Source organism: Talpa europaea (assembly GCF_964194135.1).
Source record: "Talpa europaea genome assembly, chromosome: 2".
In the NCBI taxonomy this organism is placed as follows: Eukaryota; Metazoa; Chordata; class Mammalia; order Eulipotyphla; family Talpidae; genus Talpa; species Talpa europaea.
In genome coordinates, this window is record NC_140068.1 from 156,879,206 (window position 1) to 156,994,294 (window position 115,089).

Consider the following 115,089-nt stretch of genomic DNA (forward strand, 5'->3'; position numbering starts at 1 on the left):
CAATTTAGTCGCCAAGTTCATCTTTCTTGTGCCTTCACTTCCCTTAAAGCTTCATCTATTTTATTAAGAAATTTTTATCCTTGGAAAAATAGTTTTTGGTAGAATTGACCTTCCCTGTGATTTATGTTCTTCCTTTAATTTCGCCCTTTTCTCTATTTCATTCTTTGCATTTATTCTGCTTTTATTTTCTGAATTCCTTGAATTACATATTTCCCTGGTGACTTTTTCTCTTAAGTTATATCTATGGAAGGATAGGATACTTTTCCCTAACTACCACTTTATCTGTCGCCTCGAAGTTTTGATAGAGATTATCTTGTTATTCATTTCTAAAAATGTTTGATTTCCATTGTGACTTCTATTTGACCAAAGACTTGTGAAGTCTGGTTTTTACTTCCTACATGACTAGGATTAGCGTCTTTTTTCCCCCACCAATTTCTAATTTATTGCATTGAAATGACAGAATATTGTTACCAAAAGATGTCTGAGCTGGGAGCTACGCTTCCCATTTTTAAGACTCATGTTAGAACTTATTAAACACTCGGTTTTATTGTAAATGTTTCAAACAAATGGGAATGTTCAGCGCTGCACGGTTCGCTAAGAGCAACTAAAGTCTTTTAGAGTCATTTAACACTTGTGTACTTGACCTGCCGGTTCCCAAAAGAAGACACTAGAATCTTCCAGAAATTAGTGGATTGTTTCTCTCCCACAGTTATATTCACAAGGTCAGGATGATTCTACTTTCTGGCGAAGGAATCTTTTGTCTTTGAATATTGACTATCTCGGAACTGAGACTTCATTCTGCCTGACAGTATTTTCCTGGGATACCTTCCATCCCTCCACATTTCTGCCGTTAAACTTTATGCCTGAGTCATCTTGTAACCGGCACAGAACTGGACTTGGTGGGGTTTTTTCAACCTAAGTTGAGACTACCTGGCTTTAACAAGTAGGTTTTCCATTCTGGTTCCCACACGCTTAGTTTTGACTTACTTGTACTAACTTCTGTTGTGCTTTCCACGTAACCAGCCTTTCAAAAACTGTATTTCTCGTCCCTTCTTCTTTTTCATTATTCATTATATTTTAAATTCCACAATTTCCTCCCTCTACCGGGTGAGAAGTCACACAGCTTTATTATCCTGGTGCGGCTTGAGTTTGCTTTTATTGCAAGAGCAGTGAGACTGGAATCCCAAACGTGCGTGGCGTTGCCGCTTGATTTAATCTTAAATGTGCGATTGTTCCAGAAAGAGAGAGACTGGAACTGTTATTTCTGCTTCTCTCTCAGCCAGTCCAAGGGCTTTAGACGCGGAGCTCTCTCCGCAGCCCCTTGCCACCGTCCCTGTTATTGCTGTTTACACGTTTAGTTTCGCCTTATTTTTATTCCCCGGACAGTCATGCTGTTGGTTATTTCTCTTATTGTTCTTGTGCTCAAACAGTTTACATTTAACCCCTGCTTTCCGATTCCTTCCTCATCACTGTCTCCGTGAACCTCGGCCTGCAATTTCCTCTCACTGAATGAGTTCATTCTGCCAAGGTCCACGGGTCATAAATCTCTCGCTTTCAGTCTGAAAATGTTTTACTCGTGCGCACACACGCTCACACTCACACCCTCTGTGTGTCGCCCCCTCACGGGGGACCTGGGTCCTCGTCGCTTCTGTCATTTCCGTGTGGACCCCCTTTCTGTGGAGCAGCTGGGGGCCTGGGGTCCCTGCACCCGGGGGGTGTCACCCCCATCCTTCCTGGTGTGGCCTCAGCTTCGTGCTGTTGCGCAGCCATGAGACTGAAGGCCCAGCCTGTGATGCTCGGGCCTGGGCTTCAGGAACCCCAAAACCCAGAGGGGCCCTCGCCTATTTCCCATCCTGAGCCACCCTCGGCGCACACAGGCCCGCAGCAGAGTTCCAGCAGAGGCCGGGGTTCCAGCCCGAATGCCCCCCACGCTGACCCCAGGCTTCCTCTCCTGCCCGTGGCGATTCCACCCCCACTCCAGCCTGGGATAGCGGGGCGTCTGCCCACACCCACATCCTCAAGTTTTCAGATGCCCCCTTTCTGCCACTGGAACGTTCTTCTTCCTTTTTGAGATAGTCCGTGTGTATTTAAATGACCACTTGATTCTCTGTGGTTTTTTCCCCAAGGATCTTGGGCCACTTTATTAAGAAACAACAACAAAAAAAAAATCATAAAACTGGTGATGGTCAGCCAGGGACAGATGGTCAATGAGAGCGTTTCACATACACGAGTATTTTTTACAATATTATGATTCTCTGTTTTCAGGCACTTCCCGGAGCTGTCCACTCACAGCAGACGGCTCTGCTTGCCTGAGTCCATGATGTTGGCAGAGAGAGAAGCCTCTGCCTGTGCCCACTTCGCTTCTGCCATCTTCAATCCACATCACGGCAAAGCTGAGACGAATCCAGAGGAGACGGTGCACGGGCCCAGCCCCCAGGCTGAGCGCTGACAGACTCCCAGACTTCGGTTCAAAGCGACAGGTGCGTTCCACCCGATGCCACCTTGGCCAAGAGCACCAAGTTCCCTGTCGTCGAGACAAACCACCAGGCGACGTTCCCGAGGACGAAGCCGAGTGCGTAAAAACACGGACACATCTTCCTGGACATACTTTATGTACAAGCGCTTTGTTGTCTCTTAGAATAAATTTCCAAAGGAAAGTTTCTGGACAAGGAGGATACAGAAAGCTACATTGTAAGTCATTGCCAAATTGGGCTTCAGAAATGCCTTCATTCTCACTTCCAGAGCCTCCAGGAACTTCTCCTGACCGGCCCTTGTCCTTGAACTGGAAACAGGACGGTAGGCGGCTGGCGCGGCAGGAAGCAATGCTGGGAGGCCAAGGGAGTACTGGCATTTAAAGTTTGTATTTACCCTAAAGAACGCCGAAAGAAAAGAATGCATTCACATGACATTGGAAATCTTTTTTTTTTTTTTAAGATTTTTATTTATTTATTTATTAAGATGTATTTATTTATGCATACAAGAGCTGGGGTACAGGCCAGAGGGGTGGGGGGGTGAGAGGATTCACCAGAGACAGAGTGGAGAGCAGACCAGGCCGAATGACGAAGTACACTGCTGAGGGGAGCAGCGGGGGGACAGGAGAGGTCTGCTGCTCCCCGTGGGTCAGCCCCTGGCCGGGGATCCAGCTCACGCTGCAGAGGCTGGCGATAGCTTGATAGAGCTGAGACTTTAACCCCTGGGCCACCAGGGAGGCCCCTACATTAAGAAGCTTGATAGAGAAGAAACGACTCGAAGTCTCATAGCCCATGTGACCTGCCATCAAAATGTGGGTTTCTGTCTTTCCAGAGTTGTGTCGCCCCCTTACTAGTATTTCAATAAAAATGTGGTCAGGTGTTAAAAAGCAGAAATATGCAAAATTATGCACAAGTAAACAGAAAACACAGATACGGAAGAGGCGTGTTAAGTAGAACAGCACGCCGAGCGCGGCTCTAAGCAGTCACAATCACAAGACGGGCGCTTCCCGGGAACACGAAAACCGGCGGGATGGCTGCTGACGGCTGAGCTGACGAAGATGGATGACTCTGGAAGTGCCGGGGAAGAAGTGTCTCCCCCAAACCTCGGTGTAGGGTGTTTACAAGCTTTTCCTGCAACTTGTAAGAAATGTAATTTCCAGCTGCGTACGTAGCTTCCGAGCCGATGAAAGGAGAAGGGGAGAATCAGGTGGTCTCAGAAGGCGAGGCTGGGGGCGCCGTGAGGGTGGCTTCTGAGTGCGGCCTGCGCGGACACGCCTAGCGCTGTGACTCCACACGCGCCGCTCACCGAACATGTCGCTGCTCGTCTGCGGTCCTGTTTTCTCTGTTCGTTGGGGAGCTTCTTTTTTTAAATATAATTTGTTGATTTATATACATATTACACGATTGTTCTTTTTTTTAAGATTTATTTATTGATGCACACAAGAGCTGGGGAACAGGCCAGAGGTGTGGGGGTGAGAGGAGTCACCAGAGACAGAGTGGGGAGCAGAACAGGCGGATCCACTGAGATCCACTGCTGGGGGGAGCAGCAGGCGAGGCAGGAGAGGTCTGCCGCGCCCAGTGGGCAGCTCCCCGGCCAGCTGGGGATTGAACTCGTGCTGCAGAGGCTGCGATTGCTTCATAGTGTGGTGCCCAGCCCCTTGGCCCACCAGGGAGGCCCTACATCATTGTTCTTCTTTGTCCAATGTGTGCTTTCTCCCCTCAGCTGTCGTCTGGGTAAAATCCCCACCACCGACTCCCCCGCGGCCATCCCCACAGGCCCTGGTGCTGGTCCCGCCCTGTTCTGGCCCCTGCCTCCCCTTCCCGCAGAGTGTCTCTGATTTAGGTTGCCTGTTAATTCTGTTTGGTTTCTTTTATTGGGGGGCGTTTACTGTTATTATTTTTGCCTCTATCCCTTATTGGTTCCCCTATATTCTGCCTCTAAACGAAACCATGCGATATTTTTCTTTTTCCTTCTGGCTTATTTCACTGAGCGTGATCCCTTCCAGCTCCTTAAGTCTGGCTGAAAGCCTGATTCTCTCTCTCTCTCTCTCTCTCTCTCTCTCTCTATCTCTCTTTCGGCCTGAGTGCGGGTCTGCTCTTTGCAGGCTTCCCGCTATCCCAAGGGGGCCCCTTCGGCCTTCCCGGAAGAGCTGGTCCCCAGTGACTCCTCTCGGATCACAGGAACCCCGGAGCTGCTTCTTTCTTCTTTCTCATTTTTAAACTGTCTGGGTATCTCGTTAAAATATTCAGTTTCAGTTATTCAAGAATAATGAACCAAAAAGACTCAAAATGACTGGGTCCTGTTCCACCCCGTTCCCTTGTTGGAAGCGAACGGCTGCATGAGATCTCCCCGCACAGCAGCGACACCCCCTCCACCGCGCCAGGCCCCAGAGCAGGCTGCTCCCGGCCTCCAGGCGGCTCATCGGCCGCCCATGCTGCTTTCAGCTCGGAGATAGACCACCGAGTCAGAAACAGTAAACAAAAGAAAATTTGGAATCAGAACTTCACTACAGAACAATCTTTAGGCGTCTGGCGCAAGAAATAATCCCACCTGGCTGACTGGAAGGTACTGACGACACTGACGAAACGAAAGTCCTTTGTAACAGGCTCTGCATCGTCTTTTGCACCGTCTCTGGGCAGATAAGGACAGCAGTAGAGTGCTCGAGATGATCCCACCCTCAAGAAATCCTCAGAGATGAGCTTGCTTTCACTTCGAAAAACCCTTTTATCAAGTTAATATTCTGTTTTGAAACTTTTAAACGATACTATCTTCCATACTTACGAAACATGGTTCATCTATTAATGCCTGCGTGTGATGGTAATTTATGCTCTTTGAAATCCAGCATGAAAGGCGCACCACGCAGCAAGTTAATATTTTTTATTATTTTTTGGCCTCTAAGGCTCTTACCGTTTCTGCTAAGGAGGTGTGGAGAAGCACGGCCTGGGATGCAGACTGGCCCAGAAGCTCCCCTCCTTCCGCCCTCTCCACCCAGGAGAGCCCTCGGGGTGGTTCTTGGATGGCGCGGACGCGGACGCCGTTTCTTGGAAGGAAAGACGGACTCTTCCAACAGCCTGTGGGTGAGACTGACTCCAATGTGACTTCCTTCATCCTTCTAGTTTTTCAGCTTCTTCGATACATAAATAATAACGAAGGACCGAGTGCCCGTATGATCTAACAGATGCAAGGTGTGTGATTTCTTCAGTGCAAGGAATTCCCGGTGTGTTTTTGACATGGTTCTGCATTTCCTAGCCACGCAAAGATCCCACAGTAGATGATCTCGGGGGGCCGTGGCGTCTCCACCCACTATTACCAGCTTCTTCACGACAGCGAGGAGACACAAGCCAATTTCTAGATCTTCCCGCAGCTGGCCCGGGGGCAGAGCTGTGAGTCATTCTTGTACGGGAAGGTTCACAGAAGCTTCCAGTTGCCACATGGCCCAGTCATTTTTCTGCTCATGAACAAAAAATAAATCACAAACTAAACAAGTATTTGGCATTGCTCTGGGAGTTAGAATGAAATATCTTTATCCGAGGACTAAAGAGTCTCAGTAGCAGACATATTGAGACGCTGTTTCCCTGTTGAAGCTCTTAATCCTTTCTGCCAGGGAGGCCAGATGTACACTAAATGAACCACATTAGCAGGATCCCGGCCGGGGCCGGGCGAGACAGGGCTCGGCCCTGCAGAGACAGCCGCTCCTCTGGCCGCTCCCCCGCGGGGGGCTCCGTCCTCTCTGCCGGCCATTGCAGAGCGGCCCAGGCTGGGGGCTCCACGGACCCATTCCGGAGCACCTGAGGCCGTCCCTCTTCCTAGGCCAAGGTCCTGAGGCCCCACGTGGCCCTCATCATCACGGTCCTTTACACAGCTGTCCAGGCCACTGTCCCGGGCTCCACGGACACCCCTCAGCAAACTGATAACAAAGGGGGCTCTTCCTTCATTCTGGACTTGCTCCTGTTCTGCTTTCCCATCTCATGGTGTCCACTCTCCTGCTCGGCCCAGCTCCCACCTTCCTCGGAATCAAACACTTCTCCATCCCGAGCCCCCACCCCTTGCCATTCAAACCCGTCTTTCAGGAGGGAAGTCTGACCGATTCATCCCCATGGAAATAAGGGCGGACTACGGGGCTGTTTGTCTCAGCCAAACCAGCGACCATCTAATGGTAGAATTCCAAGCACCACCCCGAGGTGAGTAAACAGCGTTTGGGAACATTGAGGCCTTTCTAGCAACGGTCTGGGGCTCACTGAGCCTGCGTCTACGTCTAGATGCTTCTGTGGCCAAAGCCCCCCAACTCTACCCCAGATGCAACCCCACCCCCAGAGTGATCCTCGAACGTGCCGCTGCCCCAGCCCAAGGAACCCCCATCGGATCTCGGGGTGCAGCTTCTGCAGCCGGTGGCACATTACACACCTCATCTTTAACACAGATGTCCCCGATAGGTGTCATTCACCTCTGATTTCCTGACGCCAGAGTGAGACACCCCCACGTGAATGCTCTCAGTGCTCCCTGAGTCCAGAGCACTATGCCCAGAAGCGGGGAGTCCTCTGGGCACCTTTTGTCAAATGCCGGAAGCTGGAGGAGGCGGGCGAGCGCAGAGCTCGGCGTCCATGTCCTGAGGAGCCAGTGGAAAAGTACCGCCCAGCGTCCAGTGGGCTGGGAGGACGGGGCTGAGTCACAGGGGCCAAACTCAGAGGGGAGCTGCCTGGGTTGCAGGCTGCCTGCCGTGCCATGTGCGAGGAGAGAACACACTGGGTCAGGGGCAGAGGACGCCGGGTCCAGCTGTCCCGCCGGCACGGAGCGCAGAGATGAGAGAGCAGAGCTGACCTCTGCCAGCGGGGCTGGGAGTGGTGGAGCCGGGAGCAGCTGCAGGCTCTGGCAGGGAGCAGCCTCTGAGGCTCAGGGCAGGGCGGATGGAGCAGTGCTTGGCACGCAGCCTGCTCGACAGGCAATAAAAGGTCCTCTCTGCAGCAGCCTTGCCGGAGAGGGAGAGCCTGCAAGTGCAGAGAAGGGAAATGCACCCTGAGCCCCAGGATGCACCCCCCCCCCCGGGCAGGCTGCACCCTCCATCCATCCCACTGTGCGAAAGGTACTCGAGTAACACGCCACGGAACCGTCCCCGGGTCCTATAAGAACATGCGTCCCTACATGGGGGCGAAATGCACTCGTGTGCCATGCCACGGCACGGGGCCCAGGTCCTTCTAGGACGTGCATGCATCCCTCACAGGCACGGCGAGTGCTCGAGTACCGGGCCATGGAGCCACGCCATGGCCTCAAAGGCAAGCACACGGCCAGTACAGGCCAGGGTCCAAAAGGCGTGGACGCGCGTGTGTGTGTGGATGGGTGTGTACGTGTGTGCTTACGTGTGAGTGGGTGTGTCTGCTAGACCAGAGTCCAGGTCATCCCTCAGCCGCCAGCTCTCCAGTCACTCTTCTGCGTTGCTCGAGAAAGAGAGAAAGAAAAGGTCAGCCCCAACACGGGCCAGGTCACTGCCCTTTTGAGTGGCTCCTCCGGCCACCCCTTCATCCGCGGGGTCTCCCCGCTTGGTCCTGGCCGGCGACCCCATGGAAAGCCGAACCCAGGCCCCTAGAGCAGCCGGGGGCCGGGGGGAGCTGCGGACCTGGCGGCGAGGGCGGGAGGACGTCCGTGTCTTCCGAGGCTGCCACGCGGGGTGGGCTTGAAAATGCAAACATCAAACAGCTGAGTCATTGAGGCATTTGGCGCCTACCAGACGTGAATTAAAGTAGAAAAGGACAGAACTGCTCAGAGATTCCAGATTGAGCCTCAGTGCGATCTGAGAAGTGGGGGGACGGCTGGGCAGCCTGCACCACCACGAGAACGAGGAGGAGCTCCTGGGAATGCAAAATGAACGCAGATGGTCTGGTTTTTCCACCTAGAAAAATCCAGGAGGGCTTAGCCGGAAAACGTTCTCAAGCCACTCATTGGGGGAAGTGGTTGAGCTGGGAGGTGACTGTCGTTGTCTCATTTCCCCGAACCGCCCCAGCTCTAGACATGGGGTCGGAACAGAACCTGACGAGCAACCCCGGGGCTCATGCAGCAGGTGACACGAGTCCCCGCGGTGTCCGCCGCCCCACAGGAGGGACGGGGGGGGGGGTGTCTGTCAGCCTGGGAGGGAAGGCTCCCCAGTCTTGCTTGTTCATTCAGAAATATGTTGGGGCGCCCAGGGTGTGCTCAACCAGACCCTGGAGCCACACAGCTGAGCCGCTCGGCCCTGCCCTTCGGCGCTCACGTCACACGTCAGCGCCGGGAACGGGCTCGGAGCAGATGGCGGCGCGCGACCTGGGCGCTGCGATGGTGGGGATCTGGAAGCATCTGCAAAGGAGCCAACGCCGCACCTTGGTGACACTCTGCTCCAGGTTAGACGTGTGCACCGCGAGCTCCTTGCCGGCCCGGAGATGACGGGACACAGAGGGGGGCCGTCGTGCCACGGGGCAGCCCGAGTCTGCCGCTGGACCCCGCGCCCGCCGCTCCCTGCACGGGGCAAGAGGGAGGCAGACAAGGAGCCGGAGACACGTCCCTAATTCTTTCACCTACAAAACCCCCACTCGGGGGTGAACAGAAACTGGGGTGGTTGTGGACACGGAGCCCAGCGAGCCTCATGGGCTCGCATTCCACGCCGCCGGCCTGCTTTAGGGGTCCTTTCCTGCATTGCTGCTCTGGTTTCGAAGAAGAAGAAAGACAAGGCCGCGTGCCAACCCCATGTCTTACCTGCCGAAGCAGGTAAAACTCTTACGGACATTTTTCTCTAGAACAGGGAGACATATTACCGCTGTGGCCTCTCCAAGTGTCCCCGGAGGCAGAAACGTCCATTATCTGTATCACAACATAAATCTCAGGGCGATCCCCCCACACGGCGCCGCTGGACGCCCCCATGGCTGCTTTGGACAAGATCATCCGGTGAGCTGACGTGGATGGGGCGATGGCGCTCGTGGGGGCTCCTTGTTAGCTGCTCGCATCAAAGGTGAGGTCTGGACCTGAAGGCCAGGCCAGGCCTGCAGATAGGACGGCCGAGGGGTCCCGTTATGGGGAGGGGCTTGAGGCTCCAGCACTCGCAAGGACTGTTCTTGTCTCGTGCGCTTTCTGACCAGCTGAGCTCATGAGCAGGCTGGTTAAGTGAAGGAGCAAAGTGGGGGTGACTGGGGACGAGGGTTGTCTACGGTGGGGATTCCTGGGGCACGGGGTGGGGATGACCTGCTTTGAAAGAGCAGCAAACCTGGGCCCCTAGATACAGGCTTATGCAGCATGTAAACCCACATTGCTGCAATGAAATAAGTAATTAAAGAAAAGAAAAAAAAACAGAAGTGGTGGTTAAATATCAGTGATTTAAAAATACCTGAATAGCAGGGGATGGCGGCTGCACGGCCTCGTCGGCAAAAGCTGCAGAGAAAACTGGGAGAATAGGAAGGAACCGTAACTCTGTTGTTGGTGTCAGGAGACACAAGATAGTTCCTGCTACTGAAGTGTGTGATTTACAACAACTCAAAATAAACATTCTGACTCTAGCCAGGAGAAGAAAAAGGAAAGGTGTGGCTGTGTCATCAGGATGCCCCCACCCAGCAGGCGGCAGGTGGCCACAGCTCCGGTCATCTGAGCCAGGTGTCCTGAAGGCAGGGGGAGCACCAGAAGGGAGCACTCCTGCAGAGCACACGGACACACCAGGCCTGATTCGGTGGTGCTCACTATACGGCCACCTAAGGACACAGGCCGCACAGGGTGAGGAAGGGGCTGGAGGCCTGGGAAGGCCGTGAAGTCACCACTTACTCACCCCCACCTCAAGGCAGTCAGTCCCAGGGGAGCACTTCATATAGACACGAGAGGCACCCCCGTGCCTCTGGGCCGCAGCCAGAACTAGGTCTCAGACCCATTCCGAGAGCGGGCCTGTCCTCATCGCCAGCACTTCTTAACCAGCTTCACTGACTTCAAAGGCGCTTTGAAGAAAAGAGAGGAATCTTTAAGAGGCATGCGGAGCCGAGAGCGGGAGGGGCGCGTTGGCGGGATTCCTGGCTCCTTGCTGGGGAAACCCCACTGTAGGGGTGAGTCCCCTGGCCTGGGAATCCCCACTGCAGGGGTGATTCCCAGGCCTCCGGGCTGTCCACACTCCCTGCCAGAAGCGCCAAGGCCGGGCCAACACCAGCCCAATGCCGGCTGAAGCCCCTCCCACCCCCACCACCAGGGGTGGCACCTGCCTGGAGAGGAGGACCCAGGGGAGGGGACAAGGGAGGGGCCCATGCCCCATCTGCAGGGCCCTCAGTCTTGCTAAGACTGTCCACAGTGCCTTCCCGTGGGGGTGTACACGACAGGGACATGTGGGCTCAAGGTCCTGGAGGCTGGATGCTCAGGGTCAAGGCTCTGCCCAGCCACTCCCCGGGGACTCTGCTCAGCGGTGCCCAGCAGTTTGCTGGAAACTTTGGTGTTCTTGGGATTTCTCCTTCAAACCTCATTCCAAATGCCTTTTCCTCAAAGCATATTCCAAGTACATTAAACTAGGCTGTTTTCATTCCATGAATATTCACCAGCATAATGCTTTGTTTATTTATTTTTTTAATTCCTAGCTAAAACATCGAACCGTTCCACTCCGCTTGACTGGAGAACTTGATTGCTCAACCCACGGGCAGATCCACCACCCACTGGAGCCAGCGTGGCCGCCCCGGGGTGCCTGAGCCCCTGCCGTGTCAGCAGCGCACACGTCAATCTCCTGTGGATCCCTGAAATCCACGGATGATCACTGGCTTGCAGTGCACACGTTTGCCACTCTCTCCAACTCAAAGAAGGCTGAACAGAGAGAAAACAGCATCCCAGAGATGCTGCCGAGCACATCGCCAGACATCTCTGCCCGGTGAGGCCCAGAGAAGCTCGAGCACACAACATACTTACAAGTGGCCCCCGTTGGCTGTGCCCAGCTGACTGGAAGAGACACCATTGCCAGCGCCTTCCTCCCGGCCCCAGGGTCGGAGCACAAGGAAAGCTAAGTGCTGGTGGGCCACCCTGGTGGCGCAAGGGGTTCAGACACAACCTATGAAGCTGTCCGCAGCCTCTGCAGCATGAGTTCGATCCCCGGCCAGGGAGCTACCCACAGGACGCAGCAGACTTCTCCTGACTCCCCGCTGCTCCCCTCAGCAGTGGGTTTCAGTGGGTCCACCTGTTCTGTTCCCCGCTCTGTCTCTGGTGAACCCTCTCACCCCCCACACCTCTGGCCTGTACCCCAGCTCTTGTATGCATACAAAAACAAATAAATTTAAAAAAAAAAAAAAGAAAGGAAACCAAAATGACAATTCTTCACTTTTGAGTGGCTGGATGGCGGCATCGAAAGCTGCAGAGTAAGCAAAATGGCTCTTAATCGTCATGTCAGATACAAATCCATTTCCGAAACAAAAAATTAATAGTTTTATAAGCTTTGGGTGGAGAGGTTATTTAAAAGCAATATAAAATCCAGAAGCCCAATATGAAGAGATGAACAAATCGGAGTTACTTAAAATCTAACCTTTTTCGAGCAGGAGACAAAGTTAAAAAGAAAATCCTCAGCACAGGGGACTGTGGTGATGGTGCATGGGTGCCTTGGGGAAGGAAATTCTAGGGGGACTCAATCTGAGGGGGTGGGGGGAAGCAAACATTGTCTAAAAAAAAGGTAAAAAAAATGATAAATGTTAAAATAAAAAAAATTAAAAAGAAGAAAGAAAGAAAATCTTTCTTGTAGGGATGTGGGGAAATCCCGGGAACTCACACTTTATGCACACGCGTGGCCTTAGTTAAAAGCAGGCCTCCAGGCTCTTCTTAGAAAGCTGTTTGGATAATAAATCCTTCCACCGGGCACGCCCCTCGAGTCCTCTGGCTCCCCCGGCATTCCCCACTCCATCCGAAAGGCCGAGGTCATGTGCAAGCTTCACAGAAACACCCCAGGCGTGCCCTGGCTCCGGGATTCCCTGCTAGGGAAATCCCCAGCTAATGGAGCTCCCTGGCGATGCACTCACCCCACCAGCCGTGCCCAGTGTAACCCCCAAATTCACTGCCAGCTGGGCATTGCCAGTTCACACTGTCACGTAGTCAGTGGGTCTTGCAATTCCTTGTCCTGAAGTGGAAGCCACATGCCCGCTGAGGCTGCATGCCCCTGATCTGAGGGCTCTGTTCTGCAGCAGTGAGGCGAGGCGGGTCTTGGGGACAGGGAGGAGGTTTTCGCAGAGTCTCTAAGGTGAGGGACTGTTCTCTTCCCACGGCGGCTGCGGGGTGGTGGGGGGGTGCCTCTGCTGGCTCGAGGCGGCAGTGCCATTTCAGGTTAAATATTATAGGGTCCTTCACCCAGGTCTCTCTCTCCCCATCTAGGTCCTGACCTTCGCAGAGACGGCAGGAGGCTGGTGCAGCTGTGCACACTGCCTGCTCCCAACCCTTAGTGTTGAATCCCGGGGATCATTTCGCAGCAAGCCTGCAAAGGCCCCAGGCAGAAGGGTCTCTAAATTGTCAACTACCCAACACGGGAGCCACAAGCCACACATACCGAATGAGGACGTGACGTGAGGATGTTCCGAGCCGAGCGCTATGAGAAGTATAAAATAGAACAGAGCACCAAAACCCGTGAGCTTGTTTATTAGGACGTTGCTGTCTTTGTTACGTGATGAAGCGTTAATGTTTGGGATACGGTGCGTTAAATAAATTTTTGAAGTGTAGCTCCTCTGTCTCATTTTGGTGTTTGCTGTGTGACTATGAGAGATGTAAAATTGCACCTGCAGTTCACAGTCCACTTGCACAGGCCTCGCGGGTGTCCACCCGGCCTTTCCCGCGTGCACATGGCCCCGAAGGAGAGCTGGGGAGGCAGCCTTCCCCGAGGGTGGGAGCTGCACAGGAGTGAATCAATTTCCATTTGCATTTGTCAAAACACATGCCCTCTGCAGCACACAGGGGGAGCCTGAAGGTTAACGTGTTTTTAAAGTCATTAGGAGGTTGAGGGATCCAGGAGGGCGCGCAGGACGTGACGGGGGAGTTAGGCTGAATCACCAAGCCGAGAAACCACCTCCCCCGAGGATTCGAGAGGCCGATGCTGACAGAGGGACTTTGAATGGAGGGCGTCTGCAGGACGCAAAGTGTGTTTCCCTGAGGGTCGGCCAAGGGGCCGAAACCATGGGCCCGGACACCAGAACTGGGTCATCCAGGAGCGGAGAGGAAAGCTGGCAGAAGCAGGGGCGGGCACCACAAGGACGCGCACGGGAACAGCTGAGGACTGGAGCCTCGGCATTAACTCCGGTTGAACAGCGTAGACAAAGACCGTGACGCCGAAAGCCTGTTCTAGACTTGTGCACACTCACCCTTCTGTCTCATATCTACCGCCCTCCACGTGGGCGGCAATCCCTGGGAGCCACAGCTCCTCATTAGCGACCCACACACCCCGGGCCCAGATCGTAATTTCTAACACCTTCTCCAGCAAAGGGAACCAGCGGTCCTTGGAGAAATAGCGGGTCCTGGGGCTGGGGTGGAAAACGTCCGAGACAAGCCTGGAGCACTGGCAGCTCCAGAAAACAAAGCCGCGCTCCGGTAAGAGGAAAGGGGCTAGAGATGGAATCTCAGAGAATCCCGGACCCAGCACAAAACTCCCTGAGGCGAGGGGGCCATTGTGGGCAGCAGAATAAACAAAGTAGCACTTCACACCAGGGAATCATGACACACACTTTTTTTTTTTTTTAAAGATTTATTTATTTATACAAGCACTGGGTACCGTCAGAAGCGCGGGAGGGTGAGAGAATTCACCAGAGCCAGAGCGGGGAGCAGAGCAGGCAGAAGGACCGAAGTCCACTGCTGAGGGGAGCAGCGGGCGGCAGGAGAGGTCTGCGCGCCATGTGGGACCCTCCTCCGGTGGCCGGGGAGCAGCCGGGGATCGAACCGGCGCTGCAGAGGCTGCGGGCAGCTTCGCAACCCAGCGCTCAACCGCTGCGCCACCGGGGAGGCCCACACACTTTTTTTTTTAATTATATAAATTTTATTCATGACACACACTTTTAAAAATTGGCCCTGAGGCCTTCCTGAGCTCTTGATACCAACATTTTGTGACTTTATCATTTACACTTTCATTTTCTTGGAGGTGTTGCTTTATGAACAAAAGGTTGTCACTTTTTTTTAAGATTTATTTACGCATATTAGAACTGGGGTGCGGTGCAGGCCAGAGGTGTAGGGGTGAGAGGATTCACCAGAGCCAGAGCGGGGAGCAGAACAGGCAGATCCACTAAAGTACACTGCTGAGGGGAGCCGCGGGGAGACAGGAGGGGTCTGCTGTGCCTTGTGGGTCAGCTCCCTGGCCGGGGATGGAACTCGTGCTGCAGAGGCTGTGGACAGCTTCACGGTGCTGTGCTCAACCCCTGAGCTACTAGGGAGGCCCTAAAATTTGTCACTTATGATGGCAAATTACCAGTCTCTTCCAGCCTCTGCCTCTTATGCTTATTTAACCTGGAAGAATTATCCATCCATAAATTTCACTTCGTATTTTAAAGCTGGGTTTTGAACATTTCAGTCCCTATGCCACCTGGAGTAGATTTTTTTTTTATTTCTTTTGAAATAACTTCAAACTTAAAGAAAAAAGAACAGAACCACACAAAGCCGCACCCCTTCATCCAGACACTTCCCAGCCACATTCACTGCAGCTGGCCCGTCGTCCCCATTCATGGTCACGTTCCTTCCCCAAGACTTTTGAGACAAGTTGCGGACATGACCTCTCTCCCTCCCATCACTCCAATAAGGCTCTCTCCACCCCACCCCCCAAAAAAAGCAGGGACAACCTCCTCTGGGAGATGACAACCTCCATTCAAGGTGTCACCATTCAGAAAACAAACGTCCGAGTCTCAGCTCCCATTCAAAAACAATTTTAGGGGGCCTCCCTGGTGGCACAGCGGTTGAGCGCTGGGTTGCGAAGCTGCCCGCAGCCTCTAAGGCGCCGGCTCGATCCCCGGCTGCTCCCCGGCCACCGGAGGAGGGTCCCACATGGCGCGCAGACCTCTCCTGCCGCCCGCTGCTCCCCTCAGCAGTGTCCTTCGGTCCTTCTGCCTGCTCTGCTCCCCGCTCTGGCTCTGGTGAATTCTCTCACCCTCCCGCGCTTCTGACTGTGCCCAGTGCTTGTATAAATAAATCTTTTAAAAAAAGAAAAAAATTTTTGAAGATTTATTTATTTATGCATACAAGAACTGGGGTACTGGCCAGAACTGCAGAGGGTGAGAGGACTCACCAGAGACAGAGTGGAGAACAGAGCAGGTGCATCCACTGAAATCCACTGCTGAGGGGAGCAGCGGGGAGACAGGAGGGGTCTGCTGCGCCCTGTGGGTAGCTCCCCCACCGGGGATGGAGCTTGGGCTGCAGAGGCTGCTGACCAATTCATTGGTTGTGTCATAACCCCTTGCGCCACCAGGGAGGCTTTCTCTGCTGTATGTCTGTCCAGACACAGGCGCAGAGGTCACTTCCCGACAGACCATTCACTGTGCACCTGTGTCCAGAGCTCGGTTCTCTGCATATTTCATAATAAAAGCACAAACTTTAAAAATAAATCTTTATTTGTACGAAGACAGTTAATCCTACACAGACATTTCAAATGTGACGTCTGCGCCAGATTCAAATTTCTGCAACAACATCCAGTTCCTCCCCAGCCATGGTGCAAGGCCTGGGGACGCCCAGCCTCTCTGAAGCAGTCAGTGTTCAGAGTGAAAAATCCCCTCACCAGGCAGCAGGAGTAGAGAACCCCGGCTTCCTAAGGGGACTTGGGGGCACCCCAGCCAACAAACTTCCCCCAAATTCTCCCGTTCTCCTACTTTGTGGACAATTTCAACACGGCGTCCTTGTCCTTTTCAATAAGATCTACCTTCACGGCCTGTGGTGACCAAAGGTCCTCCAAGGCAGAAGACGGTTCCCGGCGCCGCCCGGCCGCTTTCCTGCGCCGTGTGGATTTCTCTGACCAGAGCAGAGGTGGGCGGCGGTGGGTGCGCCTGGCCATGGCTCTTGGGGACACTTTGGGGGGGTCGGCTTTGAGGAGGCGGCTCGGCGGAGCCTCTCAGGATGGGCTGCTGGGCAGGGTGGGCAGCGCCTGCTGCAGACTCTGCCCTGCCAACAGCGGGAACACAGAGAGGGCGGCCAGGGGCGCCACTGCCGCGGAGGCCCCCACAGGCCAGTTTCGGGGAGACCCGGAGGCGGCCGCAGGAGCTGAGGAAGGAAGCTGGTGCCCACCAGGCTCACAGTGAGCCACGGTCCCCTCCGGGCATCTTGGGGATAAGAAAATTCGCACAGTCAGGCCCCGCCATGCTGACCTACTTCCCGGGGTACCCGGGGCCGAACCCCCCGCAGACGCCGGAGCTGGGGGCCTTTATTCCCGCCCAGCGCGGGCGCAGCGCTGGTCCCGGGAAAGAGGCGCCTGGAAGAAGCGGGGTCTCCCCCTGCTCCCCGCCGGCACCCGCTCTCAGGCCCGCCAGGGGCTCTGCAAATCCGGGGCTCGCGCGCAGCAGCCGGGGCTCCCCCGGGTCATCCCGCCGGCGCTCAGGGCCTGGCCGGCCCCGCGGCCGCTGACCTGGGGGGGGGGGGGCGGCTGGACGTGCGGAACCCCGAGCGCGGGAGGGCGCCCCGGGAGAGCAGGGGCGCCCCGGAGGAGCCCGCGCGGCCGCCGGGCGGGGCAGCGGGGACGAGTCTTTCGACGACGCGCCTCTCGCTCCTGACGCGCCCGGCCCGGGGCGTGCGGGGGGGGGGGGGGGGGCCGGGGCCGGCCTGGGGGGCGCTGCGGGCAGCGCGCGGCGGCGCAACCGGGGAGGCCGCGCCCGGGAGGCCGCGCGCACGCGCGGGGTCCTTCACCCCACTTGGCTCTGCCTCCCGCACCCCAAGTTCGGGACGACAGGGACGGGGCGGGGCGGGGGCACCCGGGCGCCCTCGGGACGCGTCTGGGGAGCCCGGACGGCGAGCGGGGAAGGCGGGACGCCGAGGGGGGACACCCTCCCGCGCCGCGCGGGCTCCCCGGCTTAGGGGGACGGGGCGCAGCCCCGCGGGCGGCGAGGCCGGGGCGGCGAGGCGGGGGGCGGCCGGCTGGCTCGCGAGGCGCCGCCCCCCGACAACCTCCCGCCCCGCCATTGGACGGACGCCCCCCTCGCGCCACCGGCCCGCCCCGCCCCCGCCGCCCCGTCCTCGGCTCCCCCGCGCCTCGGGCGGGGAGGGGACCCCGGGCGGGCCCCGAGCCCCCGCGCCCGCCGCGGCCGGTGACGTCACCAGGCGGGGTGCGCGGCCCCGCCCCGGGCCCCCCGCTGGGTCCGCAGCCCCCGGCGGGACCGCGGGTCGGGGGTGCAGCCGCCCCCCCCCCAGCTCCCCGCGGCCCCGACTCGGCCCCTCGCCGCCCCTCGGCGAATTCGGGGCCCGGCGGCCCCAGCCCGCGCGCACCCCCACCGCCCCCCGCGCCGCGGGCTTCTCGCGGGCGGTTTGGGAACCGGGGGGCCCCACGTCTCTGCCCCCCGCCCCGAAGCCGGGCGCTGCCCTCCTCGGCTGTGACCGAAAGACGCGGCGCTGTGGGCTCGCGGGGCGGAGGGAAGCGCCGGCGCCGGGGCGCGGGGGGGGGGGGGGGCGGGCGCGGGAGGAGGGGGCGCGGGAGGAGGGTGCGGGGAAAAGGGGGCGCGGGAGGAGGGGGCGCGGGAGGAGGGGGCGCGGGAGGAGGGGTGCGGGGAAAGGGGGCGCGGGAGGAGGGGCGCGGGGAGGGGGGCGCCGTCGAGCCCCGCGAGCCCCCGCAGGTGCGCGCGGGCTGCAGAGGCGCGGCCGGCCGGCTGCAGGCGGTGCGGGTGCGGGGCCGCGCGTGCGCGTGTGTGCGCGTGTGTGCACGTGCGTGTGCGCGCGTGTGCTGCCCGCGAACGGCCCCAGGGGCCTCCGGGCGGGGAAGACCCGCCCGCGGGCGAGCGCCCGGGAGATTTCCTGGGGCTCCGGGAGCCCGTCCGGGCCTCGTCCCCGAGCCGCGCGCCGCCGCGCTGCCCGCACCGCCCCCTCGGGCCTGCGCGTCGCGGGGCGGCCTCGGGCGCGCGGGCCTGGGGCGAGGCCGGCCCCGGGGCGCGCGGGGTCTTTCGGGGCCCCTCGTGCGGCCCGCGGCTGGGACCCCGGCTGGTGCGCGCGGGGGCGCTCGGCGGGGCGCGCGGGCGTGCGCGCGGGGGCGCGCGTGTGCGTGAGTGTGCGCGTGAGTGTGCGCGTGTGTGCTCACGCGCCCAGGCTGCGCCCGGGGCCCGGCCGGCCCGAGGGGGAGGGGCAGCGCGGGGCCGGCGCGAGGGGCCCGGGGACCCCGCGGCCCGGCTGCTGGGCGCCCGGCTCTGGCGCAGGGAGCCCCACCGCGCGCGGGGGGCTGGGCGCCCTCGGAACGGGCGAGGAGGGGGAGCAGCTGGAGACGACCGAGTGGGCGCGCCAGGACTCCCCGGCCGGGCGGGAGGGGAGCCCCGGGTCTGCGCAGCGGGCGGGCGGGCGGGGCGGGCGGGGCGCGGGGTGGCCGCGGGGACCGGCCGGGTCGCCCCCGGGGGCAGGTTCCGCCCGGACCCCGCAGGAGCTGGAAGCGCCGATTAGTCCCGGCCCTGATGACTATAAATGGCGCTTCTCTGCGAAGGTGTCTTTATTATTTTTTTAATCACTCCGTGTCATCCCCCACGTCAGGCCCGCCGTGGGCGTGGGGCCGCGCCGCGCCGCCCCTTCTAATGGAGCGAACCATTCGCAGCTCCCGCCCCCCGCCCCCTCCCTCCCTCCCTCCCGCTCCCTCTCTCGCTCGTCTCTCCTCCCTCTGCCTGCCCCTGGCATAAAGTCCCCGGCGCGCCTGGAACTTGTTGGCAATGCCTGTTTTCCAGCGTTCCCCGCGTTCTCCAAACTAACTATTTAAAGGTCTGGGCCGCAAATGGTTTGAGCACTCGTAGGATGGGACTTCAGCTGAGCGGCAGATACGTCTCTCTGATCCTCGCGGTGCAAATAGGTAGGTGGCCTCGGGCCGGGTTGGCTGCAGGCGCGGGCGGGCGGGAGGCGCCCGGGGCCGAGGGGTCCTGGGGGCCCGCCCGCCGCGACCTGCCCCAGGTGTGGGGCGCCGGCCAGTCCCCCAGGTTGGGGGCAGAGGGTGCTGGGGGCGTCGTGCGTCCCGGGCTGGCTTTTCTCTTAAAAAATAAGAAAAGAACGGCAGAAAGACAGAGACTCCAAACGTCCTCCAGGAAATGTGTGAGGGCGGCCGCTGGGGAGGGGGGTCCCCCCTTTTCGCAAAGCCACGTCAAAAATCTCTGCCGGCCCCTGTCGGCGGAGCCGCTTTGGCAGCCCCGGGCATTGCACCGGTCCTTGCGACACCGCCAGGCACGATTTCGCAGGGTCCAAAGGTGACTGCAAGAACAAGATGGCTCTGCCGCGAGAAGTGCAAAGTTTATGTGCAGAAAACAGATGCCGCTCGGGCTGCTCCATTTAGAACTTTGTGGTCCTCCCGCCCCCAGCGCCCCTCACGCCCCAGCTGCCGCCTTCCCGCGGCCTCCGAGGACCCGCCGGGGTGCACCCCGAGAACGACAGGAGCCCCGGGGTGCACGGTTTAGTGCTTGTCGTTGAGAGGGACAGATTTGAGCAGACGTCCATGGATCGAATTTCCACACACATTTGTGTCTCTTTGGCGAGTTTCGTGTCCAGGAAAGGGTTAAGAGTGTTTGCAACAGTCACGTCCTGTGTTTGTCATTTTTTGGCGTTCTGGGCTTGACCGAGGATGGATTTACTTCGTCCCCGTTTTATGCTCAGGAATGCTGAGTCGTGGTCACATCGTGTGCGGCTTTTTGAAAGTTTACATTTTTCCATCCGATCGCAGACGTGATGGAAGGCGGCAGCCCGAGCGTGCCGCCTCCTCTGATGCGGGCACGGCAGTCATTAACCTGGCCTAGAAGCACAGGGAAGCAGATTATTAATAGAATGGACAAGGGAAAAAATAGAAAACTCCTCAAACGGGTTTTCCAGAGAGAAAATCGTTGCCTCCTGCCATTCTGACTGCAGCTTTCTCTGCAGACAAATCTTTGCAATTGGGGGAGGGGTTCTTTAGGGAATTGGTTTGGGGCAAGAGAGGCAATGGATAACACATGTGACGGAATCGGGGTTTGGAGTTGGGGAGACATTAAAATGGATCCTTTGCAGTGCGGCTTTTTATGCATTTGACCTGGTTTTAAACATCTGGGTTTTTCTGCATGAGCATCACAGAGATGCTACAGCGGGCAGCTGCAGGATGCTGCTGTTTTCTTTGCATCTTAAGAAATGAGTCGATGTGGTTAATCTGGTCGTTTGGGATCTTTGACACTCGTGCAGGAGCTGCAATACAGAAAGAACATTTCCAATTCTCCTGCATCTTAGAGATGCTGGGACCGAGAGGATGTGGCATTTTGCAATTAGCCTGCAAATCTTCAGAGGGCGAGAGAGTGGTTATTTTTCATACAAGGGCTCAGTGCGGGGAGGTCTGGGAGCTCTGCTTCCCGCAGGGAAAAGCCTTACTTTGGAGCGGTTTAAAAAAAAAAAACACCAACCAGCAACTCGGAGTCCCTGATACCCCCAGAGCACATTAGCCCGGGCCGAAAATGCCCCTGGGCTGCCGTGGCTGGACATGGAGCGTGTTTGTTCCCGGACGCCTGCCCTTCCCGCACCAGAGCTTGGGTCTTTATTAATTCATGGCTGGAGCTGCCCCAAATCATTGACATTTGGCAAGAAGAGGGGGCGGGGAGGGCCTGGGAGGCGCAGAAGGTGGCGGAGGCAAATAAAGACCGGGCGGAGGAAGCTGGGAGTGAATGGGCGGCCGGCGCAGTGAATGGGCGCCGGGGAAGGCCGAGCCCCGCGCCGCAGAGGACAGGGCGGCCGGCGCGGGCGCGGGGTGCAGGGCCGGGGTGCCAGGGCTGCGCCCGGGCCTCAGCCTGCAGCGCCCAGCCCCAGCCTCCCGAGCCAGCGCAGCCCGGCTCTGGCTGCAGAGCCCAGAAACCCTCACGACTTCTGGTTTTACACACGCGCACTCACGCATGGGGGGGGGGTCCCCTCCAGCAGCTCCCGGAGGAAGAACGTGACCGAGGCGCTTCCCGCCCCACCCCCGCGGGCCCCCACCCCGTTGAAAAACTGCGCCTGCAGCCCAGGGGCTGCTGCTCCCCGGGCGCGCTCTGGGCGCGAGGGCGCGGGCCGTGGAGACGCGGGGGGCTTTGATTTCGTTTCTCACTGCGGAGCCGCCTGCGGGCGCCGCGGGCAGAGGACGCGCCGGCGGCCACTGCGGCCGCGGAGCCGCGGGTCCCGAGCCCCTCCCTCCCCTGTCCGCGAGGGGCTGCGGGCGCCGGGGCCTTCACTAGCCCGGGGGGCGGGGGGGCGGGTGTCGGGGGCGTCCGCGGCCTCCCCGACCGCCCCGGCCCGGCCGCGCCTCCCGACCCGGGTTTTTCCAGCCCGGCCGCCTCGCTCGTCTGCGGGACCCGCCGCGGCGCGGGCCGCTGGCCAGGGCGGTCACCTTCCCGGCCGGCCGGGGCGGCGCGCCGGGGGCAGGCGGGGCGGCGCGGGGCGGGAGCCGCCCGGGGGCCGGGGCTGGGGCCTGCGCGCGGGTCCACCCGGGAACCCGCCTCCTGCTCGCCCCCTCGCTCGGGGCGCGCCCTCCCGCGCCCGGGGGTCCTGGCCGCCCGCCAGCGACCCGAGCCGGCTCCGCGGCCTCCGGTGCGGAGAAATGGCGGCCGCGCCGCCCGCCCGAGCCCCGCGCTCCGCCGCGCCGCGGGGTGGGGCGCCCTGGATGCGGGCGCGGGGGCCGCGGCCCGGACGGGGTTTCCCCCTCCCCGCGTGCTTCCTCCAGCGCCGCTGCCCCCGGGGGCGGGGGGCCAGCGGGTGCCCAACCCCGCGCGCAGGGCGGGCGCGGGCGGGTCCCCACGGCCTGGGGAGCCGAGCCGCGGCCGGGGCGCGGGGCGCACCCACGCGGGCGGATTCGGGCCCCGCGAGGGGACCCGAGGTCACGCGCCCCCCGGGGAGCTCGCCATCCCAGCGGGCGGCCTGCGCGGCGAGGCGCCCCCAGAACGGGAGCCCCACGAAGGCGGGCGGCTTCATGACGAAACCACCCGCTTCGGAGGCCCGGGCCGCGGGCCCAGCGCAGGAGGAGGCCCGGCGCCCGCCTCGCCGAGGGCGGCTGCTTCGCACCAAGTGGGGCTGCGCTCTGGGGCGCGGGGCGCCTCCCCACCCTCCCCGCGCCCCCCCTCCGCTGGCCGGACCCCTCCGCCTGCACCGGGAGCGCGGCTGGCTGGGGACGCGCTGGGACGAAGGGGGAGTGAGGAGAAGGAAATTAAACGCCGAGGGAGGTGAGAAGAGGGGGCGCAGGGACAGAAAAAGATGCTGAGTGAGGCGCGGGCGGGAGCTGCTGCAGGAGCGGCTCACCTGCCCCCCCAAACACACACACGGCCCAGGGGGGGGGCTCAGAGGGGCCAGAGGACCCTCGGGGGCGCAGCCAGCCTCGCCCCTCTTCCTTCCCCTTTCCAGGGGCCCCGCTGGGCACCTCAGCCCCCCCGGGGGGCTGGGCGGGTCCGCTGACCGCTGCCTCCTCCCGCAGCGTACCTGGTGCAGGCCGTGAGAGCCGCGGGCAAGTGCGATGCCGTCTTCAAGGGCTTCTCCGACTGTTTGCTCAAGCTGGGCGACAGCGTGGCCAGCTACCCGCAAGGCCTGGACGACAAGACCAACATCAACACCGTGTGCACGTGAGTCCCGCTCCGGCCTGCTCTGGGGGGCTGCCGAGGTCGCAGGGCCTTGCCCCCCACTCCGCACCACCCATGGCCAAGGCCTCCACCCTGGGGTGGACAGACGAGGATGCCCCGCAGAGGCGGGGGCAGGCCAGGCCTGGGGCCTGGGAGGCGGGAGAGCTGCCCCAGCTCCTGGTGCAGCAGAGCGCCCCCCTGGAGGCCCACCCCCTCCTCGAGGCCCACCCCCTCCTCCAGGCCGACCCCCTCCTCCAGGCCCACCTCCTCTCCCTTCCCGCTGGCATTGGGGGGGGGGGCTGCCAGCCCTCTGGGAGGAACAGCTGGTCCCGTTTTAGGTAAGATCTGGTGCTTGGCCTGCAAGGATGTCCTTGGGTCCCTCCCCAGGATAAAACTCGCCCCCGCGCAGGCCAAGGGAATGCGGGTGCAGGCAAGAGCGTGGGCCCCTCCTCTTTGAGGACGGGGCTGGAAGCATCTTTGTTGGGCGCCATGACTTCGCCAGAAGCGGAGTGAGTCCTGGCGCGTGGCTGCTTCCCCTGCAGGCTCAGCCACCCTGCGTCCCGCCCCTGCCCCTGGCATCTCCAGAGGCCCCGGGCAGGCGGGGACAGCTGAGGCCCAGGAGGGCCGGGGAGCTCATGCCAGGCCCGCTGTCCCCAGGGCTTGGCTGCCAAGCTCTGCTCCCGCCCTCAGGGGGGACCCCAGAAATGCCCCAGCCCCTCAACACACAAACACCGTTAGTTTCTTTTACTTCATTTTATTTCTCAAAAGCACCGTGGTAGCCCCTCCCCTCCCTCCCGGGCAGCCGAGGCCAGGGGTGTCCCTTGCTCCTCGGAGGCTGGAGTCCCTGTTTTTTGCACCACCCTTTCCATGGTGGGAGGCCCTGCTCCTCCCTCATTCCCGGGGGCCAGGGGGGCTCCCTGGCGGCTCAAATCACAAGTATCTCAAAAGGGGCCCCCTTTGCTACAATTTTTCCTAAACGCCCCCGGGCCCAGGGACCGGCGAGTGGCCGCCGTGGCGGGAGGGGCGCAGGGCTGGGGAGGCAGACCCGCCGCCCGCAGGGGCGCCAGCTGTCGCGCCGCGGGTGGAGCCTGAGCCGCAGCCCTGAAGATTAAACACAGACCAGCCCGTCCTCCGGCTGGAAGCGGGTTATCCCGGCTCTTTAATAATTGAGCAGGCTCGGCCCTGGAAACCAGAGCGAGGAGCCCCCGCGCTGGCTGCCGGCGGGGTGGCGCGGGCGAGGGCACCCTGCACGCCGCCTCTCCACGCGCGCCGCCTTCCCCCGCAGCAGGGGCCGCGGCCTTGGGTGGGCACCGGGGCCGCGGGGCTCGCAGCCCGGGGGAGGCGGCTCTGCCGGCAGCGCACGCTCCCCGCGCCTCTTCCTCCCCCGACTCTGGCTCTGCGCTCACCGCAGCCGAGGAGCCGGGCGCCGGCCCCGCGCAGCCCAGGCCTCTCCAAGCCGGGGCGCAGCCCAGGCCTCTCCAAGCCGGGGCGCAGCCCAGGCCTCTCCAAGCCGGGGCGCAGGAGCACGCCCGGCGCCGAGGGGACTGCGCGGCCGGCCAGCGGGGAGGGGCGGGAGCCTGGGCGCGGCCCGCAGGCGCCTCCAGGCGGGCCGGGGCGGGGGGCGGGGGGCGCCGCCCGCGAGACCCGGGCCGAGGACGACGCCGGCCGGGGCGCGGGCCCGCGAGGTGGGAGCGGCGGCCGCCGAGACGCGCGCATCGACCGAGCTCCGGGAGGAGACAGCGCCCGGGATCGATCACGAGCCGGAATTATATTTAGTCTCGGGATCTATTCTGGGTTTTCTGAAGAAAGGGGGACAATAAGAAGGACAGGGTGCACGGAGGTGGGGGGCGGGGCGGGAGCCCGGGGAGCCCGGGGAGCCACGTCCCCGGAGGCCGAGGCGGCCGCCCGGGTCAGCCGGGAGCCGCCCAGGGCAGGGCCGGGGGCTGGGCCCGCGCGCGACGGCCGCGGGGCCGGGGAGGCCTCCTGGGGCGCGGGCCCGGCGCGGGGCCAGGGGAGGCCTTGGGGCGCGGGGCCGGGGGAGGCCTTGGGGCGCGGGGCCGGGGGGCCTCCTGGGGCGCGGGCCCGGCGCGGGGCTGGGGGGCACCGGGCAGGGCCGCCCGGGAGCCGGGCGCGGGCACTCACCGGCCGGCGGGAGGCAGGCGGGGCGGCCGCGTCGGGAGAGGCAGCCGGGCGCGCGGAGACGCGGAGGGAGGGGGGCGGCGGGGAACTTGGGGGGCCGGGAAGAGGACAAAGGAAGCGGAAGGAACCGGCCGGTCTGGAGTGGCGGAAACAAAAGGAGGGGCGGGAAGGGGCGCGGGCGAGCCCCGCGCGGGGAGGGGGGGCGCGGGCCGGGCGCGGGGAGGAGCCGGAGGGAGGGAGGGAGGGAGGGAGGGCCGGGGCCGCAGCCGCCTCGCCGCCCGGCGCTTCCAGGGGCGGCGGCTCCGGGGCCCGCGCCCCCTCCCCGCGGAGCCAGGCGCCCCGGGCCCGGGAGGGGACCCCGCCGCGGGCCGCCCCGCCGCGCCCCCAGGAGGCCGCGCCCGCGCGCGAGGGTCCCCGGGGCCGCCGAGCGCAACGCGACCCGCCGCCCTGTCCCCCCGCAGGTACTGGGAGGATTTCCACAGCTGCACCGTCACGGCGCTCACGGACTGCCAGGACGGCGCGAAGGACCTGTGGGACAAGCTGAGACGCGAATCCAAAGACCTCAACATCCCGGGCAGCCTGTTCCAGCTCTGCGGCGGCGGCAGCGCGGCGGCCGGGGCGCTGCTCCCCGCGCTCCCCCTGGTCCTCGCGGCGCTCGCGGCGGCGCTGGCCACCTGGCTCTCCTTCTGAGCGCCCGCGCGCCCCCCGCGCCCCCCGCGCCCCGCGCGCCCCCCGCGCCCCGCGCGCCCCCCGCGCCCCGCGCCCCCGCCGGCGCGGGGAGACCGTGAGCGCCGCGGGGACGCCGGGCTCCCCGCGACGCTGGAAGCGCGCCCCACAGAGCAGCGGGGGTTCCGTCCTCTCCTCGTCCCCCTCGACCCCTGTGTTTTCTGGGCCAGACGTCATCCCCCGCCACGGAACGCGCCAGCGCGGCCGACACCGAACCTCAGCTTTAGCCGCCCCCACGCCCAGCGCGGAGCGCACGCCCATCCCCATTTTCTAGTTTTCATTTTGTGATTTCCTTTACTTTGATTTTTTTTTTTTTTTTGGCAAAAGAATCTCAGGAACGGCCCTGGGCCACCTCCTCTCACCATGTCAGCGCTCGGCGCGCGGGCTCCCGGGGCTCCCCGCCGGGGTGGAGGCGGCCGCGGGCCCGACTCACCTCAGCCCCTCCCCACGGCCCTCGTTTCACATCCCACCGCACATTTCTCCTCCAGAAAACCCAAAGGACAGGCCGCTGGCCGGGGCCGGCAGAGAGGGGCCGGGAGGGAACGCGCGGGAATCCGGGGTCCCCCGCGCGGCCGGCGCACCCCGGGAAGAGCGAGCTCCCCGCGGCTCCCGCCTCCCCCGCGGCCCTCCCGCCCCCCTTGTGTTAGCTGATCGCGCGCGTAGGACCTGGAGACCCACAGTAGCGACCCGGGGGGAGGGATGTTAAGTGTTACCCTAAAATATAGCTTACAGAAGATTTTGACATAAAAGAGCCTTGATTTTAAAAAAAAGAGAGAGAGATGTAATTTAAAAAGTTTATTATAAATTAAATTCAGCAAAAAAGATTTGCTACAAAGTATAGAGAAGTATAAAATAAAAGTTATTGTTTGAAACGGGGTGTCGCCTGCTTCCTGCCCAGCTCGCCGGGACCTGAGGGGCGCGCGCCACGCCTCGCCACGCCCCTGCCCCGCCGGGGTCCCCGAGTCTGTGCCCGCGGCAGAGGCGAGGAACTTGCTTGCGAGGCTTCGCAGTCGGGGAAAGGCGGGTCTGCCTGGGGCCCCGAGGGCCCCTCCCGGCGGGCGAGACGCTGCCCGGGCCCCGCAGCCCGCGCGGAGCAGCCGCCTCTCCCCGCGCGCCCGAGGCCGCGGGCGCAGGAGCCGCCATTAAGGGGGCGGGGCGGGGGGCCGCGGCGGGGGCGTCGGGCGAACCCCTTCACGCCGCTCAGCGCGGCCGGAGCAGGCGGCGCAGCCCCCCCGCCCCCCGCGGGCCGCCCCCCGAGCGCTCGGCGGCGCCCCCGCCCCGCAGAGGTGAGCCTTGGAGGGGGCGCGGGCCGGGCCGGGCGGGGCCGGGCGGGGCGGGCGGGGGCCCGAGTCCCGGTATGGGGGCTCCGTCAAGAGGACGCGGGGTGTCCCGCAGAAGCAGGGGGAGGAAGGGGCGGGGTGCGCGCGGGGGCGCGGGGTGCGCGCGGGGGCGCGGGGGGCGCGGGGGGCCGCGGGGGGCTGCCTCGCCCGGGGCTTTGCGGGGCCGCTAATGCGATGCGTAAACCAGCGCGGCGCGGCGCCCCGTAAATCCAGCCGGTGGGTCCCGCGGCCCCGCGGCCCCGCGCTCTGAGGCTCCAGCAGCGCCCGCGCCCCGCGCGCCCTCCCGGCGGGTCCGCCCGCCGCCCCCGAGCTCGGCCCGGACTCCGCGCGGCTCCGACGGAACCCGCTGCCCGCGGGCGCGCCCCTCGGGCCGGTGGGGGTCGCGAGGCGCCTGGGGGGGCGGGGGGGGCTCCTTTGGCGTCGGCCCGGGCGCGGCGCGTCCAAAATGTCGGAGCCGATTTTGAACCCCAGGCTGGGCGCGAGAGGCGCGTCTCCGCCTTCCCTCGGGCCTGCGGACCCGCCACCCCCACCCGGCTCACCGCGGGCGCCGGGGCGCGGGGGGGCGCGGGGGGCGCGGGGGGCGGGGGGCGGGGGGCGCGGGGGACGCGAGCGGCGCGGGGGGCGCACACCGGCGCGTGCAAAGAGAAGGCGCGCGTGGTGCCCCCCCACCCCGGCCGCGAGGACGCCCCTGCGGGCAGCCGGCCAGGGCTCCCCACCCAGGAACCGAGCCGTTGGGGGGGGACGGGGGGGAGCTGGGGTGCTGGGGTCCGGGGACTGGACGGGAACAAAGGTCGCGGGTTCGCCCAACGGGCTTTCCCTTTCCGCCCCCGGCGGCTCTCCCGGAAAGGACCGCCTGACCAGGCCTCGAGGCCGCGGGTTGGGGCGCCCGGCCCCCCCAGGCGGCAGCCAGCGGGCGGCGGGAGCGCGAGCCAGGGCCGGGGCTGGGGGAGGCCAGTCTCTGCCCCAGGTGGTGTCCGCTGCCCAGGCCGGGTTCTGTCACGTCACTGCCACTTGCTGCCGGGGGTGGCACCGCCTGTGTGAGGTGACAGGGTGACGGGGTGTCTCGGGCAGCAGCTCCTGAGCCCGTCCCTGCGGGGAGCTGATTAGCCAGGACCCGCGGTCATGGGGGAGAGGACGCCAGAGGGGTCAGGCACCAGGGGAGCCCCATGTCCACGAGCAGCGGCCTCAGGCCTGGGCTCCTCTGGCTGCGCCCAGACCTTAAGGCCTCTTGGGGGCCCCTCCTGCACCCCTCGCCCAGGGAATCAAGATGCAGCTGGCTGGGGTGCGCTGGACATCGTGGAGAGGCCCTCTTGCTGCAGGGGGACCAGCTGGGAGCTGGAGGGGGGGCAATCTCAGAGGGCTGAGGGGGAAACTCGGGGCTCCACCGCCTTCCAGACAGGCCAGCCGCGGGGCTGCACTCACTCGGGGCTCTGCGAGGAACCCCTGGGCCACCCCAGATTTTTTCTTTCTTTCTTTTTGAAGTATTAGCTGCGTTTAATCTTGGGGGGGGGGTTATATGTATATTTTACATCATTGTTCATTTTTAAACAATGTTTGCTTTTTTACTCCCCCTGGGGTGTAGTCCCCATAGAACTCCCTCCCCCGGCTCCCCCAGCACCATCACACAGTCCCACAGTCCCCCTCCCCCCCAGTCCTTCTGCTCCTCGGGCCCCAGGAGCCCCCAGCTGGAGGGACCCTCCAGGAAGTGGGCTGGAGGCTGCGGTGGTGGTTTGTCCAGAAAGGCCCTCAAGCCCCTGGTCTTGGGCCATTCTCCATCCCCCCATCCCCCACAGATGGGGCACCAGAGGGGCCCCCCAGGGTCCTCTGGCAGAGGCTCCACCCCCTGGCCCCGGGGTCCCCACAAGCACCTCCCAGCAGTCATCAAAGCCTCTGTCTTCCCTCACCCTCACAAGTGGACTGGGGGCTGGGGAGCCTCGGGGGCCCACTGTGCTGCTTTGTCCTTTGGGGTCTGCTCCCCTCCATGGAGAAGAGCAGCATCTCCCAGGGGCCACCCTTGGGGCTGGGACCAGGACCCCCCCCAAACCCTCGTAGCCCCTCCCGCCCCTGGGCACTCCCCCGCCAGCCCACAGCTGGGGGCAGAGGAGGAGCTGACACCCCCTCCCGGCCTGGAAGGACTTGCTGTGAGCCAGGCTGTGGGGACAGGGACTCTGTCGCCAGCTGGAGGGGTCACCCCCGCTACCAGTGTCCTCTGCGGTCACACCCTGGCAATGGCCCCTACCTCCTGGCTGGGCGTCTGAGCCCCGCGGCCTCGCCCGCTGCTCTGTGTCAAGTCAGCGCCCGCGCGCTCGGCGAGAGTCCAGCGGCCCCGGAGGCCTCGTTCTGACCATTCACGCGCTGGGTCTGCACGTCCCGCCGGAACCCCGGCCTCCTGCACCCCCTGCTCCCCCAGCGGATGCTGCGCAGCACCCCTGACTCCATCAGCCCTGGACCTGCCCCCCCCCCACTCCCCAGCCACAGACACGCCCCCCAGCACCTGGGAGCCCCCAACTAGCCAGCTCTCCCTGGCAGCCTCTCCCCCCACCCCGCCCCACCAGGGCCTCTCCTTTCTCTCCTGGCTGAGGGGAGGTCATGGCTCGGCAGTCCCTCCCGTCAGCTGGGCTCTGCCGCCTCCCGCCCTGGGGCTTCCTCTGCACCAAATCGACATAAATGTCCTTCCACCAAATCCTTCCAGATCAAAAGCTTAACAATAACTCCTCCGGAAAGTCGCGCACTACGTCTTCGCGGGCGCGGACAACGGATTTGCTTTCCACCCACGGCGGACATCGAGGCTTCCCCGGGTCTGCCTTTCCATAAAGTTTTTTAATTTTATTTTTTTTTAAGATTTATTTACTTATGCATGCAAGAGCTGGGGTGCGGCCAGAGGTGGGGGGATGAGAGGACTCACCGGAGACAGAGCGGGGAGCAGAACAGGCAGACTGACTGAAACCCACTGCTGAGGGGAGCAGCGGGGAGACAGGAGGGGTCTGCCGCGCCCTGTGGGTAGCTCCCTGGCCGGGGATGGAACCCGTGCTGCAGTGGCTGCCGATAGCTTCATAGGCTGCGTCTTAACCCCTTGCGCCACCAGGGAAGCCCGGTTCTTCCTTTTTTAATGTTCCTTAAACATGATTTTCGAAGTAGTTCTGGCCAGTGTTACGTGCTGCTCCTTTCACTTTTCCAGTGGAATGCCTTCCCGCAGAGCCAGGTTGCTGGACAGGAGGATGAGTCCTTTTTAATGTAGGTGCTCCTACCTGGGAAGAGCCATTTCTTCTCCAGACTGGAGCTCATGTCCCTCAGCCGCACGCTCCGGTGCCAGCCAGGTAACCGGCTACGTCCTGGAGGGTCAGGCCCGGGGGCCACAGCAGGGGTCCCTGACCTTGCTGCCCCCAGAACTTGCCCGGAAGGGCAGGCAGGACCCCCCAAGCCCCACAAACAGCGGCTTTTATGCCTCCAAGTGAGATTAGCCCTGTGCACAGGCCCAGGAGGCTGGGGTGCACACGGCACCCATGGGTGGGGACGGGGCTGGGACTGGGGCACCCACAATTCCAGCCACTTGCAGGAGGCGCTCTCCGCCCCCACCTCAAGGCCTCCGGCGCTCAGCAGGCTGGTGTCAAGACCGCCAAGCCTGTCAGCAGGAGGAAGAGGGACAGAGGCACCAAAGGGGAAGGGCAGCCAGCGTGTTTCCCCCCTGCCAGCAAGTCCGGGGCTCCTCCAGGTGGGGCCGGCTCAGAGTGACACCAGGGGACTGAGCCACCCTTGGGGGCTCCTGTGCAGGATGCAGCCACCCTCCCCCACACCCACCTCTCCCACTTCTGGAGCACCTGCCGCATGCATGTAATTACCATCCCGGGAAGTCAGGCCGCCCCACTTTACAGGTGAGAACGAGGAGCCGAGGAGCTGCAGCTTGCTCCAAACCAGCAGGCAGGGAGAGGGGGCGATAGCTGGAGCCCTGATCGGTGGCACAAACCTGCTTCAAGGCTTCTAGGACTGTTCTGAGCCAAAAGAGAGGGTTCCCCAGTTAGAAAACAGGGAGACCTGAGTCCTGGGCCCCCAGAATCACAACCTGGCAGGAATGCCGCGTCCTGATCCTGGAACCTGCACGATCGCCCCCGGCAAAGGGGTGAGGGCAGGGGCAGATGGCCCCTGGGGTCCGAGTGACCACAGGGTCCTCAGCGCGGAGGAGGGCAGGGCAGAATAGGGGGGATTAGGGACGACCCCTCCCACGCTGCAGGTCCATGGCTGGAGGGAGCCAGAGCCAGGGGTCTGGCGACCTCTAGACCCTGGACGAGGCAGGAGACGGATCCTTGTGTCCTGGGTTCAGAGGGAGCAGAGCCGGGCGCTGTAGACCCACCGGGCTGGGTGGGAACCGAGGAACCGGCTGTAACATAAGATGTTTGTGGTTGTTTTTTTTTTTTCAAGATTTGTTTATTTATGCACACAAGAACTGGGGTACAGGCCAGAGTTCTGGGGGGTGAGAGGACTCCCCAGAGACAGAGCGGGGAGCAGAACAGGCAGACTGACTGAAATCCACTGCTGAGGGGAGCAGCGGGGAGACGAGAGGTCTGCTGCGCCCTGGGGGTATCTCCCTGGCCAGGGATCGAACTCGTGCTGCAGAGGCTGCGGACAGCTTCATAGGCTGCGTCTTAACAACCCCTTGCGCCCCCAGGGAGGCCCAAGTCCTTTGTGTTTTTAAGCCAGCAGATGTGTGGCACGTTGGCAAGAGAGGAAGAGAACACAAATCTTAACTTGTGTCGTGTGCATTCTGGAGGGAAAAACGGGTAGCAAGGGCTCTGGGGGCTTCGGCCGTGTGCTGGGGGCTGCCTGCTCGGGGCCCTTGTTTGAGTGTTTTTTGGGGGGCAGGTTGAGGGCTGGCAGCTTCATTTCCACCTGGGGCAGTGGTGAGAGAGGGAATATTGAATCCAGTCCAAGAAACAAACCCAAAAAATGTGGTGCTGTTTTTCCGCTTGGCGACGGTCCTGGCCACTCTTTCCTCTCCTTTGGGGGCCTCTGAGCCGGCAGAGCTCTCCCTGAGCCCCTTATCCACCTGCAGCCCCGGGGCAGCCACGCTCCAGCTGGGCATGGTCGTGGGGGCGCGTGAGGTCACCCCAGTAGTTCCCCCGCTCAGTCCGGCAGCTGACGTGCCCCGCGTTGCCCCGTGGACCTGGCCCATGGGGTTATCTTTAGGGGCGACGGCATTCGCGCCGCAGTGCACCCCTGGCCAGCGGCTTGTCCACCGGAGCAAATGACTTCAAATGGCCCGGCCTCCTGAAGGCGCAGGGAGGGCCCTGCTGTCCGCCGCTCCCCGTGCAGGCCGCTCTGCTGGCGGGAAGACGCCAGCGGTGCCTTCGGCGCCGAGGGAGCTCTGCCTCCCGGTGATGGGTGTGTCCTCCTGGCCTGCCGAGCCTGACCAGCGTCCTCTCCCGGACTCGTCGGCGGGCCGGAGGCCGAGACAGGGGCCATGATGAATGGCTCCAGGACCCGGGGGGCCCCGGGAGCCTCCTCGGGCTCCGCCTGAAACACACTGAGCTGCCCCTGGGCCGGGAGCGGGATCTGCCGCAAAGCGGCTCTCTGAGCTCCGGCCAAACACACATGCCTCACCCGGGCAGCTCGGGGCGGCGGGAGGTGGGCAGGCGGGAGGGGGCCCGGCACTGCGAGCCTCCTGGGCGCTTGTGTCTGCTCGGTGAGGGGCGGGCACGGCGGTCACCTGTGTGTCAGCCCACCCGCCGCCTTTGCACACCGGCCTTGTGACCGAGCCCTTTCAACAACTGAAAAAATTACCTGTGAGAGGGCAGACCGAGGGGTGCCCTGGGGCCCCAAACTCCCACGCCCTAAAGGGGCCTGCCACCCACAGGCACAGACAAAGCACCTCTCGCTGTGAAGGAGCATCAGTCGAGTTTCGTGCAAAGGAAGGGAAGAGAGGGGAGCACCCAGTGACCCCAGGCCCTTGTGGGTTAAGGGCCAGCGAAACAGGGTGGCCCAAAGCAGGCCCCCGAGGCCCGAGAGCTGCCCCAGTCTAAGGCTCCTCCTGGGGTCCCACAGAAGAGGGGCAGAGGGACCAGGCAGGGCTAGAAGGAAAAAAGCAAAATCAAGGTAAAGGCCGCCACGGTCCCCCCCACGGTCTCACCCACGTCCCATCCAGTGTCTGTCCCCGTCCCCCGCGTCTCCCCCAAGCCCCCATGTGCCCATGTACTCAGCCGGGTCCTGCCGGCCAGGAGCTAGCGGGGGCAGGAGGCCGGTGGGCTGTGTGGAAACTCAGATCGTGTTAGCTGTGGCCGCAGCGCCCTGACTGCTCGTGTGAGGCCAGGCGTGTCCACGCTTCTGGGGGCCACTTGCCTCCGTGGGCTCTCTGGAGCATCCCCGTGGGGGGGCCATGTCCAGGTTTGGCCAAACGGGGCCAATCCGCAGCCCCGGGAGGGTCCAGCTGGAGCAGCATCCGGGGTGACGCGGGGAGGCTCTGCGCAGGCTGGGAGGAGGCTCCATGGGGCCACAGGACACGCCCGTCTTAGTCACCCACGCACGACCCGCAGGATCCGCCAGTCAAGGTCCCCTGTGCCTCGCTCCTCGCCAGAGGAGACACTGAGGTCCCCCGAGGAAAAAGAAAGGGACCCCATGTACGATGCCCCCCGCCGCGGTGAGGGAGGCACGAGCCCGGGGTCCTGGCACAGCCTTCCTGGCGGCCGCAGCCCTGCAGGGCTGAGGGTGCCCGACGTGGGTCTTCTCTGCCGACGGTCGAGCGGCGCTGCCAAGGCCAAAGCTCCTCTTACGAGGCCCCGAGGAGTCCTGCCCCTCTCCCTCAGGATCTGCTTTTATAATATAGTTGTCAAGAGGAGAAGAGAGGGCTTGGCTCGGGGCCAGCAAGCACCAGGCGCTCAGTAGCGCAGACCACGGCGTCTGAGCAGATGGACGGTAGGAGAGGGGCGGAAAGGCCCAGCCCCCTGAGCCTGCTGCCCAGAGGGAGTGCAGCCAGGGGCTCCGGGGTGGGGGCTGCAGCCCCTCCACCTCATCTCCGGCCTCTCCTCTCTCTGCTCGGATCCCCCAGGCTGGTCAGCCTAATGCTTTGTACTCCAGATTTCCTCTGCTCACCCCAAACCTTGGCACGGATTCCATCTCAACCTCAGCATCACATCCTTAGAGACACTTTCTCTGACCTTCCCTTGCAACGTCACGGCCGCCTCCCTTGGCCCGTCCCCAGCACACAGGCAGCTCTTAATACTTGCGCAGGTTGGTGATGACTCCCACTGACACTGTCGCACCTCTCAGCGCGGCTGCCCAGCTTGGAGCAGGCAGATGCTGCACCACACTCTCTGTCCATCCTGGACTCACCTCTGAGCTCCCCTCCGCACCCTGTCCTGCCTTCACGCCTGTGCGGTGCAGCGCCCACACGCCCGCTCCACCACCCGCTCGTGCTTTGGTCTCAGCTTCAACGGTCAGCAGGGCTCGCAGAACCAGGCGCGGGAGGGCCAACTCCCTTGGAGACACGGGCGTGGCCCCTGCGCCTGCTCAGTAGCAGTGGACTCGTTCCAACTGCTCAGCTAGGTGAGCTCGGCGCTAGGGGTCAGAGGTCGGCCAGCTGCACCCCCGCCACAGTCAACACCCCCAGAAATTGATGTCTGGTTACAACAGAGTGTTCCAGACTGTGTCCAACCCAAACCCACACTGGCCCCAGGTGCTCTTCGCGGAAGACACGGTTGTATCGCAGAGCGACATGCACTTGCAGGGAACCAGGCTTAAAAATGGCCCGTGACTACCTTTTACCAAAAATCTTTCCGACGAGGGATCCCCTTTTCCTTTGTAGCAAACAGCCGCTTGCCCACGTGAGGTCAGACCCTGGTCCTTCACAGCCGCCAGTGTTGTGAGGCCATGGTTGGCCTTGGGGGGCAGGTGCCTCCCCGGGCACCCCTGGGAAGGAGGGTATTTCAAGCTTGATTGCAATCTCCTGGCAATCGTTTTGTCTGATTTTTCAAAATCTAGGTTGGCCTGGCCTGGGTCTTCAGTCCCACAGGACCAAGGCCAAGGGGGGCCAGTGGTGGCCTTCACGGGCAACTGAGTCCAGGCTCCAGCCCGGCCGTGCTCCCTAAGATGTGAGTGCATGGCCCTTTGACTCGCCCCTGGTTTCCCAGGCACTGCCAGACAAAGCCAGAACATTGTGACAAGATGTCTTGAAAGTCCTGGGGGAAGGAAAATGAACACACAGTCACATCCAAATAGGCAGCAGGATGGCAGCCTTCTGCTCCGGACCCCGCAGGGCCAGATGGAAAGGCCCGGCGTCCAGCACGGGCTCCGCTGAAATGCACACACAGCAGACGTTTGCAGAGTCAGTGCGTGCGGGGCTCGCTGCTTATCCGCAGCACGAACCCCACTGGGCTTGCCCGGCTGTGGTTTCCTAGGCATATGTCCCAGCGGAAACCCGCCATGCAAGACGCAGGGCGGCTCCTCTAGAGTCCTTCGAAGTCCACAGCCCAGGCTCCCCGGGACGGCGCCCGCTTCCCCACGCAGCCTCCTCGCTGGGGCTGATCATTCCCTCTTGAGCACCCACACCCTGCCGCGGGCCACCCCACCGGCCACCCCATCAGGCTTCAATGCAGCCAAACTGCTCCCGCGGGAGATAATCTGTGAGGCACTAAAGGGGGCTTATTTCCCGCCGCAGGCCTACAGGTCTGTGGGCTCTGAATTTTTTTTTTTTTCATTTTAAAGTTCTGAGACTCTAAGGTGATCAATAAAAACCCTTAAGCACATTATAAGGATCAAATTCCGTAAAAAAAAAAAAAAGAAAGTAAATTAAAAAAGGATTAAAAAGAGAAAAAGGAATAGTGTAAGTTTTTCAAACAATAAAGAGCTTGTTTTCACATTTTCAAATATACAATGATGAGAACGAAATAACTATCATTTAAGATTCTAAAGGGACATTCTTTTAAAAGTGATTTAATCATTTAACTTGAAAATGTCAGTTTTTATTATACACCAGAATGATGATCTTTCATTTCCTTAGACTTAGAAAAATTTGAAGCCTATAGTTTCTTCAAAAGTCTTTCAAGAGACCTTCCTTTTCGTTTTCCTGCCAATTCATTATTGAAAACCATCTTTGAAAATTGGTCAGTGACGTCGCTCTCCTGTCTGGGGAACGTGGGAGGAGTCACCACTTGCTCTAGCCCTGTTTGTCCATCTCGAATCTTCTATTTAGCATAGAGTTGTTTTTCCTCCCGCGGGGGACTCCACATGACCTTGAGGCCTCTACTGGCCCCCTCCTTCTGCTGATCCCACGGATTTCTGCTGCACTGGCTGCTCCATGCTCTGAAAACATCTTTGTCTTAAAATCTGAAATCCACACAGCTGATTGTCCATCTGGAGAGGCAGCTGATGTCAAGTGCCCTCCTCCTGGCCCCAGCCCAGTCACACAGGGGGTGCCAACCCTGACTGGGGGGGCCCCTGGAGCGTGGCCAGGAGCTCAGATCCTTGGAAAATGGAGGAGGCGAAGTTGTGGCTAAATCAACACCTCCTGCCCTCTCCCCAAGGGAGCCAGGAGGAATGTGAGGCCCGGGGTGGGCAGAGAGTAGAAAACAGGAGGACAGAGGCCCCCCAGTCAGTGAGTGAGGGCATGGGAGGGAGGGGACTTGCACAGCTCGGGGGGGCCCGCAGGTGCCTCTGAACTTGGGGTCCGTTGACTGTGTCTGTGTCTTCCTTGGCTGTCGGCAGAATTCTGTTCTCGGTGGCGAAACCAGAGCTCCTGTTTCTTTGCTGGCCTCGAGGTGGGGAATTGGGGAAATATTGGGCTTTTAAAACTGACTTTATTTGAACAGATTTAGAATTGGAGGGAAAGTGAAGGATTGTGCTCAGTTTGTCCTCTGCGTCGACTATTGTGCATATGTGGTTGCCGGGCGAGACCTAGAGTTAAGTCTAGATATGTCTGCAGACGCACACCTGCTTTATTTTCCTTTTCAGTTTTTTTAATAGAGTTCACAAAGTTTTATTGCTTTATGACATTTGGGGGAGCACAGCTTCATACCTCCATGCATGCAGGGATCACACCTCACCCCCCGCCAAGCCCTGGTGCCAGTCACACGATCAGGGCGGCCGCCTCTGTCCTCCCTCTCCCTTCCCCTTCTGGTGACTCCCGCATTTTCAGAGTCTAAGAGTTATTTTTGTGGTGTTTTACCAGTTTGTCTTCTGTGGTTATTTATAGTCCACACGTGAATGAAGCCATCTGGTGTTTGTCTTTCTCCTTCTGACTGATTCCATCAGCTTCCTCCCTCCAGGTCCCTCCATGTTGTTGCAAAAGGCAGGACGATCTTTTTCATGGCTGAGTAGTATTCCTTGGAGAACAGACACCACGCACTCTTACCCACTCATCCATCCTGGGCATTTATTTTGTGCCTTTACGTTGCTGCCTACTATAGAGTAATGTGTTGTGAATTACATATCGAGCCACGTCTGTGTGCTAATTTGTGGCTGCTTTTCCAGTTGACTTTATGCTTTAGACACTTCCCTACAGAAAAACTCCAGGGAATTTTTCTCAAATCTAAAAGAAGCCACCACAGGTAAATCTAGCTCACAACCAGAGCTGTGGAGCCGCCTGGCCGGTGCCAAGTCCCTGGAGCAGCCTGACCAGTCCAGAGGGCAGAAGGTCAGCTTCAGCCCACCGGGAAGTGTGCGTGGGCAGCCGGAGGCAGCTCTGGGGGGCCCTGGATAGGAGCAGCAGAAGCTGAGCAAGTCCCAGTGCGCAGGGTGCAAGGGTAGGGGCTGTGTGGAGGCCCAAGTCCTCCACGGGCCAGGCCAAGGAGTGTCCTCTTCTGCCCATCAGCTGCTCCCCTGGGCTCCCCATCACACAGGACAGCGGGTCAGCCCCGCGGGGGCCTTTCCCAGTGGTCAGCAGTCACCACCGCCCACAGCCCTGACCTCGTTACATACCCAGGCGTGCGAGCTGCCAGTGCCGGCTCCTCTTGAAGCATGAGGCTATTTTCACCTGTCCCTCTGCAGAGGCCACGGCTGCCCACGAGGGGGGTGGACAGGCCCCCCTGACCCACTGCCTCCCCGGCGCTGGCCCCTCCCGCCGGCAGCACAGGGCCAGACTGTTCCCCAAGAGCTGCCGGGCCCACGGACATGTGAGGGGAACCGGTGCCTGGTAGGGGACGGTCCGGCCTCCCCCGCGCACCTGTTCTTTCCCCAGCGGCCGGGCCCTCCCGGCGACAGCAATCAGCAGACGGGGCGGGAGGGGGTCAGAACGGGAGCATCATGGACTTCACGCCAGGACACGCCCTTATCATTTCTTTTTTATTAAGATTTATTTATTTATGCATATAAGAGCTGGGGTACAGGCCGGAGGTTTGGGGGGTGAGAGGATTCACCAGAGACAGAGCAGGCAACAGAACAGGCAGACTGACTGAAATCCACTGCTGAGGGGAGCAGCGGGGAGACAGGAGGGGTCTGCTGCGCCACATGGGTAGCTCCCTGGCCGGGGATCGAACTCGTGCTGCAGAGGCTGTGGACAGCTTCATAGTGCTGTGCTCAACCCCTGCGCCACCAGGGAGGGCCCCCCCTTATTATTTCTTTATGACTGAGAGAGAACCGTGCACCAGCGGCCACAGGCGAGTCATCCTCTGTCTACCCCTGACTTTCAATGGTTTAATTAAACATTTTGGGGATTATTTTATTTATGACAAGCTTATTTTAAGCAGCGTCGCATTATAACCTCATAGGTTTCAGGTGCTGCTCCCTAGAGTCAGCATGTGTGGGGCCCCGGAGAGCCCAGCCCCAGCCCCAGCCCCACGCGCCCGCCCCCCCAACCCCTGAGCCCCAGTTCCCCCCACCCCCCACACACACCGCCCGCTCTTATCGTCTAGGAATTTGTTCTTGTTTTAGTTCGTTCGCTTGTTTGTTTTGTTTCTTCGCACGTCGGGCAGGAGTGAGATGGTACCTGGTTTGTCTTTCTCCGACTGCTTGTTTCTCTAAGCGTGAGACCTTCAGAGGGGGTGAGCGGAGCTGCGGCCCACGCCCCACCCGGGGTCTGTCGCTGGTCTGGGGGGCTGGGCTGCAGCTCACAACCCCCCCATACTGCCATGTGGGGACGAGGGAAACGCAGGCTCCGCCCACCCCAGCAATGGAGGGTGTCGGGGCTGCAGAGACCCGCCTGTGTCACAGAGACTCTGTGTCCTTTGCCTTTTTTTCAGTTTTTAAAGAATTTTTCAGAGGCAAAACACTTTGTCAAAATAATTGTGAATGGGAAATCAATACGAAAACCCAACACCAACAGAACACCTGCGTGATTAATCGCTCAAAATGAAAAATCGGACCCCGGGAGCCGACGCCGCGTGCGTGACCCGAGGAAGCAGGTCTGCTCCACAGACCATCTGACATTGGGGGACAGAGGCAGCCGCTCTCTCCCCAGTCTGTTCTCTGTCCCTGCCGCACCCCGGGCCCCCCGCCTGCACCCCAGGCCCTCTGGGGAAGCGTCACCTGCTGCCCCGTCTCCGCCCCGCTGGTCCCTTCTGAGGTCACGCCGTAGTCCTCTTCCTCGGAGCCCGGGAATGTCCCTCCCGCGCCCAGACTTTGAGTTTGTGGGGGTGAAAGCGCTGCCATCGGAATTAACAAAGGCGCAGGAAGAGATGGCCGGGGCCTCTGTGCATGGACTTCAGAGCCGGCGGCCCTGCCCGGCCTCCCACCAGCTCCTGACGCCTCCCCATTGGCCCACCCCTTCGCCCCCCAAGATGTGCCAAGGTCTGGTTCTCAATGAGATGGAAGGTCACAGCCCAGGGCCCCACGCCAGGAGCGCCTGCCACGGGGTGCCTTAGGAGGCCCCTGGCTCGGTGGCCAGCAAGCCCAGGGCAGCAGTGAGAAGCGAGGTGTCCGGGGGAGCGGCCGTCCCCGGGGAAGGAAGCTGGCGTGGGGAGGCCGGGAACGTCGAGCCCATGGGGCCCAGGGCCTTCCCTGGGGTGGACGGTGAGGAGTCTGACCCGCAGGACGGCACACGGTGCCCGGAGCGCACGAGTGGCCACAGCAGGACAGCTGCTGGGCCACGGCCACGGCCACCAAGTTCTTTGTTAAGAGGCAGATAAAGCCACTGGGGTTCCCACACGGTCTGAGAAAAGGAAACCGCCCCGAGGCTCTTTGTTCTGCCCCCTGTGGCCAAGGGAACCCAGACTGTGGAGTTCCCCCACCACCACCCCCCCCCCCCCCGCACCTTTGTCTGCCAGGTCCTGACCCCCCACACACACCCGACCCCAGGGTCTCTGAGGGCTTCCTGGCTGCTGAGGGCCGTGTGGGATGCAGTTGTTCTGGATGGAAATGGAGCCACAGAAGGTTCGAGACTGCCGGCTCCTCACCGCCCCAGGGCGCGGGGAGCCTTGCGGGTCTGGTTGGGGTGTAAACCTCCATAAACCCGCAAAGTTCCTTTCCATTCATTGCGGGAGTCTTTGCTCTGTTTTCCCTCCTGAATGCATCCTCTGTCCCCCCGCCCCAGGGGAGGCCCCTCTGCTGCCCGGGCTGCCTCGGTGGGGAATGAAAGTGTATTTTTTTGCCAATCCCTTGTATCAACTTTATCACCTCCGGCCAGAGGACCTACGAGGCTGGAGGAGACTGAGCCTCCGGGCAACACACCGCCCCATCCGAAGCCCAGGACTCTCCCACACCGTGAAGAGGAGTAACGCCGACACTCTGAGTTCCAAGAGTTTGTGCAGAAGCCTCACCGCGAGGCGGCCCCCGGTCGGGGGAGGTGGTGGGTCGCGCCGGACGTGGTCATTCCAGCCTTTCTCTGGAATTGCGCCTGGGTTCTTAATGGAAAGGAGAATGGAGGAGCTGAGATCACGGCCCAAGGAAACCCCTGTGCAAGTATCTGTGTCAGGGCAGGAGGCCGGGGAGGTCCTTGTGCCCTGAGCTGCTGCCCGCTCTGTCCGAGCTCGTCTGCTCGGAGAACGGGCCTCACAGCGCCACGCGTGACAGCGCCGACCCCAGGCCCAGTAAACACAGCGGGTTTCGCTTCTGATATTATTTCGTTTTCTTCCGATTCTCCAGACAAATACCAGGCTCCGGCACAGGATACAAGGAGGAAATGTGCGTTTTAAAGAGACAGTTGAGCGGGTCGGCGATAACCTGACTTCTGACGCGGAGGCGGGAGCCACAGAAGCCACATCACACCTCGATGAGTCGTGACAACTATTACGCTCGTGTGCTTTATTAATAAAAGCAAAAGAAAGGAAAAACTGAAAACCAGCCTGACTGAAGAATCTTTGGGTGCCAATTTGTTGGGTTTTTTTTTTAATTTTTGAAGATTTACTTATGCGTACAAGAACTGGGGTGCAGGCCAGAGGTGTGGGGGTGAGAGGACTCCCCAGAGACAGAGTGGGGAGCAGAGCAGGCGGATCCACTGAGATCCACTGCCGAGGGGAGCAGCGGGGAGACAGGAGAGGTCTGCTGCGCCCTGTGGGCAGCTCCCTGGCTGGGGACGGAACTCGTGCCGCAGCGGCTGCCGACAGCTTCATAGTGTTGAGCCTTAACCCCTGCGCCACCAACGAGGCCCTTTGTGGTGCCCATTTAAACAGCCACAGGGGTGGAGAGGAAAGCGAAGACTTGGAAAGTGTTTGGTTCCTGGTGCCACCCAGAGGACGGGCCCCGAGGACACGTCTGGGAAGGTCTGAGCTGCGGCTGGAGTTGGCGGCTCGCAGTGAATCGTTTGCCCCAAATAAAGCGCCAGGGTGGGAACCGGAATGGCTGGGGCTCCACTCCCCGCGACCCGTCTCTTGCCTTGTCCCCAGAGGGGACGCACGCGTGTGGCAGGGGGACAGCCACCGCCGGCTCAGGGACCCACATACCCGGCGGGGACGCGTGACAAGCCTGGAACACGGCGTCTCCCAGGCTTCCTTCCCATGAAATTTCTCCTGTGTCCCTAGGATGAAAGTCCCAGGGTTATTTAACTGATCTGCTCTTCCTTTAAGCGAACATGAAAACGGAAACCTTTACATTATAAGCTTGATGATATTTATTTGTTGAGGCCGTCAATTTCTGGAACACAGCAATTTTCCCGTTGCCAGTCTCCCAGCTAACGGCTGCGGGAGTGACTCCCGCCTTGGGTTTGGGTAAATATTTCTCTCTCCCCTCCCATCTGTCCTCTTGCGGGAGCCATAGACGATATCATAAGCTCAGCATGGAGAATGGTTCCATTTTATGCAATATTTAGTAGGAACTTCCTCTGACATCCATTAGGGGAGATAATGGATCTCTTTCCTTTTCTAGAAAGCCTGTGCTGCCGTGACAGGCTTCGAATGAGCACTGACACCCTCCGGGCCTGGGGCTACCCGCGTCCTCAAATTGTACACATTTGGAACCAGTCATGAGCACGATTCCCTGTAAACACGCAGCCGCTGCCGCTGCCACACCGTGCAGAAGCGGTGTCGGCCGGAGCGAGACCAGAGCAGTCAGTGTCCAGGGGGCCCGGGGGGCTGAGTCGGCCACCACGGGGGCTGCGTGACGCCAGCTCGGGGCACCCCGCTTGGGGTCGCTCTCGACCCCCACAGCATGGTCCTCAGCGAGGCAGCCACATCCGCGTGCCGGGCTATGCCCACTGTGGGCTGGGGAAGCTCACTCGTCGCTGCCCCAAGAGTCGGGTAGTGGAAGCCCTCGTGGGAAGGGGTGTCTGCCCCCCATGTTCCCTGCAGCACCACTCACGGCAGCCCAGCTGGGGACACAGACTACGTGCCCGAGGACAGCGATGTGGCCTCTGCACGCTGGAATACTACTCAGCTATGAAGAAGATGGATTTCTTTTTGCAACGACAAGGATGGGACTAGGAAGTAAATCAGCAGGACAAAGACAAATACCGGATGGGTTCAATGCAGGTAGAAATTAGAGAAACAAAGCAAAGGGACAGATCAAACCAAACCAAACCCTGGAGATCTGACTGCAGAGGGAGCCTGCCAGAGTGGGAGGGAGGGGGTGGGGAGCTCGAGGGGGAGGGGGCCCAGTGGGCCAGGGTGGGGGTTTACAGAGCTCTGGGGTGAGACACACATCTGAAGGGGTGTGAACCTGGACCCCTAAATCATACGCAGTGTTGTCAGCCAACATCACCTCAATAAAGTGAGTTAATTCACAAAAGATGGGGATGGTGGAAAGGTCATAGCATCTCCTTCCTCTGCACCCCAGCCCCCCAATTCACACAGGAGCAGCCCCCCACGCCCACCTGGACTTTTCCCCAAGCAGCTGTTGCCACCAACAGCTTATTTGTTTGTCCACAGTGCAGCCTCCAAGGCTGCTTCATAAGAGCAGGGTCCCCCCACACCCCGCATTCTAGGACGAGGACGGATCCCGGGAAATCAGTGAATATTCAGGGTACACGACTCGCCTGCTGCCTGGAGGGTGCCTCGGTCAGAGCAGCCCAGGGAGTGACTCCCAAGTGCAAGGGCTCGTGGGTGACCTGCCACGTCATTAACTCTGCACTGGGGGCCACGCTGCCCCCCACAGCCAAACAAGGGGATGGAGGCACGAGGGGCTACCCAGGTCACGCTGGTTGCCAATGTGGGGGTGTGAGGTGCTTCCTCCTGGTGCCAAGGCTGTGCCGGCCGAGCAGGACTCCCGACAGACCCCGGGGGGCGCGAGGAGTGACCGGCGGGCCTCTGGCCACAGCCTGCACACGCCGTGGCTCAGAGTCTGGCGCCTCCGGTGCCCCTCCCGGCCTCGCCATTCTGCCCCCCCCCGACAGACCAGAGTCTTGACGGAGCATCCACACACGCAAGTCTCCGCCCGCGCCGGGGCCGTCGGAGGACAGCGTCCTGCAGAGGAGAGAACAAGGGGTGTGGAGGTGTGCGCCTCGCAGGGCGAGCAGTGGCCGGCAGGGCGCAGAGGAGGAGACGCCCCAGCTGGAGGGGCAGGCGGGCGAGGCCCAGGAGGCTGGTGTGGCCGCGGGTGGGGCAGTGAGTGCGGTCGGGCGGGTGACACTGTCCTGTTGTCCTTCACCTGCCTCCAGGGGTCAGCACAGCGGAGCCTGATGAGGGAGGCTGAGGACAAGACCCTGCGAGCGCCACCCCCACGGCTCCTCACGCTGCGGCTGACCCGCCCCTCCCAGAGTCCGTTCGAGTTCGGCTCCCGGGGCCCAAGGCTGTGGGCGGACTCGGCAACAGCCACCGCAGATGGACCGGCCACGGCGGAGGAGGTCACGCTGGCAGCCCCTGCCCTCACGGCGGGTCCTTCCAGGACACACACTGGGCGGGCGTCCGGTGGGCAGGGAAGCCGGGACGGTCCCGCCGGAACCCCAGGAGAAGGTCCAGTGACGGGGCCTCCCGGTTCCCAGACCGGAGACACCAGGGTCCCGACGTCCCAGGCCAGCAGCTCGGGCCGCTCTGCTGCGGCGGCCGGGGAGACACGGGGACGCCCTGCAGCCTCCTCCCTGGCCCAGCCCCGCCACGTGCCGACCGCGACAACGGGGTGCGGGCCACCCGCCTCCTCCCGCGGCCGCTTTGCCAGCTTCTGAAGCGAGAGCTGTCTGGGGGAGCCGCGGGCAGGTCCCCGCGCTGGCCGCACTCAGTTGACTCCAGCCGAGCAGCACTGCCCAGTTGCGCCCACCCCGAGTCCGCCCAGCCCAAGGCCCCCTCCGCGCCCTTGTCTCGCCCTTTCCAGGAGCAGCGGGCGGAGGCGCAGACATCACCAGGCCGGGGGCGGGGGCAGGACGCGCTCTGGGCCCCCAGCCCAGCTCCGCAGACTTAATTAAGGTGTTTTGTTTGCATCGATAAATTATCATCCAAGCTAAAATAAAAGTTATTCAATTTGCTCACACTCAATTTCATTTAGGAGCACAATCAGCGATTCAATCTATCGCGAAGCCGTTCGGCCGAGAAATCGATGGTGGCGCCCACGAGGGTCCCGCGGGCTCTGGCGGCAGCTCCCCGAGGGCCCACGGCGCAGGTCGGGGCAGGAAAGGTGCGCAGCGAGCACCCACACTCACAGCCACCCCGGGGGCCCCTGGGAGACCGTGACCCCCAGCCTGGCGGCTGCTCTCCAGGCCTTTCTAGAAGCGTCCACGCTGGCTGGTCACTGTCCCCCTCGGCCTTAGAGCCCCTTCTGTTTCCCCAGCAGCCGGGGTTGAAACGGGCCGCAGCAGGGTCGGGTGGAAGGAGCAGCCGGCCAGGAGGGGCGGCCCGGGAGCGGCCTGGGCTCGGGGCCTCCTGGGGTTCAGCTCTAGGAGCCGGGCCGAGCGAGGCGGAGGGACCGGGGCGCGCACTGCCGGGTCAGGGTGGATCCGTGTCCTCTGGGCCGGAAGGAAGACGAGGTCGTTGCGAGGGTGACGGCTCCAGAACATTCCGTGTCTGGGCTGTGGCTGCGGCAGCCGGGCTCGGGCGAGCCGGCATGTGCCCTCGGGGCGGCATCGGGGCTTGAGCTGAGGCCCGTGGGGGGCCCCTTCCCTGTCCGTCCACCCGATTCCACCAGAGCCAGGGCCGGCAGCTCACCTGCTGGTCGGGGGGGCCAGAGGGAACCCCAGAAGCACCGACGGGCGTCTCCCCCCTCATCCTGCTCAGCTCCCGCGACTCAGGCGTCCCTGTGCCTCCTGCGGGCGCCGCCGCCGGGACTCTGTGGTTCTTGTCTCTTAAATAAGGTGACGCCGTGTAGGATTTGGGGGTGCAGGGAACCACCCCAGGGGCATGTCCCCAACCCCACCCACCACCACACCCAGCCCCCGCCCTCCCATCTCGCACCCACCCCCTCCTCTCCGGGGGCCTCCGTTTCGCAGGTTTCTGGGATTTGGCTTCTATTTGCTCTGTCAGACCCTTTGTTCTGCTTCTCTGTGTCCACAGGTGAGCGGCACCGACAGGGGAACCCCAACACCCGCCAGGTCCCCTGGCCCGGAAACCCCCGGCGACCGTCCCCACATCCTCCTCCTTTCCTGTCCTGGGGGGCCCAGGCCTGGGGAGCCCCGTCCACCATGGGCTGCCCCAGCCCCTTCCTGGCTGCTCCCGGGGTCGCCCCCCCCCTCTGGCCCCAGCGGCAGCACCACACCCTCCGCCCCAGCCCCTGCTGAGGCTCCCCCGAATCCGGCGGGGCAGGCGGGGAGCAGCGAGGCAGGCGGGGGACGGCCTCAGCCTCTGATCGCTGCCTCCTCCGGCTCGGGAGACGCGGGCCCCGGGGAAATCTGTGCGCGGGCCGGGCCGCCCTTCCATGGCGCTGACGGCCGCGGGGTGTGTGTCAACAAATCCAGTCTCCGGCGCTGGGCAGACGCCCGCCTCCTGGCTCCCCCGCAGAGCTGAGGCTGCGCCCCTGCGCCAGCCCACCCCGGGAGCAGCGCACGAGGGCAGCGCCCCGCCGGGGCCCCTGGACGACTCTGGGGGCTGGAGCCGGCCCAGCCCCAGCAGACTCAGCTCCGGGCCTTTGCCTCCTGCAGCCGCAGGCGACACCCACAGGGACCAGGGGACGGGCAGGGCTGGCGCGTCCCGGGACGGAGGCCCTTGGGGCCCTGACGGACGCTGGTCATCGGCCAGGCTCAGAGCCAAGCGGGGCGACGCCGGGGGCTGCTGCAGGCACCACAGGGGGCCAGGGGCCTGGGTGCGGACGCGGGACGCCCGCTGGCTGCAGCTCCGAGGCCGTGTGCCGGCCCCTCCCTCTCGCCCAGCGCCCAGGACTAGCCCGCAGCTGCCCCTGCCCCTCTGGTCAGGCAGCCGCTCGCCCGCCCAGCCAGCTCCGGGCCCGCACGGCAGGGGCCACGAGGGCCAGCGGGGCTGAGTCCAGGAGGGGCCCAGGGCAGTTCCAGAGGCCGCGGGGCCGGCTCCACGCTGCAGGGGACCGGCCCTCCGGGCGGCTTCTGGGGAAGAGGCCCCGAGGGGAGCTCCGGGTGGGGACCACACAGCCCCGGACAGCCCAGGCCGCCGTCCACGGTGCTGGGCAGGAGCGCAGCCGGCAGGGGTGGGTGTCAGCCGGGCCGCTCCCTCTGGAGCCGCAGAGGCGAGGGCCGGGAGGAAAACCACGGACCCACAGGTGGGACGTGGGGGCGGCAGGCGGGCTGCTCGCAGCTCCAGGACGCCACCGCCAGACAGAGCCGCTTCCCCGCAGACTTCCTGGGGCGCCCGGATGAGCAGATGGATCTGCCTCCCGCATTCCTGGGGCGATGCCTCGGAGGACCCCGCCCCCCTGCAGGCGCAGAACAGGGGCTGCAGCCCCCGCCCCATCACCGCCCTGGCCCCGCGGCTCCCCAGACCCCACCCTCACCACTGACCCCGCCCCACCCAACACCCCGGCCGCCCCCCAGCTCCCCACCCAATCACCCCCATCCCCAATCGGCCACCCCCTCACCTCCACCCCAGCCCCGCAGCCCCCCGTCACCCCCACCACTCCCACCCCACCCCACCGCCACCCCTGCCCCCGGCCGCCCCCAGCCCCATCACCTCCCTCTACCTCCACCCCGGCCCCTCACCCTGCCACCGCCACCCCTGGCAAGCAGACCAGCCCCGGGTGCTCCGCCCTGCCTGGGCCCTCGAGGCCGGCCAGACCCGAAATCTAGCCCCTGGCCCCCCCCCCCCCCCCGTGGGTGGGCCTGGACACACAGGCGGCCCCAGGGGGAGGGGTCTGTGCCGGGGGAGGGGGCTTGGGGCTGGGCTGCCACAGCTCCTCCCGGAAGTAAAGAACCCTCTGCCGGGCGTGTTTTCCTGGCGCACCTTGACTGGCGCCCTCGGGCCCGGGGAGGACGCTGACACCACAGGCGTCATGTCCAGAGGCGGCCGGGCCGGCGCCTGCCGTGTCTGCGAGGTCAGGGGCCCCGGCCGCGTCCCTGTCGCTGCGGCTCCGCCCCGGGGCTGCCTCGCGTCCAGGCTGGCTCCGGACGCGGCCTCCGCACCCCACAGCGGGCGAGTGGGCGCGAAAGGCCACGGCGCCTCCTTCAGGGACATTTTCTGGAAGCCGAGCGGGAGCCGTTGGCCAGAACCGCCTCGCATCTGCCAGGGAAGCGGGAACGTGCCTCCGGCAGAGCTCAGCGCCCAAGTCAGGCCTGGGGGGGCGGTGGAAGAGGGGGTGCAGGTGGCACCGCACCCCGTACAGCGTTTTCTGCGAGTGCCGAGGGCCGGTGTCAACAGGGTGAGCTCTTAGAAAGAGAGGCGCTTCCCGAGGGGGTGCGGGGGGGTCCCCGTGGGACGGGGCTGGGCTGGCTAACTCGGAGGCGGGAGGCGGTCCGTGAGCTCAGGCAGGGGGTCCTCGCACCCTGGTCCCCTGTGAGCCTGACGTAAGGGCAGCGTGGCCGGTGTTGGGGGTGGCCGGCAGCGGGTGCTGGGCCTGGGCTGGGGCTGCGGCCCTGCCACAGGCTCCGGCAGCAGCTGCGCAGCGGGTGGATGGCCGAGGGCTGTGGGGCTAGGCCAAGGGCGTCTCGGCCACTCCGCACCCCGTCCTGGCTGAGCCGGGGAGCTGGGGGGCGGGGGCGGGAGGGAGCTGCATCTGTCTCCTCAGCACCCCCAGCCAATGAGCAGCCGGGCTGATGCTGTAATGCTCGGCTCAGGGCCTCATTGGTCTGGGAGCTCCCCCTGCACCCTCCCTGCTTCTCCCCCCCCCCCTCGGTCTCTCTCTCCCTCCCTCCCTTCCTCCCTCAATCTCTCTCCCCCCTCAACTATTTGTCCATTTTTTTTTTGAAACCGCAAACAGGCTTAACAGGCAGGGACAGCTGAGCCCAGATGGAGGACGAGCCCGTCTGCCAGGGCAGGCTGCACCCCGGGGGGGGGGGGCACCTGCACCCCCGGGGGGCCGGCTGCACCCTCCACCCTCTCCCTTGAGCTCCAGTAACTTGCTTTGCTCCTGCAGCTCTGCAGTCCCCGGGGCCGCTGGGGTCTACGCACCAGGGAGCACAGAGGCCCGGCAGGGAAGCGTCTCCCAAGCCCGGAGCATCCAGGACGTGGACGCCGGTGCCTGTCATGGCCCAGCAGCCCACAGAAGTTTCTAGAAATCTCCTGCGAGCACCGGCCCTTCCGCAGCCCCAGCTGTGGCCACCCTCAGGGCTCTTGCTTGGGGTGTTCTCTGGCCAAGTGGGTTCTGCGGGCCCAGCGAGCTGGGGGGCCATGGTGGGGCGGAACAGGAGGATGACCGGGGGGCTCGCTCTCCTGCCAGGAGCCCCTCTGTACTGGCTTGAGTCCGGGACCAGCAGCTTGGCGTGGGGGCTCTGCCCGCCGCTGGGGTGGAGCGGGGGAGCGGGGGAGGCTCCCACGGTTTCCAGGTCAGCACCCACGTGCCTGAGAGCCGCTGGGTGCAGCAGGGTAGACAGAAGTGACCAGAGCTCCTCGCGGTCACCAGTGCTGGACATCTGTCTCCTCAACGCCCTCGGAGGATCAGTCTCCCAGAAATGCCTTCCTGGGGCGGCTGCAGAGACCCACACGAGCTGTGGGGACCGTGGGCACCTCTGTTCCAAGGCCGCCTCCCACACCCTATTCACAGTGGCCACAGCATAATGACTCTATTCATAGTGGGGGGAGCCCTGGATCCAGGGAACGTCGGGTGGGGGACGCAGACAGGGTCAGGCCTGACACCGGCTTGCCTGCAGCTCATGCCCCGCTGCAGTAAAGCCGTCTCCCCCGTTACGCTCCTTGTCTGGGGTGATCCTGGCAACCGGCCATCGAGGAGGGGGCGGGAGATCCAGGGGCGGGCCCTGCACCCCCAGGCTGTGCCGGCCAGCACAGGCAGCGAGCCGCCTCTTGTGAGCATGGACACTGCAGTCACCGCTGGTGGCCCTGTCCCTGGTTCCAAGAGTCTGCTCTTGTTCATCCCCACTCAGATCACAGCCCCCTCGGGGGAGTCCAGGCTCCTCCCCGACCTCCCAAGACTGACTCGGCCCAGGGCTCGGGATGCGCCTGTGGACAGTGGCCTAAGCAGGAAATCCGCATGTGGAGAGTCTGGTAAGGTCCTCCGTGCCTGCAGGGAGGGAGGGAGGGAGGGATGATGGGTGGATGGATGGATGGAGGCTGGGTGGAGGCTGGGTGGGAGGCTGGGTGGGAGGATGAAATAATTTAAAAAGTAGCAAGTAGTAGGGCCTCCCCGGTGGCGCAGCGGTTGAGCGCTGGGTTGCGAAGCTGCCCGCAGCCTCTGCAGCGCCGGTTCGATCCCCGGCTGCTCCCCGGCCACCGGAGGAGGGTCCCGCATGGCGCGCAGACCTCTCCTGCCGCCCGCTGCTCCCCTCAGCTGTGTACCTCGGTCCTTCTGCCTGCTCTGCTCCCCGCTCTGGCTCTGGTGAATTCTCTCACCCTCCCGCGCTTCTGACTGTACCCGGTGCTTGTATAAATAAATAAAAATAAAATAAAATAAATCTTTAAAAAAAAAAAAGCAGCAAGTAGCTAGTGAGTAAACGAACAAGAATGTCTGCTGGGCAGAACCTTTAGCCTTGGGCTCTGCGTCTTATTCCTGAAACCAAACTCGTCCTCTCGTGTCCCTTAGGGGAGCCGCGCGCAGACACTTAGGACGCAAAGCAGGAGAGGGGGACGTGGAGTCTTCGAGACGCGTGGAGAGCGCGTGAGTGACCCCGCCCGGCACCGCCATCCCTCCCGACTCCTTAGCGTGTGAGGTAATGAGCCACTTACTCGCTGGAGTCCCGAGGAGTTGGGGTTTCTCTTACTCGCACCAAAGGTGTCCCCACCGATGTAACCGCTGTTCCGTTGCGTGTTCCAGCCTGAAGGGTGCGGCGCGCGCTCGCTCCCAGCCCCCGCCCAGGGTTCAGCTCACTCTGCACGAGACTCAGCGCACACCCCACTCTCACGGCACCAGCTCGTCCCCACTCCCCTGACTCGTGACTGCACTTACCCGCGCTCCCCGCTGCTCCAGGGAGTCTGCAAAACCCGAACACCACAAATCTGAGGGTCCCCCTGCTGGCCAGCTCCCCTTCTGGCTGCCAGTGGGAGGCCCTGGACACCCCGGGTGCTGGCCAGGAGCTGTGAGGGACGGCCGGCGTAGCTTGGGCCTCCGCGGTGAGCGGCTGAAGGCCACCAAGTCCCTTCCTGCTGATATGAAGGAAGTCATAGTCCGTCCCGTTTTGCATCACTTTTATGACCTTCCACTGAGCTTGTGCCTGAACAGGGCACGATGCCTCCTTGCTAAGCGGAGGCCCCGGCGAGGCCCGGCTGGCGCTGCACAGACTCGCCCCGCGGCTGCCGCGTCCTTGGGGCTCTGCCCTCTGCCTTCACTCCCACAGCGGCGTGAGTTTCTCGAGGCCAAGCCTTGTGTTATTTATTTTCTCATCTCGAGCAGGCGGCCCGGCGGCCGGCACGCGTTCCGGTGAGTTTATTGAATGAGTGAAAGCCAAGAGAAACTGCCCAGGGTTCAATTGAATGGAACAAATCTGCTGATCTTGCTGGACTTCACCGTGGAGACTGAGCACCACGGGGACCTTCTCTGACCATCGGGCCAAAGGCTGCAGGTGGCGGCGGGTGGAGGCTCCTTCTCTGAACGGGCTCAGGCGGCTGCAGCTGCCAGGCCTCACTCGTCAGGACAGGGCACGGCCTCGGGCCTCCAGGCAGGGTCTGGCGGCTGCCAAGGGATTTTCATCCCAAGGCTTGACGTTCCAGGGAGTCCCTGATGCAGCAAAGCTGCCTTATTTTCCTCAGGAGAGCTGAGGGGTTCTCCGGTTCCCGCCCTGCACTCACTTTCATTTCTTAACAAGCCCTGGTCATGAGCCTCACCCCAAGCGTGGCCATGCTGAGGAGGAGGAATCTTGAGGCCTCAGAAGTGACTGCTCAGAAGTGACCCCCAAGAAGGTTGGTGAGGCCGGGGCCACAAGGGTACAGCAGGTGTGAGGCACTCGGGGGTGTCCCCATCTGCACTGGGTGCCACAGGCTGGCCTGGGAAGCTCAAGGTCAATCTAAGACAAAGTCTCAGTGAGGAGGACCGATGGTGCAGGAGAAAAGCCCCCACAGGAGCCCCGGCCCTCAAGCACCCTCATAAGTTAGGGCACACTGGCGCAGGGTGCTGCTGCCGAACCCCAGGTAGGATCCCGCAGCAGGGACACACGGACATGGTTCTGGCCCAGTCCTCCTGGCACCTGCCCAGATCTACCCACAAAGGCCGTGAGTCCCTTTGGCAACTCAGAAAGCAGAATGGAGCCAGAAAAATAATCCTGGAGCCACAGAAATGTATTTCTGGCCTTAGTAGCGTGAATACAAGGCTTGTCCTCTCCCCCTGGCAAGGGAGGACACTCCCTCCTGGGCCACTCCACACAACACCCCTCCTGTGAGGCCACAGAGAGATTCGGCCACATCCTGAGCCACCGCCGCAGCCTGGAGAGGGCCCCCAGGGGCTCCCTCCCCCTGCACCTGCCTGGCCACTGAGACCTCAGAGCTGCTCGTCGGCCATGCAGGATGCACTAAGCCGCAGTGGCCATTCCATCGGGCTCCGGGGGCTCTGACGCACTCCTGTGGTCCGGGACAGAGGCTTCCCAAGAGCGTCCTGGGCCGCCCCGTCACGGGCTGTCTTCTAGGAAGCGCCTCCTGGGAGCTGCACAAGGTTGAAGCTGCATGTGAGCCTGCGAGGGGAGTTGGTGTCTGGTGGAGAGTGGACAGGGCTGCACCGCAAGTAAGAGGGGCTGCTGGCTGCCCTAGGAACCCAGCCCCGCCGGGAGCCCCAGTGGAGACCCCGTGCAAACGTGAGACTCCAAGGGGGCTGTGGCCCACCCGCTGGGAAGGGCTCTCCCTCGCGCAACCTGGACTGCAAACCACAGAGTGGGGGCTGGGACAGATCCCCGCCTGCCCCGCTGCCCTCCCTGCCCGCCTTGCCAGAGTGGAAGCGCTCCAGCCCCTCCACGCTCCTGATGGAACATTTAGCCCAAAGTTGCATAATCCTGAACTTTCCCCGGGCCCTGCCCGTCGGCCCCCACTCCCGCCACTGCGAGGACAAGACGAATCCATTTGCAAAGGACAAGCACAAACCTCTGGTGGAAAACAAATGCAATGTACCAGGGTAAATGGGAGCAGCTGGGAAAAAAAAAAGCACAAAATCCATTGGGGACCCCGTTGCCATAGGAACTGGCGTTCCGGCTTGCTTCCGATAATTAATGGAGGGTTTTGCTATTACAGTAGTCTCGAAAGTTGGCCCTCCCCCGTGCTGCACTGCAGAATGCGCATCCTCTCCCCATTCATAAATATTTCATGACCACCGGCTGCTGCGCTTCAGCACCGCGGAGAGCGCCGGGGTCTCAGCACCGCGGACAGCGCCGGGGTCTCAGCACCGCGGACAGCGCCGGGTTCAGCACCGCGGACAGCGCCCGGCCGGACCCGCCAGCGCGCGACCCCCGGGCTCCGCCCTCCGCAGCCTCCACATCCCGGTCCCGGGTTCCCCGCATTCACGGCCCCCGCGGGAGGGCGCTCAAGGGGCGCCCGCCTCCCGTGCCTGGCCGCCTTCCTGAGCTGTCCTCCCCGGAGGGCTGGTGGCCACATCTTCTCGTGGAGTTCCGGGAGGACCCTGGGCTTCCCCACCCTGGCCTCCCTTGTGCTGGCCGAGCTCCAGGCCCCTCTTAAATACAGGTGCTGCCCACCCACGGGACCGCAGGGGCGAGGCAGACACCGCACAGCCACGCGCCCCGCCGTGCGGGCCCCGGGTGCCCTCGTGCTGCTGGGTCTCAGATTTCCTGTCTTATCTCGATGGAAGAGCAGCCATATTTTAAAAAGTCGCTTTGGAGGAATAGCTTGTTCCTCCCGACTCCGTGGCTAAGGGGTGTGTCTGAATCTGTGCCAGGGATGACTGCAGCAGGGCCCTTCCCAGGACTGCAGCAGAGAGGCCGCCCCCCTCCTCTGGACGCAGGGCCGCGGGAGGAGACTGGACTGGAAGGGAAGGCGGCGTCCCTCCTGGAGAGCCTCCCCCGGCCCCACCGGTACTGGCCCCTGCGCTGCCCCCCACTGCATTTCCTGAGTTTTGAGTTGGCCCCTCAGTGGTGCCCGAGAGCAAGCCCCTGCAGTGGGCTGGGAGGGCCTCCTGCTCCTGCTCGGGTAGCAGGTGGCAGAACCCTCGCCCCGGGACAGCCAGCCAGGTGCGAGGTGGCTGCCGGGACCCCGCACCAACCTGGGGTGGGGCCACACCTGGACAGAGCAAGTCCTGCTCTTCGCTCTGCGGCTCTACTCCTGGGAGAGGCTGCAAGGGGCCCGGCCGGGTCTGCCACGCTCTGTCCTGCCTCTCCCGGAGCAGGGTCTGGAGGCAGAAAGGGGAGCACAGGGAAGGTCTCCACCCCACTCCGGGGCACACGCCCGGGGACCCGCTTGGGGGCTGCAGGGGTGGGAACCCTCGGCTTGCAGGGACCCTTGGGTGCAGGGACAGTGTAGCCCGAGCCCCATGGCCCTTGCGCATCTGTGTTAAGCCTCCGCAGCTGGGACGGGCCGGGCAGAGCCCGCTCGCCCCTGGGGCACAGACACGTTGTCCTGAGCTCCGAGGTCTGAGTGTTTCCAGAACAAGCCCTGCTGGGTGCCAAGTGCCATCTGCATCTGCACGGGCACGTTGAAGCTTCTCATCAGTCTCGTGGCAACAACGACGATGTCCTCCTGCCCCCGTCCTGCAGTGCCCGCTGTGCTGGGACCCCGCAGCCGACCCCAGGAGCTGTGGACCCGCAGCCGTGCCAGGGAGGGCAGGAGGGGCGCCCCGGCTCCCCTCCCCCATGCAGGGCAACAGCGCCCCATAAGCAGGCTCCTCCAGCTCGGAGTCGGCAGTTTCCAGAACCTGCCAGAAGAAACAGCCAGTGGCGCCATCCTGGCAGCGTTCGAGGGCACCGTCCCCCCCGTCCCCCTTTAGCTGTTAAACCCCTCCTGGCTTTGCACACAGCGTGACGCCAACAGTCTCTTCTCAGGTCCCAGATCTGCCAGCCGACGTCTACCAGCCGTGGGAGCCAAGAGCCTCCCTGCACGCGTGTGCTACGCGGGGCTGGGGCGCCTGGCAGGCTTGCTCCGGCACCTCGCTGCAAACACTTGCTCTTTTCACGCGCGGGCACGGCTCTGCCTCCAGGCCCGCGCCTCGGCCCCGGACGCCTGCGCAGCCCAGCCGGGCTCTGCATGCGCAGCGCCTCCTCCCAGCCGGGCCCGGCCTCCACGGGGTGGGCAGAGTGGGGGTGCAGGAGGCTGGGGGCTGGGCGGGGTGGGGCGGGGCGAGGGGGCATCCGGCCGTCCCGGGGCAGGGCTCACCCCGCCCCGGCCCCGCTGGCTTCGGGCACCTCCGGCTGGCCCAGCTCCTGCCGCCCGGGACAGACCCCGCAAGACGCGTCCGTCCCCACAGCAGCCACCAGGCCCCGGCCACGCCCGGGCGGGCGACTCCGTCTGGCTTGAGACCAGGACCCGTGTGCTCCCGAGGGGCCCAGGGAGGCTGCCCGCCGTCACCCCCGTCACTGGTCAGCACCGGGGGACGCGCCACAGTGGACCGCGGGGAGCCGGTGCCGGCCCCACCCCGCACAGCTCTGGGCCCCGCCCTCCGCCCCCCTCAGGCCTCCAGCTCCGCAGCGTGTGTCGGCCAGCAAGGGCCACGGGCACTCCCTCCCGGAACCCCGTCAGGAGGCCGCGCCCGGGGTGAAGAAGGGAGCAGCCGGAGGCGACTCGGCCCCGGGGGAAGGGCTACACCTCCCGCTGCGGCTCTGGGGAGACCCCTGGGAGCCCCCGGGACCACAGCCTGGCCCGAGCCGCTGCCAGGGCCGCACCACGTCAGCCACGAGGCGGAGACAGCCCGGCTGTGCCCAGGGGCGTCCGGCCGAGCAGCACTGGGCCCCACGGCCGTGATGGGGCCCGGGACAGGCGGTGGCCAGGGCCAGCAGCCAGGGGGAGGATGGACAGTCGGCCCGTGTCCAGCTGGCTCCTGGCCAGGTGCTCTGGACACTGCCCGCGCTATGGGCCCCCCAAAACTGAGCCCAGCCCGCTGGCTCTGAGCACACAAGCGTTTGCTCGAGGAAGAACTTTCTTTACAAGGACCAGCCCTTGCTGAGGGTCCACCTCGCCTGGAGCCCAGGGGAGGAACTGGCCGCGGGGAGACCGGCGCCTGCGGAGGGAGGGCAGAGCCCGTGCGAGTGGGTCCCGGCGGCCGCTGCTCCCGGCAGCCCCGGGCCTCCTGAGTCCAGGCTGCTCCTGGAGCCGCACGGGTCGCCTCCCAGACGAGGGCCTGGCGCCACGGCCCTGCTCTGCCCGACAGCTCCCGCGGGCTTCGCCCTGGCGCCGGCTCCGGTCTCCCGGGCCTCGGGCGCCACCTCCCGAGGCGGCTGCTTCTGCTCCCCGTGGCAGCGTCTGCTTCTGCCGCCTGCGACCAGGAGCCGCCTGGCCTTGGCCTCCCCGGCCGGGGGGCTCAGGGACCACGGTGGCTGGGGCGGCGGTTCCGAGACGCCAGGCCGCAGGGCACGGTCTGGGCGGCAAAGCCCTCGGCCTTCGGGGGCCAGACGCTGGGCAGGGACGCCGCGTGCCCCGTCCCTGCGAGGGGCTGCAGGCCCCGGTGAGGCCGGAGATCTGGGCGCTGTTTGGAAGATTCCATCAAGCGAGGCGTGGAGCCTCCACCGCCCCCCGAGGCTGCTGAGACGATCTGAAATGTCAAGTTTCTTTGCTTTCGGCAGGAATTAAATCCACCCAGGGTGGTAATACGGGTTGTCTCCTGCTGATCTGGGACTCCGGCTGGCAGTTATATATATATCTTTGATTAATTTAAAAAACGGGGAGATGAATAAATTATTACTCGATAAATGCAGTTGTTTGGCGAGATGAAAACCTTTTCGAACGGGGGGTCCTCGGGGAGGAGAGTCACAAACGAGTTTCTCGGTGGTGAAAACATGTCCTGAAAGCTGGGGGGGCCTCGCTGGGACCCGGCGGGGGCGGCTCTGGCCTGACGGCTGGGCCCGTGCGGTGACCGGCTGAGGCGCGTCCCGTCCACCACGGCGGCCGCCAGGTGGGCGCCCTCGAGTCTGACCGTGGGCAGGGAACACGGCGCAGGCAGCGGCCGAGACGCGGCTCTGCACGGGCCAGGCTGCCCTCCGGGCCAGCAGGCGCATGGCCAGGGCTGGACAGTCCTGGCTCCTGGAGCCGCAGGGAGGGCCCGGAGAAGTCGGGAGCTGAGAGACGCCCACCTCTCCCCGAGAGAGCAGCCCCCGCCGACGCGGCCCCTCATCAAATATTCACCGGCGCTTGCAAGGCCCCTGGCCAGCGGGCATCTGCTGATAGCTGGGTGGGGGCAGCGGCCTCCATGCGGTCACCTCTGGGCCGGGCCCAGTCTGAGGGCCGGGCCGCGTGGGGAGCGGATGGCACCTCCTCTGGGGGTAGCCCTGGCTCGGGGCCACGTGCCCCAGACACCCTCGGAGCCCGCCCTTGCAGCGAGGAGAGGGAGGCGGCCGCAGCGGGCGAGACCGGCCACGGGCAGCGCCACGGGGAGGCCGCTGGAGGGGACGCATCCCACAGCCTGTCCCCCACGCCCCCACCCGCCCCAACAGAAGACACAGACACGCTCCTGCCGGCGCCTTTATTTGCTGGAGTCCTGGGCAGAGCCACTCACCACGGCACAGACGCCCCAGTTCCTCGGGGCTCGGCGGGTGTCAGAAGCGGCCCTCCACGCCCAGCTGCTGGACGGCCGCAGCCTGCACTGCCCGGTGCACGCGCCCCACCTCCTGCTGCGAGAGCGTCCGCTCCGGGTGCCGGTAGGTGACGCGGTAGCAGTGGCTGGTCCTGCCGGTCCTGGAAGAGCGGAGAGGGGGTGAGTGACCCGTCCGCCCAGCGCACGCCAGGGGGTGCCTGTGGGGTCTGCTTCCGTGCCGGGGCCAGGGGCTGCTCCCCTGGGCTGCCCGCAGGAGGGAGGGGTCCTGGCCAGGGGTTCGGCAAGTGGGGGGCTGGCCCCCTCCCAGCACAGGAAGCAGAGGCGGAGCGGGCCTCACCTCAGTGGGGTGGCTTTGGGGAGCAGGAAGCCCCAAAACGTACTTTCAAGAGAAAAGCAGCTGTGCCCGGGGTTGGGGAGGCAGTGGTCAGCGCCAGTGGGGCCGGCCAGCTGCCCCCATTTGGGATAAATCTGTTGACCTCCCTGGTCCCAGTAAAACAGAAGTGGGGGGCCTCCCCCGGTGGCACGGCAGTTGAGCACTGGGCTGCGAAGCTGCCCGCAGCCTCTGCAGCACCAGTTCAATCCCAGCCGCTGGCGAGGGTCCCACATGGCGCGACAGACCTCTCCCGCCGCCCGCTGCTCCCCTCAGCAGTGTGCTTCGGTCCTTCTGCCTGCTCTGCTCCCCGCTCTGGCTCTGGGGGATCCTCTCACCCTCCCGCGCTTCTGACTGTCCCCAGTGCTTGTGTGAATAAATAAATACATAAATAAATAAATAAATAAAGCAGAAGGGGCACAGCAGGTCCTAACGAGGCCCCTCAGGGAGAATCGCTGTCATGAGCAAAGCCTGTGGGGACCGGGAGGGGCGGGGCTCACGAGGCAGGAGACAGGCCACGGGGCGGGGCGGCCTCGGCACCTGCCATCTTCTCGCGATGCTGGGGAGGACAGAGCCGTCACCACCAGTCCCCACAGCTACCTCTGTCCCGGGGACTCACTCGTGGGCCAGCTTCAGGGGCTGCCCAGGGGCTGCCACGAAAGGCGGGGTGTCGGGACCCCCACGGTCCCAGGGTCCGTCATCTCCTGTCCTCAGCACTGCGGGCAGAGGCCGGGGCGCAGGGCATGGGTCCGGGGCTCCGGCAGGCACCCGCCCCACCGAGCCAGAGGCGGAGGCTCGGCCCCAGGCGAGCGCAGTGGGAGGGCCGGAATTGGGGTGGGGGGGGGTCTCTCCAGGACGAGGCTGGAGGCAGGATCTAGGGTCACCTTGACCTTGCTTCTGTCGCCCACCAGGAACCCCTGAGTTTCCACTGTTCCCTGAGCTGGACAGCGGGCCCCGTCCTGGGATGGAGGGGCCTGGAGCCCGCGCTCCCCCAGACCCTTCTCCAGAGCCCCCGGCTCCCCCATGTGCACCCCAAGGAGGCCAACTTCTTGGGTCTGCTACGCACCTGCCAAGGCTTCAGTTAACCCCACCCCCACCCCGTGGGGAGAGGGACCCTGTCCCGGGGCCTTCCTGCAATGGGGCTGAGCACAGGCCAGACCCCCCAGACTCAGCCTCGGGGCACACGGAGCAGCAGGGGCCGGAGGCCCAAGTGCCAGTGTTTTCAGCCTTTGTTTCCAGACCAGGTTCAGCTCTGGGCTTGTTTTGTGTTTTGATATAATCCACAGCGCAGTCGGCTGCGTGTCTGGGAATAATCAGGGACTCAGCTTTCTCCTTGAAGCTGCCACCCGTGTGCAGGCCTTGGGGGGCCCTGGCTCGTTCTGGGGGGAGGCGCCGCCGTGCAGGTGGCCCCGAGGGCCTCGCTGGGCCCCACGCTGACCCGGCCGCACCAGCAGGTCTGAGGCTCTGAGCCTCCCTCCAGCCTCACGCTCACGGAGCCAGTGTGGGGTGAGGAGGGGCCTCCCGTTGGGGGACCGGGTCTCGCTGGCCCCGAGGCCGCTGTGTGAGCTGCCCCGGCTCACGCGCCGCTCCCGGCAGTGTGGACACGGCTCCGCAGGGCGCAGGGCGGGCAGTGACCTCCGCGCCAGGAAGCGCCCGTGGCGTCCAGTCCCCGGCTGCGTGGGGCGGGAAGCTTCCCCTGAGCAAGCCCTCCGGGGCCTCCTGGGGCCGGCTGAGCGGGAGGCCCGTGTCCCCGGGCGCCGCCTCTGGAGCCGAGACCGACACAGCTTCAATTTCCGCCGCTGAAAACCAAATCCCATTCTCACTGGTGGGCATTTCATTCATCTTTGCCGTCCCGGTTCCTTAATTACAGAGCAGAGAGCCGCGCGCTTCCTCCCCGCCCCCAGCGCGGCCCCGCGAGGCCCGGGATTGCTTCTCCCGAGAACCTGACTCCAATCTCCGCGGCGGCGGCGCAAGGGGTGATTTCCTGACCCCGAGGTTAATTATCTGCAAATAAGTTGAAACCGCACAAAGCCTCATCCTGGAGAGGGAGTCCAGACGTGACCCCGGCTCCCGACTCCCGCGCGGGGCGCACGCCCAGGTGGGCTGGCCGAGCACCCCCCACAGCTGCGCCGCCTCGCGGGAGCCTCTCCCCGGAGGCCGCCTGCAGGAGCCTCTCTCCGGACGGCCGGGGCTCGGGGAGGCAGACGGGCCTCCCCGCGGCCGTGAGCCCCCCAGCCCCTCGGCTGTTACACGCCCTGACCCGGTGCTGGGGGCCGCGGGGCTGAGCAGAAGCTGCGACGTGTCAGCGGGTGCCCCGTCACTCCGGCCCCCCGCGGCTGAGCGTCTCCGGCCAGGCTGCCCGTTCCCGGCAAGCAGCGCCAGGAGCGCTTCTGACTCCACAGACAGCCGAGGCGTCGGAGGCCGACCGCGGCGCGCGAGGCCTTCCAGGAGTTACTCATCCCGGACGTCCACCTCCTCCTCCGCAGCGCTGGGAGGACGGCGCCCCCTCCAGGGACGGCTGTGGGGGCCGAGGCACGCGCGGCAGCCATGGCTTGGGCACCGCGGGCAGGATGTCCAGCTCGCGGCATCTGCCCCAGCAGCAGCGGCGAGTCGCGGACGCCCCGGCCCGGCCCGCCAAGTCTGGCTTCGGGGAGAGGAAGAGCGGGGTGCGGCCGCGCTGCCGGGTGACTCCCACACATCAGGAGCGCGTCTCGGCAGCTTTTAGAGCACGCTGGGATCTCAGAGACCTTCCGATGGTTTTGCAGCCGTGACTCCATTCAGAAGCCCGGGCCCGGCCGGGCCGGCTCCGGCCACGCGGGGTCTTTGCCTGAACGCCCGCGAGGCGTGTCTGACGCACGGGGTCCCCCCGTCAGCGGGGCCTGCCCGCCCGCCTGGCCACCCTGGCCCGGCCTTCCCGCGTGGCCACTCCCGGAGGGCGCAAGCTCGGGGCTGGGTGCTTTGCCCGTGCGGCCGCCGCATCCCGCATGCACACGGCTCCTCTCCGCGACCGCTCTCGGCTCGGCTGCACCCTGAGCGCCACGAGGCTGGTGGGAACCGCACGTCCATCATGCAGCAGGGACCCTGCTACGGACGGGACCGGACGCGCCCCCACGTGGGGAGACTGAGGATGGACGCCCCCGACGCCAGGTCAGGCCAGTCCTCAGCCGCTCTTTGGGCGGGAAGGCCGGGCGGAGCTGGGGGGACGGGGTGGGGAGGAGCCGTGTGTTGGGGGGAGGGGGGTGAAGGGGGCAGAGCGCTGCTGCTTCCTCCCTCGGGCGTCCGGCCAGCACGTGGGCTCTCCCTGCTGCGTCCAGCCAGGCCGGCGCATGGCTGGAGAAAGGCTGTCTCAGCTCACGGCCTCACGGCAGCCGGGCCGGAGAGCACGGGCCGCGCCAGCGTGCAGGAGAGGAGCTGGAACACGCGAGAACAGCTGCCGTGGGGAGTCTGGGGGGGGCGGAGCACGGGTCAGGGCAGGGCGGGGCTCCCCACTCTCGCAGGGGCTTCGGTGCTGCCCTCTCAGGGTCGCTCTCAGAAGCGGGGCGCACACCCCTCCCAAAGGTCAGAACCGTCCCCGGCTTGCTCCAGGGGCAACTGTGCTCCGGGCTCTGTCCAGCGGGCTCCCCTGTACCGCGCCTGCAGTGAGACGCCGTGCCGGTCGGCCCAGTCTGTCCACACTGACCTCCAGGAGCACACACCGGGAGGCAGCGGGCTCTGAGGGCCCCTACGGGCTGCACGGAGAGCACAGGCTCCGCCTCCGGGCCGGAGCCGCCGGCAGATAATCACGGCGGCTCTGCTCCTCCCGAGGGCCACGCGAGGCTGTGACTGAGAGTTTAAGCAGGCCCCGGACTAGAGCACCAGAGGCCAGGGGGCTGACACACGCGGTCAGTCTCAAGAGTGTCCACGGAAGGCGGCACAGATGCCTGTTTCCGAGGACAGCGGAACGGGTCTGCATTTAACGAGATCTCGCATTTCGCAAAGTCCGACTGCAGGCGGAGGAGCCGCTAGTTCGCGCTGAAAGAGTAACTCGGAAACCACTTGCGGGCGAGCTCGCCCCGCGCCCGGAGTGCAGGGCCCGCCCGCTACCCTGCACGGGCCGGTCCCCCGGAGCAGCCCCGCCGGCGGCGTCTGGTCTGGCTGGCCGGGCTCACCGCCAGGCACCGCAGCCCACCCCGCTCCGCCATCACCGCGCGGGCACAGGCGGGCACCACCTTCCCGCCGCAGCCACCCCGCCCGGCTTTCCTCAAAGGAGGGCATTTTCTCCCGAAACTCCACTCCTCCGCAGAGCCCTTCCTCGGAGACGGCGGGGGCACCGTGGACACGCGTTACGTGGGTCTCTGTGCCGCGGCCCGGGGCCGTCATCCACCTGCACACCCGCCCGCCCGCCGCCCGCCTAACCCACCCACTGTGTGTATGCACGCGTGCTCTTTATTTCATTGACTTATCAGGTCAACACAAGCAAGCTTATCAAACACCTTGTTCGCTAAATACTGATTATCGATCACCTGTACGGTGTCAGACTCCGGGTTTTTAACTTCTTTCCCCCTAAAAAGACACAGATCAGGAAACACGATTTTAATTCCCATAAATGCAGATGAAAAGCACTGATTCTCTGCACGAGCAGGGAGACCCCAGCCTCGGGCGGATCCCCAGGGACCCCCGGCTCTGCTGAGCTTCACAGAGCTTTCTGGAAGGCCACCAGGCGTGCGCTGGAACATCATCACACTCGCCGCCGCTGCCCAGCAGCCCCCGAGTGAAAATAAATTAAACATTTGCTTATGTGGCCGCATATAGAATACTCAGAAAACAGAAAACACAGCTCCCATTTATCTACAAGTTGTCACCATTTGTAAGTCAAATTCAATATAACGGAAGCTGCTAAACCTGCGTCCTCCCTGGGGGAGCAGCAGGCCACAGACTCTCGACTGCGTAGGCGGGCGGAGGGCGGAGGGAGCTCCTGACAGGGATGCAGGAGGGGCCGGCGGGGCACGGGGTGGGGACGGAGGCCCAGCGACTGCCACGCCCCGGGTGGGCCCCGCTAGGCCTGGCTCCCGAGGGCCAGCAGCCGCTGGGCCCCTTCTCGGCCCCTCTAGCTCGAGGCCCAGACTGGCTGCACCCGCTGGCTCGCTCCGGGGCTGGGTGGGCGTCCCCTCCCGGGGGCTAGGGGCAGTGCCAGCGGCACCTCTCCTGCTGCTGAGATGCTGCTTTGTGGCCTGCCATGGGGGTTACGATGGTGCACCCACAGCACCTCAACCCGCCCCGCCCCTCGCCGGGGCCACACCTCTCCCCTCGGGGCTCCCGGTGTCCCCACGGCCCCAGGGGTCTCAGCCACCCTGGCTGTCAGGCTGGCCTCCCGCTGTGCACTCAGTCCCGGGACTCAGGGCCCCCCCGGCCCCCAGGGCCGGTGGCCACAAGTGCTCACCCTGCGAGCGTCCCGGGGGCCCCGCACACGGCTGCGGGGCTCACTGAGCTCGGCGGGCAGCGAAGACCTCCCCACCGCACCCCCGCGCTCCGAGCCCGCCTGTCCTCCTGGGGGATCCTGCCACGGTGGGGCGAGGCCTGCGGGTCAGGGCCACGGCCAGGGAATCCCCACCAAAGGCGCCCGCCCACAGCCCCGGCCTCCCACGGCCGCGTCCACCGACTCCTGGATGAGCGTTGGTGAGAGCTCAGCCGCCAGCCCACCGTGGAAGGGACTCAAGAGCCGACAGGAAACGCTCGACGCTGCGCCGAGCCGCCTGAGGACGCTGTGCTGCGGGCCCGGCCCGCCTGGCCCCGCGCCGGGACAGCCCCGCTGTGCACACGGACAGGCCACCCCTCGGCCCAGGCCCCGCCCCCCGCCCAGTCGGGGCCCCGGCTTCTCTGCGGGTCTGGCCTGGACATGGAGTTTCTTCCTTGCTGGATACCAGAACGAGGAAGAGCCCACCGGGGGTCCTCGGACTCCGGGCCTGCGCTCCCAAACCCCACTTCAATAACCTCACACCCAGTGCCGTGGCACGTTCTGGAAATTCTGGTTTTATTAATCTCGGGATCTGTCTGTCGCCTCCACGCAGCAACACTGATTTATGAGAAACGTACACGTCAGCCGGACCCGGATAACTTCCCACAGAGACGGCCCCGTCACTGCTCCTGGCTCAGAGCCCCGAACCCCGGCATCTCCTGCGCAGCAGGCAGCTGCTGGGAGCTCCCTGGCGTGACTCTGGCCTCCTGCTCTCAGTTTCTGGAAATGCTTCCGAGCCACGAAGGTGAAACGGGCAGCCTGTTACTTGCAGCCCCTCTCCGGATGAGGGGGCACCGGCAGCCCTGCGCACGGGCTGGGGATCGGCTGCGGGCCCTGCTCTCCGGGGAGACCGAGCCCGTCACTGTGATTTCATCCATCAGGGCCACCTAACGGGGCCTCCCCAAGAGGAGGGGGCTCAGGGAGCTCTCGGGCAGGTGACGGTGTGGGGCCCCGGGGGCCTGGGGAAGGCACAGAAGCCCCGACCTCAGACCCTGCAAGGTTGCCTGACGATGGCCACACGAGTCAGTGTCCACGACCCCTGCGTCTGCCCTCGGACGGTCACGCCCAGCCAGCACCGACCTGGCCTCACCCGTGGACGGACGCCCGGGAGAGCGAGGGCGGCTTGGACACGCCCGCTCCAGGCCCCACGGGCCACGGCTGGGGTGGGCTCTGATGGACACTCCCGAGACCCAGGCCTCATCCTCCACAGCCACATGCCAGCTCCAGGCCCCCGGACCCGGCCCCCACGCAGGCCTGCGCACGGCCCCATGGGGCCTCCAGGCCACAGATGCCCCTGCCTCGCTCTTGCTGCAGGAGGGGCACTGGGAGGCACTGGGGCGATTCCCAGCAAGCGCCCCCGGGAAGGCCTCCCGCACGCCCCGCGCCCCGGCTTACTTCGGGTGCTCGAACACGTCGATGAGGTCCACGCTCTCCACCAGGTCGCCGCCCACGCTCCGGACCAGGTCATAGAAGTCGTTCTCCGTGTAGCCCTCGGGGGACAGCCAGAAGGAGATGTCGTTGGTCAGGGCGGGGTACTTGCTGAGAGGCTGGCAAACAAGGGGGAAACGCCGGCAAGACATCACCCCAGCAACTTGGCTTGCCGGCACAAAGGGAGCCCAGCGGTGGGGCGCTGCTCAAGGTGGCGAACCCCAGTGTGGGGTCAGAGCCCTGGCCTCGCCCGCTGGTGCCACAGCCAGGCCCCCCGCGCCCCGCCCGCCAGGGAGCAACCAACACCACATTTCAGCCCGTCCACCTGGGTGCTAGTGGAGAGAAGTTCACATTTAATTAACGAGCAATTCATTAACTTCCTGTGATACTTTCAGGAAGACGTTTTAATAGAGAAATAAGCAAGGGCTTGTCAAAATTGATATTCCAATTAGCAATGTCATTATTTGTGAGTATTTCTAATTACTGAAATAAAGAACGGGGCCCATAAATAGTCATTCGGGGAGTTAGTTTTGAAATTAGGCCCCGAAGGGTGTGACAGACACAAACGCAATCGCTTCGCCTCTCCCTGCTGTCCCGCCGGTTCCCTCTGTCCGTCTCTCTCTCCCGCCCCGTCTCCACCCCCCCCCCCACACACACACACGTTTCTCTTCCCACACGCGCGCTCTGGCCTCGGTCCCAGCACCGTCACGGACGCCTCGCGTCTGCCGGGGAGCCGAAGGAAAGACCTGCTGAAGCCCCGGAGCGGGTCGAGGACGGCCCCGCACGAGGCTGGCCCGCTGCAGCCGCCCTTCCGCCGGTGGGGGGTCTGCGCGGAGCTATGCCCTCACCCTCGTGCCCCCCCTTCCTCCCGGGGACGCGCCCAGGCCCCGCGGGCGGCCCACCTGGAAGGTCACTGCCTGGCGGATGTCGGCCACGCGGAACTGCCGCAGGAAGCGCTCGTCCTCACTCCAGAAGAGGCGGATGTCGGGGATGTCGTAGAGGACCATGGCCAGCCTCTCCAGGCCCAGCCCGAAGGCCCAGCCCACGCGGTCGCCGGCGCCAGCTGTGTGGGGACAGCACCGTGAGCTGCAGGGGCGCCTGCTGTCACCCATGTTTGTCCTGCTCTGCCCCCGGCCCTGCCGGGCACGCTGGGCCTGCTGTCCGCAGCCTCTGCCACTCCAGGTGCGTCCTCGGCTCCTCTCAGCCCTGACACTCCAGACGGCCACGGCCAGGCCTGGGGGGCCTCAAGGCCCGGCCCCAGCAGACCGGGTCCTCCGTCCTGCGGCGCGGGGGGGGCTTGAGGAGCTGGAGACAGACCCCATGGGGGCGGGGGCAGGCCGGTGGGGGGCCGTGGGGGCCTGGAGGGCGGGTGAGGGCGACCCCACCCCCAAGTCACGTGCCGTGTGGCCACCAGGCCACCTCAGTAAAGGGGACAACGATAAAAATTCGTTTACGAAGAAGAGGACCTGTGCTCCCACACCCGCTGACTCCTGGACCTCGGGGGAGCCCCACCCGTCCGGCCACCCCGGCGCAATGCCAGGACGCACCTTGGGCCCTGCAGAGCCTCTCCCGCGCCTCCCACCTGTGGCGGCCCCGCCCGTGTGCGCCTCACACAGACCACAGCGGGGGCCCTGACAGGTTCTCGTCACGGAGCCCGCCCGGCCTGGGTCCAGGTCCCGTCTGCGCTGAATGTCCTCTAAGGCAGGCGGGGCGGGCGGGTGGACGCTGGCCTCCGGCGAGGGTGACAGCACCCGGCGGAGACCTGAGGCCGGGCAGCTCTGTCCTTAGTGAAGGACTTTCAGAAAACCCCGGGCGCCCAGATGCCCCAGGCTGAGGATGCGCGTGGGGGACTCCGCCCCGCCGCCTGGGAGGACGCGGCTCCCTTCCCTGGCCACTCGAGAAACCTGCAGGGGCTGGGCAGGACGGGCCCCGGGCAGGGACACCCCAGGCCAAAGTGAGGTGGTCAGAAACCAGGAGCGTGAAACATCTGGGAACCCCCCCAAGTGCCGGGAAACAAGTGACTCGCTCTAAGGAACCGTGAGTCAAAGAAGGGGGGCTGAGCACGTGGACGGGCCGGGGAGAGCGAGAGCGGAGCAGCACGGCGGGTGCGGGCCCGACGGACAGGGATGGGCAGACGGGCAGTCGACACCCACGGGCCACGACGCCTCTGGAGTTAGAGAAAGGAAGGAAGTTGGGGACAGACTGAGGGGACAGAGGAAAACTAACGAGAACAGCATACAGGGTAAAGTAAAAACCAGAAAAACAATAGAGAAAATCGATGGCGCTAAAAGCTGGCTTTTGAAAAGATCAATAAAATTGATAACCTGCTAGCCAGACTAACAAGGAAAAACACGGAGAACCGAAGGGCCAAATCACGGATGTCAGGGGCGACACTCGCAGGAGCTGCCGGAAAATGAAGAACAATCTTGGGCCAGTGAATCCAGCAACGGTTCAAAAACTTACACGAAGTGGACAAACTCCTCACAAGCACCAACTACCAAAGCTTCTGAAGAAGAAACAGATCACCCGGATCACAGCCAGGAAACAGCAGGTGAAAGCCCCCCGCGAGGGGCGCTGCCGGCCGGCGGCTCCACCGCGAGCTCCCGGTTGAGGGCAGAGAACGCTGGTGCTGGAGGACTCGCCCCGGGGGTGGAGAACAACACCTTCCGCGAGCTCGGCTGCCTCGTACCAAACCAGACAAAGACGTTATGGGGGAAAAACGTGGTTCCGACCTGCGTCGTGAACACAGAAGCCACCAGACCAAATAAAGCGAGTCCTTTAACAAAATAACGGGATCTCCGGTTCCCGAGCACAAAGCCAGCTCGGCGCCCGAGACCAGCGCTGGAGGCATCACAGAGGCGGATCAGAGAGAAAAGCGCGTGATCCCCCGGACGGATGCAGAGAGCGCCCCGCGGCGCCCGAGGCCACCGCTGTCCACCCCGGAGCAGCAGGCGAACCCGGCAGCCGGGGCGGGGGCGGGCGGCGCACCCCCCTGTTCCTGTGCGGTTCACCCGCGTGCGCGGTTCACCCGCGTGCCCAGACGAGGGCAGCGCAGCAGAGGACGGAAGCAGGTGACAGACTGGGAGGAAAACGCAGGCCTGAGTCACATGGAGCGGATGCGCCTGGCCCCGCGGCCGCCCGTGACCGAAAGACAGACGCGCGCGCAGCTGCAGACCTACACACGTGCAGAGACCCAGAAGGAGCTGGAAACAGAGACTCAGGGTCGTGTCTGCCAGTGTAGACTCGGGATCGTGCCTGCCAGTGTCCACGGCAGCTACTCACCAAGGTCTCCCGCCTCCCGCAGCAGCCTCCCGCGCGAAGGGCAGGCGGACGGGGCAGGAGGGACGGAGAGCGCGTGGCCGCTTTTGCACAGAGCTGGGCGCCGGGGCCTCGTCGAGACGACACAGCGAGGACTGACCGACGCGGCCGGTGCGGCCCGGGAAAGCGCATTCGGCCCGTCAGGAAAACTGTTTCCCGAAATTAAACACGCGCTATTTCTTGCCGCGCTGTTACAAATGTGTTTAAACCACGAGAGGCCCTTCACTCGGAGCAGGCGGGGCCCCTGCCACTTGAATGCAGGATGATGAAGAAACGTCCGCGGCTAATTCCACGGTCCCCGCGTAACGACAATTGATGAAACGTTCCCGCCAGCGGGAGCTGCTTGGAGCAGCAGATAAAGGAGCCTCTGAGCCTTTTAAGATTTACTCTCACAGCCAAATTGCGTCTTTCTTCATCATTACCCAAAATATAATTAAAAGATGACATTTAAAACAAACAAACCAGAAACTCAACTGCGTCCCGCCCCCCAGGGACGGCCGCCGCGCAGCAAGTCTCACCTGCACCCGAGCAGAGGGTGGAGGAGAGGACGAGGAGCCCCCAGGGACCCCCCAGAGACCCCCCCAAGCCCCAGCCCAGCGCGAAGTGCATGGACGTGGGGGTGAGCAGGGGCCACACGTCACCGTATCTATTGGCTCAAGGCCCAGACGCCATGCAGGGGGTGAGCTGAGACCTGGGCCTCCTGAGGGCACACGGCGGGGTTGGGGCGGGGCCCAGGGCTGGGCACTGGACAGAGGGCGTCCTGGGATGGGCTCAGCCAGCCCAGCGAGGCCCTGGGCCCTGTTTGCCAACGAAAGCAGGGTCACCTCGTGTCTCAGCCAACACTGCTGACTCCCTGGCTGCTGGCAGCTTAAACGCACACTGAAAAGCTCACAGACAGTGGGATCACGCGGGCCCCGCAGCCGGCCCGGCGCAGCCCAAGCACCGCCAGGCAGGGCAGAAGCTGGTCGCGCACCCTGCGCGGCTCGGAGTCCAGAGACGCCGCACCTGCCCCGGGGACGCCCTGAGCTGGCGCAGGGACGCACATCAGGGGTGAGAGACAGCGGCTGCGCAACTTCACCACTCGCAGGCTATAAATAACCAAAGAAAACAAACAAAAATAACTCCTGGGCTCCAGGACGATGTCCCGGTGGGAGGGGCGGCACCAGGACTGGGGCGGGGCAGCGGCCACGCCCCCGGAGGTAAAGGCCCCCCCATTCCCAGGGCAGATCCATGCAGCATCCCCAAGGCGTGAGGGGACCCTCGGCCGAGACGCCGCCGAGGGCAGAGGCTGCCGCCCGGGGCTGTCCCCAGACCCGGCCTCCACTCCACTGGCCGCGGGACCCCAGCCCGGCCCCCAGTGGCGTGCACCCGCGTCCCCTGGACAAGCACGAGGACCGGGAGCGGAGCTGGAGGAGGGTGCGGGGCTGGGGCCGCCGGGTGACACCATGGGGCCGTCGCCCGAGGGCCGAGCACACGGGGCAGCGGCTGTGTCCGCTCCGGCTCCGGCCCAGACACCAGAGCCCCCAGCCAGGCAGGCGCGTGCGGCCCCGGGCTGGCGACGTCGCTGGGAAGGCGGCCCGGGCTCAGGGTGCCCCGGGAGAGCCGCTGGGCGCCCGCCCGCCTCCCCGGCCCGCCGCCGGCTCCCGGTGCCTGCTGTCTGCGAGGCGCGACCCCGGGAGCGTGGGCACGACAGCGGCGGTGTCCAGATTTCCAATTCAATTTTAATTATAGAAAGCGGTTGGCAAAATACCAAATCCCCATGTACAATTTCTCCTGGATGCGCGGGGACGGCGCAGGCCCGCGCCGAGGGGGGTCAGCGAGAAAGCAGCAGGCGGGAGGGGAGACACTGCAAGGGCGAGGGCCGGGCGGGCGGCAGGAGGCAGGAGGCAGGCCTGGACCCGCCGGGCGGCGGGCGCGCGCCTGGCAGCGGGAGCCGAAACACACCTCGATTTACGGTTGGGTGGCCCAGGAGCCCGCCCAGCGCAGCTCTGCCCCCGGGGGAGGAGGAGGGGTGCAGAGACAGGCGGGGCCGGGCGGGGCCGGGCGGGGCTCCTCGCTCCAAAGGGTGGAGAGAGCGACCCACCGGGCTCGGAGTGTGGAGCAGAGCCGTCCCGACCCGCTGCCTTTCCCACCTGCGTCCGGGGGAGGGGGGGCAGGAACAGGAAACAGCCCGGGGCTGTGCTGGGGGTCGTGTTCCTCGGCAAGTTCGAGGGCCAGGCGAGGGGGAGCAGGTGGACCCCACTGGGGCATCCACGGCGACAGGCACGGGCCTGCCCGGTGCAGACCGACCTGAGGAACGGGCGCAGGAAGGGGAGGAGGCCGCGGCTGGCCCCCTCGGGCTCTCAGCCTTGCTGGTAAAGGGGGACGGTCTGGGCCTGGTCTCGGGCCGCCAGGGAGGCGCGCGAGCTGGAGAGCTGCTCTGCAAAACAATCCCGACTCCAAGAGCTGCAGCCAACGCCTGAGAGTGGATGCCTGCCCCAGGCCCCTGCCCCAGGCCCCAAACCAGCCCGGGGACACGGGGGGGGGCGGGCACTGGACGCAAGCGGCCGGGGCGCCCCAGGCGCTAGGCACCGGTGGGCTTGCGGCTGCCGTGCGGGGTGGGCGGCGACGCGAGGGTGCCAGTCGCAGGCCCAGGCCCTTCTCCCCCACTGCGGCCGCGCCAGGGGCCCCCTCGGCAGCAGCAACGGCGCAAGCCTGCTTCAGGGCTGCCCGCGGCTCCCAGCTCTCAGACTTCCTCTCGTGCTCAGAACAGGAGCGTAAGTGACATCACCGCTTAGTCGCTGGGCCGAGGACACCGCAGCCGGGCAAGGAGCGGTGAGCGGGCGTGGGGAGGGCGCCGCGGCCCCCGAGGAGGCGGGGTGGACGCCAGCCCCCAGGTCGCCGGCACAGCTGGGCCCAGTGCCGCACGCCGGGTGGCAGGCGGCGCCCGAGGAGTCGCCGTGTCCCGGGGAGGCGGAGGCAGGCAGCAAAGGAGTGACCGGTGCCCAGGGCCAGACGGCGGCTCAGTCTGCTCTGGGGCAGGACCCAGACAGCGTCCTCGGGCGGCGCGCGGGCCTCCGGACGTGACGGTGCGACCCACAGGCTGGACTCAGGCAAGCCAGGCCCCGCCAGGCCCGCAGCCCGCCATCAGGAGACCATCCGCGTGGCCCCCGTCTGCAGCAGGCAGACCTGGTGAAGGGACCTGGTGGGCGGCTTCACAGCCACCGGGGCCCCCTGGCGAGGAGGCGAGCGGTCAGCAGGCCCCGCTGCCCAGGAGCACCGGGGGAAGCCCCGAGGCCACCGACAGCTGCAGGCCCTGGCGGCTCAGAGGCCGAGCGCCGGCTCTCGATCTCCCTTGACAAGAGCAGGGCCCTCCGCAGCGTCTGCAAACCGAAGCTGTGATTCCTGCGACTCTCCCTCGAGAAAACTGAATATGGGGCACAAGCCAAGCTCGTCCAAAGGGGGCTGACAAGTCACCTGAGCCTGTCCCTGAGGAGTCCTGGGAGGCGGGAGGAGCACGGGGCGGACCGGTGTCCACACCGGCAGGACCCGCCAGGGAGGCCAGCTCGCAGACCCCAGCACCGGCCAGCACCCACGACAGCCCAAAAGGCCCCGCGTGGCTGGAGATGCAGCCCCGAGATGGCTGGGCAGGCCAGGCCGGGACCCAGGGGCCCGAACAGAACCACAGGGGGGTGGTCGCAGGGTGAGTCTGGCTGGGGACAAACCGTGGGGATGGCCAAGCCGCCTGCGCCCCACGGGCCGCGACCAAGCGACTATCGAGCACACAAGACCCTGCGTGAGGTGAGCTTCACGCGCCCCGTGAGCAGAGGGCACAGCCAGTGCCGGCGTCAGGAGCCTGCTGGGGCCGCAAGGGCAAGGCAGGGGGGCGGACCCGGGGCGCGGAGGGGGCTTGGAGCGGGGCCGCGCAGCTGCCCAGGGGCACCCAGTGGCGCGCGATGGCACACGAGGGAGCGCCGTGGAGCACGATGGCACAGGATGATGCACAGTGGCGCACGATGCCGCACGGCGCCCGCCCCAGTGCCTGCCCACCACCCACCGCCCCTGCCGCTCGCCCGTGCGCCCCAGCGGAAATGCCTCCATGACGCCCGGGGCGGGCGACGCTTGCGGGCCTGACTCCAGGGAGCAGCACATGTTTTTTCAGACTTGAGCGCCTTGTTCCTGAACCGCAGAAGCCCCGCCCGCGCCAGCAGTGACCAGAGGCACTCAGCTGGAAGAGGCGGCCGCTGGGGGGCAGCGCCTGCGGGCGGGCAGCGCGGCCAGGGGCAGAGGGCCCGGCGCTGTCCTGTCCCGACTCCAGGGGCCGTGGGGGACGCAGACCCCCGACACCCCCACCTCGGGCCCGGGCCAGCAAGGCCCTCTGTCGCCTCTGGGGCACCTGCGGGTGCCACGTCCACCCAGGCCACGTCCCCTCTGCCAAGGCCCCCTCCCACCCCGGTCGGGCTCGAGTGAGGTACCGGCCCGGAGAGGGGGCACCGCCAGCCCCAGGACCCCAAGACGGCGAGGGGCCGCCCCAGGGCCACCTGCAGCACCGGGGCACTCACGCGGGGGTGCCCGGGTCCACGCGGTGCCCACAGGCTGACCCAGAGGAAGGCAGCATGGCCTCGGCCACCGCAGGGTCGGCTTCAGAGTGCCCCGGCCGCCCAGCCCACAGCAGGCCCTGGCTGTGGAGCTGCTGGACACCGGGGGCCTCCTTCCCGGGCCACTGCCGCTGGCCCAGCGGCCGAGATCCCTGCACACTGAATTGCCAGAGTGGGGTCACACCCGGCTTCACCGTCCCTGAATGTGCGCTTCTGTCCCGGCCTGCGTGAAGTAGTCAGGCCTGCCACACCTCACCAGGAACACCCTCTGGCCGCTGCGGCCCCGCCCAGGTGCCCCCGGCCCTGTCAGACGCGGAAGGCGGGTCTTCCGGTGACACCTGCTCCCCGCCTCTCCACCAGGAGCCCAGGCGCCTCAGCCGGGAGGGGAGCAGGGACTCCCCACCAGGGCCTCCGCTGCAGTCCCCAGGGGCCTGCGGGTGCTGGCACTGACTCCCGGGTGGGGGCTGCACAGGCCAGGAGACCCAGGAGATGCCCAAAAGGCAGGTCCTGCAACAGCAGGTTCCTGGGGAGACCGCGGGGCCCGGCCGGGCACTGGCGCCGGCCTGGATGGCAGCCGGAGAGCGGGAAACTCGGGCCAGGAGCGGGAGGGGTCGGGGTGGGCACACTGGTGCGCAAGGGGCGCCCTGACAGCTGGCGCAGGGAGGGGCCTCACTCTCCCCGCACAGCCGTGACCAGTTAACGAGCTGGTGCCCGCGGCCCCGGCCTGAGCTGCTGGGCGGCTCCCGCACCCTCCCCACACCGGGCCGCCGTGGCCACACCGCCTGGCCCGTGGCCACGCTGCCATCGGAGCACAGGCTGGGCCCGGGCTCCCCCGGGCCGGGAGGCAGGCGGCACCACTCCCTGCAGCAGAGGCAGAGCGGCCGGCGCCAGACATTCCTCTCCCCGCACAGAGACGGGGGTGGGGGGCGCCGTGCGGGGCGAGAGCGGGCTGCGGCCCTGCGGCTCCTGCTTTCGTTTTTAATTTTGCACGCTGGATGCAGCCGACAGACGGGCAGCAGCCCGCCGCGGCAGCGCCTTCACTCCCAAGTCCTCCAGCGAGCCCGCAGCGGCCGGCTTCACAGAGGCCCGCTGACACGCTCCTCACCCACCCCGCGGTCACCCGCGGGGGGCGGCCCCAGGAAGACACCCCGCTTGCTTGCTTGCGGGGGGCGGGTCCCCTGCCGGGGAGGGAGCGAGGACGGCACGGAGGCGGGGCCTCAGATTTTCAGCCATCCCCAGCCATGTCTGCGGCAGCCTCCTCTGTGCCAAAGCGGGGACGCTCGGCCGGGTGGGCGGCCTCGCCCCACCCACCTGGCGCGGGAGGGCTCAGTTCAGGCTCCTGCCCAGGCGCCCGGGCAGCGGCCACGGCAGCTCCGCCCAGCAGCGTCCCGGCCGGGCTTCCACAAACCCGGCCGAAGGGCCTCCACGGCCAGCCCGCAACCGGCGGGCTTGACACGCCTCCCTCGTCGGCATGGCCCCCCGCTGCCGAGAAGTTCCCGTCTTGACGCGATTCCGCCCGTTTCTGCCTTTGTGGCCAGCGCCCGACGCAGGAGGCCACTGCCCGGGCGTCAGGGCTCCCGGCTGCCTCCGCCTGAGGCCTCCTGCTTGCCCGCCCCCCTCTGCGCGGACTCATGGGTGGCGGCCGCGTCCACTCCTTACCCGTGCAGCGCGGGACCGGCTCCACGCAGGTGCCTGGGCTGTCCGCCCGCGGGCCTGTCCCCACTGTGCTTGGGCAGCTGTGAGCACGCTGGACACCCGCAGAGTGGCCGCCAGCTTGGCTCGTCCTGCTCTACCGCAGCAGCCACTCAGGGCCCTTCTGTTCCCCACGGGCTTCAGGGGCTGCCCAGCTGCTCTCGGGGGGCCGGGGGCCGGGCAGGGTCGCGCTGGGTCTGCAGTGTGGACACTCCCGTGTCTTCAGCCCCTGAGCAGAGGCTCTTTCCATGGTCTTGTCTTCTTTGCTGTCTTCACTGAAAACAACTTTCAGTGCAAATTTTACCTCTTTGGTCAAATGTGCTCCCAGGAGTCCCGCTCTTGCCCGCACTGCTGCTGACGGACGGCCGCGTCCCGTGTCCTCTGCACACGGGGAGCGCGTCACGTTTCCTGTCCAAACTGGACGCTCTGGCTGCTCTGTCCGTCCCGACGCTCTTGGCCAGGACGGACGCCCCCTGCCCTGTTGGGTGGAAGCGGGGAGGGGGCACCGTATCTCAGAGGAGCAGGCTTCTCCCCGTCGGCGACGCAGCTGGCCCCACGCCATCACGGAGACCCGCGCGGGCACCTATGGACCCCACGTCTGCACCCACGCGGCGCCTGCTCCGCCCTCCCGGGCCCAGCCCCGTGCCGGCCGGCCCGCCTGCTGGCCTGCCTCCTCTCCCGGCCGCTGCCCAACGCCCACCGCCCCGCCCTGCTCCTGGGGTTTCCTACAGCAACCCCCTCCCCCATCCCTGCGGCCAGCAAACACTTATCGCGCCTGCCAGGCGCTCGCACTGCTCAGGTGGCTGTGGCTCCGGCCGCAGGACATCTCACATGAGCTCCTGCCCAGGGAAGCTGAGCTTCTGGCCGGGAAGGCAGACTAGGTGAGCAGGACGCTCGGAGTGACCAGCGCCAGGGCGGGCGGTGGTGGACGCAGCAGCATGGCATGCTGCCTCTGCCCCCTCCCCCCCAGAGGGGGAGAAACCCCTCAGTGGGACTGGAGCTAAGAAAGTCGCAGAGAGCATGTCTGGGAAGGTCCTGGGCAGGCTCCGAGGGGCTGCTCCCAGCCTGGTGCTGCCGCCTTGATATGGGGCAACCCCGATATTGACCGGGTGGCCTGGCTGTGGGTCCTCACCCGCGCGCTTACAAGGGACTTACCAATACTCCGCTGCAGGCGCACACAGAAGGTTCATAAAAGGCGTATTCACAAGGGACGGGGAAATGAGGAAATGGACAGCTCAGGGAGAAAACAGGGAAATAAAGTCTTTCATGCGTCCCACCCGATCCGCGACCTGGACGCCCAAAGGCACTCCGAGAGCTGGCCGCCAGCCAGGAGCCGTGAAGCCAAAGGGCCCCCCAAGGCCCACGTGTCTGGTTTTATACCCAACCTGGCTGCTGAACCCCACCCTCAGGCCCCAGCCACCTTCCCTTGGGTGGGGACGGGATTTGTCTTTCCCAGTGTCCTGATGGCTTTGGTCTGGAGTGGGGTGGGGTCCACCAAGCCTGCATGGGATTAGCTCAGGACAGCCTCTCCCCTGACAGCCTCAGGCCCAGGCCTGCCCCACTGCCACGCCCGCTTCTCAGCAGTGACCACACTCCCCCAGGGTCCGGGCTAACAACCCGGTCTCACTCATGCAGTCCTGGGCCTCGCCCTTGGGACTGGTGCTGGCGACACCAGCAAACAAACATTTATCCTGGGCTGCTCAGCCGTGACACAGCGGCTCTGCCGCTAGTGTCCCTGTCAGGGGATAATTGCGCCCTGGGCCACCTCGACGTCCATTAACTGGAGCCCTGATTTTAAAATTTAAAAAGCATGGGCTGGGCAGGGCTCACCCGTCAGCTCCGTGAAATTAAGGGAGCCATCAATAAGCGGGCTACGTAAGGCTGCAATAAAGCCGGGATTAATCAAACTGAGATTAATTCGGGATCAGATTAAAGCCGAAGGCACCAGCTGCCTCCACACGCTGCTCCTGCGCCCTTTTGTTGCGGCTTCCTCCTCCGTCCCCTCTGCTCCTCCCCGGGGGGCTGCACGGTGCATAAACCTGCAGGGGAGTTCATTGTCACATACACGGGTTTAATCACATTGCCCATCGGTCCGGGGCCAGCCTCTGGCGATCCATGACTAATTGTTGTGGTAATTTTTCAATCATTAACAGCCTCACATATGCTGCAGACAAACCCCAAGGCACCGCTAGCCCTGGTGGCCAGGCAGTCCTGCCAGGGGGGCCCCCATTAGTCACGCGTCCCCATTAGCAGGCACGGGAGGGGGTGCGTGTTGGGCTGGGGCGCCGGGTCGAGGGCTGAGCGTGCTGGATGACAGCCGGCCGGGCTCTCAGCTCTGAAAGGCGAAAGGGATAACAGGGTGTGAGCGCTCCCCGCGGCCGCCGGCTGCCCTAGGCGGGCGTGCCCCCTCCATGGGGGGAGGGGCGGGAGCGGAGGCCGCTCCTTGCTGCCGTCGCCATGGCAACTGCAGGTGCTCAGCTGCTGCAGCCTGAGGCCCCATTCTCACCTCGCCCTGTCAGGGCTGGTGTCGGGAGGCCGCGTGCCCATGGGGCAGACCCTGCCTTGGGACTGCTCCAGCTGATTGAAGCCCCCTCAATCACTGCATGATGCGGGCCCACAGGACCCCCGAAGGGGGCGGCCAGAGCGGATTCCAGGGACCCGAGTTCTTTTCCATTTTCAGTTTTGAAAGGGTCACTGCTGGCTAGAAGCAAAGAGCCGCTAGGCTATCTGGATCACAAAGCGCATGAGCCCTAAAGCAGGCAGTAGTGGAGGGGGGCTCACGGAGCAGGCAGCTCGGGCCTCCCGTTACAGGAGCCAGCCACGCGCAAGCAGGGGCTCCTGGTCTCCCTTTGCGCTTCGTAAAGTGGGGGCCCTGGGGGCCAGTCAGAGCTGGGTCTCTGCTGACATGCTAGCCTTCCTCGTGGGGTCTTGGGACACCCCCCCCCCAGAGCCCGTCCCCGCACTGAGAGGAGGCCCCGCGAGCCCGGATCACTGCACGGGCCCCATGTTCCTGCCAGGCCCCTCGCCCACAAGGAGCTCCGCGCGTGGGTGAGGGTGCACACGGACGCCCGCCTCTGGTGCTGCCCACAGGAGGGCTCCAGGAGCTCGTCTGCCCGCGGAGGGCAGTGACCGCAGCCTGGCAGAGGACGTCGCGGCCCACAGTGGGTGTTGCCGGCCCCGCCCAGCGTGCTGCGTGGGTGCGAGCGCGGGCGAGTCGAGCCAGTGGGGCTCTGGGAACAGGCTCTGTGGCGCCGGGTGGTCCCTCTCACTCAGCTCCGGAGTCGAGGGCGTGGCACGCCACGGTCAGGCCCAGCTGGACACCCACCCCGGAGCCAGCCACAAGGAGGCCGCAGGAGGCCAGGATATGCAACTCTGCCGCGCCACGCTGCAGCGCCACAGCGGGCCCCGCCCAGAGCTGGTGGAGGAGGCGCTGCAGCTGCCGCGCCAGCTAGAAGTCGCGGACACGGGCTTGGCGGCAGTGGGCCTTGTAGGATCCACATCCCGGGGGTGGCCGCGGCACGTCCCGGGCATCAGGAGATGAGGCGGCACCTGCAGCCACCTCGGCAGGTGCTCAGAGCAGCAGTCCGCATGCCTCCTGCTGGGGTGCCCGTGGGGGGGGGCGGGGCCGCAGCCCCGGCCAGGGAGCAACCCCCAGGGCACAGTGGACCCCTCCCATCTCCCCGCTGCTCCCCTCAATGGACCTCAGAGGATCTGCCTGCTCTGCTCCCCACTCTGCCTCTGGGGAGTTCTCTCACCTCCCACCTCTGGCCTGTACCCCAGCTCTTGTGTGCACAAATAAATAAATTTTAAAAAATAAAAACATAAGGGCCTCCCCGGTGGCGCAGCGGTTGAGCGCTGGGCTGCAAAGCTGCCCGCAGCCTCTGCAGCGCTGGGTTCGATCCCCGGCTGCTCCCTGGCCACCGGAGGAGGGTCCCCCATGGCGCACAGACCTCTCCTGCCACCCGCTGCTCCCCTCAGCAGTGAGCTTTGGTCCTTCTGCCTGCTCTGCTCCCCGCTCTGGCTCTGGTGAATCCTCTCACCCTCCCGCGCTTCTGACTGTCCCCAGTGCTTGTATAAACAAATAAATAAATCTTTAAAAAAAAATACATAAAAGGAACAGCTCAGTGGGAGGGGGAGGGGCAATAAATAGCACCGGAGACAGGTTTCAGGGACTCTGTGGCTCTCTCTGAAGCAGTTGCAAAAATCCTGATGTTCTGAGCTGAAGGTTAATCAGATTCCTGTACTCAAGCGAGCCCGGAGGAGCCCAAGAGTCAGTTTCCCAAAACACACAAAAGTCCTTGCTGTGCAGGGCAGGGCTGGGCCTAAGGCCAGAGGGGCGGGTTCCGAGCGCCTGGCTCCAGGACAGGGCGGCGCCTACGGGCGGGCGTTGCATGCCGGGAGAGGGCCATCCGCCCATCAGCGTTTCTCCCTTGCAGGCCTTCGGTGGGACGTGCGCCTGGCAGGTCACCTGGTGGAGCCCGCCTCCGTCTGCAGAGACGTCCACCCCGCCCTCCCCGCAGGCCGCCCCACAGGGTCTGCAGGTGGAAACCACCAGGGAGGTAAGTGGTCGTCGCCCAACACTTAGAAAGGAGGCGGGTCGCTGGCTCCGGGCGGTGCGGGATCACTGTGGCTCGCATGGTCACCCCACTGGCGGGTGCCAGCTGACCTCCAGCGGACGCCACTGCGGTGGGCACTGCAGTAACACATCGTCGTCGGCACGCGGGGGGGGGGGGGGGGGCGAGCACAGCTCCGTCCACCTGTGGGCACCACCCCTGGGAGCACACAGCGCCTCGGTCTGCTGCAAGCGGGCAGATGCTCGCCACCCTGGGGCACAGCTCCCCTTGGCCTGTCAGCGAGGGCGGCCCCCTGAGGTGCTGACCAGGACCAGGTGTGCCTGGGAGCAGAAGGCAGGGAGAGGCGGGCGGGGCCGGGGCTGCCGGGCACTGCGCGGGGCAGACATACAGGCCGCTCCGGGGCTGCCTGGCTGAGACGGTGCGACAGGTGTCAGCCCCACGGGGCCGGGCCAGAGCCTCCCCACAGCCTGCACCTCGCCGGCCCGCAGACCCGAGCAGCCCTCCTGGCTGGGGGGATGGGGAGGCAGCAAACAAAGCACAATTTGCACAGCAGACCTGAGTGTGAAAGCAGGGAACACGTAAATTAAGGGAGACGGAAGCTTTTTAAAAGGAGATGCTCTTTCACCGCTCACTTCTGTGTCTCGGCTACTTCCCCAAGAGCAGCCTCGCTGGGAGGGCAATTCACAGCTGCCAGGTGTCCCGTGACTCAGTTTCCCCAGAGAACAGGGATGAGCGCCACAAGCTTACTTCCACCTCAACAACTCAGCCAGCCGGGAAGCCAATCCTGTTCATTACAGGTCATTAAATATTCATCCAGTCCAGCAACCAGGGACTTCGGGGGATTAAGAACTAAATAAATGAACCCCAGACCCCGCTGTCAGTGAGCCCAGCTCCAGGAAGCCAACACAGGGACCCCAAGTAACCACACCAAGGGGCGCTGGCAAACACTGCCGGAGCAAGCCCCAGCCCCGTCAGCCGTCTGCGGGTCTGGAGGGCTCCGCAGGGCAGGAAGAGAAGCTGCAGCGGGGGGAGTGGGAGTCAGCAAGACAGGGGAGCCCCCGCGCCTCCCCCAAAGGGGGGGCTGCAAGCTGAGACCCCTGCACAGCAGCGGGGGCCAGGACAGGAGCCCCAAGAGCCGGGCCACGGAGCACTTGCGGGCCCAGCACCCCCGCCCATGGCACTGGTGCTTGAGCACCCCACGAGCCTACCGGGGCGCCGTCCCTCTCCTTACAGGCCTGGCATGGTTCCATGGCACTGGTCCTCGAGCCCTCGCCGAGCACGAGGGGCCGATGTCGGTCCTTACACGTGTCTGCCACCATCATGCGAGCCGGACGCCCGTCGAGGGCTCAGCGGGACCAGAGCGGTGAACTCCCCTTCACAGAGGAAGATGTGGCCCAGGCATCAAGGCCCCTCCGGCACTCGCAGCATGGGGGGTCGGGGTGGACGGACAGCTGTGTGGGCCCCTGACACCGTGCCAGGGATCTTGCCCACCCCCCCGCCCAGCCCCCACTTTTCTGCGATCTCAGTGCCCCACAGAATTCAGAGCCAGGAACGGAAGCAGCCGTGTCTAGGTCGCCAAAGAGGGTCTCTCGGAAGGCTGAGGACCTCAGGGGCCCCACACGTGAGGGCGGGGCGACGTCCCAGTCTCTGGTCAGCAGCAGGAAAGCGAGTGCCCCCGCGGCGGGCCCGCCCTGGGGCTCTGGGACTCGCCAGCCCCGCTCTGAAGCCACCCAGTAGCCACATCAGAGCGGTTCCGCGGCCGCACAGCCAGGCCTCCCCGGAGACCAGCCGCCTGCTTCAGACGTCCTCCCCTGGGGCTGAGAGTGCGCATATTTTGAAAGGCAACAAATAGAGGCTCGAGTCCTATTCGGAGTGGCTTTTTGGAGTCTTCTGCAAAGATTTAAAATCAAACAGCTGCGTGGTGACCGTCTGCAGGCGAGCTACACAGGAGCCGGCGCACCGCGGCTCTGGGCAGGAGCAGCCGAGGCCGCAGCGACACCCGGGCTGCGGGTAAAGAGGGGCCCTGCGCTGTCCCGGTGGACGCGGGGGCCATGGGCACTGCCCTCCTGCACTCGCAGTCCAGGGGCGGGGCTGGCGCAGAGACGGGACAGGAAGCTGCCCCACGGGAGGGCGGGCCCGGGCTTAGCCCCCAAGGCCTGCCCAGGGCGGCCAGGGCGCAGGAGAGGCCAGGGCTAGGGCCAGCGGCCAGAGCGAGGAGGTCAGGACCACAGCCAGCGCCTGGAGAGGCCGGGGACGCTCCGGGCGCGCAGCCACAAGACAGCCCTGGCCTCGCGGGACTGTGTCTCCCGAGCAGCACCAGCCGCCTCACACGGCCGGACCAGGCTCTGCGTCGGCGCTGAGGGTGACGGCGGAGGACCCGTCTGCGACCACAGCCCCGGTGGGCAGAGGAAACCGCCGGGCGCCCGACACCACAAACGCGCGCACGCAGCCGGGGCGTTTCCTCGGCCGCGCAAGAGGCCGGCACCTACAAGGCAGCTGGATTTCAGAGAGTTTTGTTGCTGCTGCTGTGAGAGGCTTTGATCTGTTCTGCTTTGATAGAGCGACGTTCATCGAGGAATCAAGGAAGATTACACTCCCAGGCCTCCACGCCCCCCGGGGCCCCCAACCTCCGGGACCCTGCGCCCCCAGGCTGCATCCAGGACACACGGGCCTCACACTCTGCACAGGCCCCGCCCGACCCCTGCAAAGAGCCCCTTCCTTCCCATCCGCCACACCCGCCTCCTGCTGAATCCCGAGCCCACGTCTCAGGACTTGGACAATCAGCACCGTGGAGCCTGGATGAGGCCCGTCCCCAGGAGCTCGGGCGAGCGGCTGCCAGGCTCCAGGGAGTCTGCCTCTGACCAGGCGGCGAGAGCGGAGAGCGTGCTCCCTGGTGCTCCTCCTCCACTCCGGCACGGGGGCGGCAGCTCGCCGAGCCCCGTCCGCTGAGACAGCCTTGCCCCGGCCCGGCAGGCGCGGAGCTGGCGAGGGCCCCACAGCCCCCGCCCCGGGAGCGCGGCCGGAGCGGTGCGCTCAGAACCCCGACTCTTCCTGGCAGTTCATCCGCCGGCTTACTTGAGAATTAAATACCAAGCAGAACGGGCTTCCTGGAGACAGGACTAATTGAATTTTCTCGGAATGTAACGCCGTGTTTGTTCGCTCTGTGTAAACACAGCGCACGGGCGAGCTGCAGTGACTCCACCGCGGCGGGCCGGGCCCGATGGCGCGTCCGTGGAGATCAGGCCGTGGAGGCCAGCACTGCGGGCCCCTGCACTGCGCGAACTGGAAACAGCAGGAAAGCGGGTGGGGACGCAGGGATTTTATGAGCAAATGCAACCAAAAGTGACTTTTCTGGGCGAGAAACGAAAAGCCCAAAGCGGGAGCAAGGCTGCGAGCAGACGGGTGAGCCGTGGCAGGAAGCCCCGCCAGGGGCCGCGCACGCACAGTCGACGCCATGGCAGAGTCACACAGTGGCTCGAAGCCCTGGCCCAGGCTGACCGCGGCCACACCCAGGCTGAGACACATCAGGCCTCATGCACACGCGTGTGCACGACGAGCCTTCACACATCAGCAGCATTTCAGAAGGCGGCCCCAGGGAGGCCTCCAGACAGACAATGAGACCCAGAGTCTCAGTGACGACACGTGTTTGAAGGGGGAGGTGCTGGAGCAAGAATGTCTGTGGCCAGGCGCAAAGAGGAACGGCAGCAGAACAAAGCCGCGGGACTCAACTCCACGGCTTCAGAGCTTACTGCAGAACTGCGGTCATCAAAGCAGTGTGGCAAGTGTGGCACTGGCACAGGACACAGACCTCCGGCCAAAGACAGACCCGTACATCTCGGGCCAGCATGTCCTCTCTGGGTGCTGAGACCCTCCAGCGGAGAAGAGGCTGCTCCGGGAACAGCAGGCAGAGGGACTGGCTCGGGCCTCCGCTCTGGCCAGCCAGCCGCACGGAGCAGCCCGGGGGCCCGGAGCAAAGGAGCACCGCTCGGTGGCACTGATCTCCTCACCCCCGGGGGCGGGGTGTTCCGCAACGTGCCTGGCCACTGCAGAAAGGACGGACCCCAAGCAGAGCCCGGCTCCGGGACACCCACTCACCCCCCCATTGTGCAGCCCCCACGCCCCTTCTCTCCCGGACGGACTCCAAGACTTGGAGGCCGCCCCCGAGGCCCGTGGTGGTTTCCTCAACCCCCCAGTTTTCCCGGCAGCTTGGAGAGAATTCTGGGCGCTTCTGTCCGGGCCAGGCACCACAAATTTCCACACCACACTGCCACCACCTGTCCTCGGGGGGCTGCCCCTCGCCCTGCCGCCAGCTGGCCCCAGGACTGCCCACACTCCTCAGCCCAGGAGGGCTCGCTCATGTCCGCCCTGCAGCAGGGGCGCTGGCCAGCTCTGGGGGGGTCCACTCAGCGCCCCCTCCCCGTTACTGCAGACCCAGCTGGCCCCTCTCCAGCGCTCAGTCCCAACCCACTTCCCAGGGAGGGTTTAGTCTGAAAACACAGACTTTTAATTACATTCAGATGGTGACTTGCAAAACACTCACTGCTCTAAAAATCAGAATAATCGCCCGTAGGAAGGAGCGGTCCTGCAGAAGAGAGGCGGGCAAGGCCCTGCCCGAGGCAGACGCTGACCAGCACGTCCAGTCCCGGCCCCCTTGGCCAGGTGGCCCTGCCCGCCCAGGGGCCGATGGCCACGCAGCGCGGGCCACAAAAGGGCCCCTCGGCACATGCAGCTGCCCGGGGCGCTGCTGAGCGGTGTGGCGGAGCGAGAGGGCTCCTCCTGACTGGGCCTTCAGGGCCAGGATGGCGGCGCCTGCGGCATCGCCTTCCACAGGGTCAAGCTGGCACCCCCCGGCAGCAAGCTCTCCACGACAGGAGCTGCTGAGGGGGTCCCTCCAGAGCCACGACCAGTCGGCCTGGAGGCAGGAGGAAGGTGGGCGGCCCCGCCAAGACGCAGCGGGTGGACTCTGAGCAGACAGGCGCCGTGGACAGCGCAGGAGCACCTCGGAACCACAGCACGTGCACGGCCGGGACGCGGAACGCAGCGCCCAGGGCTAGGGACTCAGTGCTGCGGACAGGGCCGCAGGAGGACGAACACGTGTGGACGAGCACGCAGCACGCGAGGCAGAGTGTGGGGCGGGGTGTCCCCAGAGGGCACCCACGCACGCCGGGCCCCTACCTGAGCTCAGCAGCTGCTGCTCCATGACCCCGCAGCCCAGCACCTCCAGCCACTGCCCGCGGAAGAGGATCTCCATCTCGAAGGACGGGTGCGTGAAGGGGAAGCGGCAGTCCACCCATCTCACGTCCAGCCCTGCAAGACACAGGTGCGGTCAGCCGGGGACTGCGTTTGGGGAGAACAAACAGCCGACAAGTCAGGACGCGCTGGGTCAGGAGGTGACAGAGCTCAGACGGGACCACGCGGCGCATCTCTCCCAACGGGGGACACACTCGGCACTTCTGGGGCCTGCGGACAGCACGCCCACGGCCTGGCGGGCCCCGCGCAGCAGAGGGAGCCTCAGCTGGACGCCATGGGACGGGGCTCGCCAGCCCACCAGGAACAGGACGCCCTTCTGGAGCTGAGCGGCAGCCTCTTCTGCCCTCCTGCCCATCGGCTTCCCTGCCTGGGCCAGCACCTGGGGTCAGCCCACAGCGCCCACCTCCATCCGGACTCGCCTTGCAGCGGCGTCACCGAGCACCAGGTGCGTCTACCCCTGCATGCAAGTGGCCGGTGATGTCCCTGCAGGTGCGCCGCCCCCAGCCCCTGCCCAGGCTGCGCCTCATCAGGCAGGGAGGGCGCTCGGGACAGTGGTGTGACCGCCCAGCCACGAGACAGCAGGCCACGCTGGCAGGAGCCCTTTCTGCGAGCCGCTTGCCCTGCAGGCTCAGGGCTGCGCCTCCGGGCAGAGCAGAGGGCGTGTGGCCAGCAAGGATGTGCAGCCAGCAAGGGCGTGCTCTTGCGACTGCACAAACATCGCCCAGCTGGCTCGCGAGGAGCCCCAAGGCCACACACAGTCGCAGGGTCGCCGTGGCCCTGGCTGCCGCGGCCACGCCAGGCTGTGGGGCTGGCAGGGCGCCCACCTCTACTGGTGCACCCCAAAGCTGCGGCTGGACGCCCTCGCCACTGCGAACCTCCAGGTGCAAACGCCAAGGTCAGAATCCAGACCAGGTGTGCGGGCCAGCACGGGCCTCTGCTGCCCCCCGCTGGAGCAGACGGGGAATGCGGCGCTGGCCAGGCTCAGGCCTTGCAGGGGGAGCACAGGGGCGCACAGGGGCGTGGGGCGCCCAGCTCCTGACAGAAACACCAGGCAGGAGGGAGGGGAAGGAAGCAGAGGGGCAGGGATGGCAGAGAGGAGGGAGGGAGGGAGGCACGGCCCATGGAAGGCAGGAGGAAGCCCTCGCCAGGCCAGAAGCAGACGAAGGTGCAGGGAAGGGGGTGAAGGGGGCGACAGCCGGGCTGCTGGGCTGGGGCCTGGACCGGCTGGGGGCCAGGAGCCGCCCTCAGGGGTCGGGAGGTGCACTGAGGCTGAGCCGGGGCCGGGGAGCCAGGGCCGGGGACCTGAGGGGCGGGGGCAGGAGCCGGCGGGGAGCCTCCCCTGCCCAAGTGTGCCCGGGGCGGCCTTCCCTGGAAAGCCTCGTCTGGACTCCAGGCCGCGCGCGCAAGGGAGGACCCACCGTGGCCCTGAGAGGGAGGAGCGAGCCAAGCAGAGGCGGGGACAAGGAGGGAGCAGCCCCGGGCAGGGCCCCCGGCCATACGGGGCAGAGACTCAGGGTCCGGGCCTGGGCCCACCAAGCTTGACGGCTCCGTGACACGGCCCAGGGTTCCCAGGTCAGGATGCTTGTGGGGTCCCGAGGCAAGCTGGGGCGAGTGGGGGCTCCCATGTGCCGCTTTTCTGGCGAGCGGCCCCGAGGCGGCGGTGCGCTCAGGGCTCACCCGTCTCTAACCAGCTCCCCCGAGAAGGGGCAGCGGCCGAGTGCCATGGGACAGAGCCCCCCAGCAGGGGCTGCGGCCGCTCATCCCTCGGACAGAGCCCCCCAGCAGGGGCTGCGGCCGCTCATCCCTCGGGGCGAGAAGCCCGGAGGCTGGGCGTGGCGCAGGAAACCGGGCCACAGACTTGGGGTGTCCAGACTTGACCAAGGGCACCAGGCCCAGGAGGCCTCCCAGGCGGGGAGACAGGGCTCGGCGTCCCAGCAAGGCAGGGTGAGCAGACGTCACACGGGGCGGGGGTGAGGGGCGGGGGGCGTCGCAGACGGGTGGGGGAGAGGGGAGCCGCAGGAAGGGGGCCCTGAGGACCCGCGGAGGCTGCGTGCGGATGTGGGGGGATCGCTGGCGGCCGGGGACAAACCACACGGACGGATTATGAGGGATGACGCTGGGAGCTCGTGGGCCCGGGAACAGCGCCAGCTGCCCGCGGCCAAGGGGAAAGCCTCGTAAGGCACATTTCCCCACGGCAGCGCTACGTGAGGCCGCGCGTCCACTGTGGGAAACACGGCCACGGGCTAAAATGCCACCTGATCCCAGCAGGAAGAGCCCAGCGTCTCCCAGGCGCCCCAGAGCCTGCAGACGCCAGGATCACAAAGACGGCGCGTGACAAGGCCAAAGCCCGGTGCTGGCGCCGCCAGGATGCGGGAAGAAAGGAAACAACAGCAGTTCACCCAGAAACACCACAGATGGCCGAACAAGCAGAGAACCACAGTTGCAGGCGCGCTGATGGCCTCTGACAGGGCGAAAGACGAAATAAAGACAGCAAGTGCTGGGCAGAGACAGAGCAGGGGCTTTTCACACGTTAATTGAAACGAGCGCGGTGAGAAAGACACTGGGGGATTAAGAGTCTCCACACTGCGGGGAAACGGCTGACGAACCTGGACGCACGGCAGGGGACACGACTCGAGAGCAAGCACAAGGCAAACCCTGGCCGAAGCGGGCAGAGAGCGGGGTGCAGCGCCGAGACGTTTCACGGGGTCGAGCGTCGCGTCACTGGAGTCCCCGAAGGAAGGAAGGAAGGGGGAGCAACAGAAAACATCTGAAGACATCATTCAAAGTCTCAAACTTGGTGAAAAATGTCTGAAGAGCCAAGAAATTCAACCAATCACAAGCCCTAGGCAACTGAGGAAAGTCATACCTACAAAAATCACACTTGAGTGGGCCCCCCGGTGGCCAAGGGCTTGAGCACAGGGCTGTGAACCTGTCCGCGGCCTCTGCAGCACGAGTTCCATCCCCGGCCGGCCAGGGAGCCACCCACAGGGCGCGGCAGACCCCTCCTGTCTCCCCGCTGCTCCCCTCAGCAGTGGATTTCAGTGGACCCGCCTGTTGTGCTCCCCACTCTGTCTGTGGGGCGTCCTCTCACCCCCCACACCTCTGGCCTGCACCCCAGTCACATGTCCCCGCTCCTGCATGAGTCCGTAGGGATGGAGCGACTTAAAGGTAGGTGAGTGTTCAGCTTGTAAGAAACTTGTCCGCATAGATAAAGCTTTGGAAAAAAAATTAAGGACTTTCGTCTTGGAGAGACGTTGTTAAGAAAATGAAAAGCACCGCCTGGAAGAAAATACTCGAAAAGCCACATGATGTGATAAACAACTGGATCAAGAAAACATACAGACATTTCAAACGTCAATAATAATCCATTTGTAACACGCACAGGTTTGGGGCGCTTTACAAAAGAGCAGGTCCATGTGCCACATGGGCCCACCGCACCGACGTCGCCGGCCGCACCAGAAGCCCCGTCCCATCGGGGTGGCCGAGGTTCCAACGGTCACCCACACGCAGGCCCGTGAAGCCCGGACGCAGCTGCTGCCCCGCACGCAGCCACAGGAACGGAAATGGCTTCACCGTGTCAGAAACACTTGGAGTTTCTTACAAGCTAAACACACACCTGCCTTAAGTCGCTCCATCCCCACGGACTCACGCAGCAGCAGAAACATATGTGCGCACGGTGACACACAATATTTGCAGCAGGTTTACTTGTGAGCCAAGCCGTGGACGCGGTCCAGCGCCCAGCAACAGGTGGGTGGGAAACACACCACCAGCCACACCCGGGCGTCAGGCAGAACTGGGGTGTGTGGACATGGGGGGCGCCCGGCGGAAGGCCAGGCAGGAGGAGACTCCGCTGCACACAGATCCAGGAGATGCAGCTGGCCACCTGCGCTTTGCCCGCGTCGCCACGGCCCAGACAGACAAGCATGGCCGGGGGCTCGCAGGCTGGCCCAGGCGGGCGCCCCGTCCCAAAGGGTGGGAGGCCAGGGCGCTCCTGCCATGCCAGTCAGCGCGTGGGCACGCTGGGACAGGCACACCTGGGCAGGGAAGAGCCCACTGCCAAGGCCCGCCAGGCCCCAGACGCCTCCAGGGAAGGGACCAGGTGGCAGTGACCACCCCGCTAGCGTTACTGGAAACAGAGCACGCTGCAGAATGCCCTGGAGGGCCCGCCCTGGTCTGCTGACCAGAGGTCAAACCCCCCCCCGGAGTGCGCGGGGTGAGCCAGCCCCTCGGCCCTCTCTCTGACCGGGGAGCCAGTCAAGGCAGCCATTCAGATGGCCCCGGCGCGAGTGCCCGCGTGAGACAGAGGGCGGCACCGGCACTGCCACCCCCAGCACGCAGCGCCGCAGTCTCAGCTCAAAGCCACTGCAGCAGAGGCCCGAGCCTGCCCCCGAGCCTGCACTGAGAACAAACTCCGTGCAAGAAATGTAAAAAGAATAAGGATTTCGGGGCCTCCCTGGTGGCGCAAGCGGTTGAGCGCAGCGCTGTGAAGCTGTCTACTGTCTCTGCAGCGCCGGTTCCATCCCCGCCGGCCACCAGAGAAACCCACATGGCGCGCAGACCCCTCCTGTCTCCCCGCTGCTCCCCTCAGCAGTGGATTTCAGTCAGTCTGCCTGCTCTGCTCCCAGTCTGTCTCTGGTGGATCCTCTCACCCTCCCGCGCTTCTGGCCTGTACCCCAGTTCTTGTATAAATAAATACATCTTTTAAAAAAAAAAAAAGAATAAGGATTTCTCAGGGGCTCAACAAGGGCCGGGGCTAAAGAAGGGCCAGGGCAGACATGGAAGCGACGCAGGAGCAGGAGAAGCGCAGAGCCCGGCCGGGAAGGCCGCAGGCACCTACCGTCCCCGAACAGGTCGGTCATCAGCCGGGTGAGCGTCTGCTTGAGGTCGGCCTCCACGAGCTTCACGGCCTCCAGGGTGTGTGTCTCCTGCTTGTGGGCGGAGCGGGCACCCTGCTCAAAGAGCGGCAGGCTTTCTCCGTCCTTCACGCCGGCAAACAGCTGCAGGCGAGGGGAACAAGAGCAGTGAGCAGACGTGGTGTCCACAGCAGCTCGCGCGAGCCCAGCGACCGGGCGACGCGGGCGGGGTCAGCACGGCAGCCCCCGTCGGTGTGTGGGGAACCACGTCCAACAGCTGCACTGACCTGCCCCCATGATGGCTGAGGCCGGATGAGACGCCCAAGCTCGCCGCCGGACGCCGGCCAGCGGGACAGAGGGCGTCCCTGCACATCTAAGAGCTCCGGCCCCAAAGTGCCGGGAAAGACCGGCTGGAGAAGGGCCATGACGCCCTCGGGGAGAGTCTCCCGCGCAGAACCCGGCAGGGCAGCCGCCCTCCCGCTTCTCCAGCATAAGTCCTGTGACTCCGGCCGCGGCTCCAGCCTCAGGTGAGGCGACAACAAAGCATCTGGACCCAGCGCAGAAGGGGCCGGGGCCGCCCCCTCGTGGGTGCTGCAAGCTCTGCCCCAGCCCCAGGAGCCGTGCGCCCTGCACCCTCCGCAGGCAATGGTCAGTGCCAAGGGGGGCCCGCTCACCCAGACACCCCAACCCTGAGGCCACCCCACAGCCACTGCCGCCTCTGCTAGGGCAGCGCCCGGCACACACCCTAGAGCCGCTGCGCAGAGGGCAGAGGAAGAGGATCTTTTCAACCCACTTCACTGTAAGTGCCTGCGGCAGGAGGTGGCCCCCGAAGAGGCTTCCAAGGGGAGATCAGGGGACTGGTGCCATCAGCTCTCCCTGCAAATGCAGAGGCCGCGAGGCCCTCCCAGAGGCTACTGAGGAGTCCGGCAGCCGCGGGCAGACCTGTCCCCTGGAGAGCAGAGGGGCCGGGCAGGACGCAGGGCTAGAGAACTGCCGCAGGGCCTCCAGCAGGGCCTCAGCAGGTGCAGAGCAGGAGGCGCTAACGAGCCATCTGGAGGGGCCGCAGGGGGGGGCCTGTGATGAGGGAGAGTGGCTCCAAGCAAGGACCAGTGCAGGGCGTCCTGGGGCTGCTGCCAGGCGATGCCACCGGGCCAGGAAAGGGAGCCCAGCCACGCCCCTGCGGGGGGTGGGGGTGCCAGGGGTGGTCTAAAAGGGGGCGCGGGGTGGGAGGGAGGTGGACACAGACGTCTGAGGAGGAGCAACTCAGCCAAGGATTCGGGCGAACGCCCCAGGCGTCCCTCTGGGGGCACCTGCACGGCCCCTCATAAACACCCCTTTGTTCCTGCAAGATCCTCATGAATTATATATTCACCATGAAATATTTACGGCCTCCCCAGGCTAACTGTGCCCTCATTTATCAAGACCGAAGGCGAAGGCGCGGCATTTCACAGCCCGGTCAGTCTGCAAGCGTTCGCGGGGTGAGACGAGGCGGGAGCTGCTGCATCCTGCCAGGGCTGGCGTGGTTGGAAAATGCCATCCTCCTCAGTCCAGCGAGCAGCTGCCCCTCCCTGGAGGGCGGCAGGGCTATCCAGGCAGGGCGTGGGGCCGCCCTTCCAGCTGCACAAGGGCGCCCTCCTAAAACTTGCTACGTTTTCTTTTATTTCCAGTCTTCCTGTAGGATCAACACCACCAGCTCATGGCCCACAAGCTCCTCACACAGTCCCGCTTGAGAACGGCCGGCCGCGGGCACGGAGCTAACATATGGTGCGTGTGGGAGTTGGGGGTCACAAGGCCGGCTGAGTCCTGAGCAGCACGCGGGACCCGCTGGGGTGCTGGGGGCGCGTGGGACCCGCTGGGGTGCTGGGGGTGCGCGGGTCAGGCGGTGGTAAAGCAGAGGGCGGTGCGGGGCTGCTCATGACCACTTGCTCCGGGATGTGGCATTTCAGCCTGGCTGTGGGGACACGGGCGCCCCCATGCGCAGCTGTCAGCTGCGGTGCTGACTGGACACAGAGGGCCCATGTCCAGTCCTCACGCTCCGAGCCAGAGCACGCGCCCAGAAGAGAAGCCGAGTCGGGCCTGCAGCCCCTGCTAGGGTCAGGCGTGAGGCTGCTGGCCAATGGCTGGAAACGCCCGCCCAGTCTCTGGAAGTGGCGTCCTGGGGGTGACAGGCGGGGGGCTTACTCGTGGGCCAGCCGTGTCCCCTGCAGGGGTGACCTGCGCCCAGCAGCATGTCCCTCGCCTGACAGGTCAGTCCAGCCCAACAACGGCCCCGCTAGCTCTGGCCCCACTGGCCCTCCCCGGTGACCCCAAAGGCAGGTCTGTGGGCGGAAGCTTTGCCGAGTCGGGGTGGGGGGGAACAGCGCTGAAGGAGGCGGGCAGCCTGGCTGCGCCCCCTGGACCAGCGCCTGGGGCGATCTGAGCATACCAGAAGGAAAACAAGAGTTACACGAGGCGGGGCTGACGCGGGGTTGGGGGTGCCGGAGGCGGGGCTGCAAGGCCCAGGGTGGGGCGCAAGACCCAGGGTGGGCGCAGGCTGGGGGCGCAGCCCGGGCGCCGGCTCACCTGGTGCCGGGAGAAGAGCCGCACGGCCTCCAGCTGGTGGAAGACGGGGTAGTGCTGGCGGTCGATCTGGTCGCGCCGGTACACGTCGCCCACCACCAGGAAGGCGTCCAGGCCGGCGCGCAGCAGCTCCCACTGGTGCGCCGAGGTGTGCGCCCGCAGCATGTGCGAGCGGTTCAGGTAGTAGTTGTCGCCGCGCCGGCGGCTGGGGTGGCCGGCGGGGATGAGCAGGCTGTCGAAGTTCTGCCAGGGCGTGACCACGGGCGGCAGGTCGTCCAGCACGGCGAAGAGCGGCGCGCCGCCGCGGCCCGGGTAGCACGCGTGGAAGTGCGCACGGACACGCTGCGCCAGCAGCCCCAGCGGGTGGTGCGGCCGGCGGTGCAGGTTGCGGCCCACCAGGGACAGCACGCGGCGGCTCAGGTTGCTGTGCTCGTCCAGCGGGTAGGACCGGCCCAGCAGCTCCACCGTGCCCGGGGCCTCAGCGGCGGCAGGCTCCGTGGCCGCCCGACTGCGGGCCGGGGCTGGATGCGAGTGGCCCCTGGAGGTGCCGCTGGCCCTCCTGGCCAGGCAGACCCGCGCCAGGGCGACCCGGCTGAGCGCGGAGCAGACCATCGCGGGGCTTCTCAGGCTGCTGGAGAGAGCACACGCAAACAGCATGTTTTGGGGGTGTCCTAGGGGCTCCCTAAAGGCCCCACCACCCCTGCCGCCCGAGTCTCCCACCTCCTCCTCCTCCACAGGCACAGCAGCGGGCTGGGAGACTGCTGGGGGCCGGGGACAGACTGTCCCTCTCGACCCCTCGCCTCTAGGGGCCGGGCCAGGAGGCGTCTCCCACCACACGCTGGGCCTTGCGGGGAGTGACCCTGCACGTGGCAGAGGGGCCGCGGCCACCGGCCTGTGCAGGCCTCGCTCGCGCAGCTGTCCCCATGGGGACGCCCTCTGCCCGCTGGCATCTGGGCAAGGTGTTTGACTCCCCTCCCGCTTCACAGTAAACCTGCCCTTTGACTACAAACAAGTGAAAACACCAAAGTGACACCTTCCCTTTTGCTTTCGGGACAGTGCGGAGCCAGACGACTGGAGGGACCCCCACCCCGGGCCCCCACGTCCTGGTCGCCGCGGCTCCTGCTTTCCAGGGACAGAACGTGGCTTCTGGGCCGCCCCAGCGATCAGGACGGGACAGGACGCCACGTTCCCTTTCTGACAAGTCACATACACGCACCGCTGGCGGTGAGGGAGGGTGTTGGGGAGCATGAGGATGGATCCCGGGCTCCGATAGGCGCCAGCAGGACAGCCCTGGACGTCCCCCAGGGAGAGGCCGCAGGGCTCCTGCGGCCTATGGACGGGGGCCTTCCGGGAGACTCGGGTGCCCGACGCTGCCCTTCCAGGCACTCACCCCAAGGAGCGAGCCCAGCGCAGCTGTTATTTCCAGCGGGAAGGAAATCACAAGCGACATAAACGCCTCCAGCAGGGGAACGATTAAGCGAATTAAAGCAGATTCACACAGTACAATACCACACCGCCACAGAGCACAGGGGCTACTACGTTTGTGAAGCGCTAAACAGGACAGGGAGGGGTGTGTGGATGCACACCTGCCCCCCCCACACACACACACACACACACTCGCCGTCCCCACAGCCCGGGAAGGTGTGCGGGGCTCCAGCCTTGGCCCTCACTTTCTATTTTAAACGTTCATATTTCTAAGTTTCGAAAACAGTCATTATAAGTCCTAGTTTTTTATTTTAAAATAACTGAGTTATTACTATAAGGAAAACATAACTTAAAAAACATGTCAGGATGAGCGCTAGCCACTTAACAGCCGGTACAAAATCCACTTATAATCACATCAAGAGTAAGTGCCAGAGTAAATAGGACACAGCCGCAGAGTCTCATTAGCCGCGAGCAGTGACGGGGAAGCGAGGATGCCTCTGACAACGCGGGAGGAGTGACAGGCACGCGAAGCGCCGCTTTCCTCCCCACGCGCTCTGCCTGGCCGGGAATCCGCTGCCGTCAGCACAGTGTCAATCACGCGGTGCCATCTTCCCGGGGCAGCCAGATTTTCTAGGAAACTGATGATGTGATCCTTTACCAAATAGTTGCTTCCCAGTTACACCTCATTAACACAGCCTCTCATGCAGATTACAGCTCAGCTGCTGGGTTCCAGCCAGAGCAAGTATTTCTTACTTCTAAGGAAAATGATAAAATGTAGTTCAAACCTAGGCCCTGGGCCTCCCCGATGGCCCAGGGGTTAAGTCTCAGGTTGACACCGCTGCAGCCTGAGCTCGATCCCCGGGCAGGGCGCTGACCCACAGGGCACAGCAGACCCCTCCTGTGTCCCCGCTGCTCCCCTCAGCAGTGGGTTTCAGTAGATTCACCTGTTCTGCTCCCCACTCTGTCTCTGGGGAGTCCTCTCACCCCCCCACCCCACACCTCTGGCCTGCACCCCAGTACTGCTATGCAAAAGGAAAAAAAGCAAAATTAGCATATTTTTAATAAGGGAGTTAATTCCCAAAGAGCAAGAAGCTTATTCTAACTGGCCCCTGTCCCCTTCCAGGCCCGGGGAGGGCAGGCAGAGGGCAGCCCGACGAGGGACGGGGCAGCCCAGACACCCTCGCGCCGGGTCTCCTGGCCTAGTTACCTTCCGTGCAGGGAATGCCTTTGTAAACATTAAGTCGGGGTGAAAGGAGCGGGGAAGCGTCCCAGCTCCACCCCATCGGCGGCGGGCAGAGCCCAGCACTGGAGGAGAGGCCTCCGGCCATGTCTGCCCGTGCTGCCCAGCGCCTTCCCTCGCTCAGCAGCGCGGCTTCCCTCCCCTGGAAGCCTCTTGATTGCTCAGGGCTCAGGGGCTCGCTCCAGGGGAGTCTTCTGAGACAGACACAAACGCAACGCTGCAAAGGGTTTCACAAAAACAAATCACTGGCCATGGTTCGAGAGAAATCAGTTTTGCTGCTGCAAGGCCAAGGTCACGATCTGTAGTGCAACAGGGGGAGGGGGATGTTGGGGGGCACCGCGGGCCAGGCTGCTGCAGAGCCGCTGGGGACTGTGGGGCAAGGGTGACGCCAAGGGTCCCTTCCCGCCACTTCCCCCGCGTCCACACCAGAGTCGCGGCGGGCAGGAGCAGGAGGGCGTGGCCCGCGCGCAGGTGCACGGGGAGGCACGGCCCGCACTCTGGGGACAAAGGGGAACCCTCGGCCACGTCTCAGCCCCAGGACAGGTGGGTGGGCGCGGCGGGAACGGGGCGGGACCCAGCTGCGGGCTGCTGCGCCCCCCGCTGGAAGGAGGCGCCTAAGTAACTATCCCCCAAATCTGGCCCAAAGTAAGCGCGTGGGAAGCCGACTAATGTGCGTGCAGAACGGTCTTCAAATAAAAGACCCTTCGGCTAATGAAAAAGAATAAAGTTTTCACCCAGACATAATTTAGCAAGCGGAACATCGGCGGCAAGTAAAATTAAAATTTGTTTTAAGCCAACTCACTAAACTGCATATTAAAAACCATTTTAGGCAATTAGAAATATCACTTACATGAAATAAATCGCCTCCAGGCTCAAAATCCTTCGCTGCTCAATATTCCAAGGAAACTGACTGTGTCTGAGGTTCCCAAACAGCCGCCGCGCGAACAGTGGCGCCTCCCCCCGGGGGTTGGGAGGAAGAGTCGGGGGCTCGGGGGTGTGGCCAGGTCCCCCAATTACAGGTGAGCCTGTGAGAGCGGGCGGGGGGGGGGGGGGCATCAGCTCCGCTCCTGAGGCCTCCTCTCGATCCGTCTGTGTGGGGTTCCTGCGAGCACCCCTCGGGACACCACTAACAAAGGCGGGTGGGCTTGCCAGAGTCACGCACATTTTAGGGCAGAGGGTCCTGAACCCCACCTTGCTCCTACAGGCAATCCAGCACCCCAGAAGGCGAAGGACAACAGTGGCGTCCGCAGGCCTGGCCGTCCAGCCGACGGCCGTGGGGCCACGCCAGCCTGGGAGCGGGCACCCCGGGGCCCCGATGCTGCCTCCCAGGCAGCACCGAGGCCTCGGTCACGGCCCGCAGCCCACTCAACCCGCGTCAGGCCCTGCTGCCCGACGGGCTCTTAGCACCACTCAGCAGTGGTGCTAGCAAGCATGATTATCTTGCAGGAGCTGCTGAGGAGGAAGTGCTGGGCAAAATTCAGTGATCTGACACCCTAAAAAGTCCCCCGATGGCAAGAGAGCCCCCTGCCTGTCTCTGCGGCGGGGCACCCAGGACGAGCGTGAGAAGTGCTGAAGTGGTGCAGAAAAACACGTCTGACTCTCAATTTCTCTTCCCCACTCTAAGTTTCCACCTCGAAATAGAAAAAGGACAAAATGCACAATAATCTGTGCGAAAGTCTGCTTCAACCAAGTTGTCACAGCTACTATTTTAACAAGTTTCGCTAAAACTGTAAATGTGCCACCGAAAATACGAGCAGATGTCAGTGAACCACACCCAGGGAATGTGACGGTTTCCCTCGAACCGGCCCCGGAGCGCGGCTGCGGGTGATGCGACGGGGAAGCCGCTGGGGGCGGCGCGAGTGAGGGGCGCCGGGTCACGGGGTCCGGAGGCCCCCACGGCAGAGGAGCGGAGTCTCCAGGGCAGCTCAGGCCTCCCCCGACAGGGGCAGACGCCTCGCAGTCGAGGCTTCCCTGCCCTCTGCTGGTTCCCTCCGCGGACTGAAGCCAGAAGGCTGAGACCCGGGCTGGGACTGGCTGCGCCTCGGGACGCACCTGCTGGCCCCAATGTGTTGTCCGTCCAGGGCATGCGGCTAGAACGGGGTGCTCTTTGCTCAGTGACGGCTCGAGGAAGGGGACGGATGGGACAATTTCAGACATCAATAGCTCCCTGAAATCCTGCAACAACCAACAGGAAATAAACATCAAGGAAGAATCTCTTATAACAAGAGGCCTAAAAGACGGGGCCTCCCAGGGGGTGCAGGCGTCAGTCTCAGCACTATGAAGCTATCGGCAGCCGCTGCAGCAGGAGTTCCATCCCCGGCCACGGAGCTACCCACAGGGCGCGGCAGACCCCTCCTGTCTCCCCGCTGCTCCCCTCAGCAGTGGATTTCAGTGGGTCCGCCTGTTCTGCTCCCCACTCTGTCTCTGGGGACTCCTCTCACCCCCGCTCCTCTGGCCTGCACCCCAGCTCTTGTATGCATAAATAAAAAGATCTTTAAAAATATATATTCTAATTTTCTTACACTTAAGCCAACGTCTGCCGTGGATGCTAAGTGAATGAAACATTAGCATTCCACTGCTCTGAGTGCATGCAATTAGGAAGAAAATGGAGCAAAAAGGGAAATACACTCTTTACGTCACAACATTGGTTAAAGCCTCAGCAGCCCAACGCGTGTGGGCCGCAGCCACCCGCTAGGGCTTTAGGGTGGGCACTGGAGACACCCCTGGCCTTCAGGGACAGGACGAGAGAAGCCCGAAGGGCAGTCTTGCCATCAGTCAGCAAGGGGGCAGCTTTCTGACAGCCAGCCCACAAACCCGAGCGTGTCCCCTAAACAGCCAACTGTTGGGACGGCAAGCACCCCCATCCGGAGCCGTCAGCCTGACCTTGAGCCTGGCCGAGAGAAGCCGCAGGGAGGTGTGTGTCGGGACCCCACAGTTCCTGGGGGAGAAAGAGCAGCTGCTCGTGCAGTGGGCACGGCGGCCATGAACGTGCTGGACGCAGACGCACGGAGACACTGCCCGCTGTGCCTGTACCCAAAACGATGAGACCAGTGACGGCACTGTCACTTCAGCAGAGTCCCACGTTGGTGGGGCGTCTAGTAAGAAGAGGTGTTTGCTGTCCTTTAGAAAGCAAAGCATTAATTTTCTTCTTTAAAAGATCCTCTAAAAGAAAGGGGTATTTGATGCAGCTCAGCAAGAAAAACAACGGTGGACGTTGAGGCTGCTGCCCACAGGTCAGGGACCTTGGCCTGCAGGCCCCGAGGCCAGACCCTGCAGCTGCTCTAGCTTCCTCAGGGAGGGGCTGCTGTGAGGTGGGGGCCACACACGGGCACCTCGGAGAGCCCCAGGACGTGTTGACTGTCGCACGTGTGAACACACAGACCTGAAAAAGGCGGTAAGTCTGTTCAGGTGTTAATAGACAAGGACTGTAAATTTATCTCAAGAGACTAAAGAGCTATAAAAGTGTAAAAGTCAACATGTCAGGGCCTACGAACACCTGCACTATTTCCTAGACAACCCAGTTAGCTTTACAAAGAAGCAAATCCAACAAAATGGAAATCCGACAGCGACCGCGGCTGACCCGCCTTATCCAGACAAGGCCCGCGGCTGGCCCTGGAGACCCGGCGCCGGCGCAGGCCCGCACCTCCCACAAGTGGCTCAGTTAACAACCGCAGCGCTGGGCTTCCCTTTCCTGAAGAGGGTGTCGCCCTGTGGGGCAATGAAGACGCTCAGGCTTTTGCACCCGTGGCCTCTGCGCCCATCACCTGCGGCCTTGAATTCCGGAGGCGCCTGGGGGCCTGGCTCCCGGCACGCGTGCCTGAAGGCAGCCCCTGGAGCCTGGTGTGCGCCTGCGTGAATGGGCAAACCTGGGCCTGGGCCGGAGCACATAAGGGCAGCGGGCAGTGGATGGAGCAGTGGAGAGCTGCTGGAAGAGGAGCGGTCTGGGGACTTGCAGGGGCCAGAGCTGCTGTCTCCCCTGGCCTGCTTCCTCCATGGTCATTAGAAAACCCTTGGGGACGATGCCAAGGGCTCCAAGGTTCTCCTTTAAGCTGCCTGGACCGGCAGTGACCCAGCCAGCCCGGAATGGCTGCAGGACAAGCCCACCCACAGGTCCGAGGTAGCCAATGCTGGACTGCGCTTGCCGCCCCCACCCGCAGCCGCTGCTGGAATGGCGGGCAGTGGCATTGCTCTGAGACCCTCCCACTCGCCCTGCCCGAGTCTCCCGGTGGCCCCAGGAGCTGGACACTACTCCAGAGACCTCATGCGGGCCTCTCCTTGCCCTCCCTGGCTGCCTCCCCTGCAGCAGATCTCCTAGGACATCGCAGGCCTGCTGTTCCTTTGCAGGCCCAGCCAACCCTAAATCCTCATTCTGGACCCGGACCCAGTGAGTCATTTTGCTTGACACTCAGAAAGGCAAGAGTGAACCACGAGGAGTTTCTGCAGAGGAAATCTCAGCCTGAGGAGCACAACCACCAGGCCCAGGGCAGCTGGCCCCGGCTGAGGGGGTTTGTGAGGGGGAAGGTGTTGGGGGCTCCCGGGAGTCAGGGTAACTGACAGCTGTGGGTATTTTCGCTCTAGAAGACAGCTTTGATCTTCAGCTGGGCCCTACTGAGCCATCGAAGGTGTTCTCCATCGAGCCCCCAAAGTCCCATAGACCAACACTTCTCGAGCCGGAATCCATCCAGTCCCCTGGGCAGTGAAACAAATCCCTGAGGCCGGGTCCATGCTGACTTTGTTGGTCTGACCAGGTGACCATTGGATGTGGAGCTGCTCACTGATGCCCCCAACTGTCCTGAGTTGGTAATAGGCAAAACCTGTCCCCCAGAGACAACATTTGGGGGTAGTGATCACTCAGAACACAAAGCAGTCGTCCAAAGCAACAATACCCACAGCCGCCAGCTGCCTAGATCAGCTGAAGCCTCCGAGTGTGCGCCAGGACCCCTTTGTGCCCACTCCGTGGGCGGCAGGGGACCTGGCTTTAGGTTCTGCGCTGCTCCCCGCGGTGGCCACTCCAGAAGACAACCTCCATTGCAGAAAGTCCCCGTGGTCCACTCTGGCCTTCTGCTCGAGAAGCGAAGTGACCCGCAGGTTCAGGTCCCGTTGACTCCAAGGTAAGCTGCATAACCTGTCAACTGCGGGAGCGAGAGCCTTCCACCCGCAGGAACAGCTCACTTGGCAGTCATGCCTGATGAGACCTTAAAACAAAACCACACCGGAAGCCTGAGAGAACTTTATCACCAGTGTCCTGCCTTCCAGCCTTTTATTTCATTCATGCTGGCGCAGGGTGACTGCTGGGGCTGCCAGCTGCAGGCACCCCTGCTTCGCGACCCCCGGTCTGGCTGCTCCCCCGCCGGGGTCCTGAGATCCGAGGCCGCTGTGCGGGGCAGCAAGAGTCACCCAGCACCGGGCAGCCCACACAGAGGCAGCCCAAGGCGCAGGCGGGGGAGAAGGCCACGGCGAAGCCCGTTCGCTGACTCGGGGTCCTGCGGGGGTACCCCCAGGACTACCCCGGGATCCTGGGGGCGCACAGAGGCCGGTCCTCGGGCTCGGGGCACGTGCGGGAAGCCTCCGGCGAGAGCTCGGGACCCGCCCCCCGGCCGGGCCGCCCCCGGGCGCGCGCCGGCCCCGCCACGGGGCGGGGGACCCGCAGAGGTCAGGGGGGCCGGCCCGGCGGCGTCCGCCGGCCCGGGGCGCGCCCGCGTCCCGGGGACCCGGGAGTTCGCGGCGCCCCGCCCCGCCCCGCCCCGCCCCGCCGAGCCCCCCCGCGCGCACCTGCAGCCCGGGGGCCCCCGGGGCCCGCGCCTCCGCCCACGCGCCGCGCCCCGCGCTCACCGCCGCCGCCGAGGTGTCCGCGCGGGCGTCTGGCAGCCCGCGGCGCCGCGATCGCGCGGGGCGGGACTCCCGGCCGGCCGCCTCAGGGCGCGCCTCCGCGCGCGCCGGGCGCGGCCATCTTGCGGGAGGGGTCCTCGGCGGGAGGCCCCGCGGCCGGCCGCCCTGCGCGGAGCCGGAGCGCCGGGGAACCCCGGGCCGGCCTCTCGGGCCCCCCGCAGCCCGCCCGCGCGCGCCGCCGGCTCCTCGCACTCGGGGCCCGGGGCCGAGCGGGGCGCGCGCGCAAGCCGAGGGGAAGCCCGCCGGAAAGCGCGCGCCCGCTCAGGCGGCGCCGAGGGCAGCCGCGGGGCGGGGCGGGGCGGCGGTCACCCGGGCAACGCGGCCGCCCGGGGCCTCGCGGCGCTGCGACGGCGCGCGCCAGAGTCGGGCCCGGACACCGCGCGCGCCGCGCGCTCAGCCCCAGGCGCTCGGGGTCGGAGCCGGCCCGCCCGCCCGCCCGCCCCGGCCCGCCCCGGCCCGCCCGAGCCGCCCGCCCCGGCCCGCCCGCCCGCGCCCCGCCCGCGCCCTCCGCGGCCCGCCCGCCCGCCCGCCTCCCTCCCAAGATGGCAGCCTCCAGCCGCGCGCAGGTGCTCGGCCTGTACCGGGCCTTGCTGCGGGAGAGCCAGCGCTTCAGCGCCTACAGCTACCGGTGAGCGGCGGGGCCGGCGCCACCCTGCGCGGAAGCGGGGGCACGCGTCCCCGCGCCCACTCGGGCTGCCCGCCGGGACCGGGCTGGCCCCGCTCACCGCCTGTCCACGCCTTCCCCGGGCGTCCACGCCTTCCCCGCCGCCTGTCCACGCCTTCCCCGGTGTGCACTCCCTCCCTGGGTGTCCACGCCTTCCCCGGGTGTGCACTCCTTCCCCGGGTGTCCACTCCTTCCCCGGGTGTCCACGCCTTCCCCGGGTGTGCACTCCTTCCCCGGGTGTCCACTCCTTCCCCGGGTGTCCACTCCTTCCCCGGGTGTGCACTCCTTCCCCGGGTGTGCACTCCTTCCCCGGGTGTCCACGCCTTCCCCGGGTGTCCACGCCTTCCCCGGGTGTCCACTCCTTCCCCGGGTGTCCACTCCTTCCCCGGGTGTGCACTCCTTCCCCGGGTGTCCACTCCTTCCCCGGGTGTCCACGCCTTCCCCGGGTGTCCACTCCTTCCCCGCTGCCTGTCCACTCCTTCCCCACCACCTGTCCACTCCTTCCCTGGGTGTCCACTCCTTCCCCAGTGTGCACTCCTTCCCCGGGTGTCCACGCCTTCCCCGGGTGTGCACTCCTTCTCCAGGTGTCCACTCCTTCCCTGCTGCCTGTCCACTGCTTCCCCACCACCTATCCACTCCTTCCCCACCTATCCACTCCTTCCCCACCGCCTGTCCACTGCTTTCCCACCGCCTATCCACTCTTTCCCTGGGTGTCCACTCCTTCCCCACCACCTGTCCACTCCTTGCCCGGGTGTCCACTCCGCCCCCACCGCCTGTCCACAGCTTCCCCACCACCTGTCCACTCCTTCCCCACCTATCCACTCCTTCCCCAGGTGTCTACTCCTTCCCCACTGCCTGTCCACTGCTTTCCCACCGCCTGTCCACTCTTTCCCCACCACCTGTCCACTGCTTCCCTACCACCTATCCACTCCTTCCCCCCGCCTGTCCACTCCTTCCCCGGGTGGAGCTGCATGGCCCGTGGTGACCAGCCAGCAGCGTTTGTCCACAGGCTGGAGGCCCACTCTGCACCCCCCTCCCTCTGTCCCCTTCCACCCCCACTCCCTAGCGCCCCAGCTCGCCCAGCGGTGGTGCGAATTGCTGCCCTGCCACAGGAGAGCGGGTCTGTGAGGAGGGAGAGGGAAAGGCCCAGGCCCCTGTCCGTCACCTCCTGCGCCTCAATCCCCCAGAGCGTCACCTCCGCCCGCTCCTGAGCCCTCGGCCCTGCAGGGCCATTGTTGGGGGAGAGGATGTCCTGAGCAAACCGCAGGCTTCGGGCAGCCACCCCACTCCAGCCAGACCCTGGGGACTACAAATCCCAGGGCCCCCAAGGGGAGGGGGCGGACCTGAGGGCGGAGTTAGGCGGCCATCTCCTCAGTCTGCAAATAAAGCCAGCCCTGTTAGTGGGCTGGCTCTGCTTGGCTCTGCTCTTGGCCAGGCGGGCTTGGTCTCTGCGGGTCATTTGGGATTCCAGGTCGGGGGACCCCGTAGGACGCACTTGAGACTTTATCTCCCTCTTTTCTCCCTGAGTTGTACATTTCCACATCCCGCTTACCTTGCAAATAATCCTGTTAACCTTTTGCGTGTGCCTGCAGCGTGAGGCCCTTTTAAGTGCGCGTTTTAAAACACCGTTTTATATCAGGGTTGCCCTGTAACACCACAACTCTCTGCCTTTTTGATTTGGCGTCTCCTATGAACTACCTGATCTCTCTGAGTCGCAGCCATGTTCCCCAAGGAAAGTCGCAGCAGCTCAGCTCTCTGCGCCAGTTCACTTTGGGTGACTGGCCGGTGTCAGGGCTGGGGTCCCGGCGCAGAGCCCAGCACAGGAATACTGGTGAGGTTTTAACAACAAAAGATACAACCTGCTGTGCCACAGGGCCTCCCCGGTGGCGCAGCAGATTGAGCGCAGTGCTGTGAAGCTGCCTGCTGCCTCTGCAATGCCGGTTCGATTCCCAGCTGGCCAGGGAGCTGCCCACATGGCGCAGCAGACCTCTCCTGTCTCACCCACTGCTCCCCACAGCAGTGCTTTCAGTCCTTCTGCCTGCTCTGCTCCCCACTCTGTCTCTGGTGAATCCTCTCACCCTCCCGCACTCTGGCCTGTACCCCAGTGCTTGTACAAATAAATGAATGAGTGAATGATACTAACCATAAACTGAGCCCCGCGGACTGAGCTGACTCTGACAAAGGGACCCATGAAGTGTGCAAGGGAACAAGGGGAAACAATCACTTTCATTGCAGTCTGGGAGAAATTTTTGGCCAGTGAAATAAACGGAGAAGAAACACAAACTGGGAGTCAGGGTGCAGGTCCCACACTGAAGACAGGGCGGGGAGAGCGTGGATGTGCGAGCTCCCAGGACACCCAGCCTGGGATGGGTCACGCCTTCTCAGCACTTCAATTTTTTTTTTAAAGATTTATTTATGCTCACAAGAACTGGGTACAGGCCAGAGGTGCGGGGGTGAGAGGACTCACCAGAGACAGAGCGGGGAACAGAACAGGTGGATCTATTGAAATCCACTGCTGAGGGGAGCAGCGGGGAGACAGGAGAGGTCTGCTGCGCCCTGTGGGTAGCTCCCTGGCCGGGGATCGAACTCGTGCTGCAGTGGCTGCAGATTGCTTCATAATGCTGACACTTAACCCCTTGTGCCACCAGGGAGGCCACTCTTTAAAAAAAAAAAAAATTTAGGGCCTCCCCGGTGGCGCAGCAGTTGAGCGCTGGGTTGCGAAGCTGCCCGCGGCCTCCGGCGCCGGTTCGATCCCCGGCTGCTCCCCGGCCACTGGAGGAGGGTCCCGCATGGCGCGCAGACCTCTCCTGCCGCCTGCTGCTCCCCTCAGCAGTGTCCTTCGGTCCTTCTGCCTGCTCTGCTCCCCGCTCTGGCTCTAGTGTATTTGTAGAAGAGCTGGGGTGCAGGCCAGAGGTGCAGGGGGTGAGAGGACTCCCCAGAGACAGAGTGGGGAGCAGAACAGGTGGATCCACTGAAATGCACTGCTGAGGGGAGCAGCGGGGAGACAGGAGGGGTCTGCTGTGCCCTGTGGGTAGCTTCCTTGCCGGATCAAGCTCAGGCTGCAGCAGTGACAGCCTGAGACTTGACCCCTGCACCACCAGGGAGGCCCCTATTTCAATTTCTTGCTTGTAAAAGTAGCCTGTTGGATGCGCCCACCTCGATGGACCCTCCTTTTCTAAAACTGCACTGGGGAAATGACTCCTGAGCCAAGCGAGGAAATCTATACGTGGAGGGGTTCAGGGAGCAGGCGCTGTGCAGGGACGGGGGGAGGCAGAAATCACTGCGGCCTTGGGCAGGCGGGCATGGGCAGTGCGTGTGCACATGGGCCTCTGCTAGTATGCACACCCAGAACGCGGTGTTCAAGTGTGAGGGTGAGCTTTTGCACCAAGCTTGTTACCCACGTGTGACGTGTCGTCCCAGGGAGCCGGGTCATGTTCCACCTGGTCTCTTGAAGCCGTGGACCTAAAGAGCCGGGGCTCCCTCCCTGTGCCCCTTGTGTAGTCACGGCTGCTCGTGAAAAGCAGGTCCTGGGGTCACTCTGCCTCCCTGTGAGCTGACGCGAGCAGACGGTCCCAGCTGGCCGCCTCTCCCCACCGCGGGCGGGTCCCCCGGGTTCCCGCCTGCCAGGTGTGCGCCCGTGGCCGGGCCGAGGCTGTGAGGCGCCCAGGTGGGGCCGCTGTGGGCCCTGGGCTCTGGCCGCCTCCGCTCACCCGCGACGCTGACCGGGGTGGGAGGTGGAAGTGGACGGTGAGTCGGGGTGACTGGTTGGTATTACAGGTGTTGGGGGGGTGCTGGCGAGTTGGGTGATGGTAGCGCCTGCAGGTCACGGGGCAGTTTCTATGATCCAGGCGGACGGGTAAAGGGGAGTCCTGGAGCCTTCGGTGGCTTTTTCAGGCTTTTAATGATCTTTGTCCACCCATTTCAGCGAGGCGGCCAGGCGCCAGGCACGCAGGCCGGGAGGCGGGCAGGCCCCCTCAAACCCCGGCGAACTCCCTCGCCTGGACGCCGGGTCTTGCCGCCGCTGTTCCCAGCAGGTCGGGGCTCCGGCGTGAGTCACGGGGGCTCACTCCGCAAGTCTCGCCCCGTGCGTGTCCCCGCAGGAGCCTGGACAGAGCGCCCCCCGCGGGCCCGCTTCCACGCAGGCTGGGCCCCGAGTGGGCAGCATTGGGCCGCTGCGCCCCCCACTTCCTACCAGCCCAGCCCCGAGGCTGCGTGGGGTCCCGTGGGGTCACGCGGCACAGCTGGACCTGCTGCTGCCAGCCTCCCCACCCTCCCCCGCCACTGCAGGCGCCTCCTCCGCGCCCAGGCAAAGCCGGTTCCCAGGCTGCGGAAGGCCGGCGGCCCTGCCGCTAACAGGCCGGGAGCGTCCACGGTGCAGCTTTCCCGCCGCTCGTGGCGTGTTTCGGGGAGATGGTCCGGCTCACGGGGAGAAGCAGGCCTTCACGACCGTCCGCAGCCTGAATTCGGGTGGGGAGAGTAAGGCGTCCTTTCCCGCTCCGGCCATCAGGGAAGGCGTTTGAAAGTGGTTCCATGTCAGCGTCGCTGCTGATTCATTCACTGGCCCGGGTTTTGTGGCGGAGTCTGCGCCGCAGGGCTGTGCACCTGCTCCTGCTGGGTCCTCGCTGCTCCCCTGGACGGCTGGAGGGGGCTCAGGCCCTGTGCCTCCTGCTGCTCCCTTTGGGGGGGAGGGTTTCTGCCCCTGCTTGTTCTCAGTTGCCCTCACCTTGAGATACCCAAATCCCAAGTGGCGTACTCAGGGCTGGCGTGCTCTGCCCCTCAGGGAGAGCCTGAGGGAGGGCGGCTGCAGCGCCCGTCTGTGGCACCCAGAGCGTGCGGGCCTCCCTTGGCGAGTGTCAGCGTCCTGGCAGAGGGCACGTGCGTGTGGCCACGCGTGGATGGGGCGGGCCATGGCCCCCCGCAGCCCAGCTGTGCTGGGGGCCTGGACCGCTCCTGAGGTCCCCAGGCCCGTGCATCTCTCAGCGGGTCACCTTGGCCTCCCTGCAGGTCACTGTGGTCAGCGTGGCCTCCCCAGAGCCCGGCAGGGCGGTGGGCCGGGGCCTGCCGCGGGCACGGGGGCATTCAGCTCCCCCCTGGCGCGGGTTGCGGCTAGCGGTCAAGGGCGTAGCGCTCCCTGCTCTGGTCCCCGCCAGTGCTGCGGGCCCCTGGCCGCATGCGGGCCGCCTCGCCTGTGTGCCCGCGGCGGGAGCTGGCGCCGACCGGCCGCCTCCGCCTCCGTAGACTGGTTTGCGTCTTGAAAGATCTGGTGCGCGACCAAACGCCGGGGCTGTGTGAGAGGTGTTAGCTGCAGGCTTGACTTGGGCGCCCCGGGGCGCAGGGCACCGTGCACAGCCTCTTCAGGGAGGCTGGCCGCAGCGGCTCCAGAGCGCCCCCTCCAGGCCCGCATCCGCCCCAGCGCCGCGCTTCTCCCGGGAGGCTGGCCGGCTGCTAAGGGCCCGGCCTCTCTCAAAATCTGGCTCCTTGGCCGTTCCGTGGAGTTGCTGCTCTAGGGCCGAGGAGCCTGCTCTTCCTTCTCGCTTGCACGTCATTTCTTTGTGTTGTGTTAGCGGCTCCTGCTTTCTGCAAGCGTCCTTGACTGTTAGCAGACGCTGGGGTCACAATGTGAACCCCACCGAAGGGGCTGCCTGGGGGTAGCAGGAGGCGTGAGAACGACGTCAGCAGGCCCGGACATGGGGCGGGAGGCACGGAGCCAACCCGGAGCTTTGCTTGGCCCCCCTCGCGCTCTCCTGCCTCCCTGCGGCAGCCGCATCTGCTCAGATACCCCGCCCTGCCCCGTCTGGGCCTCAGCCTCGTCTTGCAGATGCTGCCCCGCGGGGCCCGGCTGGCTGCACCCGCCTCGCCGCCGGTCCCCAGCTTCTGGAACGTGTACCCCAACCCTCTCGCCACTCCCCCGCCCCTCGTGACCTTGTCCTCGGAGGGTGGCGCGGAAGCACCGAGGACAGCGCACTCGCTGTCTTGGCTGATGCCCCTGGGACTTGGTTTTGTGTTCTCATGTTTAACTTGTTTGACACATTCTGTAAACTCTGCTCCTATCGTCTCGGGGTGCTCTTCCGCCCCCCCAGCGTCAGGGCCGCACCCCCGCCCCCACCCTGCTCTCCAGCGGCCGCCCCTCCCCTCGCTGCCCCTGCGCTGCGTGCCTCGGCCGGGCGCGTCTTCCTCACCGTCTGGCAAATGGTTTCTCGGCACGAGGTCGATCGCGTCAGGCCCAGTGACCGCGGGCGACTCCAGGAAGGCGGCGTCCTCCCTGGGTGTGCTGCGCCGCGCTGGTGCCCCGAGCTGCTCTCGCTGTCCAAGGCGGGATCCTTGGGGCCAGCCTGGCGCGCTGTCGGCGGGGCGTGGACGAGCAGGCCGGGCCTGTGTGGGGTGCCCCGGGGGGTTGCCCGAGGGGTGGGAGCAGTCGGCCCCAAAGCGGAAGCTTCTCCGTCCTGTACGCCCCTGGCTCTGGCCACGCTGACGCCTCCTCTCGTCCCTGACCCTGTCCAGAACCTACGCCATCCGGAGGATCAGAGACGCCTTCAGAGGGAACAAGGACGTGAAGGACCCCGCAGAAATCCAGGCCCTAGTGGCCAAGGCCCGGCGGGACCTGGGGATGATCCGCCGGCAGGTAAGCGCCGGTGCGCAGCCTCCCCGGCACGCCCTGCCTCCCGGCACCCTCGCTCACGCCCGCTGGCTGGGACCGAGCCCTCCGCTGGCCGCGTCTCCACCAGGGCTGCAGCGGGGAAGCCGCCCGTGGGGGGCGTTGTGGACGCGGGCGGGCGCGTGGCCTCTGTGCCTCCTCGTGCCCCACAGGCCCGGCTGAGAGCGCGGCGCCTTCCTTGGGCACGCGGCCACTTCGGGGACATCCAGGCAGTGCGGCCACGCCGGGGTGTGAGGCCCCGGGGCACCAGCCCCACCCGGGACCCCACGCTGGTGGTATCCACACCCTTGGTGCACCCAGTGCCCTGGACTGAGCCTGCCCTCCCCAGGCCGCCCCCCCACCTCGCCTCTGAGCACGTCTTCCTGGCCTGCTGCTTCCCGAGCGTGTGGCCACGGCCGGTGGGCACCGTCTCCATCCGGTGTCTCGTCAGGAGACGCCAGCGTGACACAGATCCTCGCAGCTCCCAGGCCTTCCCGGGAGACGGTGGGCGGACGGGGGAAGGGGCGGGGGAAGGAGGGCTGCAGGCACCAGCCCCGGCCCGGCGCCGTGCTTCACCTCGGCCGGTCCAGAGGGAAGCCGCGTCGAGCTGCAGCTTCTGTTTTGTCAGAATGAAGCCGCGTCCGTTGCCAGAGCCGCCCTTCGGGTCCTGGCGCTCCTGCCAGTCTTAGAGCCACGGCCGGGCCGCGCTGGGCCTCTGAGGACAGGCGCACGGGGAGGCCCGCAGGGCGGAGCTGACGCCGCTGGGTGCGGCGGGCACGGGCGTCGTGGCAAGACCTTGCCCTCCGGCCGCTGGTGACGGGGGCGCCCTGGTGCCTCCGGCCCGGCCCCCAGAAACCCTGGCCGTCTTCAGCTCAGCCCGTCCAGTCTCCACAGCTGCTGCTGCCGCCGCCGTGTGCGCCCGGCAGCTCGGGGGAGGCGGCTTTGCGGGTGTAGCTGACGTTGAGGGTAGAGCCGAGCAGCACAGTTTGGCGTGGGGGGGCGCGTGGTGCCTCCAGTTTCGTTGTTCTTTCTCGAGCGTGGCTTGGCCGTTCGTGGTCTTCTGTGATTCCGTGCAGATCTTGGGGTGTTTCTTCTTTTTCTGTGAGGAACGCCAGTGGGATCTCGATGGGTGCACAGCTGAATCCGTGCAGCGCCTTTGGAGCAGCTCTTGGAGCAGCTGCCCGTCACTTGAGAGCTGGCTCCCGTGAGGCCTGCTGTTGCCTCGTGACTGACGTTCTGTTCTGCCTGTGTATTCAAACCCCAGCCCTGTGCTCAGAAACACTGGCGGTGTCTGGCACATAGCAGGCCCTCAGTAAATGCTAAATGTGTGGCGAAGAGGCTTCAGACATGACACGACGTGATTGCAGGTCCTTCCCGTCCTCCTTTTCTGCGTGGCCGCGTGGGCCAGTGGCGCCTCCATGTGTTCGTCTGGGCTGTGGTGAACTTAACAGGGGAGGACGGCGACTCCGAACACATTGACTCCTTCAAAGGGTGGCATCTGTCACGGAGCTCCTGCTGCTGCCCACGCCTCTCAGGCTGGTCCTGAGTGCCGAGACGCGGCCAGGCCCAGGCGCGCAGAGCCGGCGGATGCGCCGGGCCCGGGTCTGCCGCGCGTGCTGGCCGGGCAGCGGGGCGGCTCGGGGCAGAGGGCCGTCCCCTCGCCTCTGGCAAGTTCATGTTGAATGAAAGGAGGCCAGGAGGGCGAGCAGCCATGAAATGGGCTGTTACCCGTCTGCACAGCTCATCAGACGGGGCCAGCAGATGCCCCCATGGGTCGGTCACGCGGGACACAGGTTTCAGGAAAGCGCGCGAGAGCAGCCGGGCGTCTGGTGCTCCTGCCGTGCGTGGCGTGCCCCAGGCCCCAGGACAGGCACGCTCTGTGCAGTCAGGAGACAGACTCGTCGGCAGTCAGGAGGCCGCCTCGCGGCCCAGCCCCTGTCACCTCGGCCACCGTGTGCCTACCTCTGAGCAAGGTGCGTGCCGCGCCTGGCCGGGCCCCGTGGACTGACACCGCGGGCGTGCCGCGGGGAGCACCGGGCCCACCCTCGCTGGCGCGCCCTCCCGCCCATCCGCCTCGTGCTCCTCCCGCTGCCCTGCTGTTCCCGAGCCATTGGCCCTGACGTTTTCAGCACGTTTGCAAAGATCCAGCACAGACTCTCACGTGAGCGCAGCGCCACGCCGCCTCCCGGACACCTGTCCCTGGCGCGCGGGTCTCCTTAGGCAGGAAGCACAGTCCCATACGGGCTGCTCCAGGTACCCGTCGGTTCACCTGCACGCGCGGCACACCCCGCAGGAGCCACGAGGCCGGCACACCGTCAGCTACCCCTGAACGCCTCGGCCGCCGTCCCTCCCCCTCAGCCCTCTGCCTTTTCTTTTCAGTCTCCGTGAGGTTTCAGCCTCAGAGTCGACGCCCATTGCCCTGGGTCCTGTCCTCACACCAAGACAGGCGGCGCCCTAGATGCCAGGACACCCTCTACTCCTCTGACATGACCACATGAGCCCGAGCAGTGATCCTCAAGGCCTGAGATCACTGGCCGTTGAGCCTCCGTGGGAACGTTGTGCTTAATTGCAGCCTTTCCTGCCCGCTCGCTCGGGCGCCCTTGGACACGCCCCCGCCCGTTGGCTCATCTGCGCTCGTCGTGCTTGCTGACAAAGACGCCTGCGTTTTTCTCGTTTCTTCCCGAAGACACGGTGCGGGATGCGCTTACCTGTTTTCTCTTCATAGCTGTGGTTTAAGAAGAGCCAACTGTCGTAAACAAGCAAACCCAAAGTGTGTGCCTCATCCGTTGCTAGAAACCCAGTGCGGGGCTTCCTCCAGAACCCTGGCGCTCTGGACCAGAGCCCAGGGACGAATACCCAGGCAAGCCAGCGCGTCCTCCAGTGAAGCGGCGTTGAGCACTGTCTGAGTCAGCTGTGTGTGTGTGTGCGTGTGCGTGCGTGCGTGTGCACCCAACAACTTCCCGACAGCGGGCAGAAGGTGAGTTGTGCTCACCATCCAGAGCATGACCGCATGCACACGACATCCGCATGCACACGACATCCGCATGCACAGGACATCCGCATGCACAGGACATCCGCATGCACAGGACATCCGCATGCACACGACATCCTCATGCACAGGACATCCGCATGCACAGGACATCCGCGTGCACAGGACATCCGCATGCACAGAACATCCACATGCACAGGACATCCGCATGCACACGACATCCTCATGCACAGGACATCCACATGCACACGACATCCACATGCACAGGACATCCGCATGCACACGACATCCGCATGCACACGACATCCACGTGCACAGGACATCCGCGTGCACAGGACATCCGCGTGCACACGACATCCGCGTGCACACGACATCCGCGTGCACAGGACATCCGCGTGCACAGGACATCCGCGTGCACACGACATCCGCGTGCACAGGACATCCGCGTGCACACGACATCCGCGTGCACACGACATCCGCGTGCACACGACATCCGCGTGCACAGGACATCCGCGTGCACAGGACATCCGCGTGCACAGGACATCCGCGTGCACAGGACATCCACATGCACAGGACAGCTATTTTTATGATGTGTGTCGTTTGCTGAGCAGGTGCTAAATGCCATTTCCGATCTACAGGGAGCAGCACTTAAAAAGGCAAAAGGGGGTAAAATGACTTGAACACTAGAGACGAGCCAGCCCACGACAGAGCCCTGAGAAATCGCCGCAGGACCTAGTGCCTGCAAAGCAACAGACCTGCAGCCTGAGCTGTTGGGCTGCCGGGGGCGGGTGCGCTGGGGGGGCTGGGCTGGTTGCAGAGGGGCTGGGCTGGGCTGAGTTTTATGCTGGGTTGACTGAGGATTGGCCTGGACTGAGTCCGGCCGTGTGGGGTTGGCTTGGCTGGGCTTAGGCCGGCGGAGTTGGGTGGGTTTGGGTGGAGTCATGGGGGGCCGGCTTAGCAGTGGGGTGGGTGGAGCCGGCTGGTGGGCGCGGTCAGGCTGGGCTGGACAGGGGTTGGCTGGGCTGGGTTAGGCTGTGGGGTTGGCTTGGATCCTGCTGGCGGGTGGAGGAAGCTCATGACAAACGAGACGAGCTTTAGGGGATGAACCGGAGCAGGCCTGGGGAGAGACCCCGTGGGGGGGGGCAGAGCAGGCAGAAGGACCGGGGTTCACTGCTGGGGGGAGCCGGGCGGCAGGAGGCAGGACAGGTCTGGCCATGCGGGTAGCTCCCTGGCGGGGCTCCAACTCCTGCTGCGAGGTCCCTCATCACCCATGGGCCTCGCCGGGCGTGCCGGTCCCTCCAGGGACGCAGCTTCTGCGCCTGGTTGACTTGCCCGGCTGGGCTCCCGCGACGGACCGGCAGCCGCGGCCTCCGACGGGGCGGCAGACGGGGTGGGGTGGCCGCGGCGAGCAGGCCTCTCGGGGCGCCCTCCCGTGCTGCGGGGGAGCAGCGGCCGGGAGCGGCTGCCCGGAGCCGGGGCCGGGCGCCCCTGGGGTCCCTCCGACCTCGCCCCCTGCGGGGTGCGCCCGGCCCCCGCCCTCCAGCCCTGGCTCAAGGAAGGGGTCCGGGGAGGGCAGGGCTCCCGGAGCCCCGGTCCGGCCGAGCCCCCCGGGGTGGGGTCACGCGGCAGGTGGGGGCCCCGGGGTCTCCTGGACCCCTGCCGCGCCCCGGGCTCCCGGGGTCTCTCCCGCCGCCGCGGCTCGCCCCGCGCCGTCTCTTCTCTACTTTACTAAAGATCCGCGCGCGCGCGAGGGCTGGGGTGCGGCCAGGGCGGGGGGGGGGCCCCCGCAGCGGGCGAGCAGGGCGAGGCAGGGCGGGGGGCCTCGGCGGGAGCTGGCGCGCGCCCCCGCCCGCCCCGCGCCCCCTGCGCCCGCCCGCGCGCGGCGCTGAGCCCCCCGAGGCGCCCCCGAGGCGCCGTGGCTGCCCCGCCCCGTCGGGCCAGGACGCGGCGGGCCTGACCGCGCAGCCTGGGGGCGCCCCGCGCCGGGGAGGGGAGGGGAGCGGGCGGTCCCGGGGTCCGCGCGGAGGCCGCGTCTCCCGGGCAGGGACCCCGGCCTGGCCGGGCTGGGGGCGGCAGCCGAGCGGGGAGCCCTGCCGGGACCCCTCGGGCTCGCGGGCCGGGACCTGCCGGCGCCCGCCAGTGCGGGGCTCCCGGCAGGTGGTTCCGAGACGAGACGCGCTTAAGGGGCGGGCGGGGCTCCCGGCAGGGGCGGGGGCCGGCTGGGGAAGGACCCCCGGGGGCGCCGGGCTCCTGCGCTGCTGCCCGGGGCTGTGACGGGGCGGCGTCCCCGGGCCTTGCGGTGCCGGGCGGGGAGGGCGCGGCGGGGCGAGGGCGGCGCGCGGGGCCCGGCCGCTGCTGACCCCCCGACGGGCCCCTGGGCCCCACCGGTGCGGGGGGGGGGGCGGGCGGGGATTCGCCGCCGGTGAACCCGGGGCCCGGGGCTGGCCCCAGGCGGAGGCGGCCGGGGTTGGGCCGGGCCTGAAGAGGACCCCGGACGCTCCCCCGGGCCTGGGCGAGGCCCCGAAGGCCGGCCCTTGGGCCCCCGCGCCCCCACAGCCGCCTGGGGACGCGCCGCCCGCCCGGGGCGGGGACGGGGGTCCCAGCTGCCCGCCTGACCGCGTCTCCCCGCAGGTGCACGTCGGCCGGCTGTACGCGGCCGAGAAGCTGGTCATCGAGCAGCCGCGGGAGCCCCGAGCCTAGCCCGGACGGACGGACGGACGGACGGACGGCCCCGCGCCCCGAGCCGCCCGGCGACCCCGCAGCGCCCCGCCCCGCCCCGCGGACGTCCTGGCCCCCGAAATAAACGGCTGCGCCCGAGCCCTCCCCACGCGGGCCTCGTGTCCACTCGCCGCGCGTCCAGCTCGCCAGCGGGGGTGCGGAGGCGAGCCCTGCGCGGGCGCCCCGGGGCGGACCTGCACAGACGCCCCGGGGTGCCGCCGAGCCCCCGCCCCCCTGGAGGCGGGTGCGTCCTGCAGGGGCAGAGCAGCCGCTGCGGGGCGGGGCGGGGCGTCCCCCGGCCGGGCTCGAGGGCCCGGTGGGCGGCGGGGCGCCCTCCCTCCCCGCAGCGGACCGCCACTGCCCCCCGCCCAGAGGCGGGCCCCGAAGTGCGGCGGGGCAGCGTGGCCGGGCCCGGCTCTGGGGCCCGCGGGGCTGGGCACCCGTCCCCCGCGGGGCCTTCCCGCCCGAGCAAGCCGGGCCCCGGAGTCGGCTGGGGCGACCCCCAGGGGCCGCCGGAGCCCCAGCGCCTTCCCTGGCGCCAGCAGCGCCCGCTGACCCTGCCCCCCCACACACTGCCCCCCAGAGGGGCGCTGGCCCAGGCCCCTGAGGCGGATGGGCAGGCCGCCGCCTGCTGGGCGCGCTGCCCGGGGTGTCCGTCCAGCAGCGGGGCCGCAGCCTGCGCCGCCTGGGGGGGCAGGTCCCTGCTGGGAGCCCCGCCGCTCTGCCTCTGCCCCTGGAGCACTGGGGGGTTGGGGGGGGGCGGCCCCTGGGGGGGGCGGGGGGGGCGGGCCCCGGAGACCCCACACTCTGCGGTCGGGCGTGGGCGCCCGCGGCCGGGGTCCCCGTGGGTGCCGGGCAGCGCCGCACCCGCCGCGCAGGGACAGCGTCCACCTCCGCCGGCGCGGGCGGGGGCCCCGTCCCGGCCTCGCGGGCCCGCGCTGTGGCCGGCCGGGCCGGCAGCTGGAGGGGCGGGCGGCGGGGCCCTCGCCCGCCCCCCACGCCGGGCCCTGGGGCCCTGGGGCGGGACGGCGGGGCGGGCGGCGTCTGCGGGGCGGGCGCGGGGGCGGGCGCGGGAGGCGAGTCCGCAGGGCCCGGCGCGCCCCGGGGAGCCCGAGGGGCCGCCGCCCCCGCGCCCGGGCCTGGAGCCGCCGCGGGCTGTGCCGGGAGGACGCGCTGGAGAGCCCGCCCCGCTCTCCTCCCGGCTGCCGCCGCGGCCGTCCCTGTGCGGAGCCCGGCGGCCTCCGTGCCGCGGGGGCCCCTGAGCGCGGGAGCCCCGGTCAGCGCCGCCTCAGGGGGCGCCGGCAGCGCGAGGACCAGCCTCGCGGGGGTGCAGCGGGGGGGGCCGGGCGGCCGCGGGGGCCCCGCAGGTGGGGGTCTGCTGCCCGCCCCGCCCCGTCCGGCCGCCCCGCAGGTGGGGACCCGCTGCCCGCCCCGCCCCGCCCGGCCTCCCGCGTGTCCTGCCGGGCCCGGGCCGCGGCCGGCCGGTGCGCGCAGACGCGCGGGACTCGGGCGCCCACGCCGGGCGGCGCAGGGGCCGCCGCTGCCGCAGGGGACGTCCCGTGCGTGGGGAACCCCGAGGACTCCCCAAGCCATGAGAAGCGGGGCCTCCG

At 65.2% G+C, this 115,089-nt stretch overlaps 3 protein-coding genes across 3 annotated transcripts; 2 read left to right on the plus strand and 1 right to left on the minus strand.

The window, feature by feature from the left end:
* Positions 1–19,359: 19,359 nt before the first annotated feature.
* Positions 19,360–25,976, plus strand: NRN1 (neuritin 1; the record flags this gene model as incomplete). Its single annotated transcript, XM_084228652.1, has 3 exons — positions 19,360–19,414; positions 23,006–23,150; positions 25,748–25,976. The coding sequence occupies 3 exons, from the start codon at positions 19,360–19,362 to the stop codon at positions 25,974–25,976; spliced, it is 429 nt and encodes a 142-aa protein (XP_084084778.1).
* A 31,779-nt stretch (positions 25,977–57,755) lies between these two features.
* Positions 57,756–92,532, minus strand: FARS2 (phenylalanyl-tRNA synthetase 2, mitochondrial; the record flags this gene model as incomplete). The annotated part of the gene is made up of 6 exons (XM_084259623.1): positions 57,756–57,945; positions 65,065–65,216; positions 66,000–66,160; positions 84,434–84,565; positions 89,346–89,505; positions 91,924–92,532. The coding sequence occupies 6 exons, from the start codon at positions 92,530–92,532 to the stop codon at positions 57,807–57,809; spliced, it is 1,353 nt and encodes a 450-aa protein (XP_084115749.1). The 3' UTR covers positions 57,756–57,806.
* Positions 92,533–101,016: 8,484 nt separating this feature from the next.
* Positions 101,017–113,560, plus strand: LYRM4 (LYR motif containing 4; the record flags this gene model as incomplete). Its single annotated transcript, XM_084228277.1, has 3 exons — positions 101,017–101,102; positions 107,640–107,760; positions 113,393–113,560. 3 exons carry the CDS (start codon positions 101,017–101,019, stop codon positions 113,459–113,461), a joined length of 276 nt encoding a protein of 91 aa, XP_084084403.1. The 3' UTR covers positions 113,462–113,560.
* Between the last annotated feature and the right edge of the window lie 1,529 nt (positions 113,561–115,089).